This window comes from Bubalus kerabau, chromosome 10 (assembly GCF_029407905.1).
Source record: "Bubalus kerabau isolate K-KA32 ecotype Philippines breed swamp buffalo chromosome 10, PCC_UOA_SB_1v2, whole genome shotgun sequence".
Classification (NCBI taxonomy): Eukaryota; Metazoa; Chordata; class Mammalia; order Artiodactyla; family Bovidae; genus Bubalus; species Bubalus kerabau.
The window spans coordinates 107,863,277-107,984,345 of record NC_073633.1 but is presented as its reverse complement, the minus strand read 5'-3'; the positions used below and the strand labels follow the sequence as shown (position 1 = coordinate 107,984,345).

Below are 121,069 nucleotides of genomic sequence, written 5' to 3'. Positions count from 1 at the left end.
GACAGACTCACGGCTGAGCGTGGACCCGTCCGGGGCGTCCAGTTCCAGTGGAGAGGCAGGAAACCGAGCGTGCTGGCGGGAGGAGCATGGTCTGTGCGTAAAACTCCGGGCCGCTCTCGTCATTCCGTCAAGAAGTCTGTCCTGTAAACTCTTCATTTGTTAGCACCGTACCAGACGCAAGGCATGCGACGGGGAACAAGGCAGGCACTTCGAGAGTTCACAGTCTGTTGAAGAAGACCGACAAGGAAACAGAATTGAGATGCGTGGTGAAAAAATGACCACAATGAGTTCTTGACGGGTGTCGTAAGAGCACCGGGGAGACACGGGGTAGGAGGTCTGGAAAGGCTTTAAGACGACGTCTGAGTGACACGTGAAGAGCCGATGTAACGAAGGAAGAATACCTAAGTAAAGGAAACGAGATGGAAAAGTCCAAAGACGCGGTCGCATTGAGCACTTGGGGAGGTTGTTCTGTGCCACAGGGATACAGGAGTTGCCGGGAAGATGGTGAGAGGTAGGCGGAGAACCTTGTCAATCTGGTTGGTGCTGTTTCCAAGTGTGGAGCAGGTGGGTTGTCTTCTGAAAGCCTTAGATTCTACATATCATGTCTGTCAGAACTAAGGATCATTTGGATCCTAAATCTTCCCGGTACCAGAATGCTCTGAATGCGACGTTTTTTGAGAGCGGTGGTATACAGCGTGCAGAACTGGTAATACTCCACAATATAACAGATTCCTGAAAAACGAATTGAAAATCAACAAATAGTTGTTGATTATCTAGTGTGTACATGAAAAGCAACAGAATATAAGCAATTACCCCAACTGATTAATAAAATAACTATTACACCGAGTTAAAATTGGAAATATTTCTGAAACAATTTCAAGTAGTATTTCATATTTTCACTCTTAAAACTTAAATATTGATACTATATGGTATTTACAAAGTTTTGTATATGCATTTTGATTCTCACAGCAGAGATAGGCAGGTGATATTAGTCCCTCCATTCTTTAGTTGAAAACACTGAAATTTTTTTTTAAAGCAAGGAAGAGAAAGGGAAAAACAGACACCATATCCAAAGATGATTGCAGTCAGCTAATAAGAAATACCATGAGGATCCAAGTTCTCCTCCTACTCACTATACCATATCCTACTGTGTTCTGTGGCAGTATTACTATTGTTTAGATGTTAAGGTTAGAAAGGTTGATGGTAGTAAACCTAAATACTTTTGCAATTTATTTAACAATCAGTTTTATAATTTATTTGTTAACTTTTGTTAACATTTCAACATCATTTACATACAGTAGTCTCTTTCTACTGGCCCTTTTTCTGGAATATCTAAAGATCAAATGAGATTATGGTGTTTTTCTTTCTCCTTAAGTGGTAGTTGTCAATGTCATTAAGCTTCAATACCAATACTGTTGAAGATTTTAGAATAAAAGTTTAAAATTTTGGACTTTTAAAAAATGTGAAGTATATTTAGATGCAAAGCATTAGCCACGGGAAAAAATGGAGAAAGCCAGTGGTGTGTATACTGTTTAAACTCGTCAAAACTATGTTATATGAAAACATTAATAAACTGACATGTTCACTAAGTTATGTAATACAAGTCTCTTGAATCTTCAACAGAGTCTTTCAGTAGATCCCTTATTCCAGAGTTTATGGAATATATATTTACCTTTTTAAAATGTGTGTGTTTGGCTGCATTGCATCTTAGTTGCAGCACATGGAATCTTTGTTGCATCACGCAGGAGCTTTCACTGCTGCGACAGACTCTCCAGCCTGCGTTGTGCCACGCAGGTTCAGTCGTTGAGGCGCTTGGGTTAGGTGATCAACGTGCATGCAGGATCTTTGTTCCTTGACCAGGAATTGAACCCATGTCCCCTGCATCAGTAAGCGGATTCTTAACCACCAAGGTTAAGACTTCCTTGGACCACCAAGGAAGTCTTGAGCTATACATTTTAAGCCCCCTTAAGTGTGAGTGTATAACAGTAAATTTTATGATTTTTACTACAAGGAGCTAAAAACATATGTCCACACAAATACCTGCTCACAAATGTTTATACTAGCTTTATTCATAATTGCCAAAACTTGGGGCAACCTAGATGTCCTTCAGTAGGTAAATGTATAAAAAAAGCTGTGGTACATCCATAAAATGGAATCAAGCCATGAAAAGATACATGCTTAGTTGCTCAGTCTTGTCTGACTCTTTGTGACACCATGCACTGTAGCCCACCAAGCTCCTCTGGCCATGAGGATTCTCCAGGCTACAATACTGGAGTGGTTTGCCATGCCCTCCTCCAGGGGATCTTCCCAACCCAGCAATCAAACCCAGGTCTACCGCATTGTAGGTGAATTCTTACCATCTGAGCCACCGGGGAATCCCGAAAAGGTTTCAGTTCAGTTAAGTCGTGTCCGACTCCTTGCGACCCCATGGACTGCAGCACGCCAGGCCTCCCTGTCCATCACCAACTCCTGGAGTTCACTCAAACTCATGTCCATTGAGTCGGTGATGCCATCCAACCATCTCATCCTCTGTCATCCCCTTCTCCTCCCGCCTTCAATCTTTCCCAGCATCACAGTCTTTTCAAATGAGTCAGCCCTTCACATCAGGCCAAAGTACTGAAGTTTCAGCTTCAACATCAGTCCTTCCAATGAACGTCAGGACTGATCTCCTTTAGGATGGACTGGTTGGATCTCCTTGCAGTCCAAGGGACTCTCAAGAGTCTTCTCCAACACCAGAGTTCAAAAGCATCAATTCTTCGGCGCTCAGCTTTATGGTCCAACTCTCACATCCATACGTGACTACTGGAAAAACCATAGCCTTGACTAGATGGACCTTTGTTGGCAAAGTAATGTCTCAGCTTTTGAATATGCTATCTAGGTTGGTCATAACTTTCCTTCCAAGGAGTAAGCGTCTTAATGTCATGGCTGCAGTCACCTTCTGCAATGATTTTGGAGCCCAAGAAAATAAAGTCTGCCACTGTTTCCCCATCTATTTGCCATGAAGTTATGGGACCAGATGCCATGACCTTTGTTTTCTGAATGTTGAGCTTTAAGCCAACTTTTTCACTCTTCTCTTTCACTTTCATCAAGAGGCTGTTTAGTTCTTCACTATCTGCCATAAGGGTGGTGTCATCTGCATATCTGAGGTTATTAATATTTCTCCTGGCAATCTTGATTCCAGCTTGTGCTTCTTCCAGCCCAGCGTTTCTCATGATGTACTCTGCATATAAGTTAAAGAAGCACGGTGACAATATATAGCCTTAACGTACTCCTTTTCCTATTTGGAACCAGTCTGTTGTTCCATGTCCAGTTCTAACTTGCTTCCTGACCTGCATACAGATTTCTCAAGAGGCAGGTCAGGTGGTCCGGTATTCCCATCTCTTTCAGAATTTTCCACAGTTTATTGTGATCCACACAGTCAAAGGCTTTGGTGTAGTCAATAAAACAGAAATAGATGTTTTTCTGGAACTTTCTTGCTTTTTCGATGATCCAGTCAGTGGATATACCTGGAAAGGTTTGGGGGAATCTTAATGCATATTACTAAGTTAAAGAAACCAATCTGAAAAGGCTATATACTGTATGATTCCAATTATATGACATTACGGAAAACTCAAAACTTTGGAGACAGTAAAAAAGATATGTGATTTCCAGGAGTTTAGGGGTAAGGGAAGAATAAGTGCAACATAGGAATTTTTAGAGCTGTGAGTTTATTCTATATGATACTATAGTTGTGATTACATATCATTATACATTTGTCCAAACTCAGAATTTACAATACAAAGTGCGAATCCTAACATAAACTAAGGACTTTAGTTAATAATTATGTGTCAGTGTTGGTTTATCAATTGCAACAATTCTACACTGGTGCAGGGTGTTGATGGTGAGGAAAACTGTGCGTGTGTGTCTATGTATGTGTGTAGGAATAGGGTATATTGGGTCTCTGCTATGTTGTATTCAATTTTGCTATTGACCTGAAAGTTCCCTAAAAAGTAAAGTCTACTGTAAGTATGCTTGGGCATGAATACATAGATACACTCATTCAACTCTAAGTTTTATAAACTCTAAATACCAATCAAATATTTCCAGTGACAATTTAGTGTCCAAAACAAGATGTACTGTGAGTATAAAATATACACTAGATTTCAGATTTAGTACAAAAGAATATAAAACATCTCAACATTCTCTACTGATTACATGTTGAAATGGTAATATTTTTGACATATTGGTTAAATATCAGAGTTTCACTTTTTTTTTTTTTTTTGACAGCTCCATGCAGCTTGTGGGATCTTAAGTTTCCTGACCAGGGATCAAACCTGGGCCCTTGGCAGTGAAGGCATGGAGTCCTAACCACTGCCAGGGAATTCCCTCAATTTTTTAAAGGAGGCTACTAGAAAATCTTTAAGTTACACAGGTAGCTTGCATTATATTTCTATTAAATAGTGTTGCACAGGATATTCACAGGGCTTGTTCTCACACTGCATCTTCAGAAAGGCCCTCCCTGGTTATCCTATTTGAAATAGCACTCTTCCATCAACATTTATTTATTCAGATCTAATTTTTCTCATAGCATTTATCACTGAGTATAGAAAATAGTTATTCCTCTGCCATGCAAGTTCCACGAAGGCACCAGCTATCGCTGTTGTATCCCTAGTACTCAAAACAGTTCTCTACTCAGGAAGGAGTTGAAAGAACGATCCGTGTTCTTTCATGATGGATTCTTTAGGCTTATGTGTTAAGGAGTGGGGTGGACAGCATCTTGAGGACTTAATAAACATTGAAGAATGAATTCCAAATTCACATTTCAGGGTCTCAGCATTTCAGCCCTCCATTTCCAAATACAGAAAACTACATTTGTATGTCTTCAAGTTCATTCTGCTGCCACCTCCAATCTGCTATTTAACCTATCCAGTGATTTTTCATTTCAGTTATTGCACTTTGCAATTCTAGAATTCTCATTAGGTGTTTATTTAAACATATTTATTTTTAATTTGAGGATAATCGCTTTACATTATTGTGTTGGCTTCTGCCCACATGAATCACCACGGGTATAATACACTGTTGCCTCCTTCCTGAGCCTCTGTCCCACCTCCCAGCCCACTCACCCTTCTAGGTTGTCACGGAGTACCAGGCTGAACTCCGTGTCACAGAGCAAGTCTCCACTGGCTCTCTAATATTACATATGGTAATGCGCATGTTTCCATGATACTCACTGCGTTCATCCCACCCTCTCCTTCTTGCCCTGTGTCCACAAGTCTGGTCTCTGTCTGCCGTCTCCAACGCTGCCCTGCAGATAGGTTCATCAGTGCCATCTTTCTAGATTCCATATATATGCGTTAATATACAATAGTTTTTCCCTTTCCGACTTCACTCTGTAATAGGCTCTATCATTAGGTTTTTATAGCTTTTGTTTCTGTGCTAAGATTCCCTGTTCACTCATATTTTCATTTAATCTTTGAACATATTTTTAACACCTGCATTAGCAAATAACAATATAACAACAGTAAAAGAGGCCATCTCAATTTTTCTAACTATGGATCACAATTTCTTTTGTCTTTGTATATACAGTAATTTTTTAAATTGAATACTGAGTACTGTGTATCTCTTGTAGAGATTCTGAATTCTGTTATCTCCTGAAAATTGATGATTCTTACTCTAGCCAGTACTTCAGTTCCTGGGTGGTCACCTTAAACTAGTGTAGGCTTGGCTTTATGCTTCATTAGTTCATATCTGTGGAAAGCAAGGAGGACTCAGGTCTCCACACTCTGACTCCCCTGCCAGTCGAGTCAGAGCATGTTAGGGCCGTCTGCAGTAGGTTTTACTCCGGGGTATGGTCTTCATACTCCTGAAGTACAGTCTTTCTAGTGTTTTAGCTGCTACACTGTTGTTAAGGAGCGTTCCACCTTCGGAGGCCCCGACACCCAGGGTCCCTCAGCACTGTTTTTCTGCCAGCGCTGCTTGACCTGGGGATCTCTGTTCCGTTCTCATCGCTGTCGCAACTGCTGTTCGGTTCAGTATCCGGTGGTCTTGCTGTGGTTATATACCCTGTCCTCAGGCATGGACTTGTGGGGACCCCTTTATGGATTTCTGAGGCCACCTCTCTAAATAGCTTCCTTCTCTGACGCCCCACCGCACAGATTCCAGCATCTCAGCTGCTCCCCACGTGATCTCCACCTTGGCTTGCACTCCAGCCTCTTTACACCTCAGGGAGCAGGGTGACTGTGGGGCTCAGCTGCTCAAGTTTCTCCTCTCTGAGAAGTTTCAGTTTTGTGCTACCTGAAAACAGGTGCTTAATGTATCAATATCTTGTCCAATTTTATAGTTGCTACTAATCCAGGAGGGCTAGGTAAGTTACTAAATCATAGCCAGAAGCAGAAGTCGGCCTTCCCTCAGAGTTTCTGCTGTGGATCTAAGGAAGGAGGAGCAGCGTCTCTCAGGGGGCAGAACTAAGAAACCCTGGCCTGCTGGAAACCTTGGCTGGAGCTTTGGGGTGGAGCTGGCCTGAGAGAATGACGAGCAAGTGGAGAGCAGCAGCAATGAGAGTGGACAAGCGGAGCGGCCAGCATCCGAGTCCCCGTTCCGTTGTCCTCAAGTCCAGGAGGCGTTTACCCTGTATGCATTTCCCCCCTCCAGCCCCGTCTTTTTTTCTGGGATAGTTGGTTTAATTTTCATCTAGAACCCTTAGTGAGGGGTATCTTTTAAAAGCAGTTAGATGTAGTCCAATTAGAATTGAATGTTAATGGCCCACATGTGATGTTAGGACTCAATAACCTAAACTCTGAAAATGAATTCATGTCACATTGTCTTATTGGAGCATATGGTAAAATATGTGAGAGACGTTTCCAAGGTCAGCCATTGTGGGAAGTGACTGTCTGCCTCATAAATATGTTGGGTTGTTTTTTTTTTTAATTCTCTACTCTCATATTCTAGCAAATTTCATTATAAGATGATACAAATGAGAAGTCAAAAAAGCATATAATCTTAAGACTTTTAAATAAAGAGATATGTTTGAGAAATGACTTTGCAGTCATATTCACATTTTCTCTGGAACCATTTTTTTCATGTATATTTTATATCTGCATTTTCTCTTTATTGGGACAGTAGCAAATAACCCCGGAGAAGGCGATGGCACCCCACTCCAGTACTCTTGCCTGGAAAATCCCATGGATGGAGAAGCCTGGAAGGCTGCAGTCCACGGGGTCGCTAGAGTCGGACACGACTGGGCGACTTCACTTTCACTTTCCACTTTCATGCATTGGAGAAGGAAATGGCAACCCACTCCAGTGTTCTTGCCTAGAGAATCCCAGGGATGAGGGAGCCTGGTGGGCTGCCGTCTCTGGGGTCGCATAGAGCCGGACACGACCGAAGCGACTTAGCAGCAGCAGCAGCAGCAGCAAATAACCCGAACTTATGCGGTTCTCCCTATCTTACCCCTTCTATACTACTTTTAGCCTCATTTCTATTATCCTTGCTCATGAGACTCTAGCCTCACAACTACACTGTTTCAGTTACATGAAAATCTGATTATCTGGAACTTTATAGGCCTTGGAACTTTTTGTTTAATTTATAATGGAATTAATGTGTTGTATATGAATAAGAATCAGAAAAATAGGAAAACAAGTTTAATTTTTAATTTATTAGAACCCAGTAAGTGATGATTTTAAAAGCAGAGTTTCCATCAAATTAACACTGAATTCAGGGCAAAAATACATTTAAAAAACATAAACTGTAAGGCAGAAGTAAAACATTATAAAACCAGGATGTCTAATACAGACTGTAGAATGTCAGAATTTTAAGAGATTCACATAGTATTTTATAGCACTAAAATGTTAATACAGTCAGAAATATTATCAATTGATCCAATATTTCTCAGTTTATAAAACGTCTAGACTGCTGATTGAAGACGCTTTGCTGTGTGAGTAACAGCCACCATACGACCAAGTGACTGTTTCTATGACAAAGGAGCTAAGGCAGGAAGGTTCACGGTTTTCCTTTGTGAAGGTTTTACAGTGTTTAAATATAAAGTGTTACTAGGAATATGTTTCAGATTCATCTTCCCACCCTAGCTTCCAAAAGGTACACATCACTTCCCTTTAATTCCATTTTAAAAAATGCTGTAAACTATCATTATAGGCCTGACTCTACTCACAGCAAAAGCATGAATTACTTACTTTGATAGGGTAGAAAAAACAATTTTAGTAAATCACTACATCTTTTCTTGGTTGCTAAATAATTTTAAACAGAGATCTAATAATTTTTACACCTCCAATAAGTGAACAACCTTTTTTTTTTAACCTCTGTAAGTTTGGATTTTGACTAGAACCTGAGTTATAGGGGGTAAAAGAAAAGCATCTCACATTCACGTGCAATTAACAGTAGCCCTTCTGAAAAACAGTTAAGTTTAAATTCTCATGATCAAAACCTTTTATTTAGGGGGTGGGGGATAAGATTTAAAAGTGCTTTCAATCAGAAAATAAGGATTAGCTAGCTTACATATTCTACTGAAGGGTGTCAAAAAAGACAAATGCATTTAAAATAATTTTTAAGTCTAGCAAATATGAGGTTTATGGGCTCTTAACTAACATATTAAGTAGATAGAAAGATTCTTCATCTTCATTACAAACTTTTCAGCTATTTTAATAAAACGGCTGTAGACCTCACTGTACTTCTGTTTATCTGTGCATTAATAAAAACCTGTTAAAACTGCTTATTTAATACTTCTGAAAAAGTCTAGTCAAATAAGGTCACTAAAACTACCAGAGAAGCTTTGAAATACTGACTGAAAATTCCTTTCAAGGTTGATTTAGCCTCTTTCGGAATCTGGCATTTAAATCATTAATATCTTCACCAACTTTAACTCTGAAAATATAAAAATTTTAGCCAGTAACAGTTATAGTTAAACAGTATTGATATTATGTGAAAAAATAAAAATAGAAAATAGATCATCAATCATGCATTTCACAATTTCATGAAGTAAGGTAAGTATAGCTCATAAATACTGTTACGTCTTTGCAGGTTTTCTCCGCTCACATCAGGCCTCAGCTGAAAGCTTGTCCACCACACGCACTGGCACTCACGTGGAGTAGGAACAGGAGGGGTGATTTTGCACGTTGCTGCCCAGGGTTTGGCTTCAGGTGTCCCTCTCTTTTATGGAACTATTCTAGGTATAACTCCTTGAACAGCGTGAGTAAAGAGTGGACAGAACAGAACACCTGTTGGGCTAACAAGAATGTATTCGTGTATAAAAAGTTTTTCAGCTGAATAATCGTTCTCACTGTGGTTCTGCTATGTGCAACATATAAACTGTACAACCATTTTTCCTGTTTGTCTATTTGTGGAAAGAATTAGGCTCAATAAAATGTAAAATATACATTAGTTTGCTTTAAATGCAAAGATTAAAGTTTTTCTTACTTTGTTTTTGGCTCAACTGTAACATAACCCCAGAAGTCTCTGCTTTAATAATACAATATGAAAAGTTCACATATGTACATGGGTACATTCTTTTCATTAAAATTTTTCCTTAAATCTATCTCAATGTATCTTTACAACTGATACAACTGATCTTTACAACAAAAGTCAAAATTGACAAAGTAGAAATGATTCCATTTTACAGCACTTTAGGTTATCTGAAGTTTTCCTTCACGGCTTAAAGGGCATCGTTGAAACGTTGCTTTCCATAGTCTGCAGGATCCATTTGAAGTTCTCGTTCTTCATCGTCTATAAGGAAAATAATCAGGTATCAAGAATATTATTTTTAAAATCACTTGCAAAAATCCAATCAAATAATATCTTTTTTTTTTCCCTTCAGCTTACTCCTTATCTTACACCTGGAAATAGTGTTCTGTTTCTTAAGATGCTTGGTTAATGAGTGAAAAGTCTGTAACTGTCTTAGAAGATCACTTAATTTTAACAAATCTTTTGATGATAGAGAAGAAAAAAGCAAAGGACGGGAAGAAAGGAAGGGAAAAGAGGGGAAGGGGACAGAGAGAAAGGAAGAAAGAAAGATGGGGAAAGAAGAAAGAGGATGAAAGAAAGAAGCAGAGCTAGACAGTGAGCAAAGCTGTAGGGTCCCGTAAGCACTGAGGAGTTGATCCTTCTATATGGATGTATTATTCCTATGTAGATGGAAGTCAGTCCTTTAACGCTTTGATGGAAATTGTTCTTTATACATTTTCATACCTTTAAAAAACAAACATTTTTTCTAATAATACAATTAATCCATAACCATCATGTAAAAATTAGAAAATAAAAGGAAAATTAAAGTTACTCATAACCCCCATATTTAATATTTTAGTGAATTTCTTTGCTCTTCTGCAAATAGCTTACCAGCAACTTGCAAAATGGAGTATATTAACTAAAAAAAAACTTTTCTTGACCAAAAAAGAGAGAAAAAACTATTATACAATATCACTAGACACTAACATCCTCAAAGTCACTTTTAGTAGCTATATTAAACGACTTCATATAGTGCTTCAGAGTTTGACTTATTTGGCTATTGTCAGGTTTTTCTGGGTCCTTGGCTATCACCTATCACGTCACTACTCTCAGCTTAACTAGCAATAACAATTCTTCCTTCTAGTTTTACAGTTATTTCTATCTTCAGGTTTTGAAATAAGACTGCTCAGAGTATTAAAATTAGTATTTTAATTAGAGCTTAAGAGGCTCTATATTTTTTAGTACATGGTTTTTAATGACATCTTTTGGCTCCTCCACAGCCTTAAAAATAACTTTCATTACCTTTTGGTTCAGTTACAATTACCCAATAGGTTAGTTTTTGACAGACTGAAAGTATTACTATCATAACTGGGAAATACAAATTTAAAGAAGGTTATATGTTGGATTCCAAATTCATATGTACACTGTAGCTGTCCCCACTCTGTTCTTTGCGGTTTGATAGTCCCTCTCCTCTCAGCTTCTCCAGCATCGTGTGTGGCGACGTTTTGCTCCGGAAGGATGCCCTGTGGCGTAGGTGCTGTGCATGTAATGTGCCAAGTAGTGTACCAAGCAGTGACTGCTCGGTCGTGTCCCGCTCTGCGACCCCACGCACTGCAGCCCCCCAGGCGCCTCTGTCCATGGGATTCTCCAGGCAAGAGTACTGGAGTGGGGTGCCATTTCCTGCTCCCCAAGTAGTGTATGTACTATGTATTAACTTTCCATAATGACATGTTCTTATTTCTTCTTTACAGTTAGTCATTAACAATGCCAAACAAACCAACTTTCTCTCACCCTTCAATAACTTTCCGGTTGAATTTATAGAAATTCTCTTTTAGAAGTGTAAATTGATCTCATATTTTTAATACTGTAATTCAATAGAAATGATAACCCCAAATCTGTTATTTGCAAAGGCTGAAATTATATCCATAGTCACATTTGTATTTTAAAAATATACTAATCACTCTTATTAAAGAACTCTTTGTACTTTAAGAAATTATCTTGGTTTTGAAAGGGAAATAATCACAGGCACCTCTATGGAAAGCTCTCCTTAGGATCCATGTTATGGGAACTCGCTATGTGGCTATAAACACATCTTTCAGGACTTTAGTAACTAGACGAAGACAATCACCACAGAGCAGTGGGAAAAGCTACTCTATAAAGGAGAATTTCTAGCAAATTAACAGGAAAATTGTGACAAGGAAAAATGAGATTACCTTTGAGACTTTAAAATAAATAATTGTAAAGAGAAAACAAGAGCAAAGTTATGGGAATAGAAAAACTGAATTCTAGTCCTGGCTGAGGCATTTAACAAACTTGATCTTGTTCCTAAACCTCTTTAGACTTCTAATTACCTTCTTGGTAGAATAGGGATAACAACTATTTTTCCTACTTCAAAGTATATTAATGGATAGGAAGGCAGTCTTTACTTCTGAAAGTCCTGTGTAAACTTAAGGAGGAATCTGTTGGTTTTACCAATTTATGCTTTACAGCAAATTTTAATATGGTGTCTTCACACTGCTTTTCATAGTACTTCTGCTTGCCTTTTTCTTACACCGCGCTATCATCTACATGAACTAGAGTCCACTCCCAGTGTAGCTGTTCTAACCAGAATTCAAGTTCTACCAACAACTTCTTTGCATTTATCTATAAATACAACGAAATTACCTAACCAAATCTGATATAGGAGAACAGCCACTAAATATAATTATATGGTCTAATATTTTATTTCATTTTATAAAGCAGCAAAATCTGTAAATAACTCAGCAACATAAAATGATTATTAAATATAAAGATATTTATAATTTATCAAATAATTTCTAAACTCGCTCTTGAGTCAAGAAAGGACCACCTCCAAAAAGCAAGCTCTACCAAGCAAGAATGCCTTGGGGAAGTAGGCAGTGAGGCTCCATTAAAATGTACAGGTTAATGCACAGGCCAAAGGGCAATTATCCTGTAAAGCATGCAAACCAGGGGAAAAAATTCTGTAATTGCTTTATTTTTTTTTAATTATTTTATTCAACAAACACTTATATAGTACTTACAGTATGAAAGATCCTATTCTAAGTGCTGAATAAATATTTAAATCATATAATCCACATAACAATTGTTGAGTTATGTAACTATATTTATCCCTGTTTTACAGTTGAGGATTGAGGCACAGAAGTATAGGTAATTCACAAGGTCACACAGCTAGTAAGTGGTGGAGCTGCGATTCAGAAGAAGTCTGGCTCCAGAATCCAGGGATTTGGGCCCTATGCTAGACTCCCCTCCATGGATTATACTCAGTGATATGCACTCCATATTCTATTTGGCAAACATGGAGCTTCTATAGGGTTAAAGATAAGAGTACAGGGAATTTGTAAACATCCATATCCTTATTATAATAAAAAATGACTTAAAAAAAAAAAAGATACATCCATCAGATGTGTAGTGTTTCCAGATTTCATCTTTTAGTTAACTTTTTCAGTGTTGTTTCATTGGGAAAAAATGTTTATAGCAATGTAAATTAAAAAATATTTCTCTCAGTCAGGATGCTTCAGGAAACCAGGAATTAAAAATCAAACCAGGACTGTAAATACAGGAAAAACAGGCTGCACTTAATTCTGCAGGAAACACTGCAGGCAGGACTGACCCAAATGACCAACGTGCATAAACAGGCATCAGCGAGAAATCTGGACTTAGTGAACGTGAAGGCCGTTCAGTCGTGTCCGACTCTTTGCGACCCCCATGGACTATACAGTCCATGGAATTCTCCAGGCCAGAATACTGGAGTGGGTAGCCGTTCCCTTCTCCAGGGGTCTTTCCAACCAAGGGATCGAACCCAGGTCTCCTGCACTGCAGGCGGATTCTTTACCAGTTGAGCCACAAGGGAAGCCCAAGAATACTGGCGTGGGTAGCCTATCCCTTCTCCAGGGAATCTTCCCAATCCAGGGATCAAACCCAGGTCTCCTGCACTGCAGGATAATTCTTTACCAGCTGAGCTAGAGATGCTGTCAAAGCCTGCATTTCATAATTAAGAATTTCAGAGACTAAAGTCGGTGCCCTTAGCTGAAGCTAGAACCTCAGTCCCACAGGTAGAATCTCTAATACAAGGGACCCAACAACAGCTTGAGGAAAAACAAAACAAAAAACCCTGCTCCTAATCCTGTGGAGAATAGAGCAGACCCCTATGGACTCTGTGGGAGAGGGAGAGGGTGGGATGATTTGGGAGAATGGCATTGAAACATGTATAATATCATATATGAAATGAATCGCCAGTCCAGGTTTGATGCATGATACAGGATGCTCCGGGCTGGTGCACTGGGATGACCCAGAGGGATGGTACGGGGAGGGAGGTGGGAGGGGGGTTTAGGATGGGGAACACGTGTACACCCATGGCGGATTCATGTTGATGTATGGCAAAACCAATACAATATTATAAAGTAAAAATAAATAAATAAAGCTAATCAAAAAAAAAAAAAAAAAAGAAGAAGTGGCAGATGGAAGGAATCAGGAACTTTAACATTGAGGAGCACCACATCTGCTCTGGAACACCTACTTCTAGAAATAAACTTCCATGAAGTCAAAAAAAAATAAAGTGCAAGCTTCAATTTGTGACATCTCTGCCTGCAGAGTTTTGGTGGCCGCACAGTTTCCACTTTCGTTCCAGGGTTTGGGGAAAGATGTTGTTTTAGGCATGCTGAAATACGAAACACATTTGTCTCTAACACTTGTATATAGTGATTCCACCGTGAATGTGACCACAACATTTTAGAACTGAGAAGGACCACCTGTTTATTTTAGTTCAACACCCTTACATTGCGGATGAAGAAATGGTGGCCGAGAGAGTACAAAAGACCTGAAAAGCAACACACAGCCTCTCTCCTAGTCCTGCGGCTAATCGTTTTTTTCCCAGTCTACTGCCTGCTTTGGCTTCACGTGCAACCTAACCTGGGAACCCAACTATTGTTTCTACATAGACTCTATGAATAAATTATTCTAACTACTGTAATAATAATCATTTGAAGTGCATATTGTTGATAAGCCAGAGAAGAACCATAATTTTCCCTCCCCACGTTTTAGACAGTTAATACTATATCTCAAGAATCTCTGAAACATATTTTAAATTATCTGGGTTTCCAGTATATTCTTTTTTAGTCAGTTCACACAAACTTCTCCCTCTGTTTGCTGGAGCAGATGTCCTGCATCTCTCTGTCCCTGTGGTAAAGGGTCCCTGGGAAGCTGCCCTATGCTGCTGCGGCTCTCATCTAGTGAACCTCAAAACGGGGTAAAAAAAGCCAAATGGCAACCCCCTGCTCAAGTAAGATTCACGTGCAGATGAGGAAGCCCCTGAAACATAACCATCCCCTCCCTACTTAACTGCGGATATCACCTTAGGTCGTTTCCTCGTGTGCACTAGAATCAGTGGACTGATTTTCTGGTGAAGGGAAAGGCAGGGGTGGCACGAGGGCCCGGGACCTAACGTGGAAGCGGTGTGAGGAGCAGCGGTGGGAGGGAGGAGAGCGGGGAGGCACTGGAGACAAACGCAGTGCGCACAAAAGGCAGAAAAGTGGCAAACGAGAGTCCTGCAGCCATCAGCAGCAAAGAGCCATCAACCTCCGGCAGCCAAAATGTAAGAGATGCTTTTCAATTATCATTGAAATAAATTGCACTAATAAAAACGTCAGAATTACCCAATGAGATGACAGAAGCTTCTATGAAAGAAAAATAGAGAATGTTTAAAGCTTAAACCAAGCAAGATTATAAGACCAGAGGTTAATGGGTTATTAACCTAGTCACAGTTGTAAGAATAAAGCTCGATGGGACAGGCGCAAAACGATCAGCTAACGAGATTTACCACGGCTCCTATGGGTGCTAAGGGCTATTTGGGGAGGGGGGTGAAAATGAAGGTAGAAAATGATGCAAACAAAATAGAAGGAAAAATAAATCAAAATTCCTGCCCTCCAAGAGCTTACAGTCTAATTAGTGATTATGATATACATGCATGAGAAAGCCTTAAAACAACATTATAATAATTGCAAATAAATATAATCCAAACAAATTACAAAAGCAATGAGAAAGAAATGGTAAGATTCATGAAAAATGGATGAGACTAGAAAAATGGATGAGTACAATTTTCTCAATGATACCAAAAAGTGTTTGAGAAGTTCTCATTAATATATCCTTATATAACTATAAATCTCTTTCTATTCCCAATAACCATTCTTCTAACACTAGAATGTACTATCAAAATAATGCCTAGGTGGAAGTCAGAGTCACTAGTTCCCCTTTTTCTATTAAAAATGTAACATTCTAGGACAACTATATTTTCTTGAGTTTTACAGAGATAATTCTTGTCAGGAACCGAAATAAAATTTAATTACTTTAAAAAGAGTTAAGAAAGAAATCAAGACAGGTTACATTGAAAAATACTTCATGCAATGTATTATAAAATTGAATACATCACACATTAAGTTCATAATTTTTATAAAGAGAAAAAGCTTCAGAAATACTACTAAATGATAAGCAGGCAGAAAGCAGGCCTAAGAACTTGCAATAAAGCAACATACTCTGATACGCATGCACGGGTAGGGTGCATGCACACAAGTGGGTTCTGGACTTTCACTAAGTTAAAAACTCAGAAGGAACACAGTTAACAGGGAAAATATGTTGAATCTGTGTATTAAACATAAAACAGACAAATCTTCACAAACTGTTAAGGATAAACTTTAAACCTCTCAGAAAAAATTTAAAAACAGACTTCCTCTGCTGAATCATTAGTGAAATAATCTTATCTTCAGTGTGGAAGAGAGCATTCCCTTTGTGGCTGTCTGGTCAAAATCTGTACCTAGAATGATGAAATGTTTTCAGATGAGAAATTGGAAAAGAATTATCTTCTTGGAGTATCTGCCTTAGGTAAAGTCTAGAGACAGTTTAAACAATTAATTTAGTGCTAAAATTTCTGAAGCGTTTGAGTTTCAAATTAACTATAGTCACTAAAATATGTAACATAATAACTAAAAATGAAAACAATTAAAATGATCTGTTTAAAGATCTGTAAATACAAATATCACAAAATGGTTTTCAAAATAGAATTGAAAAACTGCACAGAATACCTCTCTGTATGAAGATCGTACTGCTAATAAGTGGGGAAAATTCTACACAAATTCAACCAAAAATTGAGGAGGTGGGTGTCACGGTCACGGCGCGGAGGCCAGGCCCACGCTCACCTTGGACGTCTTCCTCTCCACCATCACCATCTTCTTCCTCATTGTAAGCCAGCTCAGCCTGCTTGTCTGCCTCATACTCACCTACGTTACCATCATCCCCATTATAATCCGCCAGTTTAGAGCCATGCTGCGGATCAACAGGGGATTCATTCTCATCAAAGAATCGGCCTGTGAAGTAGGCAGAGGATTAAATCAAGAGTGAAGAGAGAAGAAAAGAAGGGACCTATATTGGAGGTAGATCAGAAAGCAGACAAGTGAAACCTGGCAACTTTCAGGATACTGGTTATAAAAAAAAGATACATTTTCTGAAGGTTATTTAAGGTAAAAGGAAATAAGAATGAAGACCGAAAATAATTTTGAGAATTTCTCCTGTGTATTAATTTCAGTACTTGCTACTTAAGGTTTGAATGTTTTCTTAAAGAAAAGGGCACAATTTTCAAAACTATTTTCCTAATAACCAACAACTTTTCTGATAGAAGTATTTGTCTAACTTAACACTTTAGGAGGAAAATCAAAAATTTTATGAGTAGATATAATACATATATGAAACCTGTAGTCATTTATTGTTTTATAAAATATTACTTTCCAGGAATAATTTTGATAACTTTTCTTATCAGAACAAATGAGTACCATGTAGGCCTGTAGAAGCCATGCAGTTTCTTTTTGGAAAATAAGACACACTAACATACTGGTGGGCTGTCTTAAGTTTCTTCAGTAACAGTGACTCACCATGGCCATGGATTTCCAAGGAGGTACGGCAAAGAGTAAATTATCAGAATCCCTAGTAGTGTGTGTTTTGAAAAACATCCCAAGTAATTCTGATTTATTCTTTCTCATCTCCCAAACCAGACTTCTAAAAGTCAATGACAGAGGAAGCTTAAGAAAGTTGACCTACACAAGGCTATTATATTGCGCACATTCATAGTAACTAGACTCAAGAAGAGCAATAGATATAACATGTACTGTAAAAAGCTATTCAATAAATGGACATCAAAAATAAAAATGTTATGCAAACTAAGATCTGACTCCCAAACACAAGTTAAACTCTGACATTAAATTTAAGTAGCATAAAAGTAAATTTTATTCCGATCCCCAAAATATGGATATCATTAACTTACTGATGATTTAAGATTTTTAGAAATTATAAAAACTCTGTGATAGGTTTAACATTTGGGGAATTATATTTTTAAAATTCACATTGCAATGAGACAAACTTCCTCTTCTTGGAAAGTAAGGTTAAGTTCAAACAGAAAGAATTACGGAGGTATTGGTCACTTCCACAGATGGCTCACCATGTCATCAGGCCAATATATTTCTAACTGCTGAATAGAGAGCCAATCAGAAAATTTCCAAAATACATAAACAGCTTCTATAACTCAATACCAAAACCACAAACAACCTGATTAAAAAATGGACTGAATAAACATTTTTCCGAAGACATACAGATGGCCAACAGGCACATGAAGAGATGCTCAACAGTGCTAATTAGGGAAATGCAAATCAAAACCACAATGAGGTATCATCTCACACTGATCAGAATGGCTATCATAAAAAGCCTATAAATAATAAAGGCTGGAAAGGCTGTGGAGAAAAAGGGATCCTTGCACACTGCTGACGGGACTGTAGATTGGTGCAGCCACCATGGAAGTTCCATAAACAACTAAAAACAGAACGACCACATGATCCAGCAGTTTCACTCTTGGGTGCGTATCTGAGGAAAATGCAAACACTGAGTCAAAAAGATATATGGAGCCTAATGTTCATAGCAGTATTATTTACAGTAGTCATGATATGGAAGCAACCTAAGTGTCCGTCAAAGGATAAATGGATAAAGAAGATGTGGTGTATATATAAGATATATACTTAACTATAAAAAAGAAGGGATTTTTGCCATTTGCGACAACATGGATGGACCTGGAAGACATTGTGCTTCGTGAAATAAGTCAGAGAAAGATACATACTCTATGTTATCACTTATATGTGGAATCTAAGAATCAAAACAAACTAAAGAACACAAGAGAACAGAAACAGACTCACAGACACAGAGAACAAATGAGTGGTCACCAGAGGGGAGCGCGGAGGGGAGTACAAGACAGGAGGTTAAGAAGTACGGACTGTTACGTGTACAGTGAATAAGCCACGAGGGGATACTGTCCAACACAGGGAATACAGCCAACGTTTTGTAATAATTTTAAATGGAGTATAAACTGTAAAAATTTTGAATCACCATGTTGTACATGTGAAAATAATATAATACTGTAACAGCTATACAGCAAATAAAAAAAGAGTCAATCAATTTTTCTTTTAACTAAACACAGTTAAAGAACAAATCATACTCATAGGTTTTTGAGGGGAGCAGTTTACAGCAGGAAACTGAAGTAAAGGGGGCTACCAGGAGAGCACAGACAATCATCTTAAATCTATTCCAGAATAGAGCTGGGCAGATACAAAAAACACGTACGCTGATCAAAAGAGAGGGAGAGAAAATAGATGGATATACAAGAGTTAAGAAGGAAAAAAGAGTATCATGAGAAACGACGCTCTTTGTGAGAAAGACAACCTGTCTTCTAATGGAAGTGATGCAAAAAAGAAAAATCTGGTATCTATTATTATCTCTTTCTCTAATGATAAAATAAAAGATGCCAACCTAAGAAGGAAAAAAGAGAGATTTACAGAAAACTATATTTTGTTTTTCTTAATATGTAATATTATGGACAAAATGCCTGGAGCAGTTAACTCATCTTTATGTAATGTGAAACTGCTGTTTTAAATACATAAACATTTTAACCTGGTAGTTACCAAGTGAGTTTCTCAAGGTACACAGTTTCCTCCAAGAAAATATTTTCATTTTTTAATCAGAATTATGAAATAGAGACCAAAAATTAGTCTAAAAGGTTATTGCAAAATATGATTAATTTAACTAATATTATCAAACATGGCATATTAATCAAAGGATTGGTCAACCTGCTCCTATTATAATATTCCAACAGAATAATTCACAAAGTTTCTTCTCTCTTTTTATTTTAAAGGTGTGTGATGTTCTGACTGGCTTGAATTCACTCATAAACTTTTCATACTACAACCGCAGTAACACTCAAGAGATAATAAGAAAATTAACAAGAATGTATGACCACAATAATAATTCATGTTATCATATATACCGTACGATAAACAACGAGAGGGAAAAAAACAGAGTTAAGGACATAAACTCGCTACTTGCCAGTCAAGTGAAAGTGAAAGTGAAGTCGCTCAGTGTGTCTGACTTTTAGCCGCCCCACGGACTGTAGCCCACCAGGCTCCTCTGTCCATGGGATTCTCCAGGCAAGAGTACTGGAGTGGGATGCCACTGCCTTCTCCATATAAATGTATTAATTTGTATAAATATTAATTTGTATAAATTATATAATTATCGGGCAATATACTTACAAAAAGTTATACAAGAAGAAATCAATGTGAGTTAAGAGCTAGAAAGGAAGGTTTCAAAAAAAGAGGCCATCAGGTTTCTCTAGTGTAATGGTTATCATGTTCACCTCGAAAGAGGCAAATACATTATACTGTGACAGAAAGAAAGAAAGGAGCATTCAAATAAGAATGAAGACAGAGTATCAAGAGACAGTAAAGAGACTAATTTGACTGGATTTAAATTAGAAAGTACAGGAAGTTTGGATAAGCAAATTGGGAATAATTATGGAAGACCTGTAAAGTCAGAGATTTTAAGAGGCTTCCTATACCTATCTCATGGTACATTCCAAAGAAAGTCTTGTCTTCAGGACTGGTTCTTGCCTTGATTCTGGGAGATAACTTCTGAGCCCTTGAGCCATGCTATACCAGTTTGATTGGACAAATTTATCCTAACAAAATGATTTATGGTGAATGTTTGTTTTTGCGAGGTGGAAATTTTTTTAAAAAATAACTTACAAAAATCTTAAAAAGTTTCTTTTAAAAATTTTCACTTTATATGTTTACTGCTGACATATAGAAATGCAATTAACTTTTAATCCCATATCTAATAACTTTGCTAAATATATTTATTTAATAATTTACATACTGTTTTTGTATTTTCTACATATAAAATCATCTTAATATTGGCTTATCAGTTTTATTTCTTCCTTTCTCATCTCTGTACAGTTTATTTTCCTTTCTTGTACTTTGTTTTGTTGAGCAGGACCTACTGTGAAAAGCTGGACAGAAGTGACGACTGGTTACCCTCGTCTTCTGGATTTCAGAGGCAAGCTTCTGACAATTCACCCTTAAGTATGATGTTTGTGACAGGATCTTGGCAGATACTCCATCAGGGTAAGGAAATTACCTTCTAATCCTAGTTGGCTTAGAGCTTGCTGTTTTTCACAAATACCTGCTGAATTTCCTTAATACTTTGGCCACCTGATGTGAAGAGCTGACTCATCTGAAAAGACCCTGATGCTGGGAAAGATTGAGGGCAGGAGGAGAAGGGGACGACACAGGATGAGATGGTTGGATGGCATCACCGACTCGATGGAGATGAGTCTGAGTGAACTCTGGGAGTTGGTGATGCACAGGGAGACCTGGCGTGCTTCGATTCATGGGGTCGCAAAGAATCGGACACGACTGAGCCACTGAACTGAAGTGAACTGAACTGAATGGTCTGTTAGGAAACTGTTCACCAAAACCACCCACCGTGGCCAGGCATGGTGATAACAGCTGGCACGAGCAGTCTCACTACCAGAAGGTCCAATAACCGAAGACTAACCGGAAGATTTGGGGAGCGGCCAAGAGAAGGGAGGTGACACCAGTTTGTAATATGTCCTGCCAACCTTCCAGAAACCCTCCTGCTAGAAACCAGCTTGACTGAAAGATGCACGTGCCATCAGGAAAGGCCCTGGATCAGACCAAATATGGCCATGGGCAAGATCATTAGCCAGAAATAACTAGAAAGCTAACAGTACCACCTGAAACCTGAGACTATGAACCACGTGGCACAGCACTTCTCCTGGGCTCCCTTACCCTGCTGCTCTGCTTGAGCTCGTCTTTCCAATAAATCCTTATTTGAATGCTCCTTTCTTTCTTTCTGTCACAGTATAATATATTTGACTCTTTCGAGGTGAACATGATAACCATTACACTAGAGAAACCTGATGGCCTCTTTTTTTGAAACCTTCCTTTCTAGCTCTTAACTCACATTGATTTCCTCTTTTGCCTTGTCAGTACCTGCATCTTCTCAGACCATCTGTTTCCGAGTGCTAGACACAAGCTCAGGCTTCCCAGGTGGTGCCAGTGGTAAAGCTCCTCCCTGCCAAAGCGGGAGACATTAGAGACGCAGGTCTGATCTCTGGGCGGGGAAGATCCCCTGGAGGAGAGCATGGCAACCCACTCCAGTGTTCTTGCCTGGACAGAAGAGCCTGGGGGGTCACAAACAGTCAAGACATGACTGAAGCGACTTACCACAGCACAGCATATTCCAAAGAGATCAAATAATCCACTAGTGGTTAAAAAAAAAAAAAAGTGGAAATTTAGTAGTATATATATGGCCAAATAAGATAGATGATTTTCTGTAAAAGAAATGATTCTCATAAGTCAAGATGGATATGCTTGAATATACACAAATAAAAACCTGCTGTGTTAAATTCAGCTAAGTTGTAGGATACAAGATCAACAAACAAAAATCAGTCATAACTGGAGAACTGTGGAGGAAAGGGAGCCCTTATGCACTCCTGGTAGGAAAGTAAACCAGCGCTACCACTATGGTTTCATAGAGAAAGCATTATGGAGGGTCCTCAAAAATTAAAAAAAAATATCCTATGATCCAGCAATTCCATTTTGGGTATTTATCTGAAGAAAATGAAAACACAAACTTGAAAAGATACATGCACCTCCATGCTACATTAGCATTATTTACAAGAGCCAAGACACGGGGACAACCTAAGTGTCCACGGGTGAATGAATGGATAAAGAGAGTGTGGTATATATGTGTGATGAAGTATTATTCAGCCATAAAGAAGCATGAAATCTTGTCATCTGCAACAACATGACTGAACCCTGATGCCTTTATGCCAAGTGGATCAGTGCTGCTGCTGCTGCTGCTACGTCGCGTCAGTCGTGTCCGCCTCTGTGCGACCCCACAGACGGCAGCCCACCAGGCTCCCCCGCCCCTGGGATTCTCCAGGCAAGAACACTGGAGTGGGTTGCCATTTCCTTCTCCAGTTCACGACAGTGAAAAGTGAAAATGAAGTCGCTCAGTCGTGTCCGACTCTTAGCGACCCCATGGACTGTAGCCCACCAGGCTCCTCCATCCACGGGATTTTCCAGGCAAGAGTAAGTACCACATAATCTCAGTAAGTACCATATATAATCAGTAAGTACCATATAATCTTTCTTCTATGTAGAATCTAAAAAAAAAAGTAAAACAAACAAAAATAAAAATCATAATACAAAAAGAATAGATTGATAGTTGGCAGAGGCTGGGGTGGGGACGTAGGAGAAATGGCTGAAGGCAGGACAAAAGCAAAAACAAAAAATGTATTTGATGTAAAATACTCATAAAATTTTTGAATCATATTCAAAATATTGACTTAAGTATGTTTATATATGTTAATAAGTATGTTTATATACATTAATATATATGACATAGGTATATTTTATAGTATATTTAAAAACAATGATTCATACCTATTATTCTAAAAGAGTGAAAATAAAATAAATTCTAAATCTTTGAAATGAACCCAAATATTAGCATATTTGTAGAAATTTGCATTAAAAATTTTAAAACCAAAAGCCAAAGGAAAAAAAAAATCAGTCATATTTCTATGCATTAACAATAAACAATCTGAAAAGGAAATTAAGAGGAGAACTTGATTTACAGTAACATAAAAAAGAATACAATGCTTAGGAATAAATTTAACCAAGGAGGCACAAGATTTGTCACTGAAAACTACAAAAATTGCTGAAAAAAATTAAGATACCCTAAATTAATGGAAAGACATCCTATCTTCATGGATTAATAGACCTAATATTGTTCAGAAGACAATCCTCCCCAGAGCAATCTACAGATTTCATACAATTCCTATTAAAATCCTAACTCTCTTTAGTAGAAATAAACAAGCAGATCCTAAAATTCAGATGGAATTGTCAGAGATTCCAAAAGTCAGAATAATCTTATAATGAAGGGCAAAGTTGGAAAACTCACACTTCCCAATTTCAGAACTTGCTACAAAGTGACAGTGATCACAAGAGTGTGCTGGCAGCTGGGATCAGTGGGACGGAACTGAAGTCCAGAAGAAACCCACACGTGTCATCAGCTGATTTTTGACAAGAACGCCAAGACTGCTCAATGGAGAAAGACGGTCTCTTCAACAAGTAGTGCTGGGATACCCGTATACAGAGTATACCTGGATCCTTACCTCACACCATATATAAATATTAACTTAAAATACATCAAAAAACCTACATATGAAAGCGGAAACTAGTGCTGTGGTGACCGTTTTGCAATGTGTACAAACGTTGAATCATTATGTTGTACGCCTGAAACTAACAGAATATGGTAAATCAACTGTACCTCAAGTTAGAAAAAAGACCAAAAACTATAAAGTCCTTAGAAGAAAACATGACCTGTGATTTGGCAAAGATTTCTTAGACATGGCACCAAAAGCATGAACCACAAAAGAAAAATAGATGTATTGGACTCCATCAAAATTAGCACCTCGTGCACTGCAGGACTATCAAAGTGTGAAAAGACAAACACTAGAATGGGCAAAAGCATTTGCAGATCATATATCTGATAAAGGATCTAGTATCCAGAATATATCAATAATGCTTAAAACTCAACAGCAACGAAAACAACCCAATTTTAAAATAGGCAAAGGACTTGAATAGACATTTCTCCAAAGAGGGTACATAAATGGCCACCAAATATATGAAAAGATGATCACTGTCACCAGTCACTAGGGAAATGCAAATGAAAGTCCCAGTGAGATACGACTGCACACATGCTAGGACGGCAACAGTGAAAACAACGATAATGGAAGATATTAAGTGCTGACAAGGACGTCGAGAAACTGGCCTCTCGTGCATTGCTGAGGAACTGTAAATGGTGCAGCTGCCGTGGAAAACGGTTTGGCACTTCCTCATAAAGCTCAGCATAGAGTGACTGATAGCCCAGCGATTCTACACCTATGTATATAACAACACTTTGAGAAATGGAAAACAAGTGTTCAACAAAAACTTGTAAATAAATGTTCAGAGCAACACTAGTCACAACAGCCAAAACGTGGGAACAATCCAAATGCCCATCTATGGGTGATGGACAAACAGACTGTATTCATACAACCGAATGACAGCCAGCCGTCAGAGGAATAAAGGTTCACATGACTGAGCCTTGAAAACATTATGCTAAGAAAAACAAGCCAGACAAAAAAGGCTACATACTGCATGATTGCATTTACATGAAATATCCAGGATAGGTGAATCCACAGTCAGAAATAAGGTCAGTCGTTGCCAAGGACGGTGGGTGTCAGCAAATGGGGAGTGACTGTGTAATGGGCGCAGGCTCTCTTCTGTATCAATGAGCACTTTCTGGAACTAGAAAGCAGTCATGATGACTGTACAACTTTACGAACGTACTAAATACCACTGAACTGTGCACTTTGGTGAATTTTCAGATCAGATCAGTTGCTCAGCCGTGTCCGACTCTTTGTGATCCCATGAATCGCAGCACGCCAGGCCTCCCTGTCCATCACCAACTCCCGGAGTTCACTCAGACTCATGTCCATCGAGTCAGTGATGCCATCCAGCCATCTCATCCTCTGTCGTCCCCTTCTCCTGCCCCCAATCCCTCCCAGCATCAGGGTCTTTTCCAATGAGTCAACTCTTCCCATGAGGCGGCCAAAGTACTGGAGTTTCAGCTTTAGCATCATTCCTTCCAAAAAAATCCCAGGGCTGATCTCCTTCAGAATGAACCGGTTGGATCTCCTTGCAGTCCAAGGGACTCTCAAGAGTCTTCTCCAGCACCACAGTTCAAAAGCATCAATTCTTCAGCGCTCAGCTTTCTTCACAGTCCAACTCTCACATCCATACATGACCACTGGAAAAACCATAGCCTTGACTAGACGGACCTTTGTTGGCAAAGTCATGTCTCTGCTTCTGAATATGCTATCTAGGTTGGTCATAACTTTCCTTCCAAGGAGTAAGCATCTTTTAATTTCATGGCTGCAGTCACCATCTGCAGTCATTTTGGAGCCCAGAAAAATAAAGTCTGACACTGTTTCCACTGTTTCCCCATCTATTTCCCATGAAGTGGTGGGACTGGATGTCATGATCTTCGTTTTCTGAATGAAAGCCAACTTTTTCACTCTCCACTTTCACTTTCATCAAGAGGCTTTTTAGTTCCTCTTCATTTTCTGCCATAAGGGTGGTGTCATCTGCATATCTGAGGTCATTGATATTTCTCCCAGCAATCTTGATTCCAGCTTGTGTTTCTTCCAGTCCAGCACTTCTCATGATGTACTCTGCATATAAGTTAAATAAACAGGGTGACAATATACAGCCTTGACGTACTTCTTTTCCTATTTGGAACCAGTCTGTTGTTCCATGTCCAGTTCTAACTGTTGCTTCCTGACCTGCATACAAATTTCTCAAGAGGCAGGTCAGGTGGTCTGGTATTCCCATCTCTTTCAGAATTTCCCACAGTTTATTGTGATCCACACAGTCAAAGGCTTTGGCATAGTCAATAAAGCAGAAATAGATGTTTTTCTCAAACTCTCTTGCTTTTTCCATGATCCAGTGGATATTGGCAATTTGATCTCTGGTTCCTCTGCCTTTTCTAAAACCAGCTTGAATATCAGGAAGTTCACGGTTCACATATTTGTGAAGCCTGGCTTGGAGAATTTTGAGCATTACTTTACTAGCGTGTGAGATGAGTGCAATTGTGTGGTAGTTGGAGCATTCTTTGCCATTGCCTTTCTTTGGGACTGGAATGAAAACTGACCTTTTCCAGTCCTGTGGCCACTGCTGAGTTTTCCAAATTTGCTGGCATATTGAGTGCAGCACTTTCACAGCGTCATCTTTCAGGATTTGGAATAGCTCAACTGGAATTCCATCATCTCCACTAGCTTTGTTTGTAGTGATGCTTCCTAAGGCCCACTTGACTTCACATTCCAGGATGTCTGGCTCTAGGTCAGTGAGCACACCATCGTGATTACCTGGGTAAACATCTCTAGTGACACTGTGAAACTGTTCTAGAGAACAATCTGGCAATTTGTAACAGGAGCTATAAAGTTAGTCAAGTACTTTGCAGATTCAGTCAGGAGATTATACTTATAAAACAACACTCAGAGTAGAAGCAGGAAATAATTTGAAATAAAAGATAATCATAGTCATGACTGCTAACGTAAGACACTATGAAATAATTTAAACAATCAATTAAAGAGCAGAGCTAGATGAACTATTATTATTACCTAAATACAATGGAATATATGTATATATCTTTATGTGTGTGTGTATGTGTATATATATATTTTAATGACAACTACATAGCCATTTAATAAGTTAAAACGCATGTAAGAAATAATGTCAAAGTAAATCACAAAACAGTGCTCACACTGATTTCAACTCTCTCTGTATATATTGAAAAGAATTCAGAATAAGATTTTAAAACTCTTTTAAAAAGAAATTGTAGGGAATTCCCTGGCAGTCCAGAGGTTAAGACTCTGTGCTTCCACTGCAGGGGGCATGGGATGGGCATGGGTTTGATCCCTGGTCGGCGAACTAGGAACCTGCATGCCACATAACATGGCCAAGAAAAAAACTTGTAGAAAGTAGTAATTTTCCAGTCACATCTACCCAAAGACTGGTTGGGAGGTAAGAGAGTGATAACAATTTTTACAGAATAAACTATAAGTAGAAGAAAATCTTAAGTGATCAAATTAAGATATTTTATCTTAGTAAGATTCTGACCTTACCATACACATCTTTTTGTTGAGCTAAAAAGTTTTGAAGCCAATCCTCCAACAAGATTTGAAGGAAATATTTTTTCACTGTATTTAAAATATTAGCCATATCCTTGTAAACAAAAACATTTTTTACATAATATTTCAGTCAAGATACATGGATAGGCTTTAAAACATCAAGGAAGGAAAATCAATTAAGTGTAGATAAACTATATGTTCATATAGATGCAGAAATATGAATAATTGTCATAAGACCAATTTTAAAATGTAACACTGTGCAGATCTCACCATACAAACAACCCGTGTACAAGTAAACGCCTACACACTGCTCTGAAGAGCTGTTGCCATGGAAACCATCCTTAAAAGTAAACAAAAGCAAACTGGAGCTCTCGGACATTCTGTCCATTCAGAAGTTGAAGGGAGGAAGGTTTAAACAGCAGAGGCAGTGAAAAGTACAGTTTAAGAGAGCTGGCCAGTTCCTAATTCTGTCAACTACCAAAATGTTTTCTTCTACAACTTGAAAATCTACCAATTAGAGAATTATGCAAATAAACAGGTATTTTCCACTTATCATAATCACTATCTCTGAAACAATTAAGCAGTCAAACCTTATTACCCAGTACTATGAATCTGTTCCATTTTTTTTTCAATTCCCTCCTAAAACCTAAATGAAGCAAATCGCAACTGGAAGGAATGGAAAAGCAAGCAGCATTGAGCCTTCTACCACACAGTCTTTATTACTTCCAGAACCCATTTTTCAAATCTCGATCTTCCCTCTCTTCTAATCAAAGTTTCATTTACTAGCTTAACAAAATATTATCTTTTCTCACTTCTCAAAAAATTTGCACATTCGTAAGAACTGAAAGCATTTTAAAAAATCAACTCACCTAAATTTATTTTTAATGGAGAACAAAAGAAGCTTTTGAATGTGTTCTTTAGAATATGTAAAACCTACTTTTCTTTAAAATTTTACCACCATTATACTTTCTCTTTATATGTGTAAAACTTTACTATACGTTCATTTGTTAGAGATTATAATAATGAAGATGCAAATTGAGCCTTGTAAATAAATATATTTAAAGAAATCTTTTCAGCATAATACTTATCAACTGATTCTTACTTTGCTTCAATTTATGGAAATCACCAGCTCGATCCTTGGTAGCCTGCTTTAGAACTTCTGCTTGAATTCTGGGTTCACTCTCCAAGTTAGGGCCTGGAATTAAACGCTGAAGAGGATTGGAAGGATTCTGTTTTGAAGTTCTAGAGTTTCCATTGTGGTTTATATGAGAATCTAAGGCAAAAATAATCAAATTAAGGTCATATTTTGCATAAAAGTTTCATAAGACCTACTTGAGAAAAGTAAGACACTGTTATCTGATACTGGGTTAGCAGGTAGCTTTTTTTTTTTTAAGCTTTATTTTATTTCTTTAATCAAAGCTTATAACCAATGTGATTTTAGTTGTGTGATGTTTACTGACCATTCCCAGGTAGATATCTTAAGTGCTGATTATAAACTCATTCGCCAACTGTATACGTTGTTTCTCAGTCACTCACTCTCTGAGACCTCAGGGACCAATGGAAAGGCAGCGATATCTGTATCTTCCCTCCAAATTCCAAATCGCTGTCAGAAATCTCCAAAATCCATAAGGCTTTTAGAATTTCTATTCTCAACGCCATTCTCATCTACACAGTGACACAACTCCTGATTCTTATTAGCATCTCCTGGATATATCTTCTCTTTCCTTCACTTCTCTTTTTAACTCATCAAATAATTGATTTAGATCTTTATTACAATGAATTTTATTCATATCAATTCTCATTTTAGGGGAACATTCCTATAAAACTGAGTAAGTATTCAGTAGAAAACAAATAGAAAAGTAGAGAGCAGGGAGCGGAATATAGATGGATCTCTTAACTTTTAGAAGGCCTCTGGGAGATACACTTGAACACATTCTGAAGAAGGTAAATACATACACACCAGTAGTACTGAAAGGGAAGGTAGTCCAGAGTGGCACAACAAATAATTCTTCTGCTCTTAATAGTCCATTAGACAAAGTTAATTTTATAATGATTTCTCCCTGAGCTTTTATCAGTCATTTGACAATACATAATGTTAACTAGAAGAATGAATGATACTTCACTGTGCTCCTGAATGACGTTTTATTCCCTATATAACAATATGTAACCAGTACACTGATTTTCAAATGGAATTTTAAGAATAAGACTTCATACCTGGAACCATATTTGGGGAGAGAGGTTGTCCAGTTGGAAGATGGGAGATTACTTGATGACTTTCATATTGAGAAAAGGAAACAGGGGGTTTCTTTAAAGCTAAAAGAAAAAAAAAAGAGAGATCCATATTATTCCCAGTAATATTATGGTTTATAAAACCAACCACCATGAATCTATTTACACTGCATTAATCCTATGATGCTTATTCTAATTTTGTAATCCTTATAGTTGGTATATTAACAATTTATGGTTACTAATTGGAATATTGTACCATCCATAACAGATTTTGGTGATCAATAAATCTAACCAGAATACAAGACAGGAATTCTGTCTTGTTCACCACTACATTCTCAATACCTAGAATAGTGCCTGGCATATAACAGGAGCTCAATTAAAATTTGATGAATGAATAAATAAATGAGTCTCTCCAGATACAGTGAAAACTTGTTGGGATTCTCTTCTCCTGTAAGAAATGAAGGCAACAGGCAAACAGGTTAATTTTCACTCATTGCACCACAACCTTGGGCAGCTTAACGTGACAGAAAGGCAGAGAACAAGATGAAAACTACAGAGAAGGGAAACAGATAAAGAGGGGAGAACTGAAAGTCATCTATGAACGCCCAGACGTTCAAGCTGGACTTAGAAAAGGCAGAGGAACCAGAGACCAAATTGCCAACATCTGTTGGATCATTGAGAAAGCAAGAGAGTTCCAAAAACACCAGCTACTTCTGCTTATTGACTACACCAAAGCCTTTGACTGTGTAGATCACAATAAAGTGTGGAAAATTCTGAAAGAGATGGGAATACCAGACCACCTGACCTGCCTCCTGAGAAAGCTGTATGCAGTTCAAGAAGCAACAGTTAGAACTGGACATGGAACAACAGACTGGTTCCAAATTGGGAAAGGAGTACGTCAAGGCTGTATATTGTCACCCTGCTTATTTAACTTATATGCTGAGTACATCATGTGAAATGCTGGGCTGCATGAAGCACAAGCTGGAATCAAGACTGTTGGGAGAAATATCAATAACCTCAGATATGCAGATGACACCACCCTTATAGCAGAAAGCAAAGAAATAGAGCCTCTTGACGAAAGTGAAAGAGGAGAGTGAAAAAGTTGGCTTAAAACTCAACATTCAGAAAACTAAGATCATGGCATCTGGTCCCATCACTTGATGGAAAACAGATGGGGAAACAGTGGAAACAGTGACAGACTTTATTTTCTTGGGCTCCAAAATCACTGCAGATGGTGACTGCAGCCATGAAATTAAAAGACGCTTACTCCTTGGAAGGAAAGTTATGACCAAGCTAGACAGCATATTAAAAAGCAGAGACATTACTTTGCCGACAAAGGTCTGTCTAGTCAAAGCTATGGTTTTTCCAGTAGTCATGTATGGATGTGAGAGTTAGACCATAAAGAAGGCTGCGTGCCGAAGAATTGATGCTTTTGAACTGTGGTGTTGGAGAAGACTCTTAAAAGTCCCTTGGATTGCAAGGAGATCAAACCAGTCAATCCTAAAGGAAATCAGTCCTGAATGTTTATTGGAGGAACTGATGTTGAAGCCAAAACTCCAATACTTTGGCCACCTGATGCAAAGAACTGACTCATTGGAAAAGACACTGATGCTGGGAAAGACTGAAGGTGGGAAGAGAAGGGGACGACAGAGGATGAGATGGTTGGATGGCATCACCAACTCAATGGTCATGAGTTTGGGTAAACTCCGGGAGCTGGTGATGGACACGGAGTCCTGGCATGCTGTAGTCCATGGGATCGCAAAGAGTCGGACACAACTGAGAGACTGAACTGAACTGATCTATAAGATACAGTTATGGCCCATTTTATTCTTCTAAAACTTTGGTGTGGCAGATATGATGCTTCGTGACCCTATTTCATTATATTTTTCCTAGGCATAGAGGAAGATTAGCCTTCCTTATGGTTACGGGCCATGAAACTGGGTTCCAGTCATGATAATGTAAGTGAAATTGAATGTGCCTCTTCTAAGTGTGCCAATAAAATCTCCTGTGTAAATCAACTACAATCTCTCTTCCCTTCTGCCACAAATTCGGAGGCCACCTATGAAAATGGTGGCATCAAATAATGTAAGGAGACATAGCTTGGAGGAGAGCTGCAACGAGAGTCATCCAACCTGCATCAGACTGCAAAGTGAGCATTTACATAAACAAAACTTTACTGCTTTAAGCAACTGCAATTTGGACATTATTTGTTAATACACCACAGCCTTGTCAATCCCATCTAGTATGCTTGGGTTATTTTTATAATCCTCAAAGTTTGTTTCAGTGACTATATTTCATCATGTTTTTCATTATTTATTGTGTATTTATTATTATATAGATTTCCAAATTTAAAGGCCCAAGAAGCTTAAAATGCACCCTAATACAGCAACCCATTCAAAGTTACAGAAAGCTGAGGTTTTCTGTATCTCACTGGGTGCCCTTTCCTTGTTCGTATTCCCAGCTGCAATGCTCAACACCCACATCTGTACATAAGGCAACTGAGCAGCCGACATCTTTAAAGAGCAGTACTTTGAAGGCCTAACAACACAATTTTGACTTGCTAACTGCTTCTGAGGACACTAAGCATCTAGTAGATATACTGGAAGGAGGAGTCAGTCACAATCTACAAATTTGTTGATCACTGTTGGACCCTAGCTGGCCTCAGTACTATATAAACCAAAAGACAAAAGAGGGTACTTTCAAGATTAAACAAGAAGTGATCATACATGTTACATGTTCTTAGGTTATGTAATAATCCCTCCTGCTCAAGAACAAGCTGACTATTTGGAGGAGAAACTATGCAAATTTAGATAGCTAGAAAGAGCTGGATTACAAAGAGCCTTTACATATGGATTTGATACCTGGTTGGGCAACTATGCGGTGCAGCGCAGCCCAAAAACAAGACCCAACCTTTATACACCGTCCCCATCCGGAAGTGTTCAGAACCTATAGACAGGCGTACCTGCTGCTGCTGCCAGCTCACCCCCACACCACTGCAATAAAGCGACTACAGCAATAAAGCGAGTCACATGCATTGTTTTGGTTTCGTAGGACGTATAAAAGGTATGTTTACATGATACAGTAGTCTATTAAGTGGACAGTTGTGTTATGTCTAAAAAATCAATGTACACACCTTAATTTTATTTATTTTTGTTGGCATTTTATTTTTTTTAATTTTTTAAAAAAATTTATTTATTTACACACCTTAATTTTAAAACACTTCATTGCTAAAAAACATTAACCGTTATCTGAGCCTTGAGCAAGTTGTAATCTTTTTGCTGGTACAGGGTTTGAAATATTGCAAGAGGTAGCAAAATGCAACACAGAGACATGAAGTGAGCAAATGCTGCTGGGAAAATGGCACTCACAGATTTGCTTGACACAGGGTTGCCACAAACGTTCAATTTGTAAAAAACACAATCTGTGAAGTGCAATAAAGCTAAGCACGCTAAAACATGGTTTGTCTGTACTAGAAACCACACAGTCATCCCTCGGTATCCGTGGGGGACTAGCTCAGGACACCCCTACCCCACACTCAAGTCCCTGAGTTCTCTTTATCCACGGCCCTCTCTCGGAGGGTTCACACGACCAGAGTGTAGACAGCACACAACCCGGGGCAGGGTGGCTCCATCGGCGAGGAGTCCGAGGACACAACTGTGGTCCTATGGAGCCTTGTAAGTGTGACGCGAATACTACATTTCCACAAAAGTTCAGAAAAGTAGAGAAGCAGGAAGAGATGTAAAATGAGCTGCAATTCCCCCACTTAAAGATAAGCACTGCTACCCTTTCAAGATTATCTGTTTTGTTTTTTCCTGTCCATTACACAATATATCTTAAAACTATGATACTATCATGTATACTATTTTATAATCTGGTTGTTTAATATTTTATACATATTTTTCTGTGCCATCTCAATTTCTTCTATAACATTCCTAAATGGTATCATAGTACTGAATCAAAACTTCCAACGTCACAGGTTTGACTTGAAAGGTCTGGGTCAAGGGCTGCCCCAGTACGTCACAGCGCCAGCTGCATCGGTAAGCTAACTGGTGGACAGACTTTTTACTACTGAGGAAAAAGTAATGTCGTTCTGTAAATACTTTGGGTTCTATGCTTTTGCTTTGACTTTTTTTACTCTCCTAGAAAAGTTCCTTCAAAAAAAAAAAATTCTAGTCTTGCTTTTTTTAGGGGAAAGGTGATTTATTCACACCCAAGACAAGATAGAGGCTTTCCCAGGAGCCAGAACTAATAGCTACAGTTAGTGGAACCAAAAAAAAAGTGAAGATCCAAAAAATTACTAGTGGACCTGGACCACTAATCTTGCTCTGCAGTTTTGTATATAGTTCTTCAGATATTTTTTCTACACATATACAAGTATCTAATTTTAATCACAAAAATGAGATTCTATTGTACTTGCTCCCTTGTAACCTGCTTTTTTTCATGAAAAAAAAAAAAAATCATAGCTATATTGGGAATTCCCTGGCAGCCCAGTAGCCAGGACTCCACGCTTTCACTGCCGAGGGCCCAGGTTCAATCCCTGGTTGGGGAACTAAGATCCCACAAGCTACACAGTATGGCCAAAAACAATCATAGTTATATGTTAATTAAAACTAGTCAACATCATTTTTTTTAGGACTATATACCAAATTTTATGGATAGAACACATTTAATGACCTAATAAGCTTATCTGAAACATTTATATGGTTTTAAATTTATCATGATAAATAATTTTATGGTGAGCATTCTTGTATTTTATGGTGAGCATTCTTGGAACTAGATAGAGTAAATTCTTAGCTTCCCTGGTGGCTCAGAGGATAAAGCGTCTGCCTGCAATACAGGAGACCCAGGTTCAATCCCTGGATTGGGAAGATCCCCTGGAGAAGGAAATGGCAACCCACTCTGGTATTCTTGATTGGAAAATCCCACGGATGGAGCAGCCTGGTGGGCTGTGGTCCATGGGGTCACAAAGAGTCGGACGCGACTGAGTGAGCTCACCCCACTAGGCACTAGTGATGCCTATGTGCACTTCTTTAAAAATAAGAAAAACTAAATAAATGTGAGCTTGAAACAAATGTAAGCTGAAGTATGGGGAAAAAATCAGACACGGAAAGACTGAAAAGAATTACATACAATACTAAGGTTATTTGTACATTACGATCCTTGGAGAAGGGAACGGCTACCCACTCCAGTATTCTGGCCTGGAGAATTCCACGGACTGTGTGGTATGGGGTTGCAGAGTCAGACACGACTGAGCAACTTTTACTTCACCTCATATATGACGATACATTTTACCCAGGACCTCTCCACAGGGGACCACTAGGAGCCGGGGGGGTACAGAAGGCACAGAGCACTCCTGCCGCCAGGCAATGTCATTACCACACTGCTAGATGCACATCGCTGAGAAAGCCGCTATCAAGGAAAATTCCCAAGGATAAACAGAAAGCAAAGAGGAACTGAACAGCCTCTTGATGAAAGTGAAAGACGAGAGTGGAAAAAGTTGGCTTAATACTCAGCATTCAAAGAGCTAAGATCATGGCACCCAGTCCCTTCACTTCATGGCAAAGAGGAGGAAACAGTGGAAATGGCGACTGACTATTTCTGGGCTCCAAAGTCACTGCAGACGGTGACGGCAGCCATGGAGCTAAGACGCTGCTCCTTGGAAGGGAAGCTATGACCAACCTACACAGCATATTCAAAAGCACAGACATTACTCTGCCCACAAAGGTCCGTCTAGTCAAAGCTATGGTTTTTCCAGTAGTCACGTATGGATGTGAAAGTTGGACTATAAAGAAGACTGAGCACCAAAGAATTGATGCTTTTGAACTGTGGTGTTGGAAAAGACTCTCGAGAGTCCCTTGGACTGCAGGGAGATCAAACCAGTCCATCCTAAAGGAAATCAGTCCTGGGTGTTTATTGGAGGGACTGATGCTGAGGCTGAAGTTCTAATATTTTGACCACCTGATTTGAAGAGCTGACTCACTGCAAAAGACCCTGATGCTGGGAAGTACTGAAGGCAGGAGGAGAAGGGGACAACAGAGGATGAGATGGTTGGATGGCATCACCGACTCAATGGAGATGAGTTTAAGCAAACTCCAGGAGATGGTGAAGGGAGGGGAGCCTGGTATGCTGCAGTCCATGGGGTCACAAAGAGTCAGACATGACTGAGTGACTGAACAACATAAAAATGATAAAACTTGTTTAACCGTAAAGACAGGATACAAAGCCCCTAGAGCAGATAGCTTTTATCCTACCACTATGATACTGGGTTTTGTACTTTTTTTAATAAAGGAGAGCTATTGATTTGGAAATTTAATCATTCAACAATAGTTATTAAGTGTCTACTATATGCAGGGTTTCCCTGGTGGTTCAGTGGTAGAGAATCCCCCTACCAATGCAGAAGATGCAGGTTCAATCCCTGGGTTAGGAAGATCCCCTGGAGAAGGAAATGGCAACCCACTTCAGTATTCTTGCCTGGGAAATCCCATGGACAGAGGACCCTGGATGGCTACAGTCCATGGGGTTGTAGAAGAGTTGGAATGACTTAGCGGTGGACAAAACAGACCAAGTTATAAAACAACAAATGAATTAATAAGTATCTATAGCATATAATGCAAATGTCAGAGTAAAAATGTTAATCATGAAGTAAAATAGGGACATGTGATAAAGGGATATGTAATGACGACCCTATATGCAAGGCAGCAAAAGACACACAGATGCAAAGAACAGACTTCTGGACTCTGTGAGAGACGGCGAGGGTGCGATGATCTGAGAGAAAGCACTGAAACATGTATATTACCATGTGCAAAATCGATGACCAGTGCAAGTTCTGTGCCTGAAGCAGGACACTCAAAGCCGGCGCTCTGGACAACCCAGTGAGACGGGGTGCGGAGGGGCGGGAGGAGGCGTTCAGGACGGGGGACCCGTGCACCTGTGGGTGATTCACATCAACGTACGACCAAAACCACCACAATGCGGTAAAGTAATTAGCCTCCAATTAAAATAAATTCATTAATTTTTTAAAAAAAGGGTAGTGGATGTTCTATTTTAGATGCTTGGTCAGGGGAGGCATTTCTGAAGAGCTCTTTGGGCAGAGGTGGGAGTGAAATGTGAAGACTATCTCAGGCAGAGACCAGCAAGTACAGAGGTCCTGAGACAGAAGCATGTGCAGCAGCTCTGAGGAAACGCAGGGAAAGCCCTGAGAGGAAAGCACAGCAACGAAGGCAGAGAGGAGAGCAGGGCCCGCATCCGAGCCCAGAACAGTAAACAAACGTCAGATAGGGGAGCAGGGGGCTGAGGGCTGGGATGAAACTGGCAATTTCAAAGGAAGCAACAGCAGCACTACTTATGACAAGAGCAGCTCCCACTTTCTGAAAGCTTAGTGTGAACCAGGCTCTAACCTCATGTCGCTCTCGGAGCCACGTGAGGCAGGTAGTGCCTTTCACAGATGAGGGACGGAAACTCAGGACAGCAGAGATGAGACACACCTCCTACTTGACTTAAAAATTCAAAGCAGTCATTTCTGGAGAACCTGGCTGATAAGCTTACCAAGTAAGTAAGTGAAGTCACTCAGTCGTGTCCAACTCTTTGCGACCCCATGGACTGTAGCCCACCAGGCTTCTCTGTCCATGGGGTTCTCCAGGCAAGAATCCTGGAGTGAGTTGCCATTTCCTTCTCCAGGGGATCTTCCCGACCCAGGGATCGAACCCAGGTCTCCCGCATTGCAGGCAGACACTTTAACCTCTGAGCCACCAGGGAAGCCCAAATAGGAATAGGAAAAAAAAAAATTAACAGGAAGTTTAGGGTTAATCCTCCTCGACTTCTCTGCTAGCTCTCAGCTGCAGCCTCTACTCGGAGAGTCAACAAGAAACTGGCTTTGCTTTCCACTCTCATTTTCTTATTTCAACGGCAGAGCAACAGTCGTTCTCGTCTCCTGACTGACAGGCTTCACAGGCCAGTGCCTATGACCCCGCAGAAGGAAGGGCACTGGGAAGCAGCGGGGCTCAGCTCTAGTAACGCACAGTTCTACAGCTATCACCCTGACACGGGCGTCCAGCGGGCTCAGGGGTAGAGAATCTGCCTAACAGTGCAGAAGACGCGAGCTGGATGCCTGGGTTGGGAAGATCCCCTGGAGAAGGAAATGGCAACCCGCTCCAGGATTCTTGCCTGGGAAATCCCATGGACAGAAGAGCCTGGTGGGCTACAGTCCATGGAGTTGCAAAAGAGTTGGACATGACTTAGCAACTAATACAACAACCCTGAATATACTGAATACAGGGATGGTACCCAGGAAGTCATATCTATTAATAGTTCCAAAGGTGGTTCTGTTGCACAACTAAGAGAATAAAAGACAGCATAAAAAGTATGGGCTCTGGAGTTAGACCAGGGTTCAAATCATGGCTCTATAATTTATTAACTGTAAGACTCAAGTGCCTAGTTTCTTAAAGCTTGAGGTTTCATCTGAAAAAAAGGAATAATGCTATTTGCCCTACATGATTAAAGTGAAGGATAAGTCAGAATATTTGCTAGTATATCATGACAGATGCCTAGAAAACAGTAGGTGTTCAACATATACTAAGTATTTAGAATTGTCAAAGTTAAGCTTTATCATTAAAATGAAAAAAGAATTCGAGATTGAGGTTGAAGGAAACAAAAACATTTAAATGTAAAACTATCAGCCCTAACCAAATTATTGACCTGCTGATTAGATAGCTTGCTTACACTTAGGAATCCTGATGAATGTTTACTTACAGTAATGTTTTTGGAACTTCATGAAACTCTGATCAATAATTACCCATTAAAATAGTAATTCTGAAGCATGAACATTAAATACAAAACACTGATGTAACATCCTTATCTTGTTCTGTGTACATGAACAGATATAACATGCCTGTAACTGCTCAAATATTGGCCACTGAGGCCATCTCAGCCCTCTAAGAAACATACGTACATGTCTACAGAGACTAATAAAATGATGTTCTCATATGGCTCTGTAGACCTGGCCTATGAACTGAAATTCTTTCACACTGAAAAATCCATTTATACAATTTTAAAAAGTAATATGAATTTCAATCTCAAAAACGACAGAATGATCTCTGTTCGTTTCCAAGGCAAATCATTCAATATCACTGTAATCCAAGTCTATGCCCCGACCAGTAACGCTGAAGAAGCTGAAGTTGAACAGCTCTATGAAGACCTACAAGACTTTTTAGAAATAACACCCAAAAAAGATGTCCTTTTCATTACAGGGGACTGGAGTGCAAAAGTAGGAAGTCAAGAAACACCTGGAGTAACAGGCAAATTTGGCCTTGGACTACAGAATGAAGCAGGGCAAAGACTAATAGAGTTCTGCCAAGAGAATGCACTGGTCATAGCAAGCACCCTCTTCCAACAACACAAGAGAAGACTCTACACATGGACATCACCAGATGGTAAACACCAAAATCAGATTGATTACAGTCAGACAAAGATGGAGAAGCTCTATACAGTCAGCAAAAACAAGACCAGGAGCTGACTGTGGCTCAGATCATATACTCCTTATCGCCAAATTCAGACTTTAACTGAAGAAAGTAGCAAAAACCACTAGACCATTCAGGTATGACCTAAATCAAATCCCTTATGACTATACAGTGGAAGTGATAAATAGATTTAAGGGGCTAGATCTAACAGACAGAGTGCCTGATGAACTATGGATGGAGGTTCATGACATTGTACAGGAGACAAGGATCAAGACCAGTCCCATGAAAAATAGATGCAAAAAGCAAAATGGCTGTCTGAGGAAGCCTTACAAATAGCTGTGAAAAGAAGAAAAGCAAAAAGCAAAGGAGAAAAGGAAAGATATACCCATTTGAATGCAGAGTTCCAAAGAATAGCAAGGAGAGATAAGAAAGCCTTCCTCAGCGATCAGTGCAAAGAAATAGAGGAAAATAACAGAATGGGAAAGACTAGAGATCTCTTCAGGAAAATTAGAGATACCAAGGGAACATTTCATGCAAAGATGGGCTCGATCAAGGACAGAAATGGTATGGACCTAACAGAAGCAGAAGATATTAAGAAGAGGTGGCAAGAATACACAGAAGAACTGTACAAAAAAGAGCTTCATGACCCAGATAATCACGATGGTGTGATCACTGACCTAGAGCCAGACATCCTGGAATGTGAAGTCAAGTGAGCCTTAGGAACCATCACTACGAACAAAGCTAGTGGAGGTGATGGAATTCCAGTAGAGCCATTTCAAATCCCGAAAGATGATGCTGTGAAAGTGCTGCACTCAATATGCCAGCAAATTTGGAAAACTCAGTAGTGGCCACAGGACTGGAAAAGGTCAGTTTTCACTCCAATCCCAAAGAAAGGCAATGCCAAAGAATGCTCAAACTACCACACAATTGCACTCATCTCACACACTAGTAAAGTGATGCTTAAAATTCTCCAAGCCAGGCTTCAGCAATACATGAACTGTGAACTTCCAGATGTTCAAGCTGGTTTTAGAAAAGCAGAGGAACCAGAGATCAAATTGCCAACATCCACTGGATCATGGAAAAAGCAAGAGAGTTCCAGAAAAACATCTATTTCTGCTTTATTGACTATGCCAAAGCCTTTGACTGTGTGGATCACAATAAACTGTGGGAAATTCTGAAAGAGATGGGAATACCAGACCACCTGACCTGCCTCTTGAGAAATCTGTATGCAGGTCAGGAAGCAACAGTTAGAATTGGACATAGAACAATAGACTGGTTCCAAAGAGGAAAAGGAGTACGTCAAGGCTGTATATCGTCACCCTGCTTATTTAACTTCTATGCAGAGTACATCATGAGAAACACTGGGCTGGAAGAAGCACAAGCTGGAATCAAGATTGCCGGGAGAAATATCAATAACCTCAGATATGCAGATGACACCACCCTTAGGGCAGAAAGTGAAGAGGAACTAAATAGCCTCTTGATGAAAGTGAAAAAGGATGGTGAAAAAGTTGGCTTAAAGCTCAACATTCAGAAAACTAAGATCATGGCATCCAGTCCCATCAATTCATGGCAAATAGATGGGGAAACAGTGGAAACAGTGTCAGACTTTATTTTTTGGGGCTCCAAAATCACTGCAGATGGTGACTGCGGCCATGAAATTAAAAGATGCTTACTCCTTGGAAGGAAAGTTATGACCAACCAAGACAGCATATTAAAAAGCAGAGACATCACTTTGTCAACAAAGGTCCATCTAGTCAAGGCTATGGTCATGTATGGATGTGAGAGTTGGGACTATAAAGACAGCTGAGTGCAGAAGAATTGATGTTTTTGAACTGTGGTGTTGGAGAAGACTCTTGAGAGTCCCTTGGACTGCAAGGAGAGCCAACCAGCCCATCCTAAAGGAGATCAGTCCTGGGTGTTCATTGGAAGGACTGATGTTGAAGCTGAACTCCAATACTTTGGCCACCTGATGCAAAGATCTGACTCATTGGAAAAGACCCTGATGCTGGGAAAGATTGAGGGCAGGAGGAGAAGAGGACGACAGAGGATGAGATGGTTGGATGCCATCACTGACTCAATGGACGTGGGTTTGGGTGGACTCCGGAAGTTGGTGATGGACAGGGAGGTCTGGTGTGCTGCGGTTCATGGGGTCGCAAAGAGTCAGACACGATTGAGCCACTGAACTGAACTGAATATGAATTTCTACTGCTACCCATGAGATAATAACTAATATTGGACTTATCCTCTCTCACATCCTGAACAATTCTTAATATAGACAAAATAGACAAGCCTACTGTTTTCAGGCACTGGACAACCAGCAGCATAAAACCAATCCTTGAAAGAAGGGATATACATGAGGTGAACAGTCTCAGTAAGCAGAGGAGGCAAACTGGGTTGCTGAGGTGGCTGGAATTTGTAGGAAAAAACACTACAGAGAAAGGAGTGGTGAGTGGTGAGATGGGGACAGAAATCTGCAGGGATACTCCCCTTGGGTCTCTGACCAAGGCCTGGGCCGTGACTACACACTGTGAGACTCTATCGGACCTAACACACAGTGCCTGCTGCATGGTTGAGAGCTGAACAAAAACTAACAGAGGTCACGGAGTGCTTGGAGCCAACCGGATCTCTGAGCCAGCCACAGTGCAGGGTCTTCACTGAGCATCAGACACATTCAAATGAGATGCTACAAGTCCTACTTTCAAAGTAGAGATCACAGCTCAGAGTGAAAGGCCATGTCCTCAAATAACAAAATCAACATTTACCTGCCCTTCTTCTCCTCTCAAATATCACTGTAATGATCTCTTTTTTTTTTCATGCTCTCTTTTTAATATTCTAAAAATATTTATTTTTTAAATAGATATTTTATAAAATTACCTTATGAAATTTTGAAACCAACATTCAAAACGTTTTGTAAAAAGGTTATGTAAGGGAAAGACACCTTTCTATCGCTGCCCTCCGTCTTCCACAGAAACAAACCCAATTACCAGTTTCGATCAGCACTAACCAATAGGATTTTCTGCAGTGATGGAAATGTCCCATACCCACGCTGATACAATAGCCAGGAGCCATGGCGACTGTTAACTACTTGACACGTGGCCAGTATGACCGAGGAAGTGAAAGTATAGTTTCACTCAGTTTAAGTAAACTAAAACACATTCAGTCGTGTCCGACTCTTTGCGACCCCATGGACTGTAGCCCACCAGGCTTCTCTGTCCGTGGGATTCTCCAGGCAAGAATCTTGGAGTGGGTTGCCATTTCTGCTATCTTCTCCAGCAGCTCTTCCCAACCCAGGGATCGAACCCAGGTCTCCCGCATTGTGGGCAGACACTTTAACCCCTGAGCCACCAGGGAAGCCCGTTACTCAGTTTACTGAATTTAAACAGGTACATGTGATCAGCGGCTAGTGTATTGGGCAGTGCAGATCTAGAGAATCCTCTGACCACCAGCAGTCTTCTAGGTTGGCTACACAATACAGTCACTTATGAAGCTGCATCTCACATCAAATCACAATAAACGTCTCTGGAGTGGGACTCAGACGTCGGTCATTACTTTTTTTTTTACCTTACCATGATTCCAGTGTATGGCCAAGGTAGGAGTCTTCTGTTCTAGAAAATCACTTATTTTTTAAATAGAGTAGCTCTACCTAAAGTCTAGTCAAGGCTATGGTTTTTCCAGTGGTCATGTATGGATGTGAGAGCTGGACTGTGAAGAAAGCTGAGCGCCACAGAATGATGCTTCTGAACTGTGGTGTTGGAGAAGACTCTTGAGAGTCCCTTGGACTGCAAGGAGATCCAACCAGTCCATTCTGAAGGAGATCAGCCCTGAGATTTCTTTGGAAGGAATGATGCTAAAGCTGAAACTCCAGGACTTTGGCCACCTCATGCAAAGAGTTGACTCATTTGAAAAGACTCTGATGCTGGAAGGGATTGGGGGCAGGAGGAGAAGGGGACGACAGAGGATGAGATGGCTGGATGGCATCACTGACTTGATGGACGTGAGTCTGAGTGAACTCCAGGAGTTGGTGATGGACAGGGAGGCCTAGCGTGCTGCGATTCATGGGGTCGCAAAGAGTCGAACACGACTGAGCGACTGAACTGAACTGAACTGAACTGACAAATCTCAGCATAGTGTATCTTCTATGTATATAGTGTGTCTGGAGAATAGATATCTGGGAAATAGATATCATAGTGTATCTGGGGAAAAGAGACAGGACTGGGATCTGGAGGGGACAAAGGGAGGCTTCAATTTATCAGTTATGTCTTTTTCCTTTAACAATAATACCAATAACAGAAATATCTGAAACAAATGTGGCAAGATGTTACATTATTTTTTTGTTTTTTAATTTTTAGAGGCAGTGGATACTTGACTATTCATTATATTATTCTCTATGTTTTTCTGTATGTTTGAAACGTTTCTAAATCTAAACTACAAAACTCCTGTAAAATCTTGTGACTAGCTCCAAACCAACATGAAAACCAAACCAAGCCCATTAAGATCTGGCTCCCTGCCTCTGGAAGCTGAGAGGCTGGAGCAGCAGGACTCACGCTGAGCACAGGCGCACGCGATTTCCCCGGGGCCGCTGCAGCGCTGCATCTCAGGGCGGCTCAGCGGTGCTCTGCTGTAGGCTCCAGTGCAGCCCCGGCTATCGTGAACAAAACCGCCACGAACACCTAAGAGTCGGTTTTAATTTACAAGGATGTGCTCTTTTCTCCACTTGCTCTGTGGGATTATTGCTCTGTAGTCATTAGGGACTCCACATACACACCAGAACTTGTACTGGTATAAAGAATTATTACATAGATTACTTCAGGGAGAAAAGACAATACTCAGTAAAAGGAGTGACAAGGAGATAAAAATATGTTTCTAATGATATAACAATCACGGCGATAACAGTGGCCGCTGGGACTGATAACATGCAGCACAGGCTGCACACCAGGCACTACTCTTGGTGGTGGTGGTTTAGCTGCTCAGTCGTGTCTGACTCCCTGCAACCCCATGGGCTGCAGCCGCCAGCCTCCTCCGTCTATGGGATTTCCCAGGCAAAAATACTGGAGTGGATTGCCATTTCCTTATGCAGGGGATCTTCCCAATCAAGGGATCGAACCTGTGTCTCCTGCTTGGCAGGGGGATTCTTTACCAAGCCTCTTGTGATGCTTTGCATTTAAGCCTCACATCCACCCCATGAGGTTGAGACTGTTACAACCCTATCTCATTGATAAGGATAAGGGCAAATAAATGGTCACATGCCTTTGAAAAGACAGAGCCAAGGGTTTGAAGCCAGCAGTTTGACTCTAGAGATCACTGCCCTGCCGCTAAGCATATTCTGGAAATTCAACCATACACATTCATTGGGACCTTGGATGTGCAAGGCATGAGCATATTGCATGCTCAAGGCACAAAGACACAGCACGGCTTTCCTTTGTGTTTGCTCTGACGGACTGTACGGCTCAGAGTTTCTTTTCACCAGTGACTGTATTAAAACAGTCTTTATACTCAAAATACTTCCGTAAAAGCACCAATAGTCCAGAGATTCAAAATTAATCCAGAAGACTTCTGGTTCCTGGGTCTGCATATAAGGAGCTTAGAAGTTGCCACTCTATCCTAACAACAAGGAAACAGCTAAAACAGGCTGAAAAATCAACAGCTCTTCTGGGTCCATAAGAAAGAGGAAGACACAGGGCAAATTGTTACCATCATATAAGAGAGACAGGCAAATACAGGGAGTCTTGGCTTACAGGAGAGACTAATGAACAGAAACTGCCACAGAAGCCAGTGCCAGGGCAGGGAAACCTGAACTGTACCTGGTTAATTGCCAGAGGTTCAGTATGGATAGCTCAGAGTTAAAACTCTAGGGGGCCCAGTCACAGAGGGGGCTCCCACAAAGTTAGGGAATTTACTCCAGGAGTTCAAGTAGATTCCCAGGTAAATAGCGGAGAAAACCCCCTGAGGGTTGGGGGAGGGCAAAAGGAAACAAAGCATTCTGTTCCTAATAAAGTCTGCCCTTTGCAGAAACCAGTTAAACAGCACCTAACTTGCTGGGGCATTATCAGAGTCTAAGTGACCTACCGAAGGAAAATACCCAACTCTAGCTCCCTCGAGCCACCCTGTCCCACCTGAGAGGGGAAGGAAAAAACTGAGAAGCACTTGTGAAGTTCAGAATCCAGAGGCACAGGCTCACTGAAAGGCTGAAAGCCAACCGCAGAACTAGAGAGTGCGTCCCCTCCCCACAGCTCACCAGCAGGGCTGCACCCCTGGCGTGTGTGTCACGCTGAGGCATCAAGAAAACCCACAAGGCACACTGAAAGGCACAGAATGCTCTGGACAGAGAGTGAGCTTCAGAACAGACACGGCAGGAATGGCGGGGCTATCAGCCCGGGAACGCAAAAGAACTGCAACTACAAGGCTAAGAACTCTATCAGATAAAGTAGACAGCATGCAAGAATAGATGGGCAATCAAAGTACAGAGATAGAAATCCTAGAAAGAATAAAAAAGAAATACTAGAGATCAAAAACACTGTAACAGAGATGAAGAATGCCTCTGATGGGATTATTAGTAGACTGGACAAAACTGAGGAAAGAAGCTCTGAGTTAAAGGATTTATTGATAGCATCCTCAAAAACAGAAAAGCAAACAGGACAAAGACTGGAAAAAAACAGAACCAAATACCTAAGACAACTATAAAAAGTGTAACGTATGTGTAATGAGAATACCAGAAGGAGAAGAGAGAAAAGCACAGAAGAAATATCTGACATATAATGACAGAATTTCTGCCAAATTAATGTCAAACACCAAACTACAGATCCAGGAAGTTCAGAGAACACAGAGCAAGATAAATGCCCAAACAAACAAACAAAAAGACTACTTCACAGCATATCATTTTCAAATTACAGAAAATCAAAGATAAAGAAAAACTAACCCACTGGTGCACTTTGGTGGGAACATCAACTGGCACAGCCACGCGGGAAACAGTGGCAGCTTCTCAACACCAAGAACAGAGCCACCTGGCGACCCCGCAGAGCGCCCCAGGGCGGACACACAAGCAGCAGAAGCGCTGACGTGAAAAGAGACAGGCACCCTAGTGTTCACAGAGGCATTATTCACAAGCGCCAAGATGCGGAAGCAACCTAATGTCCAAAACCAGATGATAGATAGAGAAGATGTGGTGCACGTGCGCGCGCACACGCGCGCACACACACACACACACACACACACAGGAATACTACTTAGCCGTGAAAAAGAATGAACTTTTGTCATTTGCAGCAACATGTATGGACTTGGAGGGCATTATGCTAAATGAAGTCAGACAGAGAAAGATAAATATTGGATGATATCACTTACATGTGGAATATAAAAATTACAACAAACTAGTGACTAAAACAAAAAAGAAGCAGAGAAGCAGACTCATAGATACAGAGAACACTCTAGTGGTCACCAGTGGGGAGAGAGAAGAAAGGGGGGCATACAAGGGTAGGTGGGAAAAGATAGCTATTTTATGGGATTATATGCAATCATGGGTGTGAAACTTTTGAAAATTATAAAGCACTATAGAATTTAAAGAACCTTTCATTTAATTTTTAAAAAGTAAGCAAAATATAAAGAGATTAATCAACCTAAACCTCAGTGAATCTAGGACTAGGGTAAGTACTGCAAAAATTCAGAAGAATACATGGTCCTTGCCCTCAATATTTCTTTAACATCTAAGCCAGTGGTTCTAAAACATTGGCAAAGACCAAAACCACCTGGAGAGCTTGTTAAAATGCAGACTGTTCGGCTGCATTCCAAGAATTTCTTATGCTGCCGTCTGGAATGGGACCTAAGAATGTGTATTTCTGTTAAATGAGTTCCTGGGTAAGGCTGGCACTGCGGGTCGAGAACCAACTTTAGGGATCACTGGATCGCTTCATGGCCCGACCAAAAACACGCTCACCCTACTCCTTATTTATAAACTCGTGTTCTTGCTCTTGCCCTGAACTTTACTTGGAGGGAATACACTGTGAACTGGCAACTCAAAAGAATACAGATATGAAAGAATTTGAGAAGATGGCGAAACTATGCAAAGGAAAGGACTAACTGCTTTTGCCTTAAGAGTCAAACATATTTGAACTTTTTCTTGATGACTCAGAGTTATTGATCATGATAGTCATGCTGTGCTCAAGCTACTTATGTTTATTAAAAGTATAAGTGGTTTATTTCTTTCAAGCTAAATGTTCCTAGATTGCAGTGTTGTTGATATTCATTCATTCATTTGGACCTCAGACACTCAGCAATTTCAGCCACAAACAATGAGCTATAACTACAGAAATAATCACGGAGATTGAAAAGGAATGAAAACAGCGAAGAAGAACCAAAGATATGCTGTTACTTCCTATTTTTCATAATAAACTGGAGTCAGCATGGAAGGGTATCTATGATAGCTAAGAAACAAACATAGAAATGGTAAGAAAAACAGAGAGACGTGAAAAAAATTGCATGGGATTAGGACAGCAGCAGTTATACAGACCAAACAGAAAGAAAGAAGCAGACATATTAATGAAGAGACATACACTGAACAGAAGTGGCCATAAGAGAAGGAAAAAAAAGTGAATAAGCTACTTAAATTGTAGGGTGATTAACTGAAAAGACATGCCAAGTCCTAAAAACCTATTTAAGGGTATTCTTCTGCCATATTAAAGCATACCAACAACACCACAATCTAGGAACATTTAGCCTGAAGGAAAGAAACCACATATACTTTTAGTAAGCGTAAGTAACATATACTTTTAGTAAGCATAAGTAACATATACTTTTAGTAAGCGTAAGTAACATATACTTTTAGTAAGCATAAGTAACATATACTTTTAGTAAGCATAAGTAACATATACTTTTAGTAAGCATAAGTAACATATACTTTTAGTAAGCATAAGTAACATATACTTTAGTAAGCGTAAGTAACATATACTTTTAGTAAGCGTAAGTAACATATACTTTTAGTAAGCATAAGTAAGCGTAAGTAGCTTGAACATATAGCATAACTGTCATGAGCAATAACTCTTGAGTCATCAAGAAAAAGTTCAAATATGTTTGACTCTTCAGGCAAAAACAAGTATTTTATACACTTTAGCAAAATTTTCCATAAAAATTATATCCAAAACAATTATATTCCGGGAATTAATAGGTAGGTAGTTAACTGAAAATAGTGGTCCCCAAGATATATATGACTTTTCTCAGGTGTTACTCAAAAAAACAACAGTCACATGAAAAATAAGATGATTGCTTCAGTTAAAATCTAGTAACTTTTACTTACCAACAGGAACATCTTCAGCTTTTGCAAGGTCATTCTCTTCTATTCCAGGCATGCCTGCATCACCACCTCGTTTGATTTGTTCTGCTCAAGTAACAAAAACAAATTCTGTATTTTTCCTTACATACAATGAAGGAATGTAACAATCAGTTTGTAAAGCAACGGGCCACATCGAATGAGTATCTATAAATCTTTCTATGGACATAGCTCTAACTCTATAGACTTTTTATTTTTTTCTTCTCTGTTAAAGGATCCAAATTTGAAACAGATACCTAAACATAATGGAAGAAAAATCAAACAATATTCCTTATGACTGAAAATGTTCACTTCAAAGTGAGAAGAAGTCAATCCCCTCTTAACACAAAATAATAGTAATACCTTTCCCATGTGGAATATGATGGCTTGAGGGTTCTTCATTCTTGCCTGCCCCGTTCTCAGCAACTTCTGGAATGTTTTTAGGCACTGCATGATTGTCCGTATCCAATTCATTTCCACCTTTTGATTCAAACTTGTGGGCCTCTTGCTGTGAGATTAAGATTTGCTAACAGTAAGTATTTTTCAGCTCAAAATGTTAAACTATTGACACAACTAAATATTAGTTGTGTTAACTAAATATTCTGAAACAGTTCATTTTTTTTGAAACACATACCATGGGTCCAAATTCCAAATACTTAATATTTTGAAACAGTTCATTTTATTAACTAAATGTTAATATTTAGTTAATATTAACTAAATATTATGAAATAGTTCATTTTTTTTACTAAATATTCTGAAATAAACTAAATATTCTGAAATACATACCATGAGTCCAAATTCCAAACACTTAAGAGATGTGGGATATAATATTATTTTTTTGTTCAGTTTTTATACCTAACATGAAGTCAAAGAATAAGTTTTTTTTTTTTTAAGTCTCTAATTACAACAAATGGCCTCAAATGTTAGGCAGAGGTAATGCCCTTTGGCTATGCTGAGGGAGTGACTCTGTCAGAAGACAGTCTTGCTGAGCACTGGCTGCAGAGGCCTGGGGGGAGCATGGGTTCTGTACGGCATGTTTTAACCAAGCAGGAGAGCAGACAGCAGGAGGCCGGCACCCAGGTACCCCCTCAAGTGGGATCGATGGCTGTCGACACTGTCAGGTTCTTCTCCAAGCAGAAACAGCAAGGTGGAAAACAGGCAAAGTCTTCCCAGGTGCACCGGCCACTCAAGCACAGGAAGGATGGCAGAACAGTACGCAAGCCAGTGCTCCCTGTAACCTACCTCACCTGACCATATCGCCTTCTGGGAAACTTGAATCTTCAGTTTATGATTGCTGCTGCTGCTGCTGCTGCTGCTAAGTCGCTTCAGTCGTTTCCGACTCTATGTGACCCCATAGATGGCAGCCCACCAGGCTCCCCCGTCCCTGGGGTGTTCCAGGCAAGAACACTGGAGTGGGTTGCCATTTCCTTCTCCAATGCATGAAAGTGAAAAGTTGAAGTGAAGTGGTCAGTCGTGTTCGACTCTTCGCGACCGCATGGACTGCAGCCTATCAGGCTCCTCCGTCCATGGGATTTTCCAGGCAACAGTACTGGAGTGGGGTGCAGGTTATGATTAAGCCTGATTCAATCCTGTGGGTCCCAGTTTTCTCTTAACTGGTTGAGCTGTCTCACGGAAAACTGGGAGAGGGACGGAATCAAGTACACATGCTTGGGTTGCCATATTAATATTTAATGCATAATAATATTAGCATTAAATGCTTTGCCAACTCTAAAACGCTATGCAATGTAATCACTGGTAACATTATAAAAAACAACAGTACTACAAGATCTACAGGAACTCCAGAAACACAGGAGCCAAACGGTAAGAATTTGTCATAATAAAGAAGAACAGGCACTTTGACCATCAAGTGTAGGTATTCCAGTGTACCAGGCAATACTTCTGCCATGTCTCCTAGTTTGCAACTTGTTTTCAAGCCTGTCCTCTAGTACAGATAAATGAACAGTTTTAAGGAAACCAAAATAAAACTGAGGCTTAAAGAAGTTATATAGTTTGTTCAAGATTAGAAAGCTGGAGAAGAATGGAAAGGGATTCAAACCATCTTTCTTACTCCCACAGGATTTGGGAACTTGATAAGCTATAGCCAATTTTCAGAGCTTAACTGCTGATGTGTGAAATGATAAACTGAAATTTCTGAACATATCGGTATAAAGGCCAAAGGTGAGAAAATCTGTGAGGTACACAACCTAAGCCGTCCTGCATCTCTGTGCATTTTTGCTATAATGCCACATTATAAGGCAACTTCCATAGTAAGTACTCCACAGCTTTATGATATGGATAAAGCAAAGAAACAAAACTTAAAAGTCAACAAACTACTCGTCCAAAATACTTCTCCGTTTAAAACAGTTAGCAAAGATATTGTCCTTTGATTCATTATTAATGCAATAGTTTTCTGTGAATGGACAATAATAAATACAATTAATAAAATAGGATGGGTTTCTAAATTCAATATTGTTGATTTGGTAAGGGGGCCACCTAGTTCTTTTTTAAATATAGTTTTTACTCTGAAATAATTTAAATTTATAGAAAAGTAATTACCAATCACTCAATTTCCCTTAGTGTTAACATCACATTAGCATGATACATTTGCAAAACTAAGAAAACAACATTAGTACATTATTAACTAAACTCCAGCCTTTATTTAGATTTCACTACTTTTTCCATTAAGGCCTTTTTCTGTTCCAGCATCCAATCCAGGATATTATACTGCATTTATTTAATTAATTTATTTACTTACATTTTTACTATATTACATTTAAATACTCAGGTCTTCTTAAGTCTCCTCTGTGCTCAGTCGTGTCCAACTTTTTGCGACCCCAGGGACTGTAACCTGCCAGGCACCTCTGTCCAGGGGATTTCCCAAGTAAGTATACTGGAGTGGACTGCCATTTCCTTCTCCAGGGGATCTTCCCAACCCAGGGACAGAACCTGCATCTTCCATGTGTCCTGTGTTGGCAGGAGGATTCTCTGCCACTGAGCCACCTGGGAAACCCAAGTCTCCTCTGGTCTGTGACAGTTCATCCTCCTTTGTGATAGCATGAAAGCGGTAAACAAATGGCTGTGGCTGTGTTCTAATTAATTGTATCTCTAGACATTAAGATTTCAGTTTCTTACAGCTTTCCCATGTCATAGAATATTCTTTTGATTTTTTTAACCATTTTTAAAATGCAATAACCACTTTTTTTGGCTGATGGGCAGTACGGGAAAAAAAGGCAGGAGGTCGCAGTTAGTTTGCTGACCCCCTACTTAGAGTAATTTCTAAGACAGGCATGTACTTGGTTAAAAAAAAATCCCTGAACACACTTTATGCTTGTTTCTTATAGCTTATAATGGATTTGTTCCTATGAAAAACAACTCAGATTTCACAGAATCAAGTCGTGGTAGGTGAAGGGTAGGAACTGAGGATGAGGAGCAGAACGAGGCGCTGGTGTGTCATCCTAGAAAGACGTTCTCTTAAGAGAACTTAAGGTTAAGCACCTCCATTTCTCTCCACCTTGTTCCATTTAGGGCAGCATAAGGGCAAAGAATGGGACAGGATATTAGTTAATTAACAATATAAAAATAGGCTAAAATAGAAGAGCAGAAAGAGAGAACTACACTTGCCAGGAGAAAGGAAAAAGCTGATATATGTGCTTCTTGGGAGAAGAGAACAAACTTATCCCATTATTTATATGATGGGCTCATAATACCACAGTTCCATCAGCAAGCCTCTGGTCCTCTTCCTTTTGTGTTCTATGCTGCTCCTGCTGCTAAGTCACTTCAGTTGTGTCCGACTCTGTGAGACCCCATAGATGGCAGCCCACCAGGCTCCCCCATCCCTGGGATTCTCTAGGCAAGAACACTGGAGTGGGTTGCCATTTCCTTCTCCAATGCATGAAAGTGAAAAGTCAAAGTGAAGTCGCTCAGTTGTGTCCGACTCGTAGCAACCCCATGGACTACAGCCTACCAGGCTCCTCTGTCCATGGGATTTTCCGGGCAAGAGTACTGGAGTGGGGTGCCATTGCCTTCTCCATTTGTGCTCTATAGGGTTGGTCAAAAAGCTTGCTCAGGTTTTTCTGTTAAGATCTTACAGAAAAAGCGAACAAACTTTTGGCCAAACCACTGCTATGCCCCTCTGCGCACGCAGGGTCCCGGCAGTGTCTGCTGGCTGCCCCGGGGCCTCAGCCCCACTAAGGCAGCTCACTTGTGCCTGCCATCTCCCCGTAACCTACCCCATGTCTCTGCAAGGAAGGCTGAAGACAGACAGCAGCTGTTTCACTTTATGGGTAAAAGAAAGATGCCCTCAATATCATGTTGCAAAATGGTGAAAAAACAGAGCACGAAAACCTGGTTTCCTGAGCTTCTAGTCCTTTAGGTGAGAGACTACCAGAGGCCAAGAAAAATACTTTTCACTATTCAATCTCTCTTTACTCTAAATCACAAGACTGTATACAAACTATAGCTAGTCAGACTAGACTACAGGGTGTGAAAAATGAATGTCCTCATGACTTGTAAATTTCAAATTCCTTCTATTTCTAGCAGGACTTCCATAATATTTATCTACTGGAACTGTATGACTTAAAAGAATCTGCCACCCCCAAAATATGAAAATAGTGGCTAGTATTTCATTTCTGTATTTTAAGAAAGGAATTAGAAACAACAAAGATTGATAAGTAAAAGTTTCTCAATTTTTTTTCCTATTTCTCAAAAGCGTAAAATACGAAGTAACTGATTTTTCAATAACATGATTATCCACTTACAAACTGAAAAATGAACAGCAAAAATTACTTTTAAAAGTCAGGCAAAAGTTATTTAGCTCAAAATTAGTTTTAAGAGCTGAGGTTATATTTTTGCAAATGTTTAATTTACTCAGTACTAAAGCCACTGAAGTCATTTTTAGAATTACATAGGCTAAAATACTTAAAAATATCATGTTTTATGACAAAAATACAAAATTTAACTTCTAAATTATAAGATTTATAACAAGAACATATTTTAAGTATTTTTAAAATTTACCTTTTGTTCCTGCAAAAACTGGTCTGCTAACTTTTTAATATTTTCTTCATGCTGAGCTCTTAACTCCTTGATCTGTTGTCCACACTGAAAACTAAATTAGAAAGTCATTCTTTTAGACTATACTATCTTGAGTTGATTCTCAAAGATGTTTAGAAGCTGAAAACATACATCTACATGGATAAAGCATTCAGTCAGCAGGAGAGTGGATAGGAGAGGACAAAGAGCAGGCATGAAAATAGCTCACAGTCAAAGTCCCTAAAATACCTGAATCTTTAATAGAGGACAAAAATATTGATAAAGCTAATTAAAAAACAGAAATTAGAAAGATGAATTTTTAAAAAGAAATTTTAAGCAGTTGCAGCAGATGAGTCATCAAACAGTACTGAGTTATCCAAAAAGTTCGTTTGGGTTTTTCTGTAAGATGTTATGAAAAACTCGAACTAACTTCTTAGCCAACCCAATACTTTCAACACAATAATAAAAGCCTAAACCATAAAAAGAGCAAGACCAGAAGAAACTAATAAAAAAGACAGAATGCAACCAGCAAGACAAAAGGTAAAGGCACAAACAGATAAAATTATGAATTTCAACTGGACAAGCAGGCAAAGAATAAAAAAAGATCATTCATGTAAAAAGAAACAAATAATAAATACATAGAAAAATGTTGCCTTCTACCATTTAAAATGCAAATTAAGCTTCCTATATGTATATATAGTACTTTCCTTATTCCTATACTAGTGAAATTAAGTTAGAATTATAAAAGTCAATGTTGGTGGGGCCACAGGGAAACATTTACAGTATAAATTAGTATAGTCATTTTACAAAGCAATTTTTATATATGTGATAAGATCAATAAACATTCTATCTCAGAAGTTCTGTATTTGAGAATATAATCAGTGAAATAACATAAGAGGAAAAAAAATCCTTTTGCACAAAGATTTTTGTAGTTGATAACCCTAACAGTGACAAAAGGAAAACCCCTACAGTGGTCCAGCACTTGGGAGAGAGTAAGCAAGCTGCAGCACGCTAATATACTGGGATACTTTATTACCTCTAAGTACGTCAATCTTTAATCCTAAAGATATACAGAAAATTACTGAACACTATTAGATTAAAAGACATATATGTAGTAGATGCATATTGACAACCTACAAGAGTAAGATGTCAGGAATGGATAAACACTTTAAAATATGTTGACTCTTTCTAATTTTTGGTATGCAGACCTAAAAAATACCTTTTACTCTAAAACTGATTTCTTACATGATTTTCTGTCTTACAATGTCTACAATGTCTTACAATGTCTACAAGGGTAGATTCAACGTGCCTTGTATGAGATATTTTCATGTTCTTCAAGCTATCAAAATAAAGTAGATTTCACAGACACATACAAAGACAATAGAAAAGGAATTTATTTATTTTTTTTAGAAAAGGAATTTAAAAGACTTAGTAAAATGAAAGAAGAGAAGAAAAACAGACTCCAGAAAGGAAGAAATGACTTGCCTGAATGCTGGACAAATATTCAAGATTCGTAAATACTTACTGCGTGCAGAGTCTTACCTCTCATATTCTAACCTCTTCACAAGGTAAGTATTGTTCTTCCTATAGTCTTGAAGTTGGTCTTCCTGTCGAAGAAACTCCTGACGAAGCTCAGCAAGTTGCTCTATCCACAAAACAGAAGCAAAACAAAAGCAAAGGAACGAAGTTTACGTACTCTGCTACTTCCTGTTAAGAAGGCATGGGATTTCTAAAATTATATACAGTTCTCTATTTATTCATACTCTCAAGAAGTTAAATTACATAACTAGTACCATATTTAACTGCCTTTCATCACATGTATGCACAATAAAATTTATTTTTACAACAAGACAGCCTCAGTGGCTTTCACATCAATCAGAAATATTTAAAAATTATACATCTTTACACATTATATAGACCATATGCTAAGTTGTGGAAACAGAACATGAAGAGCTGCCTATCTCTCTAAACCTAACTGCTTTACAAAAAGTAGGGGGGAAATCATATTTTTTAGATGTGTTGGCTATGGATGCAGAATTCATTTTAAAATCACATTTGATTCCCAACTTAGGTACCAATCTCTTTAGATCTGACTTCTAGTTCCGCTACTGAATTACATCCACATACACCAAAATTCCATTTCCAAAGCTTATAATCTCTGGACCAGAGCTAAAAGTTTTAGTTGTAATGAATAATATGAAATTTCAAACTGGATAGTAAATTAAAAGCTGAGCCAGATGCTCTTTTGTGAAATTTAATCTATAATCACTGGCCCCACATTTTCTAGAGTCACTCCATCTAATCCTACAAAAAAAAATTCAGCCAAGGAAGAGAAATGTCAGTTTCTTGAACAGAGGATAAAAAATTTGCCAACAGCCTTATCAGTTAAGCAAAAGCAGTAATTAAGAAAGTCTTAATTTTCATAAATGGGAACAGAGGTTTATTCTATATAAGCAACATCTACTTATTAAGACTAAAATATAATTTCTAACTATAATATGCCAATATTATAACATCTGCTTTTCACAGAAGGCTTAACAAATTAGTCTTGTTACTTTAAAGGCACCCAGAAATCCTTGTGATGTAAGTTGTTAAAAAGCAGGTATAAACATAAATTTATAGTATGAATATATCCATGTAAAAAAATAGACAAGAATAAAATTACATCAAAATGCTATCAGTGATTAAGCTTACTGGTGGGATTCTGAGCACATTTCTTTTCTCTATAACTTTTATTGTGGAATCATAACTACAGTAACAACAACAAATAAAAATGTTCAAGTTACATGAACGCTTGATGAGGTATATAAAGTTTAACAATACGCATGTAATAGCTATTGTGTAGGATTAATAATCAAATATGAAATGTAAATGACTTACATAAAATGCTTGTAGTTGATAATTATGCTTGCCTATTCAAGCCACATTTTTTATTATTTTTAAAATTTTAATTGAGATATAACACTATGTGAATTCAAGGCATACATGTTGATTTGATTCACTAACATATTGTAAAATGATTATCATCACATTAGCCAACACCTCCACTATCTCACATAATTACTACTTTGTTGTGTGTGGTGAGAACATTTAAGATCTACTCTTTCAGCAACTTCCAAGTATATAATACAGTATTGTTATAACACAATATTGTTAACTATAATCATCATAGATCACCAAACCGTACTCGTCTTGTAACTAACAGTTTGTACCCTTTAGCCAACGTCTCATTTTCCCCACACATCTCCCAAACCCTGGTAACCACCATTCTACTCCCTGTTTCTATGAGTTTAGTCAAGTCACAGTTTAAATTTCTCTACTTGCTCTATTAACTCTACAATATGCAAACATGGTTGATCTCTGTAGTTTTTCAGTCATTTCCCCTACCTCAGATAAAAGTAACAAATCTGAGGCCAGGGATCCATGAAACACATATTCAGCTTGTTAACTGCTCCCTGGTCCCACCTACTAAGAAGCAGAGGGCAAGAGGGAGCAGAACTCTGGCCTCAGCTATGGATGTTGATTCTAAAGAACAAAAAAGCCTCGTAGCTTATAGATAGACTTAGCCAGCAAAGATTCCAGAACTGAAAAGTTACTGCAATTAAAAAAAAAAAGTCAAACCAGTATAACCTCACAGTTACTAGGGTAATGGTTCTCAACTGCTGATCTACAGGAGCCCTTCAGGCTTCTTTTTCCTATACAGTAAACTCACTAAACAGCTAAGTTTACCTTCAGAATGAACATAAGGCAGGTATGATTTCAAGATTTGAAATTGGTTCTCTGCTTCCCCAAAATGCTTCTCACTAACAGTGTTTGAAATATCTTTATCAGGAAATAAAGTCTTCCATTTTTAAATGGAGATAAAAGGCTTAAAATTCAATTGACAAAAAAATAAAACAGTATGAATTTCAGTGCATGTAAAATACCAGGTTCTAAGGGTATGGTTTTTCCAGTGGTCATGTATGGATGTGAAAGTTGGACTGTGAAGAAAGCTGAGCACCGAAGAACTGATGCTTTTGAACTGTGGTGTTGGATAAGACTCTTGAGAGTCCCTTGTACTGAAAGGAGATCCAACCAGTCCATACTAAAGGGCATCAGTCCTGGGTGTTCATTGGAAGGACTGATGTTGAAGCTGAAACTCCAATACTTTGGCCACCTGATGCAGAGAGCTGACTCATTTGAAAAGACCCTGAAGCTGGGAAAGTTTGAAGGCAGGAAGAGAAGGAGACAACAGAGGATGAGATGGTTGGATGGCATCACCAACTCAATGGACATGGGTTTGGGTGACTCCGGGAGTTGGTGATGGTCAGGGAGGCCTGGCATGCTGTGGTCCATGGGGTCACAAAGAGTCGGACACGACTGAGCGACTGAACTGAACTGAACTGAACCTATTTGAATACAGGGCAAGGAATATAAAGCATGGAGCTGATTGGTGCTTTGAATAGTTAAAGACTTGAAAGGGGTAAAAGTGGAGCTGCCTGCGGGTCTGGTGGTTGGGGTTCTACAGTTTCACTGCTGTGGCCGGGTTCAGTCCCCGGTCAGGAAACTGATATCCCACAAGCCACACGGCAAGGCCAAAAAAGAGCGGGGGTGGGGTGGGGTATAAACAGATCAAAAAGCAAAAGTAAAGGTAAAAGTTTTCTGTATCACAGTTTTACTTTCAGCTGATTTGAACCCAAAGATACTCTGTCTAGTAGGCTGCTCAAGGTCAGCACAGCAGAATGCTCCGCGTAACTTAGAGGGCGTCAGACCCAAGGCCGACTGTCCAGCCGAGCAATGACAGCAACAGCAGGGCGTGCTGCAGAGGGCATGGCCATAATCCCGCCATTCAACTTCAAGAGATTAGGGATATGGTTGGGAAAGGGGTTGCCTAGGATGAGCTTTTACAGCCAAAAAAAAACCCCTTACTTTTCAAACATTTTTATTTCAAATTTTCTTTCAATAATAGGCATAAAAAAAGGGAAGTTAGTCTAAATATATCAATGTATACTAGGATGTTAATTTTCTTTCTCAGGTGCTAAAAACAACTCCAATCTTTTTATTTCCAAGAAAATATTAATTACCATAAGGGTTTATTTTTTTTTTAAGAATCTGATGTGTATTAACTCCAATATATCTGACATTAATGTCAATGAAAACAGGCAAATGTGGATTGTACTGTCAACTTGTCAAGAAGTTAGTTTCAGTAGAAATAGTTCCTAAGGTGCAAAAGTCACATTAATGAAACTCAATCTCAGGAGTCCCAGCTTCAGTAACTGCACTAAAGCCAAAAGTTGCACAGTTATGAGCTCAAATCAAATCTTTTTTCTTTGCTAAAGTCTATCACCTAAATTTCAAAACATCTCAGGATCTACTTCAACTGTGGATACACACAGTGTAATAAAGATTTTTACTCAGTAACATGGGCTGTCATTTTCTCTGACATATACAAGGAAAAGCCATAGTCTATTACTATTTAGTAAGAAATTACTCTGACGACAAGCAGAATCAGCACTGGCAGGGCGCCGCCTTCTGCACCATCCCGTGCACGCCTGTGAGCCAAAAAGAGGACAGCATGGCACAAACGCCACAGAGACAACTGTGGCCGCCCGGAAAGCGAGCTCCTAACAGAAAACCAAAGCTGTTCAAAATCGTAGACTGCACAACGTGAGCAGCCCCCGTGTTTGGGCTGTAATCCACCAAGGCTGCCTCCTAATGGTTTTGCTTGGTGAGGGACAAAGCTTGCATAAATTAGCCAGCGTAGGTTGGCTTCTTAAAGAGAGTGTTAACAATATATTACCTAATCCTACAGAGGTTCAAAATGGTTATAAAGAAAAATTTATGAAATCAGAGAGCAAGTACTACCCACATAGATAAATTTAGAGAAACTGCGTGCAAAGTTTTAAAATACGTAGTGTTGTAATCAAAGGGTATGAGGGAAAAGAGGGATGGTCCTTAGACCCCAAATTCCAAAGGCCAGGGATAGTGTGAAGTAACGCAAGCAGAGTATAGAGCTTGTTCTCTTTAACTATTATTTTTCATAAGAGCTTTAGACATCTCCTATCACTTCACCAACCCCAAATATTCACTGGAAGGACTGATGCTGAAGCTGAAGCTCTTACTTTGGCCACCTGATGTGAAGAGCCGACTCAGTGGGAAAAGACCCTGATGCTGGGAAACACTGAAGGCAAAAGGAGAAGAGGGCGGCAGATGGTCAGCATCACTGGCTCAGCGGACATGCCTCTCAGCAAACTCCAGGAGGCAGCGCAGGAGAGAGGAGCCTGCCGTGCCGCAGTCCACGGGGTCGTAAGGAGTCACACATGACTCAGCGACTGAATAACAACCACTTCATCAAAATGAAACAAAAAAAACTCTTCCTCTATCTAATCTACCTCCAGGCTCCCTGGCTTCTGTTCCAAGCTTCTTTGTTCCCCGGGTATCTAAAATATTGAGCTTGGGGGACCTGCCCGAAGCATTCCCAGAACTGAATGGATTATTTCAGGAGGCTGGACACAGTACAGAGGGATCACTCCTAACCCTTTCCCTGGTAATCTGACAGTCTCTGAAGCAACACCTCAATTTTCTTTAAAGATTCTTTTAACATTTCATTGTATGAAATCTGTCCACAGCACAAGAGTAAAATGCAGATCTCAAATTTTAACTTGTACTTATTATATATAAAACAACATTAAAATTTTTATTATCTATTAAGACAAAAGGAAACATGTTTTGCTTTGAGGAGCTTTGTTCAAAACTCTATTTCATTTAGCTATCTGACTTGAGGATTTCTTAAGTCTTCAGGATTTTAGACATTTAGTGAACTTTAATTTGTAAGTAAGTTTCTTACCCTTTAAATGATGTATGTCTGCCATCTGATATGATATGTTGTTCTGCAGTTTAACCTGAAAAAAAATTGTCTTAATTTTACTAAAGAATATGTAGTTTTGCTTATATTTACCTTTTCCCCCTCATATTCACTTTGAGCTTGATAATAAGTACAAAAGAAAAATATTTAAGTTACGTATGCCACATTTTCCAAAGAGAATTGTAAGTTCTGATTTTGTAATATTCATTTTAAAGTTGCATAAGAATATTAATTTAACTTAATATATAGTACGACATTGTTTGAAAGTTTGAGGTGAATATTGCTTTTTTGAAAAAAAAAAAAAAAAATCAGATTTTTTCCAAAATCTTACCAGAAGATTTTCAACTCTATATTAAGAAAAGAATTAATGCCAAGTCGGAAGTACGTGTTGTTCATCAAGCTCCCCCAAGAGGACAGATACCATTTTTATGCAGGACTCGCTGATGCAGTCATTGTCCCCTGGAAGCCAGTACACAGGAGCGCTGGGAACTGAAAGTGAACCCAAAGCCTCAGACCAAGCCTTACCACTTAATTTAAAAACTAAGACAAGGAATGTCTTAGGATAACAAGCAAAGAACTACAGTGTCTCAGTTCTTGTTTAAACAGGTTTCAGCTAATTGTAAATCCAACTAAAGTTATCACTACAAACAGTTCTCTTGTCAATCTCAATAGTAACATTATTTTGAAAGGCACAGATTGATTTAAGTTGATCAAATGCAGTACCATGAGTGGCAAATGATTACACTAAAGACCACAAATCTCTAAAGAAAAAAATTTTTAATTTTTCATCTTGAAATAATTTTAGGTTCATAGGAAATTGCAAAGATAGTACAGAGAAGTCCCATATACCCTTCACACAATTTCCCCCAGTGGGTACATCTTATATAACTACACAACTTCAAAACCAGGAAACTGACATTGATACAACATGTACAGTTCTATGCTGTCTTATCACACGTATAGATTCATGTAAACACCATCAATACAAGATACAGAATTATGCTATCATTATATAAATATCTCCCTCATGCTATCCTTTACAGTCAAACCCATCCTCCTTCCACACTATTCCTGATCCCAGGTAACCACTAATTTGTTCTCCATCTCTGTAATTTAATCATTTGAAGAATGTTAAATACAATCATAGGGAATGCGGCCTTTTGAGATTCTTTTCAGTCAGCATAAGGCACCTGGGCTTCCCGGGTGGCACTAGTGGGAAAGGACCTACCTGCCGACACAGGAGGCGTAAGAGACCGGGGTCGACCCTGGGTGGGAAGACTCTTCCTGGAGAGCCCCATGGACAGAGAAGCCTGGTGGGCTACAGTCGATGGGGTTGCAAAGAGTCGGACACAACTGAAGCAACTTAGCATACATCAATAGTTCATTCCTTTTTATTGCTGAATAATATTCCATGCTTGGTCACTCATTCATGTCCGACTCTTTGCAACCCCATGGACTATACAGTCCATGGAATTCTCCAGGCCAGAATACTGGAGTGGGTAGCCATTCCCTTCTCCAGGGGATCTTCCCAACCCAGGGATCAAACCCACGTCTCCTGCAGCTCCTATATTGCAGGTAGATTCTTTACTTCTGAGCCACCTGGGAGGTCCAAGTATTTACCAGCTGGCCCTTTATAGAAAAAGTTTCCAATCCCTAGTCTGAACTAACAGAATGAGGACAAGAGATAAATACATGTGAGAGAGATTAAAGGGGAACAACGAATAGTCTGACCAATTGATTAGACTGAGGAGTTAAAGAGAAAGCCTTAGGGTGATGTTTCGGTTTCTAGAGTGAGGGGACTAAGGTGAGCGAGACTGCAGTGCCCCACCACAGGGAGACACGGGGGAAGCAGGCTGGGATGGGAGGAAGACGTGGGGAGATGACGTTCTTCAGATCCGAACCCACTGAATTTGAAGCACTTGTGACACATCCAAGAAGAGATCTTTAATAGGAAGCGGGATGCATTAGTTTGGAGTTGATCTGAGAGCTATGACCAACCTAGACACCATATTAAAAAGCAGAGACATTAATTTGTCAACAAAGGTCCACCTAGCAAGGCTATGGTTTTTCCAGTGGTCATGTATGGATGTGAAAGTTGGACTGTGAAGAAAGCTGAGCGCCGAAGAATTGATGCTTTTGAACTGTGGTGTTGGAGAAGACTCTTGAGAGTACCTTGGACTGCAAGGAGATCCAACCAGTCCATTCTGAAGGAGATCAGCCCTCGGATTTCTTTGGAAGGACTGATGCTTAAGCTGAAACTCCAGTACTTTGGCCACCTCATGCGAAGAGTTGATGCACTGGAAAAGACTCTGATGCTGGGGCAGGAGGAGAAGGGGACGACAGAGGATGAGATGGCTGGATGGCATCACCGACTCGATGGACTGAGTTTGAGTAAACTCCAGGAGTTGGTGATGGACTGGACAGGGAGGCCTGGCATGCCGCAGTCCATGGGGTCGCAAACAGTTGGACTAGGCTGAACAACTGAACTGAACTGATGTGAGAGTTAATAGCATACTAATGGCAATTAAAACCACTGGAATGAGCTCACTGGAAAAGCTGCAAGAGGCAGCAGGAAAAGCTGACACCAGCAGCTGTGTGGTCTGCGATCGAAGGACTGCTCTCTAATAACTTCTAATTAGCCTCTATTTTCTTTCCCACTTCTTTTTCAGTAGCCCCTCTCCAATCTGTGATTTTGCTTTCTGTGGTTCCAGTTACCAGCAGTCAACTGTGGTCTGAAAATTCCGGAAAGAAACAATTCTTAAGTTTTAAATTGTGTGCTGTTATGAAGATGTCCTTTTCATTATAGGGGACTGAAATGCAAAAGTACGAAGTCAAGAAACACCTGGAGTAACAGGCAAATTTGGCTTTGGAATACGGAATGAAGCAGGGCAAAGACTAATAGAGTTTTGCCAAGAAAATGCATTGGTCCTAGCAAACACCCTCTTCCAACAACACAAGAGAAGACTCTATACATGGACATCACCAGGTGGTCAACACCAAAATCAGATTGATTATATTCTTTGCAGCCAAAGATGGAGAAGCTCTATTCAGTCAACAAAAACAAGACCGGGAGCTGACTGTGGCTCAGATCATGAACTCCTTATTGCCAAATTCAGAGTTAAATTGAAGAAAGTAGGGAAAACCACTAGACCATTCAGGTATGACCTAAATCAAATCCCTTATGATTATACAGTGGAAGTGAGAAATAGACTTAAGGGCCTAGATCTGATAGATAGAGTGCCTGATGAACTATGGAATGAGGTTTGTGACATTGTACAGGAGACAGGGATCAAGACCATCTCCATGGAAAAGAAAGGCAAAAAAGCAAAATGGCTGTCTGGGGAGGCCTTACAAATAGCTGTGAAAAGAAGAGAAGTGAAAACCAAAGGAGAAAAGGAAAGATATAAGCATCTGAGTGTAGAGTTCCAAAGAATAGCAAGAAGAGATAAGAAAGCCTGCCTCAGTGATCAATGCAAAGAAATAGAGGAAAACAACAGAATGGGAAAGACTAGAGATCTCTTCAAGAAAATTAATACCAAGGGAACATTTCATGCAAAGATGGGCTCGATCAAGGACAGAAATGGTATGGACCTAACAGAAGCAGAAGATATTAAGAGGTGGCAAGAATACACAGAAGAACTGTACAAAAAAGATCTTCATGACCCAGATAATCATGATGGTATGGCCACTTCACCTAGAGCCAGATATCCTGGAATGTGAAGTCAAGTGGGCCTTAGAAAGTATCTCTATGAACAAAGCTAGTGGAGGTGATGGAATTCCAGTGGAGCTACTTCAAATCCTGAAAGATGATACTGTGAAAGTGCTGCACTCAATATGCCAGCAAATTTGGAAAACTCAGCAGTGGCCACAGGACTGGAAAAGGTCAGTTTTCACTCCAATCCCAAAGAAAGGCAATGCCAAAGAATGCTCCAACTACCACACAATTGCACTCATCTCACATGCTACTAAAGTAATGCTCAAAATTCTCCAAGCCAGCCTTCAGCAATACATGAACCGTGAAATTCCAGATGTTCAAGCTGGTTTTAGAAAAGGCAGAGGAACCAGAGACCAAATTGCCAACATCCGCTGGATCATCGAAAAAGCAAGAGAGTTCCAGAAAAACATCTATTTCTGCTTTATTGACTATGCCAAAGCCCTTGACTATGTGGATCACAATAAACTGTGGAAAATTCTGAAAGAGATGGGAATACCAGACCACCTGACCTGCCTCTTGAGAAACTTGTATGCAGGTCAGGAAGCAACAGTTAGAAGTGGACATGGAACAACAGACTGGTTCCAAATAGGAAAAGGAGTACGTCAAGGCTGTATATTGTCACCCTGCTTATTTAACTTCTATGCAGAGTACATCATGAGAAACACTGGGCTGGAAGAAGCACAAGCTGGAATCAAGACTGCCGGGAGAGATACTCTGGTTTCTCTTCAAAGCATATAAATCTTTCGCCTTTTACTAAAGATTGCCGGGAGAAATATCAATAACCTCAGATATGCAGATGACACTACCCTTATGGCAGAAAGTGAAGAGGAACTAAAAAGCCTCTTGATGAAGGTGAAAGAGGAGAGTGAAAAAGTTGGCTTAAAACTCAACATTCAGAAAACGAAGATCATGGCATCCGGTCCTATCACTTAATGGCAAATAGATGGGTAAACAGTGGAAACAGTGTCAGACTTTATTTTTGGGGCTCCAAAATCACTGCAGATGGTGACTGCAGCCATGAAATTAAAAGACGCTTACTCCTTGGAAGAAAAGTTATGACCAACCTAGATAGCATATTGAAAAGCAGAGACTTTACTTTGCCAACAAAGGTCTGTCTAGTCAAGGCTATGGTTTTTCCTGTGGTCATGTATGGATGTGAGACTTGGACCATGAAGAAAGCTGAGCGCCGGAGAATTGATGCTTTTGAACTGTAGTGTTGGGGAAGACTCTTGAGCGTCCCTTGGACTGCAAGGAGATCCAACCAGTCCATTCTGAAGGAGATCAGCCCTGGGATTTCTTTGGAAAGAATGATGCTAAAGCTGAAACTCCAGTACTTTGGCCACCTCATGCAAAGAGTTGACTCATTGGAAACGACTCTGATGCTGGGAGGGATTTGGGGGCAGGAGGAGAAGGGGACGACAGAGGATGAGATGGCTGGGTGGCATCACTGACTCGAAGGACGTGAGTCTGAGTGAACTCCGGGAGTTGGTGATGGACAGGGAGGCCTGGCGTGCTGCGGTTCATGGGGTCACAAAGAGTCGGACACGACTGAGCGACTGAAACTGAATGAGTAACGTGGTGGAATCTGGGCTGACATGCTGTGTTCTGCCTGGGATCCCTAACCATCGTCATCACCTGCTGCTAACAGCCAACTCACAGCACCACGGCTCGATGACCCAAGATCACCCAAAGCAAGTGCTTCTCCTCCTAACCTATCGCCAAAAGGTCAAGAGCAGCCTAATGCTAGGTCATTCATCTCATCTCATCTGATCATACAGGCATTTCATCATCTCACATCATCACAAGGTGAGTCAAGTAAGAGACATTCTGGGAGGGAGAGAACACATTCATATAACTCTGATTTCAGGATATTGTTGTAACTGTTCTATTTTATTATTACTGTTGCTAATTTCTTACTGGGCCTAATTTAGAAATTAAACTTTATCATAGGTATATATGTATGTAAAAACCTAAGTAAGTCTAGGGTTTAGGCTACCTGTGGTTTCAGGTATACAGTGGGGGTTCTAGGTATACATCCCCTGTGGATAAGGGGGGATTACTGTATTTTCATGATGCACTTTCCTTTTGCATTCTTTACCCTTCCAAAGAACACAGCTATCCTTTATTTTTGTTTATGTTTTCATTACTTTGTTTTTTAATTCATTTTTATGACGCTATTCCAGCTTCTCTGTACTCTCTTTTAAATTCTACTCTTGAAACAGCTAGAGAGATGCTATTTTTGAATACGAGCCTATGAGTGGCCTCAGCTTCCTGGACTGTCTCTTTTATATCCTAAAACTCTTAAAAAAATTTTAATAGAGAAGAGGAAGTTCAATCTATAGACTACGAAAGTACTAAAGGATATTATGAGCAGTGCTACTTTATTCTAATCAGTTTAATTTTCTCTTCAATCTTTTTAATTGAGGATGGAGACGCTGATCCCAACAGCTCATATATACAGTCCTCATATTTCAAAAGCTGCTCTGGAACAATTAAAGAGAAAACCACAGCTTGTCTAAATAAAAGCCTTTCTTAATTCAAATAGAATGAACTTATTTCCCACCTCATTCTTTGGCCGGGTAAAGATTTTCCAGTTAGCTTCTCAGACCCCCTTTACGGCACATCTCATGTTCTCTATTGTTCCTCTCAGTCTTTCCAGCAGGATTCTCACAAAAATCTTATATTCAGTATTTAGTATTAGCAGCAGGTACCAGTTCCCAATTTATCTCACTTCCTGTTAACACCAGTTCCATAGTGCTGCTTATCTCGCCTTCCATGTGCCTTTGAACAGAGCTGCCAAAGATCTACTCAGAGGTCTCTGGTAGATCATTAAACCCAGGAGTTCTCTTCCTTCTACTATCCTGGGTCTGCATAAAGGCTTCTCCCACTTGGTTTCTGATTTTTAATGTTTCCTTCAGTGTCTTCAATCTGTTTTTCTTTACTTTTATGCTTTTCATTAATCATTTCTGCATACAGACAGGTCTCTTTAGTCCTTTAACTTCTTTGGTTTTTAACCCTCAGGGAGCCTTCCCTTAATACTTCCACCACCTCCTCACCTTCAATAGGAAGTTGATTATTTCTCCTCATATTTTTAATTTTCTTGTGTTCCAACAGGAATTTGTTTATCTTTGAAATGATTCTATCAAAACCTCTCAGCTGTTGAGAAATTAATTTGAGTTCTCACTACTGCATGATTGGAAAAAAGGTATTTCACTTTGCCATATATTCTGTTGACCTGGCAATGCTATAAAATACAGATGGTCCTCTGCACCCACCATTTTATATAAAGAATTTGAGCATCCATCTCTGCACAGGGGCTTCTGGAACCAATCCCTTCGGTACTAGCGGACGACTTTTCTTTCTAAACATATTTTAGACCAGTAACAGTGTATAAACCTTAAGAAGGATTATTTAATTCTTATTTTATAAATGGATTCTCATTGTCTGGCTTCTTGGGTTCTTTCTGGTTACTTTCAGACTTTTCCCACAACATCGTTATTTACAATATGAAAGAAAGACACCAAATAATCATTTTCTTTTTTCAAATTTCTTTGGGGATGAGAGACAGATGTGTGTAGATAGACACACATGCACACATATATTGACAAACCCAGCCCCATCTCTTTGTCTAATTTACACCTATGGTCAGATAGACTCCAACCCAGATTTGAACACACCCTCCAGACTCCCTCAATGCTCAAAATGCCTTGCCCGGCTTCAGGGTCTACTGGGTCTTTTAAAAAACAAAGCATTCCCTCAGTTCACAGGCAGTCGTATCTCTAACCAGAGTGTCACTTTGTCTCTTTCTGCCCTCAGGGTTTATCAGAAATGAGCATCTATGAGAACAGAAGCTGTCCCGTGGTGCATCCCCTGCCCATGTCTGGCGCACGGCCTGACCCCGGTGAAAACGGGAAGTGTCCGCTGAAAGCCTCCTTAGACTTCAGTGTTCCGTTTCTTTGCACTACATGTTTTCCTACCCTGAGTTGGACTTTATCCCTACTTGTGTAATTCTATTTATCCTTCAATGCTTCTGAACTCCCTCATTCATTTCCCTTGGTTAAGCTTCCTGGCACCTCTCTCCTTCTGAAGTACTGGTGTGTCTGGCATTGGAGTGCATTTATAATAGGTTGTTTATCCATGCTCCCTTTGGCCTTTTCCATGTTAATCTCTCAAAATGTGTTCCCGATTCTTCCTAAGGCTTTTTCCCCTTCTTCTTCTTCTGAGGCATGTGTTCTCTATGTCTTTTTCCAGTAAGAATTATCTCCTCCTATTTTCTCATAGCCTTTCTTGCTCACCCCAGCTACTTCATCTATTTCCCTTTAACCTTTCTTCCTCCAATACCTAAAACTTAATCTTTATATTTCTACCATCTCCTGCTGAAGCTCTCTTAATGCCTCCCCATCCCACATGGCTACTCTGAATTAATTCTGGCAGCTGTTAACAGCTCACTTGCTCTGCTTTTCTTTTCATTCTGGGACCTTGAAAATGGCTCAGCTGTTTCACAGGCATAATGAATGTGCCTGCTTCACTTTCATTATGACCTGTTCTCAGGCAAATCAGCTCAACTATATGACCACTGATCCCAAAGGCTACAGACAATTGGCTTTTTAGAGATGTCATTTCTGGCTCCTTTTCCTTCACACTAGAACCATTTTTCCTGATTATATCTCATACTCAGATGATTTCTAGAAACAATTCTATCTTTAGTATTATAACTGCCAAACCTGATGCTCACAATCTCCTGGGGAGCTTTAAGAAAAACATACAATGACTCCCCTCCCCTACTTCACTCTCCCCTCCCCAACTCCAGTCTGACTCAGCAGCCTGGAGATGGGCCTCAGAATCTTTTTTTTTTTTTTAAGCTGAAGTGATTCTGATAAATAACCATATTCAGCAATTACTCATCTACAGTATGTCTTTGACTGGCACCTATATGAACTGGATCAAAATGGAAAATTATTAATAATAAGTACTAAATACTTATTCAGTGCCAGGCCTTGTGCTAAGCTAAATGCAGTAATACAAATATTATTGTGGTTAGTCCTCTGAGGCAGGTTCTGCATTTCACAGATGCATCACACAACTACAGTAGGTTCTGAGTATTCTTCCTAGTAGTCCCAAACCAAAGTCTGTATTCGTGACCACCATATATACACTAGATCAATAGTTAGTAGGTATCTATAACCTTTTGATTTCTTATTCCTCATACATTGCACACATATAATTCAGTCAACATTCCAAACACATCTGCAACTTTTATTGATATTTGATCTCATGAAGCAAGTTTTAGTTTAAGCTATTTATTGATACTTGATCTCATGAAGCAAGTTTTAGTTTAAGCTATACTAAGTTACATTTTTAAAGAGAATAAGATAAGGTCTTTGGTCTTGGTTGGCTATAATGAATCATTACAAAGGTTTTTATTTACTCATTCTTTTTTTGATAAGTCATTTATAAAGCATATACTGAGCATCCACTATGTGCTAGGCCTGAGGATATGCAGGATTTGGTTTTGGTCACAAAGAATCATTAAATTTTGTTTATTCATTCATTCTGTGAGGCAGTCTTAAGGAAAGCATTAACTGAACACCTGATAAGTGAACGACACCGTAGAAGGCCTAGAGATACAGCAATATATAAGAAATGGGACAGAGGTCTGGATAAAGGATAAACATTTTGGAGTCATGAGCATAACTGAAGTTTTCTGCACAGATATGATTACTTCAGAAAAGGACAGAATAAGAGAAGAGGATCTCAAATATAAAACTATGAACTTTATTTTATTTATTTTTTTTTTTTAAACTATGAACTTTAATACTTAATAGGAGAGAAGCCAGCAAAGGAGACTGAGAGCCGAGAAGAGGAAAACAGGAGCGTCTGCGCCACGCAGGACCAGAGCGCAGTGCTGGGCAAAGACGTCGAGATATTAGGAGCAGGAGGAGAAAAATGCAGATGTGAGCAAAGGCAATTTTCTGTTCAAGAAATGTGACTGGGGAGGGCAAGAAAGACTCAAGTATATTTTAAGTGCTGAGGAACAAGTATAGATAAAAGGATTGAATGTAACAGGGAGACTGGATTAGTAATAGAAAAGGGTCTTTGAAAAATGTAAAGGAGACTGGATCCATAGAACAGGTGGAGAGGCTGGTCTTGGAGGAAGAATGAACCCTTTTGTATTCTAACAAGGAGGAAAGAGACATGGGTGGAGATGTAGGTATGCCTGCAGATTTGTTAGTGTGGTAGCTCCTGTTCAATTCTTGGTCAAGCAGGAAATAAGATTATCTGTTGAGGTCAAGGAGAAGAGGAATTTAAAGAGACTCAGGGTCTGAGGCCGAGAAGGCAATGGCACCCCACTCCAGTACTCTTGCCTGGAAAATTCCATGGGCAGAGGAGCCTGGTAGGCTGCAGTCCATGGGGTCGCAAAGAGTCGGACATGACTGAGCGATTTCACTTTCACTTTTTACTTTCATGCACTGGAAAAGGAAATGGCAGCCCACTCCAGTGTTCTTGCCTGGAGAATCCCAGGGACGGGGGAGCCTGGTGGGCTGCCATCTCTGGGGTCGCACAGAGTCGGACACGACTGAAGCGACTTAGCAGCAGCAGCAGCAGCAGCAGGGTCTGAGGAGGGCAGAAGTTTGAAAGTTGTTGGAATGAGTGTGTTGACTAGAGATACGTAATTTGTAAGGTGCTGCTGAAAACCCACCTGAGGTAGCTGATCATAAATTTCTATAAGTACCAGTCTGGTTATAAGAATTTCTCCAGCTGCACTTGAAGTAGACATGTTAAAAAAAAAATGGCAAGACACCAAAACAATAGACCATGGAATCTTAGCTGCATAGAGAGGAAAGGAAAGAATAAACAAGGATTCTGGAAAGGAAGAAAAAAGGATCAGCACTCTAGGTGAAACTGAAAAACAAGGATAGTTTGTTTGGCAGTTCTAATCTTTTTTTTTTTTAATATATTCTCCCAAGAATACACGTATTTGAAGTTTATAAACTTTCAAGGATTTGAAATCTTATGTCAGGTTCATGTTAGAATGAAATAATAGCCAGGCTGTTTGTACTCACTAATGTAGGGTAATATTTCTAACTCTCATCCCAGGTACTTTGTAGGACTGCTCCTCCCCAATTCTTTCAAAACTGGGTCAAGGGGGGACAATGAGGGCTTTCCTGGAGGCTCAGACTGTAAAGAACCTGCCACAAGGCAGAGATCCGGGTGTGATCCCTGGGTCAGGAAGATCCCCTGAAGCAGTGGATGTCAACCCACTGCAGTATCCTTGACTGGAGAATGCCACGGACAGAGGAGCCTGGCGGGCTACAAGTCCACGGGGTCACAAAGAGTCGGACACAACTGAACCTGCAAGCATATAATGAAATGTGAGCAAAATGACAGGAATCACTTGCAGGCATAAGTAATTACAGGGAGCACAATTCACCACTCTCTCATTTTACCAAAGCCACCAACATTTCAGATGGTGGCTGCTCGATCCTCTAGGGTCCTAAAATGACAAAGACACAGGGCAATGCCTCCAGTCGACCCACAGAGGGCATGCCGAATATCAATTTTAAGCCACATCAGAGGGTGCCAAGGGCTTCCCAGCGAGCGCCAGCGGTAAAGAACCCGCCTGTGAAAGCAGGAGACATAAGAGACACTAGTTCGATCGCTGGATCGGGAAGATCCCCTGGAGGAGGGCATGGCAACCCACTCCAGTGTTCTTTCCTGGAGAAGCCCACGGGCAGAGGAGCCTGGCGGGTGCAGTCCATGCTGTTGCAAAGAGTCAGACACGACTGAGCACAAGAGGGTGCAGATGACGGACTAAGAAAGGGAAGGAGAGAATGACAGGTGGGTAAGGAATGCAAGGCCGATTCGCAAGGCAGACCACACTGGAAAGTATGAGAGCAAGTCTCCTCCTTAACGTCAAGCCCATAAGGCATTTCCATTTGCACATTTCACTAATTTCTGAAACTTGAAATGTAAAAAAAAAAAAAAAATTAGAGGTTTCTCGACAAGTTAGCACCCTTTCTCAACTTTCCCATTACTTTCAGGGGCTTCTTCATCCTTTGGCTCTCCTGCCTCTTATCTCTTCTCATCCTGTCCACCAGTCCATTAGTGCCTGTAACTATATGATACAAGCTAGCACCAAGTGCAGGGAATTCCCTGGCGGTCCCCTGGTTAAGATTCAGTGTTTTCACTGCCATGGGCCCATGTTCGATCCCTGGATGGGGAACTAAGATTCCATAAGCTGTGTGGTATGGCCAAACACAATAAATTAAATAAATACAAATTATCACCAAGGCCTGCCAGTTCTTCTGCCCTGTCTCTCAGATCTGACCCTTAACTTATTCTATGTTCATGCCAACTACCTACAGGGACCATTTTCATATAGCTGCACTAGAACATAAGCTCAGCATTATTACTGCATAAATAAATGAAGATATCTAATCTATCATCTGTCTCTTCCCCATTTTATTTATTTCCTAACAGAAGCGAGAAACATCTTTGGAAAAACTTTGTTTTCCATCAAGTCTTTCCACTAGGCAAGATCCAACAATAGAATACTATTATTCCTAGTGTGTAGAATATAAAATTCTGCTACTGAAGATTTAATGCCTTCCACAAAGTGGATAACCACAAAGTGATAACTCTATCCAGTTATCAGAAATGGTCTCTTTGACATAGTCAAGTTAGTTTTAACCATCTATAATGACTAGATTCCTCTTTCCTATGTCCGTTTATATCAGCAGATAGTAGTAATGGGGGTCAGGAAAACTGTCTGGGTTCTGGATATATGGATTGTGAAGCTAAGCCAACAGAATTTGCTGATAAGCTGGAAGTAGGGGTGAGAAAGGAGGAGTCAAGAACAACTCCTAAGTTTCTGGTCTGATAAACAAAGGGGTCACCACTAACTTCTCTGGGAATGGCTGTGAGTAGATGTTCTGGGATTGGGAAAATACCAGGGCTTTGGCTTTGGACAGGTAAGTCCAAAACCCCAGCTGCACTCAACAGAAAATGAGTAGGGAGTTCAAGATGATATCAAGGGATATCAAGAGATATCAAGCCCAGAATTTAAGAGAACAGTTTGCTGTTGTTTAGTTGCTAAGGAGTATTCAACTCCTTGTAACTCCATGGACTGCAGCACACCAGGCTTCCCTGTCCCTCACTAGCTCCTGGAGTTTGCTCAAACTCATGACTCATTTGGTGATGTCATTCAACCCTCATTCTCTGTCACCCCCTTCTCTTCCTGCCTGCAATCTTTCCCAGCATCAGGGTCTTTTCCAATCAATCAGCTCATGGTATCAGGGGGCCAAACTACTGGAGCTTCAGCATCAGTCTTTCCAATGAATATTCAGGACTGATTTCCTTTAGGATGGACTGGTTAGATCTCCTTGCAGTTCAAGGGACTCTCAAGAGTCTTCTCCAGCACCACAGTTTGAAAGCCTCAATTCTTCAGTGCTCAGACTTCTTTAAATAGATAGTATATAGGTAGTATTTAAGTAAATGTCAATAGGAGCTCTCCAAGAGACTGAGTATAGATAAGGAAGATGTCACAGGACTAAGTCTTGGGGCATTTCCTTTGAGGAGAAAAAGGAAGAAAAAAAATGGAAAAGAAGGAATGGATAAAATGCAGAAGAAAAGCTTGATTTCCTGAAAGCCTAATTCAAAGAAGAGGAGGAGGGAGTGGCCAACTTATCCAATGCTGTTTATAGGTGAGCACGGTGATGACTTATGAATCAACAAGCGGATCAAACAGCACTGAGCCACTGGCACCGTGGAGAGGGCACTGGTGCTACGGCAGGGGCAGAACCTGGCAAGAGAGGATCCAAGGGCAATATATCTAGGCTGTCTCCAGCATAGGCTGCCAGAAGAATTTACTTTCAACAGTAATCCTTCTACTTAGCAGGAGGCCAATAGGGTTTGAGCTCACTCTCTGTGAAAGTTATCTCATTATTTTCAAGTAAAAAAACTGATCACAGAATTAGTCCTTGGTCCTCTGACATGGATTTTTCCAGAAATAACTGTATTAGAAAGCTCACTTCAGTTCTTAGCACCTAGAGCGAGTACATCCTCAATTTTCTAAGGTTCCAATTTAAGAGAATTTTGTTCCGTTAATGAAGCGAATTTTTTCTATGTGCAATTAAATGTGGTTTAATTTTATGCCACTACAAGAAGTTTTATATTAAAGTTTTTTCTCATATTGAAAAAAACCAACTCATTTTCAGCTATAGACTGGGAAGAAGGGAAATGGAGAACGTTGTTGAGTAGGTATAGCATTTCAGGTCTACGAGATGAAAAAGTTCTAGGGATCTGTTTCACAACACGCAGCTAACACTGAAAGTGAAAGCCGCTCAGTCGTGTCCAGCTCTTTGCAACCCCCAGGACTGTAACCTGCCAGGTCTTTGTTCATGGGATTCCCCAGGCAAGAATACTGGGCAGCCATTCCCTTCTCCAGGGGATCTTCCCAACCCAGGGATTGAACCCAGGTCTCACGCATTGCCAGGGGATTCTTTACCATCTGAGCAACCAGCTAACATTACTATTTAAAATGATTATGATGTAAATTTAATTAAATTTGATTAAAAATGATTAAGATGTAAATTTTACATTATGTGGGGTTTTAAAATCACAAGTAAAAAAATTCTTTTACAGACATCACATCCTGCTGGCAAATAAATCTAAAATAATAAATAACTGGAGGCACGGCAGATACCATAACAATATTTGAGGAGTAAAATGTGCTTTGTTTGTGGGAGGGGCACCATTTAAGGAAGTAAAACGTTACGAAACTTTTCTCACTAAGCTGTAAAATAGTTTCCCATTTTCCCTGCAGTTAAGGTAAGAGATGCTGTACAGCATTAGCGCAGCACACGCTACAGGAAGGGCTCATTTATAAGCAGATTATGTGCAAGCACAAACTACCTTGCAGAACTTGGTATGAAAGTTTACTTTATATTCTTTAGTCATATAGTCTTTCAAGGTTTTCCCCAGGTCTTTTTACTTGATTCTCTAGTAACTCTCTTTCATCCCTTGATTTTAGCTGCTCTTCTGTGGATCTTTCTTAAAACTTAAAATAACAGCAGCAAGAATAGAGAATAATAGATCTGAAAGGCTGATTAATTTGATATTTATCATGAAACTGTAAGGCAGACGGGGCCTGCACTTCCCATTTTATAGGGAAAGCTAAACTTTTTAAAAGTGATTTTCCTCTGATCTCATACCAAATGTTAAAACTAAAACCTAGGTCTTCTGATTTCCAATCCAGTATTTTTTCCACTATACCACAGTTACTTTCTCAGGTGGAGGATAATAAACAGCAAAGAATAAGAGATTAGTTTTGCAACTGGTCATAGTTAACCTTTTTAATGAATGATCTAGAAAACATTCACAGAGCAAAAAAATGAAGTTGGACCCTTACGCTGCACGATACAGGAAGATTAACTCAAATAGATCAAAAACCTAAATTTAAGAGCTAAAACTATAAAACTTTTAGAAGAAAACATAGGGGAAAACCTTTATGACCTTTGATTTGGTAACAGTTTTTTAAATATGACACAAAAAGCACAGGCAACAAAAGAAATAAATAAATAAAATTACACTTTATTAAAGCTCAATTTAATAAATTAAATTTTATTTATTAAACTTTTGTACATCACAGGACACTATCAACAGTGAGAAAACAGCCCACCAAGGGAGGAAATATTTTCAAGTCATTTATCTGACAAGGATTTACTATCTAGACTACATAAAGAATTCCTACAACTCAACAGAAAACGCTTCAAAAATGAGCAAAGGACTTGGACAGAGATTTCTCGGAAGAAGATAAAAATGGTCAAGAAACACATGAAAACAGATTAAACATCATTAGTTCTTAGAGAAAAGCAAATCAAAACCACAAATGGGATACTATGAGGATGGGCTATCATTTCAAAACAGGGCGTTGAATAACATGTGTTGACAAGGATATAGAGAAACTGGAACCCTTGTACATTGCTGGTAGGAGTCTAAAATGGTACAGCCACTGTGGAAAACAGTTTGGTGCTTTCTCAAAAAAGTAAACATAAGATTACCATATGAGCCAGCAATTCCACTTCTAGGTATATACCCAAAAGAACAGAAAATAGAGATTCAAAAACAGACTTATATATGAGTGTTCAAAGGAGTATTAATCACAGTAGTTAAAAGGTAGAAACAACTCAAGCCAGAAGAATGGATAAAGAGAATGTGGTATACACATACAATGGAATGTATTAAGTCCTAAAGAGGAATGAAGTTCAGATACATGCTACAACACAGATAAACCTTGAAAGCATTATGTCAGTGAAATAAGCCATACACAAAGGACAAATGCAGTATTATTCCACTCATATGAAGAATCGAGAATAGACAAATTCATGGAGACAAAAAACGAGAATACAGGGTACCAGGGTTTGGGAGAGGTGGACAGTTATTGCTTAATGAGTAAGGAATTTTTGCTTAGGATGGTGAAAAGTTCTGGAAACAGTGGTGATGGTCATACAACACTGTGAATGTACTCAATGCCAAAAAATTGTAAACTTAAACATGGTTAAAACAGTAAATTTCATGTTATGTAAATTTTACCACAATAAAAAAATTAATAATGAAGAGTCCAGTCCTAAACAGCTTTATCTGCAGCCACAAATTCCCTTCCTTTCCCACCACATGTACCCGGCATTCCACTCTCCTACTGAACCGCCCTTAGAGGGACAACTCCCTTTCAAGCCTCCTGGCTTCACTGCGCTCACTGCTTTCTAAGTCTGGCTGGTGAGCTACTCTTCATCCATGAGGACTCATCTTTAGCGAGTCCTTTCTTTCCTGACCTCCTGAAGCAGTTAAATCAATTGTTCCTCTATACTCTCAAATCCCTTTGTAGACAGTTCTGACGTGGCATTTAATCACGCATTATGGGTCATTTCTCGGTGTGTCTCCGCCATTAGATCAAGTTCCTTGAGGACGAGCACTGAATCTTATCTTTCTATTCCTAGCACCTAGTACATGGTAAACACACAACTTTCCCAAATAAGTGACTTATGTATACCATGTACTTTGATAAATCATAAAGCACTATATCAGGAAAAGAACTTATTTAGTTCTACCCTTTATGAACTTAAGTTATTAATAGTTTTCAGTTTATGAAACAAGTCCCTGATGATATGCAGTACATAAGACAAATGAATTTTTTCATTATGTTCCCATTAACTAATTCTAAGGTTTTCTTCTCTTCATATAAATGCTATTGAACCAGGAAAATATTTTTGAGTTTCTAACTAAACAAAATACTAATCTAGATGTATTATTACATGTTTCAAGGAAAAGATACATTCAATAAAGCCAAAAAGATAATGATTGATAATGACTGCCTTTACATAAGAATATTTCAATTATGTCTTCCAGAAAAGTAGTGTAATCAGATATGTGGATAATACCGCTGGTAGCCCAGCATATATAAAGACATGCTTTAAGAGCCACAGCAAATTGCTGAATCAATCACCAAATATTTACTGAGTCCACACGTAGGGCATAGTACCAAATATGTTAGGTGCTTACAAAATTTAGACTAGATTATTTTCAGAGTCAAGAAATTCACAATATAAAATTGGAAGACATGAAAAAATAGATCCAGCATAAATGTACAGATATGATTATACACTCAACATTCATTAACCAGGTATAAACTAGGTACTTAAAACATATACAGATTAAGAAACATGGACTCTGCTCAAGAATTAAGTAATGTCATGCCAGGAACTGTGGGAATACAAAGATGAACAAAACACATAAGCCCTATCTGGACCACAATCAAGTTATGGAGAGGTAATCCTAAGTAGGTAATTACAGCAATTAACGCTGATAACTCTTCCTCCAAACTCTCCCCTTGGCGAACACACCACCACACCAGGCAGCCTTTTCTTTTCCTCTCTTCCTGCTGTCGGTCATTCAAACCTGCTTCTCCTCTGCTGTGCCCTGCCACGCTGCAAAGCTCCATCTTACACATTCATCTCACTCTATAACCTAGGCCATTCCTATGATTTCAACAACCAAAATCTTTTCCTAGGTTGTCCTTTCTACTGAATTCCAAAAGGGCATTTTCAACTACCTACTAAATATTTCAGATTCCTCAAACTCGACTTAAACTTGCACTCCTCTCAAACTAACTTCTCATCTCGTTCCTGCCTCAGGTCACAGCGCCACCATCAGCATCGCCAGCGCCATGGGATTCATCTTTGCCTCCCCAATCACACACCAAACGCATCACAAACTCGTGTTAATTCTACTTCTCTCCGCTTCTCTGTCTTAATGGCCCAGTGCTTCTCCATCACGGGGCCGCTAGCATTTGCAGTAGAGCAGCCCTTCGTTGGGAGAAGGCGATGGCACCCATTCCAGCACTCTGGCCTGGGGAATCCCATGGACGGAGGAGCCTGGTGGGCTGCAGTCCATGGGGTCGCCGAGAGTCACTGGGCGACTTCACTTGCACTTCTCAGTTTCATGCATTGGAGAAGGAAATGGCAACCCACTCCAGTGTTCTTGCCTGGAGAATCCCAGGGACAGGGGAGCGTGGGCTGCCATCTGTGGGGTCGCAGAGAGTCGGACACGACTGAAGCAACTTAGCAGCAGCAGCAGCAGCCCTTCATTGTCGGGACTCTGCTCTGCAATACAGAGCTCCTACCATTCCTGGCTCTACACCTAAACCCATTACCACTCCCCAGCCACCAATACTAACGAAAATGCCTCCTGAGGCTGGTAAGCACAGAATTACACAATGTGCTTAGTTGAAGACTCCATTATCCTCCAACTGTACTACTGGAAAAAAGTTTTTAAATAAAAACCTATATTTATTTTTCCTGTATCTACTTTTTCACCTCTCTAATCACTTCTCTATTCTGCAGCCAGAGGTTTTAAGCTGTCTGCTAAAGTAACTCCTCTATTTAAAGTCCTTCCATGCTTCCAATTGTAGGAGAAAGCATTTAGTCTCTTGCCATTAAATACAATGTTAGCTGTGGGGTTTTGATAGAGACCTCTGATGAATATGAGGAAGTTTCCTTCTATTGCTCCTTTGCTGAGAGTTTTTATCATGAATGTGTGCTCAACTTTGTTAAATACTCTCTCTGCAAGGATATTCAATGTCACTACTTCTATTTAACATTATACTGGAGGTCCAAGCCAGAACAGTATGGGGAAGAAACATAAAAAGCAACCAACTGGAAAGGGGGGAAAACTGTCTTTATTTGCAGATGACATGACCTTGTCCAGAAATAATTTTAAAGAATCTACTGGAAAAACCACTACTACTGAGTTCTAATGGCTTTTTGTAGAATCCTTAGAACTCCTGAGATGCCATTAGTGCTAGAACTAAGTCCTAGAGCAGGGAGACAATCAACATACAAAAATTAATAGCTCTATTTATACACCTGCAAAGAAGAAGTGGAAAATGGAATAAGCACAATTCCATTTTTTATAGCATCAAATACATGAAATACTTGGGGATAAATGTAATAAAATATGTGAGTCTTGAACACGTGAAAAGTGTCAAATGTGCTGCAGGAACACAGAGAAGATCTACAACACAGAGACACTCCGTGTTCGTGGACTGCAGTAATCAATACGGTGAAGATTCAGTTCACTCCAAATTGATTTACAGAGACTGATTATGGGTTGAGTTGTATTCCCTAAAAGGTTACGTTGAAGTCCTAGCAGCCGCCGCCCCCAGTACTGTGACTGTGCCCTTACCTGGAAACCATGCGTTGCAGATGTAATCAAGATGTAGGCATGCTGAATTAGGGTAGGCCTTAATCCAGTGTGGGCTTCCCAGGTGGTGCCAATGATAAAGAATCTGCCTGCTAATACGGCAGACATAAGAAACATGGGTTCATTTCCTGGGTCATGAAGATCCCCAGAGGAGGGCATGGCAGCCCACTCCAGTACTCTTGCCTGGAGAATCCCATGGACAGAGGAGCCTGGCGGCCACAGTCCATGGAGTCTCAGAGTCGAACACAAACAACCAAAGTGGCTCAGCACAGAGCACACACGTGCAATCCTCGATTAATGCAAAATAACTAGTCCTTGTAAGAAAATAAAACAGAACTAGGAAGAGAACTCCACATGAAGAGACGGAGATACACAAGCATGTTGGGAAGACAACCATGGAAGACGGTGACAGAGACTGAAGTTACGCTGCCTTAAGCCAAAGAACACTTGAGGTTATCAAAAGCTAGAAGAATCTTCCCCTAGAGGCTCCAGTGGAAGCACAGTCTTGCCAAAACCTTAATTCTGGACGTCTACTCTCCAAAACCGCAAGACAATCAAGTTCTGTTTTTAAGCTATCCAGTTTGTGGTTCTTTGTTACAGCAGCCCTAAGAAACTAATACACACAGTGACTACTCAAAAGTTATTTGATGTGTTGGCAAGATAACTGTTCTTATATAATAATACATAATTTTGCTCTCTATATATAATTTTATATATTTTAAAACTATATATAGGTACATAATGTGTGGCAATGCAGTTTAGTGGAAAGGATTTATGGAATCAAGCAGATCTGAGTTTAGGATTCTGCCATTTTCTCACCTAATCCTGTTTCTTCAACCATAAAATGAGAAGAATTATTGGAAATACATAAAAGCCTGTCTACTACAGACTGACATTTAATGTTAGTTCCTTTATTTCCTGTACTGGAAGAGTTAACCTTGAAGAGTTTTTTTTCCTTTTGCCGTGCCACATGGCTTGTGGGGTCTTAGCTCCCCATCCAGGGATGGCATCTGTGTTCCCTTCAGCGGAAGCGTGGAGTCCTAACAACGGGGAAGTCTCTGATCTTACAGTAAAACCGAAATATTTTAATTGACAAAAATATATTGATCACACAATGTACTCTGTACTACAAAGATCTTGGACACATGTCCCCGCATTTCTTTCATCTTCCTTTCTTATTTCCTTATTTCTCTGCTTCTTCTTGCTCACATGATAAGGGTCAGAGTAATCTCAGGAGGTTCCATGAAGATCATAAAACTGATTCTTGAAAAATGTTGGTTACAATTTAAACAGAGAAAAACCTAAAGGAACATTCAAGGAGATTCCTTCCACCCACCCCAGAGAGGAAAGAAACGATTCATATAATGTGGTGATGCGGTATATGTCCTCTAATACAACAGGAAATACTTGAACTGTAACTTCATTATGCAAGGAACGATGTTTGTGAATGAAGACCACAGGTTTCCGCATTTTGGCTTCCTTGTAAGAGAATTAACGTTCCATTTGACTGAAGTTTGTGCTCCTCTTGGCACAGGCAAGGCAGGCAGTAATTTTAGTTTCTCATGATGCTTTAAGTTTCTCTAAAGTGTTTCCCTTTTTCTGTTCAACTTCAGTGATTCCCACTACTCTGCCTTCCCGCTCACAGATCCGTTCCTCTGTATCATCGAATCTACTGCTGATTCCTTCTAGTGTGTTTTTCATTTCAGTTATTGTATTCTTCATCTGGTTCTTTTTTTATATTTTCTCACTCTTTGTTAAGAACTTCTAGCTTCTCACTCTGCTCGTTCAATCTTCTCCCGAGTTCTCTGAACGTCTTTACACTCGTTACCTTGAACCCTGTACTGGGCAGGTTGCCCATCTCCACTTCACTGAGCTCTTTTGGGGTTTTATCTTGCTCCTTCATTTGGAAGATACTCGTCTGTTGCCTCATTTTGCCTAATTTACTGTTTTTATTTCTAAGTATCTGGTAGGTTGGTTTCATTTCCCAACCTTGGAAAAGTGGGCTTCTGGAGATGTCCTCTGCATCCCAGCAGGACACTGCCCTCCGGTCATCAGAGCCATGTGCTCGAGGGGAGCCCCCTGTCCGGGCCATGCGGGTCGTGGTAGTGGTCTACTGGGGGCCGTCTGACAGGTGCGGCTGGCCCCAGTCCCATCGGTTGCCAGGCCATTCCTTGTGTGGAGGCTGCTGGCCCCTGGTTGGTGAGGCTGAGGGCCCCGGGACCCGAGGGCTGGTGCTGGCCCGCTGCTGGGTGGGGCTGGACACCGGGGTAGCTAGCTAAGGGGCTGAAGGTGGTGCTGGCCTGCTGGGAGGTAAGTCTGGGGCCCAAGAGGTCCCTGGGGCTAGTGATAACCTGCTGGCAGGCTGAGCAGGGTTCCCAGGGCTCTGACTGTAGGGCCCTGGGGGTCTTGGGGCTGGCAGTGGCCTGATGCTCGGCAGGGCTGGGGCTCCGGGACTGGTGCTGGCCTGTTGGTAGGTGGGCTGGGTCCTGCTACCGGGGGCTGCACTGACACCATTCTCCATCCGATACATCTGTTCTAAACATGTCTTCCAACCCATGACTTGCTTTTTCTTTCATTTTTTTAAAAAAATAGTGCATTTTGAAGAACAAAGCTTTTAATTTCGATAGTCAAATTTATCTATTTTTCTCTTTATGGTTCATGCTTTTTATGTCCTCAAAAACCCACACAAATCCAAAGTCACATATATTTTCTCCTGTGTTATCGTCTAGAAAATCTATAGCTTTACCTTTTACGTTTAGGTCCATGAGCCAAGTTAATTTTATTTGTTTATGTTCTGAAGTAGCACAAGTTATATACCACCACCACCCACCCCACCACCATAAAGATATCCAGTTGCTTTAATATCTTTTGTTGAAAAGACTTCCCTTTCCTCATTAAACTGCCTTGGCACTTTTGCCAAAAATTAATCGACCATATATCTGTGGGTCCATTTGTGCACTCTGCTCCATCCCAGTGATTTATATGCCCATTCTTTTCAATAACTCCACAGTCTTGATTACTGTAGGTATAAGCTCTCCTACTTTGTTCTTTGAAAAATTGTTTTGGCTATTCTAGGTTATTTGTATTTCCATACATTTCGGTACCAGCTTGTCAGTTTCTACAAAAAAAAATAAAATAACCTTCAAAAGTCTGCCAGAGTTTTTAGTGAATCTAATATCAGTTTCCTAGAGCCATTATAGCAAAGTATCAGTATTCTTGCCTGGGAAAACCGAAGGTCAGAGGAGCCTGGGGGACTACAGTCCTATAGTCCACAGTCCTGGGGTCGAAAAAGAGTTGGACACACCTTAGCAACTAAACACCAACAAAATAAACCACAGGCCCAATGACTGAAACAACCAAAAATATTCTCGCAGTTCTGCAGTCTAGAAGTCCAAAAATGAGTTGTCTATAGGACCGTGTTCTCTATTTGAAGGCCCTAAAGGAGGATTCTTCTTTGCCCTTTTCTTAGCTTCTCGTGGCTGCTGACAATCCTCGGCATTCCTTGGCTTATAAATGCATCACTCTAGTCAAGGCCTCCATCTACATGGGGCCTTCTTCCCTGTGTCTCTCTACGTATCCAAATTTCCTCTTCTTATAAGGACATAAGAAACTGGATTAGAGTCCACTCTAACCCTATAACCTGTAACACTTTGTATCAGCACTAATGACTATCAAGAACTCATTGGGAAAAAATTTTAAATATGGTCCTTCCTCGAGTAACTTAAAAATTGTGTTGAGAAGACAAAGTTAACATTTAGGAAGCTATCAGTGAAAAATGAAAAACAAAATAATTTAGAGTGCTTCAAACAATAAATGTTAACTGTGTATAAAAAAAGCACGCGCCAGGTCAGAAGTCAGAGGGCTTCATGGTCGACGTACCGAAAGGCTGGTGTAACAGAAAAGAGGCGAGAGGCTAAGAGTCCGGCAACAGGAGCAGAAGTGCAGGAGCAGGGACTGACACAGAAAGGCAGGCGAGGAGACAAAGGTGAGCAAAGCAGCACATCTGCAACAGTCCAGGTCAGGAGACAGCGGGACAAAGTCGCAGAGGCCTCCATGGAGGCCGTAAAGGCTGGACAGCAGAGGTCTGATTTGACACAGGGAGCGACACCACTACCCCAGAAGTCAGGCAGGAGGCAGAGCTGGTTTGCTCAAGAGGGCAGGACGCACTGAAAGAAACAGAGCTCGGGGCAAGGAGGCTGGTGAGGGAGCTCCTGCTTCCTTTCCAATCAGTTCTCTATTCTGCAACCAGGGTGATTTTTTTTAAAATTCAATTTGACCAAGTATCTCCTCTGCATGTTGAATCACTGAGTCTGAGATGCTCAAGGAATCAAAGATGATACCAAAATGTCTAACCCCAGTCTCAATAATGGCTGCATGAGCGTTACAGGGACCAGGAAGGCAGGAAAGGGATGCAGTCTGGGAAGGAGGCATTAGCTCTGTATGGTTTATGAATAATTTGAGGTGGCAATTAAATGACAGCTAGAATTTGGCCAGGTTATGATGGGGAAGGCAAAGGCAGGAATATTCATGTGTAGAGTGTTAGAAAAACTGCACAAGGCTGCTCTTCAAATTCCAGAGGCAGGCATCAGTGGAGGAGGAAATGGCAACCCACTCCAGTATTCTTGTCTGGGAAATGCTATGGATGGAGGAGCCTGGTGGACCACAGTCCATGGGGTCACAAAGAGTCGGACCCTTTGTGACTAAACAACAAAAAAAAGGCAGGTGTTGGGGAGTCAGCTGAGACAGGCATGAGAGGAGTCAACTAGGCCTGTTCAGAAAAAGACCAGGAAAGGTGGCAAGGGTGGAGTCAGACAGCGGGGCAAAGGGCAAGGCAGGCCGGCTAGAGCTGGGACCGGATCTTAAGCAGGAACACGGACGGAATCCCATCCTGGAAAGAAGGCCGGTCAGAAATAAGGAAGCAGTTGTGGAATAATAGCTAACGTAACACTAAACATTTTTTTTTTAACAATATGGTATGTTCAAAGCATATAAATGACTTTATCCATTGAAACTTCACAAGAATGAGAGAGGTGACCATTACTGTCCTCATTTTACAGATGTGGAACGAAGGCTTGCCCAAGGTTCCACACACATTAAATGGCAGAGCCAGGACTTGAGATCACGGTGAGTGCAAGTCGCTCAGCCGTGTCCGACTCTTTCGACCCCAGGGACTGTACAGTAGAATTCTCCAGGCCAGAATACTGGAGTGGGCAGCCTTTCCCTTCTCCAGGGGATCTTCCCCACCCAGGAATCGAACCAGGGTCTCTGGGCATTGCAGGCGGATCCTTTACCAACTGAGCCATCAGGGAAGCTCTGAGATCATGGTAGTGAACCCTTATTCCGTGCCATGGTTTTTACATATATGCATTTGGTATGTGTATGAGCACTGTGTACATACACACACAATGAGGTTATTTTAGGGGGAAAAAAAGAAATATGTTTCCCACCCTCCTTTCTGGCACATGACCTTTTCTCTGTTCAAGTAGATGTACATACCGCCTCAAGGAGGATGGTAAAGGGAAAAGAGGGCAGTCATTTTCGGCTTCAAACCTCAAAACTGATTCTTTTTTTTTAATCCATTTATAACAAAACAACGGTTTTGGGAAGGACTTTTCCTATATTCAAACAGCTCTGATTTATCAAGCGCTTGCCTTGGCCCACCATAAATGGTACAAGGTACAGGCAGGAAGAATTCAAGTTAGGATAGGAGAAATAACCCCACCCAGGAAATGGGGGAAAGGGTCTTTCTCACAGAAAGGGGAAAGAAAAGGCAGCGTGTGTGTCAGATTCCCTCTTGGCATGGGCTGAACTGTGTTCCCGCAAACCCACACACTGAAGTCTCAACACCCAGTACCTCAGAATGTGACCTATTTGGAAACAAGGTCTTTAAAGAGGTAAGTAAGTTAAATGAGGCCATTGGGGTGGCCCTAATCCAACACTACTGGTGCCCTTATAAGAGAAAGAACCCAGAGAGGCAGGAACGCAGAAGGAAAGCACGTGACGACAGGGCAGCAAGAAGGCGGCCCTCCGCTAGCCAAGGAGAGAGGCTCCAAAGAAACAGCCTGCCGGTACGTCAGCCTTGGACTTCTAGACTCCAGGACCAGCGGGACACGAATTTCTGCTGTTTTTACCCAGCCAGTGTGTGGGATTTTGTACGGCAGCTGTAGACAACTAACACACCCCTCTAGACTGAAACCCGTTAGGGAGGAAGGTTTAAAAAAAAAACAAAAAAACAAGGTAAATATGGGGGGAATCCCAGAGAAGTGGAGCTTGTTTCTCACTTCCAAGGACAATTTCAGGCTCCCTTAAAGAATTTCTGTGTTCTTATGCTTGCTGGAGGGAAGGGACAGTGAGGGAGTGTGGGAAGGACATGCACACACTGCCATGTTTGAAACGGATAACCAACAAGGACCTGCTGTAGAGCACAGGAAACTGCTCAGTGTTCTGTGGCAGCCTGGACAGGAGGGGTCTGAGGAAGAATGGGCACACGCACGCGTAGGGCCCCTCACTGCCCACCTGAGACTATCACAGCGCTGCTAATCGGCTACACCTCGGTACAAAATGAAGAGTTCGAAGTGTAGGGAAAAAGAATTTCTGTGTTCTAAGAGCCCCGGTAACAAACTGAAAATGAGAGGACAGAATGATAAATTGGAAGATATCCAACATCACCCTCCTGATACCTGTAGAGCAGGGATTTCAAGATTTCCAAAGTGAGTCTGACGTAGCAATGAGTATACCTCACACCTAGACTTTGGTCTCCAATACCATTTTCCAATAAAAGGACCTACGGCTCTGTGGAGAAGGATTCTAGGCCTGGGGCAGGAAGTACACAAGAAAGTCAGAGCATCTTGTAGTGACAGAAGCTAAGGAAGGGGTCTGTGACAATCATGGGGTATTATGCCCCGAGGTAAATGAAAGAGCTCCCAACGGCCGAAGCTGAAACAATCTGAGCAACGCCATAAATAGAGTAGCAGCGGATTATAAATTAAAGTATAAAATAAATATCCATGAGTTCATACTGATATAAATAAATAACTGAATGATAAATAAGGGAGAAAAGACTAAGGTCCATGCAGAAAAACTGCAAGTAATTTACATAGACACTCTGCCCTTAAAGAGACAGAAAACAACTCCCAAGTCATTAAGCATTGGCTGTACATAGCAACCTCCTTTCAAAAGAGTACAGCACAGAAAAGGAAGAAAAAAATGCATTCTTTTCCTTTACGGTAACTTTACAGTGAAGAGACCTGACAAACACTACCTCAAGCCAGGCGATCAAGGTCAGCACTGAGCGGGAAGTCACTTTGAGAGACACCCTGATATGATGAGAAAGGCGCTTTCCTCGGCAGTCTTCCTCCCCCAAACCATAACCTGAGTCTAATCCTGAGAAAAGCATCAAACAAATGCCAACACAGTGGCATTCTACAAAACCCTCACCAGTAATCCTCAAAACTGCCAAGATCAGGGCTTCCCTAGCGGCTCAGTGGTAAAGAAGCCGCCTGCCCATGCAGGAGACATAGATCTGATCCCTGATCTGGGAACATCCCACATGCCACAGAGCAACTAAGCCTGAGCTCTAGAGCCTGGGAGCCACACCTGCTGAGCCCACACACCCAGAGCCCACACACCCGGAGCCCAGGCTCCACAATAAGAGAAGCCGCTGCAACGAGAAGTCTGAGCACTGCAGTTAGAGAGAAGCCCCCACTCGCTGCGACTGGAGAAAAGCTCATGGAACAACGAAGACCCAGCACAGCCAAAAATAATAAAAATTATGGAAAAAAGCAAAAACTGTCGAGATCATAAAAAACAAAGTCTGAAAAAACTGTCACGGCTACAAGAAGCCTATAGAGACATGACAACTAAATGTAATGTGGAATCTTAGAGGGGATCCTGGAACAGAAAAAGGGCATTAGGGAAAAACTGAGAAAATATAAACTATGGACTTCAGTTATTATTAATGCATCAATTGTGGTTGCTCAGTCACTCGATTGTGTCCAACTCTTTGCCGCCCCATGGACTGCAGCACACCAGGCTCCCCTGTCCTTCACCATCTCCTAGAGTTTACTCAAACTCATGTCCATTGAATAGGTGATGCCATCCAACCATCTCATCCTCTGTCGTCCCCTTCTCCTCCTGCCTTCAGTATTTCCCAGCATCAGGGTCTTTTGCAGTGAGTCAGCTCTTCAAATCAGGTGGTCAAAGTATTGGAGCTTCAGCCTCAAAATCAGTTCCTCCAATAAATATTCCGGACTGATCTCCTTCAGAATGGACTGGTTGGATCTCCTTGCAGTCCAAGGGACTCTCAAGAGTCTTCTCTAGCACCACAGTTCAAAAGCATCAATTCTTCGGCGGTCAGCCTTCTTTATGGTCCAACTCTCACATCCATACATGACTACTGGAAAAACCATAGCTTTGACTAGATGGACCTTTGTCAGCAAAGTGATGCCTCTGCTTTTAATATGCTGTTTAGGTTTCTCATAGCTTTTATTCCAAGGAACAAGTGTCTTTTAATTTCATGGCTGCAGTCTCTGTCTGCAGTGATTTTGGAGCCCAAGAAAATAAAGTCTGTCACTGTTTCCATTGTTTCCCCATCTATTTGCCATGAAGTGATGGGACCCGATGCCATGATTTTTTAATGCATCAGTAGGGGTTGATTAATTATGATAAATGTGCCATTTAATAACAGGAAAAACTAGGTGTGGCGTATGAAGAAACTGTCTGTACTATCTTTGCAATAATCCCATAGATCTTAAATGTTCTAAAATAACTTTTTTTTAAAAAAAGGGTAACTTGAACAATCAATAACCTCAGATATGCAGATGACACCACCCTTATGGCAGAAAGCAAAGAAGAACTAAAGAGCTTCTTGATGAAAGTGAAAGAGGAGAGTGAAGAAGTTGGCTTAAAGCTCAACATTCACAAAACTGAGATCATGGCATCTGGTCCCATCCCAACACCTGATCTGAAGAACCAACTCATTTGGAAAAGACCTTGATGCTAGGAAAGATTGAAGGCGGGAGGAGAAGGGGAGGACATCACTGACTCAATGGACATGAGTTTGAGTAGGCTCCAGGAGTTGGTGATGGACAGGGAGGCCTGGTGTGCTGCAGTGCATGGGGTCACAGGGAGTCAAACACGACTGAGCGACTGAACTGAACTGAACTTGAAAAAAGGCTGCCTTACCAAAACTCCCTACACACACATCACACCTAAGGCAGCTATTTCATCAGGGCAAAGGGAGTTTTGGCTGGGAACATCCATGGAGTGGGCAAGGGTATATAGGGAGGTGATGCCACCTAAGGATCCTGATCTCCAAAAGACTGTGAAGCAAGTACCGACTGAGTCAGGCATCCAAACACCACTATTGATCTTAAGACAAAGTCCTTGCTGCTGCTGCTAAGTCGCTTCAGTCATGTCCGACTCTGTGCGACCCCATAGATGGCAGCCCACCAGGCTCCCCCGTCCCTGGGATTCTCAAGGCAAGAACACCGGAGTGGATTGCCATTTCCTTCTCCAATGCATGAAAGTGAAAAGTGAACGTGAAGTCACTCAGTCGTGTCCAACTCTTAGCGACCCCATGGACTGCAGCCCACCAGGCTCCTCCGTCCATGGGATTTTCCAGGCGATTTTCCAGGCAAGAGTTTGGAGTGGGGTGCCTGTCCACAGTGCCCTGGGGACACAGAAGATCTAACCTGCATCTCAGACGTGACTGTGGCAGTGAGAACCTTGACAGTCGGGATGCCTTAGACAGGCTGTAGCTGAGGGACGCGCAACGTGACTGGCTTACACAATAGCGATTTTTAAAACTTTATTTATTTATTTTTGGCTGTGCTGGGTCTTCAGTGCTGCTCTGGCCTTTCTCTAGTGGCGGGGGCCACTTTCCCATTGCAGTGCTCGGGCTTCTCACTGTGCCGGCTTCTCCTGCTGCGGAGCACAGGCTCTGGGTGCACCTAGAGGTCTCAGGAGCTGCAGCACATGGTCTCGGTAGTTGCCCCTCCTGGGCTCCAGAAGACAGGCTCAGTAGTTGTGGTTGCACGGGCTTCGTTTCTCCGAAGTATGTGGGATGTTCCCAGGTCATGGACTGAACCCCTGTCTCCTGCATTGGCAGGCAGACTGTCTACCACTGAGGCACCAGGGAAGCAGGGAAGCCCCAGGACTGTTTCTTTATTTTACATAACAAGTCCAATAAACTATTGTAACACTCCATTCTACCAACTTCAGTGCCTCAGCCATTTCTTAGCTAACTTTTCTGGCACTCTGGTTACCCTGATTTCAGGTATCACGTAGTGAAGCAATGACATCTGGCAGAAGAGACCAACCACTTCTTCAAGTGTGATCCTCTGAAGAGTACTGCTCAGATACTTTGTAGCATGTCCCTGAATGTGAGTTTGTCCGATGCTTTTTTATGATTAGACTGGAGATTTTTGATTTGGGGGAAGAATATCACTGAGGTGCAAGTACTACTCTTTTAAGGAGCAAGGAAGCTTCCCCTCGCAATTCACTAGCCAGCCCCTTCCTAAACCAAGCACTGGGAATAATGAAATTACCAGAATCGGTTCAGACCAATCAGGACACAGCCCTGAGTCATCAGGAAGGATGTATACCAAACCAAGGGGCACAAACGACCGCTGCAGCGTCAGCGCCAGTGTGCACTATGGGCAAAAGTCCTGAAGGGCAGAGCGCCCTTACTCTAAAGAGACTGCACCAACACGAATAAACACTGAAGCAGGTCTAGTTTTAAAAGCAAGACACTTTTAATTGTCAATTTATTTGTTTCTCCAACATTATCACCATCCAGAAGGATTTTAGATCATTTACACATGATAAATCTCTCTTCTCAGCTCTTGAGGGAGTAGCAGGAATAAAGGACACACCTCTAAAAGACAAATTTCATCTTCAGCTCATCTAGATACCTAGGGCAACATTTTCCAAACTAGTGTGCTTTGCTACATTCTTCTGTACCATGGTAACAAGTAGGCCATGAAAATAGTAATCTGTGATCAAATTAACTGATAGAGACTAAGTTAAACAAAATTAAACAGACTTCTTTACTAACACATCTCTCAGAGCCTTTATATGCTAGCAAGATTAGGATATACTACTTACACTGTTTAACATTTTCCTCCAGAAAAGAAGGTTTTCCTTTTTTGTCCTGACCATCTATGAGCAATTTCTAGGACAGTATTCTGTTTAACACCACCTTGAGAAATACTGCTGTAAGGGGAAAGCAAAGACTCAAGAATATAGTTTATTATTATTAGACATTTGGCGGGGGGAATCAGCGAAAAATAAGTATGCTGAAGAAGGTAGGAAGCAAATCCAGAGAATTCAATGATAAAGAAGTGAGAAAGGAGACAGTTCCCAAAATGTTAGAGACCATCAATTATTGAGAAATTGAACAGAATAAGAATAAAAATGCTTTTTGATTTGACCAGGAAGACTGCCATTTGTGACCTTCAAGACAATAGCTTCAGAAAAGAGGAGGAAAGAAGGATGGTATACAGAATAAAAAAAATTAGAATGGGGATGAAAAAAGAAATGCATGAAACATTTACAGACCACCAATAACTAGAGTTAAGCAGTGAAAGTAAAAACAAAGACACTGGTTGATTGGGAGAATGGAGTATATGGAAGAATACAAAAAATTTTAGAACAGCGAACACCTACATGTGGTTGAAAGTAAAAGTGAAAACCTACGGAAAGAAACTGATAATCACAGTCCAGTAGATGGAAGAAATGGAAGCCAGAGTATAAATGACTAGAAAAGACTTATCTTTCTTTCCAGATGGTAGAGAACTTGAATAGTAATGCCTAACCATTCAAGTCTGACGATCTCCTTTTAACACTCCAAAATTTCATGGATATCTGTTTATTCCACCCCAGAGAACTTTTCAGTCTATAGAGTTCAGTATGTAGTGTAAGTTTGCTGATCTGTTGCTCCTCTCAGAAGCTATGCTGTGGAGAAGGGTAGGCTACTGAGAAGCACTCACCTCAAGTGCTTCTGTGGGCCTCAATCCTCATGAGATAAGAAACAAAGTAGTGGCTGGTGACAATAAGGAAATTGGGAGCTCAGGAGATTTTAATTTATAATGATTATCTATAAATAATTGACATACAAAATAAAAACTTATAATGGGAACACACACTGACACACAAAAACACTGTGAAGATTACCAAAAGAGGGTCCAAAAGAAAGGTATCTATTGTGCTTATCCCATCCAGAAATTTCCACAGGTCTGGTATATCAACAAAAACTGCATAGGTATAAGTTAATAATATAGTTCCCAGTATACTGGTGAGAACAAAGACTACTCAGCACCGGTCTAGTTACAGTCTAGCTTTAAACTTTCACAATTTAAACTTAGTATGGCTTTCCAACAACTAACCCTAAAAGTTAAGCATACAAAATTGTACTTTTATTTCCTTTCAAGATCAATTAGGACAATGACATGAGATTCTGTTGCTTAGAATGTTATTTTTAGAGTCTATCTTTTGGGTTAATTTCACTAACAATTCAAACTGAGTACATAATTTTGGATTATCTATGTCCAAGTCACAAGTGTGGCTCACATATGCCTCCACAGCCCACCTATAAAAATATTTTGATCACAAAAAAAGGCTGTAATTCTGATTCTTTAACTGCTTAATACATAGCCCTATAGAGATTTAAGAGAAGTTAGACTGCTTAAAAAATATATAGTGATCGCCATAAGTAGATGGGTTAGAGGAGGCCACATTGTTTAAATAAAGAAATTAATAATGATCAGTGAGCATGGAATAAAGGATAGGGCAACAATGCTCACACCAAATCCGGCAGTCTCCAGCCCTGTGTATCCGCAGACGTAAGGCGGCCGGCCACATAGACCGGCCAGATCATCACGACTGCCAGCTCAGCAGCCCAGCGTGGGGAAAAGGCGGCATCCACGGAGAGGCCACCCTTGAGAACCAAACACTTACAGTTTCGTCTGGCAGGGACCGGAAAACGTGGCCGTGGCGAACCAGTTCAAGTCTGACAGAAACAGGGTTGTTAGCGGCAAAGGGAGCCTCCAAGGCTGCGACTCTGGAAGGCAGAGGCAGCCACGGCCGCGCAAACGCCCCCGCCACGGAGCTGAAGGCAACTATGGGGGCTGGCGGAGGCGGCTTCGTGCTTACCTTGTCATCTTCGCATCTCTTCCCCAGGCCCTCCCGGGCCTGCAGCCGGCTGCTAAGGCGGCCGTAATCGGCCTCCTTCTGGTCAATCTGTTTCTTGTGCGAGTCCACCAAGAGCAGGAGGTCCGAATTGCGCTTCTCCAGGCGCCCGCGGGCCACCTCGGTGCGCTGGACCTGGCCCTGCAGCTCCGCCACCTCCTCCTGCAGCAGGACGTGGCGTGAGGAGATGCTCCAGTAATTGAAGGCGAGCACCGCGATCACCACCAGCAGGACCGCCAGAACCAGGGAGGGCAGGCGGCCGGCCCGCCGGTTCGCCCCGAAGCCCACCATGGGGCCGAAGCAGGCCGCGCCCGGGAGCCTCGGCGCCGACACCTGCGGGCAGACGCTCAGGCCGCAGCTGAGGAGTTGCCCGGGGGACGCGGCCCCAGGGCCGGCCGACGCGGGAGGCCGGCCGACGCGCCCGCCCGCGAGCCGGAGAAGGGGGCGGGGCCGCCAGCCGCAGGCCCCTCCCCGCCCCCCCCCTCAAAGCCGGCCGAGGCGCGTTCCCTAGGCTTTCCTCCAGACCCTGCACCAGCCGGGCGGAACCCGGAGAAGCCGGCGCCCGCACCGCAGGCCGCGCACCTCAGGGTTAGGAGGCGGGGAAAGAAGCCAGAAGGGGTGGGCTTAATTCTGGCCCCGCCCACCGGCTTGTCCGGGTCGCCACGGGAGCCAGTTCCTAGTTTCCGTCGACGCCTCCTCTTCTCGCGAGAAACTGGGCTTATCTCGCTGCCCGCAGTCTTGTCTCGCGAGGGTTATCTCGGTGGCAGTGTGTGGTCGTTTTGGCTGTCTGGGTGAGCTCTTTACTTGAACCGGAATCCCTTCGGCTTTTACCTGGTCAGTACCCTTGACCCATGGTCAAGGCCCTCCGAGTTTTCGGTTTTGAGGACGTCTGAGGCTGCGACCGCTATGTAGGGAAAACTTGGGTGAGCTGCGGGCAGAAGGGGCGACAAGAAGGATCTTGTACTTGCTTCAGTCGATTTTCTCGCTTGTGCCGACATTGTGAAGAGAAAACCACCACCAAAAGAAAACGACCATGAAATAGCAGTGTCCCAAATATTACGGAGATAAGCAAGAAGAACTAGAACTAAGCTTTTTGACTGAAAGGGGTGGTGCCAGCCTGGTTTCCAAGGTTACTGCTTTCACACTGAGGGAAAGAACTTCAGAAAGGGTGAGCTTTTAGAAACTGTCCCTAAACTCGCCGCTGCTTTTGCCTCGAGCTAGGCTTCCAAGTAGAAAGTCCAGAAGCTGCTCGCAATGAATAATAACTCTTGCTGTTACTGATAGCAAGCACATTCTAGGAGAGAAATAATAGCTCTCTTACAAATTGGTTCTGCATGCTTTGTTGTATAGTCGCCAATTCATGTCCCATTCTTTGGGACCCCATGGACTGTAGCCCTCCAGGCTCCTCTGTCCATGGAATTTTCCAGGCAAGAATATTGGGAGTGGGTTGCCATCTCCTTCTGCAGGGAACCTTCCTGACCCAGGGATTGAACCAGTATCCCCTGCATTGGCAGACAGATGCTTTATCGTTTGGGTCACAAGGGAAACCCTTTTCCATGTTATCCTCTCAGCAGCACAGTTTCAGGGATGAGGAATCGAAAACACAAAGGTGTCCCAGAAACTTTCTCAAAGTCCCGTATCTTGAGCCAGAATTAGGCTTGAATTCGGATCATTGGTGTCTAATATCATTGTTTTTTACGTTATAATAGGCTTCCAGGCTAACTGTTGCTATATGTTCAGCTTTAATTAAAGGGATGCAGAACAAGCGCCTAATTTTTGTTTTTTTCTGCATATTTACTTTGCCCTTGCATGAAAGTTTTAAGTTATTGGCTCTGTCCTGTTTAAGGAGAAGGTGGTGCTGATTTATTTTTTTCAGACCTCAGGATCAAGAACATACATGAGCATAAAACCCCCCAAATGCAAAAACTTTGGTATTTTCATTGAGATCAGAGTGGTATGATTCTGATGCAGGAAGACTTGTCATAGAATAATTATTCTGTGCTTCCTATCCATTTAAAAAATAAAGTTACCTGCCTAATAGTTGTAGAGTAGACTGGAAAAACTATTGAACCGTCAAAGAGTGATGATTTCTCTCCCACAGATACAAAAACTAAAAACACCAAAATTATTAATATTTACTTCACATCAAGCTTGAGTCCTTTGCTCTGGTTTCATAAGATCCAAGAAAGGACAACCTCGAAGGACAACCATACTTTGGCAAAAAAAAACCAAGACAAAAATGGGAAATTCTTGATTATAATGGATTCACCTATTCTTTCCTCAATTGCGTATTGGCCTTGCTTTGCTTAGCCTAGCAATTGAAAATTAATCTGTAAAGCGATGTTAACTGCTTAAGATGTTAGTCTTTCTTTATAGAAAGTGTTTTCATTTTTATATGAGATTCTGGCATGTAAAAAGTATGTTATTACTTTCACATTCACATACCTTTTTTCATCAGGTGCTTAACTCTTTGCTAGATGTGGAAGTAACTTGCCCAGAGTCATATATCTAGTAAGTGGCAGGGCTGAAGCTGGAAAACCAATCCTCTTTCCACCCATCCCTCAGGTAAAAAAACTGTTTTAATAATCTGCTTTGATGGTTACCCCTTCAAGCTCTTCTCCCCATTAAAGAGCCCAAACCAGGTGTCATCCAGACAGCGTATAAGTGCTGTATTGAGTGCTTCCAGGTGGCTCAGGGATAGAAATCCTTGTGCGTTGCAGGAGATGAAGGTTGGATCTCTGGGTCAAGCAGATGCCCTGAAGAAGAAAATGGCCACCCAGGCCAATATTCTTGCCTGGAGAATTACATGGACAGAGGAGCCTGGCAGGCTACAGTCCATGGGGGTTGCAAAAGAATACATCTGACAAAGTGGCTCTTGTTATGGGAATCGCTTGGCTCCCAGGAAGAAGGAAGGCTATTTCATGTTCTCTCTTTTCCCGTGTCTCACGGTCAAGCCATTCATCTTCAAAAGTAGGAGCTTCCCTAAAACTAGAGCTCTCAAGTCAGGAGTCATTACATTTCTCCAAATAAGCTCATAAAGTTAGTCCTGTAAAGGCTTCTATGTACTTTTTGGATCCTCTAGATAGTCTTGACCACAATTGGGACTATTTGAAATTGGGACCGAGACTGAGGCAACCACTTCTAGAAGGGTGCCCTGATTTTCAGCCTGTTCAGTTGGGAGCCCCAGATACAGGGGCAAAGTAAGAGCACAGGAGGCAGCTGAAGTTTTTACATCCAAATCTGCACCCTTAGGACACAAGTCTGGCATGTCTCACAGAGCACCACATAGGGCACTTCTGCCCATTTCTCTTGTTTTCTACAAAACTGGTCTAGTTGTAAAACAGTGTCATAATTAAGACCCTTCAACCGGCCAGTGTCCCCCATCTTCCAAAGGCTACTGTGCCATTCAGTGTCACAGAAGAAGATCAGGCGTCTTTTTAAATTCTGCAGATCAGAGTTGTCCCAGTGTTTTAAAATGCATTTTAAAGGAGTGGTTCTAGAACTGTTAGCTCCCATCTGTAAGGAGAAAAAAGTGGCATCCACAGCCATGGCTTTTGTCCACTGCAGGCGTCCCTCCCTGCTCTAGATGGGGATGTAGACAGACTCTCCACCGAAGCTTTCCTTCCCTGGTCGGACTTAGTCTGTCCCTTACCGACGCAGGTACCGTAATCGTCCCTCCTGGTTCTACCACCGAGGCGGGGTGGAGATGCACCAGGCATAGACCTGATGGCATCCCAGGTTGATTTCTAGTTTCTTAGCACAGAGAACTTTGTTTGATTTGTCCTTTTCTCTGATGCCACCCGGGGCGGAGCAGAGTAGCTTTCCCGTCCCAAGCTAGGACTTCTAGGGGAAGTGTCCATCTTACATGTGCCTGTGCACATTTCTGAGTACGGTCCTGACCACAGGAGAAGTGGTGAGTCATAAAGGGATGAGCAGCAACTAAGATGTCCCTTCTGAGCGTCACCATGCCAGTATAAGTGATAGCAAAAGAGATGGTGAGGGGCTGGCCAGTGAGGAAAAAAGCGATTTTGTCCTGAAGTTATTAGGGCCAGTTCTTCCAATTCACTCCCACAGATTCCACAGAAAGACTATCTAAGGAGTTGGGACAAAAGCCATTGGAGAGCCTTCTCTGGTCCACTGAGAGCTAGCGTTACCAAAGGAAGAAGCCTGCTGTACTTCCTGAGTAAGCTTTAACCTGAGAGATTCTCCTGGAGCTAGAGCTCCATCTAGCTTCCGACTCCTAGCAAGGCTCTGCACTTCCTGACTATCAATCCAAGTTTGGGACCTAAGTTAACAGTACACAGTAACAGCACAGATCACAAGTCTCTTGAAAGTCTATGATCTGACAGTTTAGGTTAGTAGTTCTGACTCTTTTAGTAAAAGAAAAGAAGAAAAAGTATAAGGAAGCAAAAACAAGCTTATAAATAGGGTAATCATAAGGTTTATCTCATATGGTCATTGTGTGAGTTAAATGAGTTAATACATCAGTGCTTAGAACAGGCACTTAGCACATATTCAGTAAATGTAGCCACTACTGTGCCCACTTTGGCAACACACATACTAAAATTGGAACAATGCAGAGATTAGCCTGGCCTCTGTGCAAGAATGACACGTAAATTCATGAACCATTCCATAATTTTCTGTAGACACATGGATGGACCTAGAGACAGAGTGAAGTAAGAAAGAGAAAAACAAATACCATATATTAATGCATATATGAGGAGTCTATAAAAATGATATAGATGATCTTATTTGCAAAGCGGAAGTAGAAACACAGACATAGGGAACAAATGTATGGATATCACAAGGGAAAGGAGGGGTGGGAGCAATCAGGAGATTGGGATTGACATACATACATTATTGACAGTATGTATAAAATAGATAACTAATGAGAATGTACAGTAGAGCACAGGGAACTCTACTTGATACTCTGGTGACTTAAATGCAAGGGAAGTCAAAAAAGGGGATATATGCATATGTATAGCTAGTTAACTGCTGTACAGTAGAAACTAACAACCTTGTAAAGCAGCTATAACCCATAAAAATTAATGAGAATACTGTTGCCACTCCTGTTGCTATCACTGTGGCAGTGGTTTTCAGTTTGTCGTGGGGCAGGAATGAATCTTTGTTCACTAATGTCTGTCTATATATTTAATAAATAATTTCTGTATAATCTCACCACTTCTGAGGTGCTATGGTGCTGCATAAAATAAAAACTTATTTATGGTCAGGATGGGGAACACATGTACACCATGGCTGATTCATGTGAATGTATGGCAAAAACCATCACATATTGTAAAGTACTTAGCCTCCAATTAGAATTTTAAAAAAACTTATTTAAAATTACTAGTGAGAGTCAGACACGACTGAAGTGACTTAGCAGCATAACCTTTTCCATTATGTATTTTCTTAATCAGTGAACATGAAACATACAATTACTATCACATGAGTATAAACTATCTGTACAGATTCTGACATCATAAAAGATGTTCTTAGAGTCAAAATATTGGTAAACTTAAACCTAAAGGGCAGTGGTTTTAGTAAGACTGCAACCCAGCATCTACCACCCTTTCCATCCTCATTTTTTCCCTATATCCTATGCCCTTGTTGCTAAGTCACTTCAGTCGTGTCCGACTCTATGCAACCCCATAGACGGCAGCCCACCAGGCTCCCCCGTCCCTGGGATTCTCCAGGCAAGAATACTGGAGTGGGTCGCCATTTCCTTCTTCAATGCATGAAAGTGAAAAGTGAAAGTGAAGTCGCTCAGTCGTGTCCGACTCTTAGTGACCCCATGGACTTCAGCCTACCAGGCTCCTCCGTCCATAGGATTTTCCAGGCAAGAGTACTGGAGTGGGGTGCCATTGCCTTCTCCGATCCTATGCCCTAGCTCTAAGGATATCCTGTTTTTCAAGCTATATCATGTCTCTAACCCTTTGTTTGACTATTTCATATTGGAACGCTTCCCCAACTTACTTTCTTTTTTCATTAACATTTATTGATAAATTTCTCCATTATTAATAATAGTAATACAAATCTCTCAGACACCCATATGATCACAATTATATTATTACTATAATTGTTGATTGAGAAAATACTCATTTGAAAATTTTATTATTAAGTGAGTAATCTAAATGAAAATAATTTTTTTATTGAAGTATAGTTGATTCATAACATTGCATTAGTTTAAGGTATTTCAAATCCTGAAAGATGATGCTGTGAAAGTGCTGCACTCAAAGATGATGCTGTGAAAGTGCTGCACTCAATATGCCAGCAAATTTGGAAAACTCAGCAGTGGCCACAGGACTGGAAAAGGTCAGTTTTCATTTCAATCCCAAAGAAAGGTAATGCCAAAGAATGCTCAAACTACCATACAATTGCACTCATCTCACACGCTAGTAAACTAATGCTTAAAATTCTGCAAGCCAGGCTTCAGCAGTACGTGAACTGTGAAATTCCATATGTTCAAGCTGGTTTTAGAAAAGGGAGAGAAACCAGAGATCAAATTGCCAACATCCGCTGGATCATCGAAAAAGCAAGAGAGTTCCAGAAAAATATCTATTTCTGCTTTATTGACTATGCTAAAGCCTTTGACTGTGTGGATCACAATAAACTGTGGAAAATTCTGAAAGAGATAGGAATACCAGACCACCTGACCTGCCTCTTAAGAAACCTGTATGCAGGTCAGGAAGCAACAGTTAGAACTGGCCATGAAACAACAGACTGGTTCCAAATAGGAAAAGGAGTACATCAAGGCTGTATATTGTCACCCTTCTTATTTAACTTATATGCAGAGTACATCATGAGACATGCTGGGCTGGAAGAAGCACAAGCTGGAATCAAGATTGCTGGGAGAAATATCAATAACCTCAGATATGCAGATGACACTACCCTTATGGCAGAAAAGAAAGAGGAACTAAAAAGCCTCTTGATGAAAATGAAATAGGAGAGTGAAAAAGTTGGCTTAAAGCTTAGCATTCAGAAAGCTAAGATCATGGCATCAGTCCCATCACTTCATGGAAAATAGATGGGGAAACAGTAGAAATAGTGTCAGACTTTATTTTTTGGGGCTCCAAAATGACTGCAGATGGTGACTGCAGCCATGAAATTAAAAGACGCTTACTCCTTGGAAGGAAAGTTATGACCAACCTAGACAGCATATTCAAAAGTGGAGACATTACTTTGCCCACAAAGGTCTGTCTAGTCAAGGCTATGGTTTTTCCAGTGGTCATGTATGGATATGAGAGTTGGACTATGAAGAAAGCTGAGTGCCGAAGAATTGATGCTTTTGAACTGTGGTGTTGGAGAAGACTCTTGAGCGTCCCTTGGACTGCAAGGAGATCCAACCAGTCATTCTAAAGGAGATCAGTCCTGGATATTCATTGGAAGGACTGATACTGAAACTGAAACTCTAATACTTTGGCCACCTCATGCGAAGAGTTGACTCATTGGAAAAGACCCTGATGCTGGGAGGGATTGGGGGCAGGAAGAGAAGGGGACGACAGAGGATGAGATGGCTGGATGGCATCACCGACTCAATGGACATGAGTTTGAGTGAACTCCCGGAGTTGGTGATGGACAGGGAGGCCTGGCGTGCTGCGATTCATGGGGTCACAAAGAGTCGGACATGACTGAGCCACTGAACTGAATTGAACTGAAGGTATACAGCAACGTGATTCAGTTATATGTATTTTTCAGATTATATTATGTTACAGGTTATTACAAGATATTGAATGTAATTCCCTGTGTTATACAGTAAATCCTTGTTGCTTATCTATTTGATGTATAGAAGTTTGTATCTATTAATCCCATGCTCCTAATTTGTTTCTCCTTCCCTCTCCCTTTGGCAACCCTAAGTTTGCTTTCTGTGTTTATGAGTCTGTTTGTTTTGTATATAGATTCATTTGTATTGTTTTTTAGATTCCATGTATAAATGATATCACATAGTATTTGTCTTTGTCGGACTTCAGTTCAGTTCAGTCGCTCAGTCGTGTCTGACTCTGCGACCCCATGAATCGCAGCACGCCAGGCCTCCCTGTCCATCACCAACTCCCGGAGTTCACTCAGACTTAAGTCCATCGAGTCAGTGATGGCATCCAGCCATCTCATCCTCTGGCGTCCCCTTCTCCTCCTGCCCCCAATCCCTCCCAGCATCAGAGTCTTTTCCAATGAGTCAACTCTTCACATGAGGTGGCCAAAGTACTGGAGCTTCAGCTTTAGCATCATTCCTTCCAAAGAAATCCCAGGGCTGATCTCCTTCAGAATGGACTGGTTGGATCTCCTTGCAGTCCAAGGGACGCTCAAGAGTCTTCTCCAACACCACAGTTCAAAAGCATCAATTCTTCGGCACTCAGCCTTTTTCACAGTCCAACTCTCACATCCATACATGACCACTGGAAAAACCATAGCCTTGACTAGACAGACCTTTGTGGGCAAAGTAATGTCTCTGCTTCTGAATATGCTGTCTAGGTTGGTCATAACTTTCCTTCCAAGGAGTAAGCGTCTTTTAATTTCATGGCTGCAGTCACCATCTGCAGTGATTTTGGAGCCCAGAAAAATAAAGTCTGACACTGTGTCCACTGTTTCCCCATCTATTTGCCATTAAGTGATGGGACCGGATGCCATGATCTTCGTTTTCTGAATGTTGAGCTTTAAGCCAACTTTTTCACTCTCCTCTTTCACCTTCATCAAGAGGCTTTTTAGTTCCTCTTCACTTTCTGCCATAAGGGTGGTGTCTGACTTACTTCACTATAATATTCCCTAGGTCCATCCATGTTTCTGCAAATGGCAATATTTCATTTTTTATGCTGAGTAATATTCCATTGTATATATGCACATATATACATACCAGGGGCTTCCCAGGTAGCGCTAATAGTAAAGAACTCGCTTGCCAATGCAGGAGACATAAGAGACATGGGTTTGATCCCCAGATTTGGAAGATCCCCTAGAAGAGGGCATGGAAACCCCTTCCAGTATTCTCGCCTGGAGAATGTCATGGACAGAGGAGCCTGGCGGGCTCCAGTCCATGGGGTTGCAAAGAATCAGACACGATTTACCTGGGCCTGGAACAGTGGCCAGGGTGCGCAGTGTCCACTCATCTCGCTCGCTTTGGCCCCGCAGCGGCAGAGGGCCACTGTTGGCCTGGCATGCGTGCTAAGTCACGTCTGACTCTTTGCGACCCCATGGACTGTAGCCCTCTAGGCTCCTCTGTCCATGGGATTCTCCAGGAAAGAATACTGGAGTGGGTCACCATGCTCCCCTCCAGGGAATCTTCCTGACCCAGGGATTGAACCCATGTCTCCTGTGTCTCCTGCAATGGCAGGTGGGTTCTTTACCACTAGCGCCATCTGGGAGGCCCGGCAGAACTTTTCAAAGCCCGGAGCAAGGGACCTGGGCAGAAGCACCATACTAGCTGGCTGGATCCTTGGGTTTGCTGAGAAAAGGGAAGAATGTAGTCTATTCCTTTTTGTAGAGCCTTTATAATTCAACTTTTAATTGAAGCATAACACACACAGAAAAATGCACCTACGTGTACAGCTTAATGAACTTTCATAAGATGAACAGACCCGTGGAAGCAGCATCCTGGCCAAGACACAGAGTATTACCAGCATCCCAGAGCCTCCCCTGCCATGCCCCTTCCAGTTATCCCCTCCACACCCCCCATGAGAGGCACCACTACCATAACTTCTAAAACCACAGATTACATTTGCCTGTTCTCCATGCGTTTTCATCCTGTGAATCATACAGTATGTGTCTTTTAAGGCTACGTTTCTTTGTTCACCACTGATACGTTGTATACTCCTTGTTCAGTCGCTCAGTTGTGTTCAACTGTTTGTAACCCCATGGACTGCAGCACGCCAGGCCTCCCTGTCCATCACCAACTCCCGGGGTTTACTCAGACTCATGTCCATCGAGTCCGTGATGCCATCTAACCTTCTCATCCTCTGTCGTCCCCTTCTCTTGCTAGCTTCAATCTTTCCCAGCATCAGGGTCTTTTCCAATGAGTCAACTCTTTGCATCAGGTAGCCAAAGTACTGGAGTTTCAGCCTCAGTATCAGTCCTTCCAATGAACACCAGGACTGGTCTACTTTAGGATGGACTGGTTGGATCTCCTTGCAGTCCAAGGGACTCTCAAGAGTCTTCTCCAACACCACAGTTCAAAAGCATCAATTCTTCGGCACTCAGCTTTCTTCACAGTCCAACTCTCACATTCATACATCCCACTGGAAAAACCATAGCCTTAACTAGACGGACCTTTGTTGGCAAAGTAATGTCTCTGCTTTTGATTATGCTGTCTAGGTTGGTCATAACTTTCCTTCCAAGGAGTAAGCATCTTGGCTTACAAGATGGCTGCAATCACCATCTACAGTGATTTTTTTTTTTTTTTTAGTGTTTCATTTGATATTTATTAGATAAAAAGATCTCAGGACTTGGTCTTTTGAGTGTTGAATACAGAAGTCAATTTCTCTTCTCAAACTTTAAGTCAAACAGTAGAGAGGGAGGTTCAAAATACACAGAAATATTCCAGGAAAGCAGCTCTCTGGAAGTAATCCTGCCCTTTTAGCAATTGCAGATTTCTCTGGTATAAATACTCCTGCTGCTGCTGCTGCTGCTAAGTCACATCAGTCGTGTCCGACTCTGTGAGACCCCATAGACGGCAGCCCACCAGGCTCCCCCATCCCTGGGATTCTCCAGGCAAGAACACTGGAGTGGGTTGCCATTTCCTTCTCCAATGCGTGAAAGTGAAAAGTGAAAGAGAAGTCGCTCAGCCGTGTCCGACTCGTAGCGACCCCATGGACTGCAGCCTACCAGGCTCCTCCATCCATGGAATTTTCCAGGCACGAGTACTGGAGTGGCTTGCCATTGCCTTCTCCACATCTACAGTGATTTTGAAGCCCAAAAAAATTAAGTCTGACACTATTTCCACTGCTTCCCTATTTCCCATGAAGTGATGGGACAGATGCCTTGATCTTAGTTTTCTGAATGTTGAGCTTTAAGCCAACTTTTCACTCTCCTTATCTCACTGCTTTTATCTCAAACTATTGCTGACGGATGTCAGAATCCTTTCCAGCATAGGGTTTTTACAAATGGTGCCATGGAGAACACTTTAGTACGTGCGTTTTGGGCACACACATCCTGGTGCTGTTTGGCACACACCTACAATTGTAGGAAATATACTTGCTCAGCTTTAGTAGATACTGCTAAGCAGCAGTGATCTGACCAGGGTTCTTGGCCTTCCCCAGTCAACAGAAATTGATGAGGTCAGGCCAAGACATTCAGGCAAAGCTGTATTGGGGTTCCTGTGGCTGCAGGAGGGAGCAAAGACAAGTAATGGGTCCCTTTGCTTGCTCCCTGAGGCCGGGTGAGCTGGTTCCTCGTATGGGGTGAGGGTGGGGGTGTGTCCAGGGGTCAGCAGTACGGTGGCTTCATTGTTTTGCCCACCTCTTTATGGTGTTGAGTGCAGGGGGCATGTGAAGTACCCTGCTTTTGCTCCCGACACAAAATTTTTGCTCCCAGCTTTTTAGAAGTGGCAGTTGGGTTTTTCGTCTTCTTTCTATTTTTTGCCCAGAATTTGCCCCAGCTGCACATGCACACAGTTGTTTTTAGTCCCATGTAGTTTCTTTGCATCTGGCTGCTTGAGGAGACGTTTGTCCAGGTGCAAGCAGTCCAGCATCAGGCACTCTATCAGATCTAGGCCCTTAAATCTATTTCTCACTTCCACTGTATAATCATAAGGGATTTGATTTAGGTCATACCTGAATGGTCTAGTGGTTTCCCCTACTTTCTTCAATTTAAGTCTGAATTTGGCAATAAGGAGTTCATGATCTGAGCCACAGTCAGCTCCTGGTCTTGTTTTTGCTGACTGTATAGAGCTTCTCCATCTTTGGCTGCAAAGAATATAATCAGTCTGATTTCGGTGTTGACCATCTGGTGATGTCCATGTATAGAGTCTTCTCTTGTGTTGTTGGAAGAGGGTGTTTGTTATGACCAGTGCATTTTCTTGGTAAAACTCTATTAGCCTTTGCCCTGCTTCATTCTGTATTCTAAGGCCAAATTTGCCTGTTACTCCAGGTGTTTCTTGACATCCTACTTTTGCATTCCAGTCCCCTATAATGAAAAGGACATCTTTTTTGGGTGTTAGTTCTAAAAGGTCTTATAGGTCTTCATAGAACTGTTCAACTTGAGCTTCTTCAGCGTTACTGGTTGGGGCATAGACTTGGATTACTGTGATATTGAATGGTTTGCCTTGGAAATGAACAGAGATCATTCTGTCGTTTTTGAGATTGCATCCAAGTACTGCATTTCGGACTCTCTTGTTGACCATGATGGCCACTCCATTTCTTCTGAGGGATTCCTGCCTGCAGTAGTAGATATAATGGTCATCTGAGTTAAATTCACCCATTCCAGTCCATTTCAGTTCGCTGATTCCTAGAATGTCGACATTCACTCTTGCCATCTCTTGTTTGACCACTTCCAATTTGCCTTGATTCATGGACCTGACATTCCAGGTTCCTATGCAATATTGCTCTTTACAGCATCAGACCTTGCTTCTATCACCAGTCACATCCACAGCTGGGTATTCTTTTTGCTTTGGCTCCATCCCTTCATTCTTTCTGGAGTTATTTCTCCACTGATCTCCAATAGGATATTGGGCACCTACTGACCTGGGGAGTTTCTCTTTCAGTATACTATCATTTTGCCTTTTCATACTGTTCATGGGGTTCTCAAGGCAAGAATACTGAAGTGGTTTGCCATTCCCTTCTCTAGTGGACCGCATTCTGTCAGATCTCTCCACCATGACCTGCCCATCTTGGGTTGCCCCACGGGCATGGCTTAGTTTCATTGAGTTAGACAAGGCTGTGGTCCTAGTGTGATTAGATTGACTAGTTTTCTGTGAGTATGGTTTCAGTGTGTTTGCCCTCTGATGCTCTCTTGCAACACCTACCGTCTTACTTGGGTTCTCTTACCTTGGGCGTGGGGTATCTCTTCACGGCTGCTCCAGCAAAACGCAGCCATTGCTCCTTACCTTGGACGAGGGGTATCTCCTCACTGCCGCCCTTCCTGACCTTCAATGTGGGATAGCTCCTCTAGGCCCTCCTGCGTCCGCGCAGCCACGGCTCCTTGGACGTGGGGTTGCTCCTCCTGCCCGCCGCCCTTGGCTTTGGGTGTAGGGGCGTGGGGTAGCTCCTCCCGGCTGTCGCCCCGTCCTCGGACACGGGGTAACTCCTCTTGGCCGCCCCCACCCTCCCCCCCGACCTCAGAGGCAGGGTAGCTCCTCTCGGCAGTTCCTGCGCCATTGCAGGCTGGTACTCTCGGCCGCTGCCCCTGACCTTGGGCGTGGGGTAACTCCTCTTGGCCGCCGCCTTTCGGGCATGGGGTCCTCCCAGCTTCTGCCCCCGACCTCGGACGTGGGGTGGCTCCTCTTGGCAGTGCTTAGCGCGCCCGTCGCAGCCACCTGTGCTTTGTACAGGAGACAGGGATCAAGACCTGACATTGTACAGGAGACAGGGATCAAGACCATCCCCGTGGAAAAGAAATGCAAAAAAGCAAAATGGCTGTCTGGGGAGGCCTTACAAATAGCTGTGAAAAGAAGAGAAGCGAAAAGCAAAGGAGAAAAGGAAAGATATAAACATCTGAATGCAGAGTTCCAAAGAATATCAAGAAGAGATAAGAAAGCCTTCTTCAACCATCAATGCAAAGAAATAGAGGAAAACAACAGAATGGGAATGACTAGGGATCTCTTCAAGAAAATCAGAGATACCAAAGGAACATTTCATGCAAAGATGGGCTCGATAAAGGACAGAAATGGTACGGACCTAACAGAAGCAGAAGATATTAAGAAGAGACGGCAAGAATACACAGAAGAATTGTACAAAAGAGTTCTTCACGACCCAGATAATCACAATGGTGTGATCACTGACCTAGAGCCAGACATCCTGGAATGTGAAGTCAAGTGGGCCTTAGAAAGCATCACTACGAACAAAGCTAGTGGAGGTGATGGAATTCCAGTTGAGCTATTCCAAATCCTGAAAGATGATGCTGTGAAAGTGCTGCACTCAATATGCCAGCAAATTTGGAAAACTCAGTAGTGGCCACAGGACTGGAAAAGGTCAGTTTTCATTCCAATCCCAAAGAAAGACAATGCCAAAGAATGCTCAAACTACTGCACAATTGCACTCATCTCACATGCTACTAAAGTAATGCTCAAAATTCTCCAAGCCAGGCTTCAGCAATATGTGAACCGTGAACTTCCTGATGTTCAAGCTGGTTTTAGAAAAGGCAGAGGAACCAGAGATCAAATTGCCAACATCCACTGGATCATGGAAAAAGCAAGAGAGTTCCAGAAAAACATCTATTTCTGCTTTATTGACTATGCCAAAGCCTTTGACTGTGTGGATCACAATAAACTGTGGGAAATTCTGAAAGAGATGGGAATACCAGACCACCTGACCTGCCTCTTGAGAAATTTGTATGCAGGTCAAGAAGCAACAGTTAGAACTGGACATGGAACAACAGACTGGTTCCAAATAGGAAAAGGAGTTCATCAAGGCTGTATATTGCCACCCTCTTTATTTAACTTATATGCAGAGTACATCATGAGAAGTGCTGGACTGGAAGAAACACAAGCTGGAATCAAGATTGCCAGGAGAAATATCAATAACCTCAGATATGCAGATGACACCACCCTTATGGCAGAAAGTGAAGAGGAACTAAAAAGCCTCTTGATGAAGGTGAAAGTGGAGAGTGCAAAAGTTGGCTTAAAGCTCAACATTCAGAAAACAAAGATCATGGCATCCGGTCCCATCACTTCACGGGAAATAGATGGGGAAACAGTGGCTGACTTTATTTTTCTGGGCTCCAAAATCACTGCAGATGGTGACTGCAGCCATGAAATTAAAAGACGCTTACTCCTTGGAAGGAAAGTTATGACCAACCTCGATAGCATATTCAAAAGCAGAGACATTACTTTGCCCACAAAGGTCCATCTAGTCAAGGCTATGGTTTTTCCTGTGGTCATGTATGGATGTGAGAGTTGGACTGTGAAGAAGGCTCAGCACTGAAGAATTGATGCTTTTGAACTGTGGTGTTGGAGAAGACTCTTGAGAGTCCCTTGGACTGCAAGGAGATCCAACCAGTCCATTCTGAAGGAGATCAGCCCTGGGATTTCTTTGGAAGGAGTGATGCTAAAGCTGAAACTCCAGTACTTTGGCCACCTCATGCGAAGAGTTGACTCATTGGCAAAGACTCTGATGCTGGGAGGGATTGGGGGCAAGAGGAGAAGGGGACGCCAGAGGATGAGATGGCTGGATGGCATCACTGACTCGATGGACGTGAGTCTGAGTGAACTCCAGGAGTTGGTGATGGACAGGGAGGCCTGGCGTGCTGCGATTCATGGGGTCGCAAAGAGTCGGACACCACTGAGCGACTGATCTGATCTGATCTGATCTGAAGCAGTCCAGCACTCCAGCACAGGGTCCCAGGTCCCAGCCTGTCTCGGTTTTACTGATTGACATTCCCACCAGGGGCGTGTAAGTTCCTGGTTGCTCCGTATCCTCTTCAGCACTTAGTATTGCCTGCCTTTTTCATTCCAGCCTTTCCAGTGGCATCAAATGGTGATTTTAATTTGCATTGCCCTGATGAGTAATGCAAATGAGTGCCTTTTTGTATTTTTTTTTTTTTTTTTTGGCCCACTTGGGTATCCTTTATGGGAAAGAGATGGTTCACATTTTTTGTCTGGGCAGGTTCTTAAGTGAGCGGGCTCATGAAGCCTTGACTTCCTCCAAAGAGACAGTCTTAGGGGAAGATCGCCCCACCATGCCTACTACGTGCAGGCCACATTCTCCTCTGGGGACAACCAGCCCATCTCTGGAATGGGAAGTCCTTTGGTTCTGGAGGCAAACAAACTGGGTTTGAATCCCAATTCTGCCTCTGACCAGTATAATGACCCTGGGCTTGGTTTTGCCATGGATTAGATGGCAGTAATCATACCTACCTCAAAGAGAACTCCGTGAGTCCTTTCCTATACATAAATTACATAAACACACAGGGCTTCAGAAAGTAGGGGTTGGAGTTAGATTCATTCAGCAAATCTTGTGAAGACATTTAAAATTATTGTATAGGGATTTCCCTGGGGGTCCAGTGGGTCCAGTGCAGGGGGTGCAGGTTCAATCCCTACTCAGGGAACTAAGATCCCACATGCCACATGGCACGGCCAATACAATAAAATAGGGTACCGAAGGAGCTTCTCTGGTGGCTCAGATGGTAAAGAACTGCCTGCAATGCGGGAGACCTGGGTTTGATCCCTGGGTTGGGAAGATCCCCTGAAGAAGAGAATGGCTATCCACTCCAGTATTCTTGCCTGGAGAATCCCATGGACAGAGGAGCCTGGCGGGCTACAGCCCATAGGGTTGCACAGAGTCAGACACGACTGAGTGACTAGCACATTTTCAAGGTACAGTAGAAATATTTAATGATATTAAAAGAAGTTTGGGATGTATCATTAAAGGAATATTACTAGCTAAGAAAATAGTAGTCTCAGCATATTCTCCTTTTTAAAGATAAGAGAAAGAACTGGAAGGAAATACATCTTCATGTTCATCACGGTTATCTCCACTGACAAGATTGTGGGTGATTTTAATTTTCTTTTTTGTGCTTTCCTTAATATGCTAAAAATTATGCAATAAACAGGTATCAATGTGTAACTGGAGGAAAAACAAACAAAAAAAGTTATGTTTCTCAAAAAAGGCTATTTCCTTTAAAAAGATCACCCCAAAGAAAAACATAATTGTGCTCTTGGAGAGGGAATCTTGGTGACAAATCCCCTAAATGCCTGACGTGCTCTAGCAGCGTGTGCACATTTCTTTCTGCAGGAGAATTTATCAGTTAGTATTTTCTGAATGCTTATTATATGCCAGACTCTCTGTGTTAAGAAATTTATGTGTGGACTCATCTGTACTTTATACAAGAAGTGAGTAAAGCTCAGAGAGAGGGAGGGATTCTCCCAGGGTCACACAGCTGGTGTGTGGAGGGGTCATGCCTCAGACAGGTGACCCCTGAGTCCCTCTCAGGTCACCGCTGGGCTGTGGGCATGCGCCCCCCCCCCTCACACTCACACACACACACACACACGGGTCCACCACCACCTCGGGCACCTTCCTCCTCGGGGATGGAGTCATGAGGCAGATGCAGTCTTCTGCAGGGAGTCTGGGACCGGCTCCCACTCTGACAGCCTGGAACTCATTACTTCAAAGCCTGCAGTGCCTGCCAATGCTACAGACTTTCCAAAGGAGGACAAGGACACCCCCTGCTGCCGAAAGCCCAAGAAAGCTGGCTGCATGGCTCGAGCAAGCCCAGCGTGTTCCAAAAATAATCTAGAGTGAGTGGAAGGGAATTCAGCCAGCCTGGAGGCCTCCCAGCCCCTAGCCACCCCTTTCTTACCTCTGAAGCCTGTTTCCAGAGCAAACTGGATGACTACCATAAATCACGAGGTAAATAAATGCACACGAAGCTTCTCTGTTTCCTTTTTAATTAAGTGAATTTCTGAAGGCTTGGTGTTTTGGTTTTGTTCACCTCGACTGCCAGTCACAGTGAGTCCCTGCATCGTCCCCGTCAGTAACAGGACATGGAACACAGGTCTCCACGATGCCCTTTGGGAGGGGCCGTGGACACGCGAGGCAGGGGTGCTCAGGTCTGCCCTCTCGAGCTCCATCTAAGGTCAAAACAGCCTTTTCTTTGCAGAGAGGAATGAAATGAGTCCTCTGGGTCCTTTTACCCAAAGAACAATGTTTTCCTTTATTTTTTGAATTTAATAACAAGAGAGAGAAAAATGGAAGAAGCAAAAGCCTTTAAACATTCCTAATTTGATTTAAACCCTTGGGAGACATAGTCCCAAGCTGGAGAGCTCTCGCTGGCCCATAGAAACAGCCGCTTTTCTCATGGAGAATCTGCCATAGGTGGTGGCTAATGTGGGTCCAGCACCACATCAGCTCCATGGGCAAGGTTCTGTGGTTACTTTCTAGCAGGGGAGGCTTAGAGAGGTCAGACGGTCTGCCCCCAGAGGCGGCCAGTAAGGAGCAACGCTGTTCCCTTAGCCCCCCTCCTCCAGGCTCCAGTGGGTGGAGGTCGACCTGGTGAAGTTGCTGTTTGTTGGCCCGTCATGTCAGAGGAGGGCTGGGGTCCACTGTTACGTGCTGACTCTAAAGCAAGCTTCCCAGTGCTCACACCTGAGCCCCTCCACCATGAGGCGGGTCTGGGCCACGTGACTCGCGTTGCTAGTGGGACGTTAAGAGGTGTGATGCAAGCAGAGGCTGGACACGTGCTTATGCATTAGGGTTTGTTCTCCTGGAATGTCTCCCATGGAGGCCTGAGCTACTCTGAAAAGAATTCTGGCCTCCACTGCTGGAGAGGCTTCCTAGAGAGAGGAATGCCAGGCTGGTCCCAGCCATGTCAGTGGACACTCCAGACGGGAGATACCAGCTTGGTGGGCTAGCCCAGGAGACACCATGTGTAGCAGAGGAACCACGCCGCTGAGCCCAGCCTCAGTGTAGATTATGAGAATTACGGTTGAAGCCACCAAGTTTGGGGGTGCTTTGATAGGCAACAATAGGTTCTGTTGGCCCAAAAATAGCAACAGAGGACAGATATGTCCATAAACAATGAACATTGTCCCACTTTAGTATTTTAATCTGTATTGCTTGCGGTTCCACCCTAACCAGAAACGTCTTTTTTTTTTTTTTTTTTTTCATTTTTAAGGCCTTTATTGAGTTTGTTACAATATTGCTTCGGTTTTATGTTTTGCTTTTTTGACCGAGAGGCTCGTGGGATCTTAGCTTCCTGACCAGATATCGAACCTGCGTCCCCTGACATTGCAAGGCAGATTCTTAAGCACTGGACCACCTGGGACGTCTCACCATTATAATCATTTTAGAAGTATGGTTCAGGAGCATTGCATGCATGCTAAGTCACTTTAGTCATGTACGACTCTTTGCGACCCCCTCATGGACTGTAGCCCACCAGGCTCCTCTGTCCATGGGTTCTCCAGGCAAGAATACTGGAGTGGGTTGCCATTTCCTTCTCCAGGGAGAAACGTCTTTCTTATTGTGAAACTTTGCTGGGACTTAGGTTGGAGGAAACGTCTGTTTTCCAGCTGCTGCTGGAGCCTTTGGAGCCTCAAGTGTCGCTCCTGGCAGAGGGAAGACCAGTCCACATGGGGAGCTGTGGTCTCAGTCAAAACGAAACTAAAATGTAGCCTAATCTGGGGAAACCTCTCCCAGGAGGGAAAGCTTATCATCAGAGGCCATGGGGGTTCTTTCTTCCCGTGGATCTGTGGGCCCCGAGCAGAGCTGGGTGGTACAAGACTTCACACCTGAGTCTGGTCCAAGGTATCAGCTCCTTCTAGAAAGTTAAGCAGTGACCAAGGAGAATCTCCTTCTGCTTTGACTTTCTGTCTCCCAGTTGGAAGCTGGGAGTCTTGAGAGTTCCTGGGAACGGACATGGCTGGTGTTTCCAGGGAATTTTTTTTAACACTTAGCACCACTAACCCCTACTCATGATGGGCATATTTCTGATGTTTGGTTTCTTTTGTAGAATCAAACTATGGCGGAGGGAAGGCAGGATTTCAGGTGGACTGTGAAGGTTGTTATGCAGTCCCTGAATGGGCCACGGAGGACCCGAGGCACAGACAGAGAGGAACAGAGGAGAGCCCACCGCTCCCCGGAAGGGACAGAGCCAGCATCAGGACCACTGCGCAGCCCGCCCAGGGCTGCCCCTGGCGCTGCTCTGGGATGGCAGCTGTCTGCAGCAAGTCCCCCCCTACGTTATCCCCTCATATCTCAGGAGAAACTCCTGACACTTCAAGAGCTTTGCTTGTACCCTTGGCCTGAACTGGAATGTCCTCCCTGCCTCTCTCCAGAAGGCCTTTCTGTTCCTCAGAATGGGTTTGGAATCTCCTGCCTGCACGAAGCATGCACAGGCTCTCGCTACTGCTGCCGGGCTCCTTGCCGCCGAGCGCTCTGCAGCCACCAGCTCCGGCCTGCAGGCGCAATTGGCCACATGTTCTACTCGCCTCTGAGTCCTGCTTTTCTCTCCCAGGGAGACCCCCAAGTGCTGAGAGCACAAAACTACACTTTAGGACTCTTCCTCTCGGCCCGAAGTGCTTATCACAGCCTGAGCACACAGCACACACCAAACGTACTTATGAGAAACTGAAATTAACAGGCTGGATTTCCTGTCCACACATGACTTCTGTTATTTAGATCTGGGCCTAGAAAGCAGAGATTTTACATTTTCCTCTTTATATCCCCTTCTCACCACTGCTATAGACATAGTGTTTTACACAGATTTTTTGGTGAATGAATACATACTGTAAATTTAAAAATAGATAGTCTCAAAGCTCCAGGAAATGATGCTCCAAAAGTAATTCTACAGATTGACTTCTTATGCCCTGGAAAGAGGTGTCAATGTGTCAGCAAAATTTAGGGCCAGACAGCTACACTGTGTTGGCCTCCAAGGCACAGCCCATGTCTTCCTCATATAATTATGCCACATGCCTAGCATAGCATCTGGCACAAAAGTGAGTTGATAGGTGTTTGCTGAATGACTGACTGCAGAATGGATGAAAGTAGAATTCAAGAGCAGTGTCCCTAGTGAAGGTTTTGTATAAGCTTGATTTCCCACAATTCTTTTTATCTATAGAGAAGAACCCAATAGAATTCCAAATCCCCAGAGTTGTTTTCAACTCTAACCTCCCAGATAGAAGATCATGTAAAGTCCATTGCCATTTTCATGAAGATTTCAAGATTTTATAAAATCCCTAACAAACAAAATATAAAAAATACTGCCTTGGAAGGTGGTGCTGTTCAGTCGCTCAGTCGTGTCCAACTCTTTGCGACCCCATGGACTGCAGTATGCCAGGCCTTCCTGTCCGTCACCAACTCCCAGAGTTTACTCAAACTCATGTTCATTGAGTCAGTGATGCCATCCAACCATCTCATCCTCTGTCGTCCCCTTCTCCTCCTGCCTTCAATCTTTCCCAGCATCCAGGTCTTTTCAAATGAGTTGGCTCTTTGCATCATGTGGCCAAAGTATTGGAGCTTCAGCTTCAGCACCAGTCCTTCCAAAGAATATTCAGGGTTGATTTCCTTTAGAATTGGCTGGTTGGATCTCCTTGCAGTCCAATGGACTCTCAAGAGTCTCCAGCACCACAGTTCGAAAGCATCAATTGTTCAGTGCTCACCCTTCTTTGGAGAAGGCAATAGCACCCCACTCCAGTACTCTTGCCTGGAAAATCCCATGGACGGAGGAGCCTGGTGGGCTGCAGTCTATGGGGATGCTAAGAGTCGGGCATGACTTTCACTTTCACTTTTCACTTTCATGCATTGGAGAAGGAAATGGCAACCCACTCCAGTGTGCTTGCCTGGAGAATCCCAGGGACGGGGGAGCCTGGTGGGCTGCCGTCTATGGGGTCACACAGAGTCGGACACGACTGAAGTGACTTAGCAGCAGCAGCAGCACCCTTCTTTATGGTCCAACTCTCACATCCGTCCATGACTACTGGGAAAACCATAGCCTTGACTGGATGGACCTTTGTTGGCAAAGTGATGTAGAGATGTATTTAAGCTTACAGCAGGTGCTTTAATAGCTGTAAGAACAACATGCTGTGAGCGCACAGAGGAGAGAATAGTCGGTCCCTGTGGGCTGGGGTTGGGTGCTGGGAGGGTCAGGTGAGGTTGGTCTTCACACCCTCGTTAAAGACACAGGGGCTTAATGCAGCTGCTTTGGCAGGTCAAGCCTGTATTTGCCTGCTGGACTGAGAGAGCCCGCCTGGACCTGGCAGGCCTGACCTCTTAGCCAAGCAGCCAACATACCAGCTAAGGCCCTGACGTCTGTGGTTCCCTGAGGTCCCTGTCGGGGGGATGGTTAGCACCTCGGCCAGGCACTCAGCAAAGTGTCCTCTTAAAAGACAGAACCATTCAGTAATCATGTGGGAACAGCAGCCGGATCCCTGTGATAACCGACCTCACTTCACATCTGGAGAGCGAATGGAGTTTACCCAAACCCAGTGGAATGAGACACCCGACACGTGTCTGTTACCCTTCACCCCATCATTGGTCCATAAGGCAGCAGGTGCAAGCTCAATATTGTTTTGCAAATAAATTGTAGCCAGGAGACCCAAATCTGAGGGTCACTGCCTTTCCTTTTTTTTTTAATTTATTGTTTTAACATAGATTTCAGTGGCTCTGGGTAATTCCTATAATAACATTACTTTCCTAGCCTGGAGACAGATGAGTGCAGTTAGAAATCCTGCCCTGTGCAATGCATGCTGGGAGCGTGCCGAGCACTTGAATGCCACGGGCCAAGCAGCTGGGAGGGAGAGGAGGCCAAGAACCACACCCTGCAGGTTCATTCCTTCAGAAGCAGGGGCCAAACAGAGAAACGAAGTACATGCCCATCGACGGCTGCCAAAGAGATGCCCTCAGTACACCATCCAGATCCAGAGAGCACCCAGTCATAAAGTGCCAACAGCCGCTGCAGCCGCACAGAGAGGCCACTGTGGGCCCGGCTCTGCGCCAGGCCAGTCACCCTCGCTGGCTTATGACCGTCGGTGCTGCCTCCCAGAGAACACAATCCCACTACAAACAAGGGAATGGGCTCAGAGCAATCACAGAACTTACCTAAAGCCCCATAAATAGGAAGCGGCAGTGCACGAATTCAAAAGCAAGTCTAAGTGCATGCCTACCTGATCAATATCTGCTATCTATATCTATGCATCTATGTTCACCTCCCATCCATCCGCTCATATACCTGTCCGTCATCTATCCCGTGGTGTTAATAGGAGTCACATCCTCAGAGACTCAGGAACAGCAATGACCTTCTCCGTCTTCCCCACAAGGTGACTCTGGGGTCAGAGTTTAAGCATGTTTCTTTGTGGACTTGTCCCTGAACTCAGGCTTCTCGGGACCTGCGGTGAACTCACTGCTGAGTGGTCCAGGCACTCTGCTGCCTAGCAAGGTCTTACTCTAGAAATGAGGCAGGATGGGACCCAACCAGTGAGCCATGGTCAGGCTCCAAGAAGCCATCTTTTTGTGACTTTCTGTGAGAGCTCTCGTTTCTCTTTCATGAATAACAAACCATCAAATCCACAAATATCATTCCCCAGCATGGAATACATGGGGCGGGAAGATGGACAATCAATTCCTAGCAGAATCTGACATACTCAAAGCCCCAGTACAAATATGTCTCATCCATGCCTATCACAGATGACTGAAATTCTACTGTTAGAAAATCATTTCTCTGCTTTACCCAAGCAATCCAATTCTGCAATATAACCTTCAGATGTGTTTAAAAAGTGGATGGGATAATAACGGCATGTGGCAGCACTATTTGTAATAAAACAATTTAGAGACAAGAGAGGATGATTAAATACATGGAGGACTGGTTAAACAGAGGAATAGCTAAACTGTGTTACATCCATACCATGCGTAGATAATATGCAACGATTAAAAGAATGAGCCTACTGATGTTGAAGCTGAAACTCCAATACTTTGGCCACCTGATGTGGACAGCTAACTCATGTGAAAAGACCCTGATGCTAGGAAAGATTGAGGGCAGGAGGAGAAGGGGACAAGAGAGGATGAGATGGTTGGATGGCATCACCGATACAATGGACATGGGTTTGGGTGGACTCTGGGAGTTGGTGATGGACAGGGAGGTCTGGCGTACTGCGGTTCATGGGGTTGCAAAGAGTCGGACACGACTGAGCGACTGAACTGAAATGAACTCTATACACAATGAAACAATCTCCCAAAGCTGTAAAATGAACAACGCAAGATGAAGAATTCCATGTTGAATGACACCCATACAATGGGTCAGTTCAAACGCACGGAGACCCGCTCTGGAAGGATGGAGACCCGCTCTGGAAGGATGGAGACCTTTGGTGTCAGCGGTGGCTGCAGAGAGGGAAATTGGGTGCATGGGGGCCTGAGCAGGATCAGTGGCTGCCACAATTTCTGCCAATGGCGCCGTCTGGAGCTGAGCCATGAGGTGGCCCTGGTGGAATAAGGGCTCCGCAGCGTTCACTAGCACAACATGTATTATGTAATAGGAAATGAAATTTAAATTTAAACGTATGTTAGGAAGGTAGAATGAGGTCATTATGATAAAATACATTATTCCTTATACTTCTGAGGGTTTGGGTCATTTATTTTTTTCATTCATCCAGGAAATACTGATTTAGTCCCAACCAGTGGGGTATGCTGAGTACACAGAGGTGAGTAAAAGAGATCTTACTCCTACGTGAAAGTCATGTATGCTTGGGAGTGTGCATACCATCAGCTGTCACTCACTGAGCGCCTGCTGGGAGCCCGGGGCCCAGCAGCAGGCACGGTGGCCCAGAGCACAGCTGGGGGCTGACCGTCTGGAGGCTGAGCCCGCCTCTACTCTTAAGAGGGGATCACTAACCCTCTGTGCCTATTTTCTCATCTGTAAACAGGGACTAATAACAGTTTGTTCCTCACTGAGTTGTGGTGAGGATGAAATTAGCTGACACTTGTCAGGTTCTTAGAACAATTCCTGGCTGGGCTCACCGTGCCCGCATCCTGTGTGTTTATTACTCCCTGCCCAGCCCAGCATGCTACAGATACAGCGGCAATGAGACAGCCCCAGCCCACGCGCACAGAGGGTTTACCATCCCTGGAGGCAGATATTAAACACATAATTACCATTGTGTCTGTCTCCCAGGGAGAGACAGAAAAATAAATAGGTAACTATCACCCCACGTGCTGAGCACTCCTGGGCCATAGGACTGCAGGTGGAGGAGGAAAAACGCTGAGTCTAAAGGCAGAGTCGGGTCTCAGTAGCAGAAGGTGGGGGAAAGGGTGCCCCAGGCCAGGGCACAGCTGAGCAAAAGCAGGCAGGCCTGCGGAGGGAACGAGCTTCCGGGTCAGAGTGTGTGATGCAAGGGAGGGGGAGCTGGGAGTGGGGAGGGCAAGCAGAGGCCGGCTAGGGAAGGGATCGGGAAGGGATCTGGGTTCATCCCCAGAGCAATGGGAACCCACAAAGGCGTTCAGCAACTCGGTAAGACTTGCCCTTTACGAAGACCGTGCTGACCGCAGGCAGCACATGACCTGCAGGGCGGCAAACTTGGAAGCAGGCAGACGAGAGAGGCCGTCAGGTCAGAGAGAGGAGCATCGAGAAAGTCTCCCTCCCAGAAGAGAACCTTGCAGGGGAGAGAATGCTTAACACCCCGTGTGCCTCCCGTGCTCCGCGGAGGCTGCTCCTGTGAAGGGCGAGGGATCGCGCACACAGGAGAGGCTTTCTCAGGCCAGGCCTCTGGGTCTGCTTCTCTCCTCGCTGTGTCTCCAGTGCCAGCAGCAGGGCCTGGCACACCGTCTGCACCCAGTAGGGGATCACCGTCTTGGAGGCGGCGCCGGCAGAGCGCACAGGACGCACAGGGCCACCGAGACGGCGCAGCCAGGGAGGCAGGGGACAAACCACGCGGCTCAGCAGCCGGACAGGTGAGCACTTCAAGAAGCGATTTGCGGCCACGAAGTTCAAGGAGGATAAACCCTTCCTGGGCGGTCCAGTCATTAAGAATCTGCCTTCCAATACAGGGGACACCGGTTCGATCCCTGGTCAGGGAACTAAGATCCCACACGCCGCGGGGCACCTAAGCCCGAACGCTGCAGTTACTGAGCCTGCGCTCTGGAGCCGGTGCACCCCAGCTGGAGAAGGCTCTTGCTGAAACTAGAGGCCTGCTTGCCATAACAGAGTCCCAGCACAGCCAAAGAGAAGACAGGGAGGATACATCCAAAAGGCATCCATCAGATTTTGTAACTGCTACCATGACGATGTTGTCATAGCTCTGTCAGCCAGCAAGCTCAGGGGGCATCACATACACACAGATTGTATTTAGGGCCTGACCTTGAGGGGTGCAGACACAGTGGAAGACACCCCATTTTCTTGATGTCCACAGGCTAGTCAGGAAGACCTCGTTATTCACAGCATAGGCACGTCACAGTGTTACAAAACTACATTTCTGGTTTCGGGAGCTCTCCCCTGGATCACTTCCCTGGAGTCCTATATCTTGATAATGAAGGCATGGAACAAACAGGCCTTGTCTTCACTCATTAATTCCTGAGGTGGGAGTTGCTCAGTGTTTGCCAAGAGAGTTGCTTAAATACAACTGCAAATTTGCAAAATAGATGTTGCCATAAGGAAGAAGCATCCTAGCTGTATAAATATTTCATAAAAATTTTTCATTACAACAGAGACAAAAGACTGGGGACGCTGGCAGTCACAATTAGTATTGTCTAACAGGGCAGATACGAGTCCACCCAATATGCAAAGGACTGTTAATAACAACAAGTATCAATACTTTGAACCAAAGTCTGTAGTGGTCCCTTTTACTTCTTCCTCCTAAACAATTCAGTGCCAAAGGCATCAGGTGGAGCAGAGAGGTGGGCGTTCACGGTGGGGCTGGAGGGCAGGAGGCCATGGAGGCCCAAAGCGGGGTCAGAGCCCCAGGGACAAGGAGGACCTACGCAGGGGGGTGGCCTGACCTCTGCTGTCACCAGCTGACCAGGTAAGGGGCGGACTCCTCAGAGGGCTGAGGAGCGGCAGCCTGGCATGTGGCATCAGAGCGTTAGAACATCTCCATAGGAATGAGCACATCTACTGTCCAGATCGTGGATCCTAAATACCAATTTCCATTAAAATGTGGGACTTCCCTTGTGGCTCAGTAGCTAAGAATCTGCCTGCCAATCCTGGGGACACAGGTTCGATCCCCTGTCTGGGAAGATTACACATGCTATGGAGTAACTAAGCCCCTTCACACGACTGCTGAAACCCACACAACCCTACAGTCAGCAAGCCGCAGTTACTGAAGCCCATGTGCCCAGAGCCTGTGCTCTGCAACCAGAGAAGCCACTGCGGTGAGAAGCTCGTACAGCTAGAGAGGAGCCCCTGCTCTCCATAACTAGAGAAAGGCCACACGCCGCAAAGAAGACCCGACACGGCCAAAATAAACAAACACAGCGATGTGCGCAGGTCAGAATGGGGCCTTTTGAAGGAGGTTGCCACTTTCTTCATTACCTTCACCTTTTCAGTTCAGTCAGTTCAGTCACTTAGTCCTGTCCGCACGCCAGGCCTCCCTGTCCATCACCAGCTCCCGGAGTTTACGCAAACTCATGCCCATTGAGTCAGTGATGCCATCCAGCCATCTCATCCTCTGTTGTCCCCTTCTCTCCTGCCTTCAATCTCTCCCAGCATCAGGGTCTTTTCCAATGAGTCAGCTCTTCGCATCAGGTGGCCAAAGGATTGGAGTTTCAGCTTCAGCATCAGTTCTTCCAATGAAGATCCAGCACTGATCTCCTTTAGGATGGACTGGTTGGATCTCCTTGCAGTCCAAGAAACTCTCAAGAGTCTTCTCCAACACCATAGTTCAAAAGCATCAATTCTTCGGTGCTCAGCTTTCTTTATAGTCCAACTCTCACATCTATACATGACCACTGGAAAAACCATAGCCTTGACTAGACGGAGCTTTATTGGCGAAGTGATATCTCTGCTTTTTAACATGCTATCTAGATTTATCATAGCTTTTCTTCCAAGAAGCAAGTGTCTTTTTATTTCATGACTTCAGTCACCATCAGCAGTGATTCTGCAGCCCTCGAATATAAAATCTGCTAGTGTTTCCACTTTTTCCACATAGTCAATTTCTATTGACTGAGGAAGGCCAAGAGCTCTGGTTGGTAACACAGAGGTAGGGGTATGGGGGAATGGGGAATTAGTGCTTAATGGGGACGGATTTTAAGACAGGGATGAAGAAGAAGACCTGGAGGGGGACGGTGGGGACGGTTGTACAATGTGTGTGTGTGTGCACACTGTCACTGAACTGCACACGTAAAGCTGGATAAGATGGTAAGTTTTGTGTTATACATATATTTTCCCACAATAAAAATTTTAAATTAAAAAAGGAAACCAATTG

At 42.0% G+C, this 121,069-nt stretch overlaps 1 protein-coding gene, 1 long non-coding RNA gene, 1 other non-coding gene and 1 pseudogene across 5 annotated transcripts; 3 read left to right on the top strand and 1 right to left on the bottom strand.

Annotated features, from left to right (window-relative positions):
• Nucleotides 1-7,614: 7,614 nt before the first annotated feature.
• Nucleotides 7,615-93,678, bottom strand: GOLM2 (golgi membrane protein 2). 3 transcript variants are annotated; one of them, XM_055538936.1, is made up of 10 exons: nt 93,055-93,678; nt 60,411-60,465; nt 55,127-55,229; nt 53,570-53,660; nt 48,920-49,064; nt 48,545-48,625; nt 29,792-29,890; nt 28,680-28,850; nt 16,641-16,808; nt 7,615-9,714 (listed from the first exon to the last, which is right to left on the bottom strand). In XM_055538936.1, exons 1-10 carry the CDS (start codon nt 93,379-93,381, stop codon nt 9,644-9,646), a joined length of 1,311 nt encoding a protein of 436 aa, XP_055394911.1. In that variant the 5' UTR covers nt 93,382-93,678; the 3' UTR covers nt 7,615-9,643. The 3 variants fall into 3 exon arrangements, with proteins under 3 accessions (XP_055394911.1, XP_055394914.1, XP_055394913.1); XM_055538938.1 differs by lacking the exon at nt 7,615-9,714 and adding an exon at nt 15,839-16,258; XM_055538939.1 differs by lacking the exon at nt 16,641-16,808 and having other exon boundaries at nt 93,055-93,677.
• On the top strand, nt 64,860-64,925 carry LOC129622202 (uncharacterized; annotated as a pseudogene).
• A 147-nt stretch (nt 93,679-93,825) lies between the features above and the next one.
• LOC129621921 (uncharacterized) lies at nt 93,826-101,065 on the top strand. Its single transcript, XR_008699817.1, has 3 exons — nt 93,826-94,258; nt 95,549-95,655; nt 99,273-101,065. It is a non-coding gene; the product is annotated as an uncharacterized LOC129621921 (long non-coding RNA).
• On the top strand, nt 97,627-97,730 carry LOC129622153 (U6 spliceosomal RNA). The gene has a single exon (XR_008699830.1). It is a non-coding gene; the product is annotated as a U6 spliceosomal RNA (small nuclear RNA).
• Nucleotides 101,066-121,069: the final 20,004 nt, after the last annotated feature.

Bases quoted from the DNA above. Each gene is read 5' to 3' on its own strand.
- GOLM2 (XM_055538936.1), bottom strand. From the start codon at position 93,381: ATGGTGGGCTTCGGGGCGAACCGGCGGGCCGGCCGCCTGCCCTCCCTG. The intron at 60,466-93,054 runs GTAAGCACGAAG...ATTTTTTTTCAG, and splicing joins AGAGATGCGAAGATGACAAG to GTTAAACTGCAGAACAACAT. The intron at 53,661-55,126 runs GTAAGACTCTGC...TTTCTAATTTAG, and splicing joins AAGAGGTTAGAATATGAGAG to TTTTCAGTGTGGACAACAGA.